At 39.8% G+C, this 103,979-nt stretch overlaps 4 protein-coding genes, 2 long non-coding RNA genes and 1 pseudogene across 8 annotated transcripts; 3 read left to right on the top strand and 4 right to left on the bottom strand.

Annotated features, from left to right (window-relative positions):
* Window positions 1-525: 525 nt before the first annotated feature.
* Window positions 526-2,566, bottom strand: LOC146713656 (uncharacterized). Its single transcript, XR_014918250.1, has 3 exons — window positions 2,482-2,566; window positions 2,260-2,331; window positions 526-2,148 (listed from the first exon to the last, which is right to left on the bottom strand). It is a non-coding gene; the product is annotated as an uncharacterized LOC146713656 (long non-coding RNA).
* A 7,340-nt stretch (window positions 2,567-9,906) lies between these two features.
* Window positions 9,907-15,384, bottom strand: LOC146713657 (uncharacterized). Of its 2 annotated transcripts, XM_085449551.1 has the most exons (6): window positions 15,255-15,384; window positions 13,472-13,598; window positions 11,816-12,175; window positions 11,631-11,708; window positions 11,425-11,534; window positions 9,907-11,351 (listed from the first exon to the last, which is right to left on the bottom strand). In XM_085449551.1, the coding sequence occupies exons 2-6, from the start codon at window positions 13,527-13,529 to the stop codon at window positions 11,301-11,303; spliced, it is 657 nt and encodes a 218-aa protein (XP_085305677.1). In that variant the 5' UTR covers window positions 13,530-13,598; window positions 15,255-15,384; the 3' UTR covers window positions 9,907-11,300. The 2 variants fall into 2 exon arrangements, with proteins under 2 accessions (XP_085305677.1, XP_085305683.1); XM_085449557.1 differs by lacking the exon at window positions 15,255-15,384 and having other exon boundaries at window positions 9,907-11,348; window positions 13,472-13,532.
* A 3,525-nt stretch (window positions 15,385-18,909) lies between these two features.
* On the top strand, window positions 18,910-25,610 carry LOC146713658 (uncharacterized). The gene is made up of 4 exons (XR_014919286.1): window positions 18,910-18,970; window positions 20,722-20,754; window positions 24,889-25,048; window positions 25,268-25,610. It is a non-coding gene; the product is annotated as an uncharacterized LOC146713658 (long non-coding RNA).
* An 11,506-nt stretch (window positions 25,611-37,116) lies between these two features.
* Window positions 37,117-57,367, bottom strand: LOC146713659 (uncharacterized). Its single transcript, XM_085449571.1, has 6 exons — window positions 57,315-57,367; window positions 42,068-42,169; window positions 41,348-41,707; window positions 39,772-39,849; window positions 38,337-38,422; window positions 37,117-38,163 (listed from the first exon to the last, which is right to left on the bottom strand). Exons 2-6 carry the CDS (start codon window positions 42,156-42,158, stop codon window positions 38,128-38,130), a joined length of 651 nt encoding a protein of 216 aa, XP_085305697.1. The 5' UTR covers window positions 42,159-42,169; window positions 57,315-57,367; the 3' UTR covers window positions 37,117-38,127.
* Window positions 54,093-93,773, bottom strand: LOC146713660 (uncharacterized). 2 transcript variants are annotated; one of them, XM_085449541.1, is made up of 7 exons: window positions 93,690-93,773; window positions 91,612-91,816; window positions 57,073-57,174; window positions 56,429-56,782; window positions 55,391-55,474; window positions 54,686-54,786; window positions 54,093-54,502 (listed from the first exon to the last, which is right to left on the bottom strand). In XM_085449541.1, exons 3-7 carry the CDS (start codon window positions 57,161-57,163, stop codon window positions 54,443-54,445), a joined length of 690 nt encoding a protein of 229 aa, XP_085305667.1. In that variant the 5' UTR covers window positions 57,164-57,174; window positions 91,612-91,816; window positions 93,690-93,773; the 3' UTR covers window positions 54,093-54,442. The 2 variants fall into 2 exon arrangements, with proteins under 2 accessions (XP_085305667.1, XP_085305659.1); XM_085449533.1 differs by lacking the exons at window positions 91,612-91,816; window positions 93,690-93,773 and adding an exon at window positions 57,315-57,379.
* LOC146713661 (histone-lysine N-methyltransferase Set8-like) lies at window positions 69,710-71,566 on the top strand (annotated as a pseudogene).
* LOC146713662 (uncharacterized) lies at window positions 73,653-82,033 on the top strand. The gene is made up of 8 exons (XM_085438850.1): window positions 73,653-73,721; window positions 74,540-74,645; window positions 75,222-75,292; window positions 75,373-77,401; window positions 77,487-77,786; window positions 77,858-77,905; window positions 80,052-80,150; window positions 81,440-82,033. The coding sequence occupies exons 1-8, from the start codon at window positions 73,659-73,661 to the stop codon at window positions 81,673-81,675; spliced, it is 2,952 nt and encodes a 983-aa protein (XP_085294976.1). The 5' UTR covers window positions 73,653-73,658; the 3' UTR covers window positions 81,676-82,033.
* Window positions 93,774-103,979: the final 10,206 nt, after the last annotated feature.

Consider the following 103,979-nt stretch of genomic DNA (forward strand, 5'->3'; position numbering starts at 1 on the left):
TGTGGCTACAACTGTAGCTTGCCTCCACCAGTGTGTGAATGTGAGAGTGAATGAATAGTGGAATTATATAGTGCTATCGAATTGAAAAGTGATATATAAATGCAATCCATTATTATTATATGGGTGTAGAGCGGAATCATGTCAACAGTTCAACAAATTTTGGCTACATCTGAAACCATTAGGTCAACTTAATGATTTATTAGTGAAGGTTTAACCAAAAGCCTCATAACTTCTTTAATCATGTCTGCAAATCTAATCACAGGGATGCAGGGCTCCTTCAAACAATAGCCACACATCATACTGATGTTTATTTAGTTTATTTCTCTCTCTCATCTTCTTCAGAGACTGTGGAAACAGAAGAAAAAACTTCTGTTCAGACCCAAATTGCCATGGTTGTCCTCTCAGCTAAACTATGGTCATGTGACCATTAGAAACTCTACCTTAGACAAACTTTACAGCACTTTACACCTGTAACAAAACCCTTATTTTGCCACATATTTTAGACAAGTTTTAATTAATTATACCTTTTTTTATTATCTTATCCAATAAATCTTAACATTTTCCAACAAATAAATGAGCTAATTTAAACATGAATCTATCACAGAAACATAAAAAAACAAACACCTTTATTTAACTGTCTCAGGGACAGTCACACTGTCCATTTACTGTAATCAACAGTAGACCGTCAGAGGTTGAGGATTAGTACATATATATTGTTATGTTAACTCAGCTCTGTAGAGTATCTTGCAGCATCTTAGACCAGTTCTAACTTGTGAACAATGCACAGAATGATGGTTAGATTAGAGTTGAGTTTTTACACAACAGTGTCTCTGCTCCTCTCGATCAGCTGTAAGGCCAACAAAGAGACTTCAGAGACGCCTTCATAGCCACGGGATGTTGCAGACAGCAGCTCCAGTGTTGAGTTGCAGTTTAACAAGTAGAAAGAAGCAGGACAGCTCACCTTTGTAGGGAATACTGAAGTCAACAATCAGGCGAGTGTTTGATACAGTATGAATATTTCTGGATTTTATTATTGTTATTTAATCCTTATTTTATTATTTTATCTCCTAATACTCTGGTTCATTTTTCGAGAAAAACAAAAAACCAAACATACTATCACATGACATCATGTCCTGTTTTACATGAAAACATAACAGCTTCATGATGATTTAAATATATTTTTTATATCAAATGTGAAAATGTGAAAAAAAACATTCAGTTATAATTTATATAGAGAGAGATTTTAAACTCTATCCTCACTGCTGTATCATAACAAATCCTTATAACTACCATAATGATCAGTATTAACTAAGCATTAACAGTTAAAACACAAAACAAAAATGGCTGCTCAGGTGGATCTTATGAGCTCAGCTTTCATTTCAGTCTTACTGCCCACTCGAAGTGTTTCTAACCACAAATCAGATTTTTTTTATTTTATTTTATTATTTTTATTTTATTTATTTCAGCCTGTAAACATCCACAGCAAACATCCACTCCCACTGAGATCTGCTACATGATAAATGTGAGAGAAACTAAACACTGGTGACATTTTAACGGTGTCCCTCCTGCAGATGGAGCTCAACATCAACTAATAACACAGATGTTACTGTAAACATTTATCAGCTCAGTTTGGAAACACAGAGACTCTGAAACTGTTTCAGGATTGTGCTGCTGGAGAAACAAAGCAAAACTCTTCACTGTGGACATGAAAAATGGAAACTACTGTTTATGGTTTGATCAGGATTTTCACTTCCACTTATGTGAACTGAGGGAGTTCACTGTTTCCTCTTACATGCATGACTGCTGAGGTCTTTAGTTAAAGGAAGTTAAAGTGTCTCTACTCGTTGTCACGGGAAACTTGCTATGCTTTTTTAAACTAAAGAAATAAATCCTTTATAAATTACATGTGAACATTAAAAAAGTCACACTGGAAATATTCAACAAATGAAACTGAATCAATACTTAAAACCTACTCATCGGTTAATTATAGTTATTTAACAAATAACCTTTAACAAAATCCAAGTTGAGAATAAAATTCCACAGAGAAACAGAGTGAAACCAGTCCATGATGACTGCTCAGATGATGGACGAGAGCGAGCCCACAGTCTGAAGCCTGAAGTCAGTACACGTCTCCTCTTCACAATCAGCCTGCAGACAGTTAATCACTCCATGAAATCTCAACACACAGATGTAAACCTCAAATTTCTAGAAATATTTTGTTAAACAGAATTAAGTTGCTCCTAAAAGTGCAGAACTTGCCTGAGAAACATCAGGCAACAGTTTTCAGCTCCTTTTAGCTCCGTTTAAGTGATTCGCTGACAGCTGTCGTCACTGACACATCAAACAGCAAAGAAGAAATGTTCACAGTGAATTTAATTAATTTACCAACATGTGATTAAATCTAGTTGATCAGCTGTGATAGTCTATAATCTACACAGCTGCTAATGTGACTGAGAGTGATTCTAAATAAAAGCTGTTTACCTTGAAAGCAGAAGAGCGAGTTTAAGGACACGACACAGATCAGTACAAGAACATAATGACTGTAGGACGGAGCTTTGGCTCTGGTACCAACCTGCAGTTTGTTGTTGAACTGCTCCACCCACATTACTGCAACTGAGATTTTGGTGGTTTGAATGTGAGACTGAGTGGAGTCTACATTTCTTCAGTCCTGAGAAATGTGATAGTTTAGTTTTCACTGCTTGTTAAGTTATCAAGAGTTATGCTTGTTAGTTTGTGTTGATAAAAACAGATTCTTGGTGTGAATGTCTGAATATAAAACATATTGATCTTAGACTTTGAATGATTCATCTTTGATAATGTTTTTTTTTTTATTATTATTGTCTCTGAAAACCAGAACATGTTTGATTCAATTTAAAAAGTGTGTCAGTCTGCTGAGTCAGTGAAGCAGAAGTGGTTTTTCTGACAAACATCATCCTCAAAAAACTGTAGTTAGACTGCAGTAATAATCTCCTCCTGCCTGCAGTGATGGTCAATGTTAGGCTGTCATCATGTCTGAATTTTAGGAAAATTCACTTATTTAAACCATATAAGCAAAAACCCAAACACTGAAAAAACACAGAGAACAGAAACAGCACTGAGACTCAAGTCAGAGTTACACTTCCTCAGTCATCTTCCTGTTTTCTGGTTTCACTTAACCTGACATCAGTAATGATGATGAGAAGTGGCATTAAGCTGGTCACTGATGTCAGTGTAGCTGCAAACACATTTACATGAAGGAGGCAGTATCTGGCAGCAACTGACCAATCACAGACAAGAACATTAAAGTTGACTGTGTGGTGGACCACTGGAGGGCTCCACTCACACCCAGTTCTCAGGAAGTGTTGTTGCTGTGTTTTGGAGGGAAAGTGTTCAGTTGTGTGGTGAGTAATAATAAACGAGCAGTGTTAATCGAGAGCTCTCGTGTCGTCCTTGTTTACCTCCACATTGGTGACCCCTGACTCGAACATGCTGCAGTCCGATGGTGGCACCGACCCTGCTCTGGATGCATCAGCAGCCGCCAGCCCTCTGCCTCCGGCTGCAGCTACGTTTGCTGTGGCGCTCGAGCTGCCGGACTTTTGGCTTCACGATCCCCCGTCGTGGTTCGTGCACGTGGAGGCTCAGTTCGCCCTTCGTGGCATCTCGGCTGACGACACGAAATATCACCATGTGGTGGCTTCTCTCGACCCGCTAGCCACCCGTCGTGCGTTGACTCTCCTCCGGGACCCACCCACCCGAGGGAAGTACGCCGCCCTTAAGGAGCTGCTTCTTCGGCGCTATGCCCTCTCCGACGCAGAGCAAGCCGAGAAGCTCCTCTCCCTCTCAGGCCTGGGTGGTGGTACGGCTCTCGAACTGATGGAGCCCATGCTATCCTTTCTCGGACCGGACGACGGGGGATTCCTCTTCGCCCACATCTTCCTCCGACAGCTGCTGGCGGCCGTGAGAGCCGGCCTCGCCAACTCTCCGCTCCTGGGCACGAAGGATTATCACTCCCTGGTTGAGGACGCGGATTGTATTCTCCTGGCTACCCGCACTTTCCACGATCACGACCTAGTTCCAGCCTCGCCGGCGGCGCCTTCCACTTCCCCGCTGACCTGCCACGACGTACCCAATCCTTCGCTGACGGCAAAGATTGCGGCACAGCGACACCATGGACGGGACCTCTGTTTCTACCATCAGCGTTTTGGCACCGGAGCGCGCCGCTGCCTGCCACCTTGTACTTTTCCGCTTTTCCGACCCTGGGACATGGACCCTGCCAGCGCGCTGTAGCGGCCGCGACCGCTGGCGACAAAGAAAACTGCTCTTCATAGAAGGTTCGCGCTCTGGGAGACGTTTCCTGGTCGACTCCGGCTCCCAGAAGAGCCTCCTTCCCCCGTCCGGAGCCGACAGTTTAGCAGCGGGCTGCGGACCGGCTAATGGCTCTCCCATCGCAATGTTCGGGGAAAGGTTCGTGACTGTTTGTTTTCATGGTCGGGATTTCCAATGGACCTTTGTTGTTGCCGCTAGCTCTGTACCTATTTTGGGCACCGATTTTCTTTGTGCCCACGGACTGCTGGTCGATGTCGCTAACAGACGCTTAATCGATGCACTGTCTTTTTCTTCAATACCCTGTTTCAGTCGCGCCATCGAGTTTGCCGCAATGGAGCGCCTTGGCATAGTGCCTGGGCTTCTCCGCTACACATGGTGCCCAAGTCAGACAGTTGGTGGCGGCCGTGTGGGGATTTTCGCCGTTTGAATAATGTCACGGAGAACGACCGTTACCCCATTCCCCACATCCAGGATTTTTCCGCCCACCTCGCCGGCACCTCGATATTTTCTAAAATTGACTTGGTGCGGGGGTATCACCAGGTTCCCGTGCGCGCCGAAGACGTCCCCAAAACTGCCGTTATTACCCCTTTCGGCCTGTTTGAATTTTTGCGCATGCCGTTCGGCTTGAAAGGTGCCGCCCAGACTTTTCAGCGGTTGATGGACTCTGTTTTGCGCGGGCTGCCTTTCGTCATCGTGTACCTTGACGATATATTGGTGGCCAGCTGCTCTGAGAGTCAGCACGCGTCCCATCTGCATCAGGTTTTCCAGCGCTTGGCGGCACACGGCCTGATCGTCAACCCCTCCAAGTGCCAGTTCGGCTTGCCGGTTCTGGATTTCTTGGGCCACCGCATTTCCGCTGATGGTGTGGTTCCGTTGCCAGACAAGGTCCGGGCCGTTTCGGCTTTTCCGCGTCCTGCGTCCATTAAAGCGCCACAGGAGTTCTTGGGGATGGTCAATTTCTACAACCGCTTTCTCCCCAGAGCTGCGCACCTTTTGCAGCCTCTCTATGCTGACTTGAAGGGTAAAACAGCTAAGGACCCGATTGATTGGCTCCCTGAACGCATCCAGGCATTTTCTGGGGCCAAGACCGCGCTGGCAAACGCCGCCCTGCTGGCCCACCCGTTTCTGTCGGTGGAGATTGCGTTGACCTCCGACGCATAGGATGTGACAGTGGGCGCAGTATTAGAACAGCGGGTCTCCAGTGTCTGGCAAACGCTCGCTTTTTTTGCATAAAAAACGCTTGCAGGAACAAAAACATAATATTCCAGAAACCCGCTTTGCCGATCCGATCAGCTGTTCGTAACACTTCCAATATTGAAAAAGACGTCAACGCGAACTATCGTATGTCCGCCATTTCCTGCCCGAAACCAGAAGTGATGTAATTTTCTCGGAAAATGTAGTTTTTACTTGTAGGCCTTAAAAACCTATACTGGTGTTTTTATAAGTCATGCTTGACTTTTCTGAATAGTTGCTGGGATGCTTAGAACTCGAATTGCACTGCTGGAAATAGTTTATTTTGATGCACCTGCTGTTTTCTTTGCAAATTTGCATCATAGGATTGTTTTTTTGTTTTTCCTGCAGTATATAAAAATTGCTGTATCTCCAAAATAAAACTATGAAGACACTCAAAATAAATTTCCTGTTGTTTTAAACTATTTTTTTGCAACTTTTTTGTATTTAAAGTTTTGAGGGATAAGCCTCTTAAATTTTTCGAAGTAGAAATATATGTAAAAAAAACAAAAACTATTTAAAAAATTTTTTGTAGTTTATTGCACTTTTTTGCAATTAATGTAGTTACTATGGACTTAATGCATGCATATTATTAAAATATGGGCTATAACAGTTGTATTGATGTATAGCAACTTGAAATGCTCCCACAAATGGCACTACAACATGTAAAAAAATAATATAAGCTCTGGCGGACTTGTTTCTTTGGTAGGTCTTAAAGGGTTAAATAAATATCGTCAAATAATCGAGATCTCAAGTTCAGTGAAAATAATCGTGATTATCATTTTTGCTATAATTGAGCAGCCCTATTGCTGTGTTTTGGAGGGAAAGTGTTCAGTTGTGTGGTGATGAGTAATAAACGAGCAGTGTTAATCGAGAGCTCTCGTGTCGTCTGTGTTTACCTCCACAACAGCAGTGAGACAAAGTACATAAAACTGTAAAACTATAACAATATAAAGAGTTTACAAACACAACACAGACTGACAGTAACAGATTGAGAGGAAAAGCTCTGCACAGTCAGCAGGTTAGTAGTAAACATGCTGTATGACTGTGTGAGGGTCAGTGAGACTGGAAAAGAGTTTGTGTTCATCAGGAATGAAAATGTTACAGCAGCACATGTTTCATCTTGTTGATGTAGATGATCGAGGCCGCTGCTTTCTGTGTCATTTACTGAAACAATTTTAAAGTTAAATGTCATCACTCTTTATCTCTCTGCAGGACCTTCTTGCTTTGATGCACTTACTAACCACTGAGTCACTAATATTATTAAATCTATTCCCTTTTTTTTTTTTGACACAGCAAATATGATTGCATTGGAGAAAAGCTGTATTTGACATAAAACAAAAGCTTTGGTGGAGGAAACTCCTCAAAGGTGTTTTACTGCTGGTGAAAAATGCTGGATGTTTATGTCCTGTGCAAATTATAATTAAAGAAAATGTAAATAATAAATAACAAAAAATAAATAAATAAACTGCACAAAAACCTGCATTTCAGGATGGCTGTCTCTATATTTGCTGCTACAAATTTCAACATGTTTTTCTTGAATAGAAATTCTTCTGAGCCATGAGAAACTGTGCTCAGCATTTCATTTCACTTGGGTTTCAGAACCTGAACCATTTGGTTAATAATACCACTACTAATGATAAAAGTAATAAAAATGGAATGTGGAAGAAGGTCCCATAATCAAAGACACCCAGCCACCTCCACCTAAGACTTCTAAAAAAAAAAAAAAGAAAAGAAGAAAAAAAGAAAAGAAAAGTTATTAATATTTCCAAAACATGAAAACACTCCCTCTGTAGTTAAGCCAACTGCAGAAACACCCCCACTCCCCCCAAAAAGATTGAAGCAGACCTTTTTCTCCCTTGAGTGTTTTACTTCTAATACAATTTCTCTCCAAATGCCATCATTATGTTTGCTGTCAAGAAAAATGGACTTGATTTAATAAAACCATGGTGACATCCAGTGATTGACACATTTCTGTCTTAAGATGTGACTCAAAGTTACACAAAAAGACAAACTCCTTCTATAGTGTGACCCAGAGAGCAATGAGGATGCTGCTGTAAAGCTAACAGCAGCCCACCCAGGTCCAGACTTCCTGTAATGCACAGTAAGAATGTTAATGTGGCAGCACGAGGTGGTGGAGAGTAATAAGGAAAAGAGCAAAGAACCAATGATGTCACACTCACACATTAAAATGGCGGTGGGACAATTAGGAGCTCAAAACTTTTACAATTCAATGAAAACCTGACAGTGTCACCCTGGGAATTTCAACCACAGAATACTGAGTTGAGACGATGTTAATTATGAAGAAGGCGCACAGGTCAGTTATACTTGAGACAGACGTGGTTCAGTGTAAAATAAACATTTTGACAGCTGTTTAAAATACGAAATAAGTGAACCAATGAATTGATTGTACATGCACAATTCCGAGCTGTGGATTACCAGATGAGAAGGTCCAGAAAGATCACCAACTCATACATGCAGCTCATCTTCACACACTCAAACCAAGAGTGCATAAATAAGCACTGCGCACAGATGGTCCCACCACCAAGGCACACAGTTGCCTCCACTTTTGGCCTTCAGCTTCTGAATAAAAGAAACACAAGTTGTTAAAGTAATTAAACTCCAAAACAAATGCATCCTCTGTGGTTAACTGTACTGCAGAAACACACTGGTAATCTGCAGCTAGAAAAAGGGCCTCCTTCAGTCTTCAGTGGTGTCACACAAAAGAGAATCTACAAATCAAAACATTCAGAAAGCAAATGAACAAACAAAAAAAAAAAAATCCTTCAGTTTAGAGCAGATAGCTTCACTGAATCTAACTTAATAATTCAATACATTAACAGGCTTCCATATATTGCATGTAAGGCTCAATTGCTATTCTAAAACTTCCAACTTCCAGTGAGAAGGCCAAACAAAGCAAAAAGCACAAAGAAAAAGGCAAAAGTAAAATGAACACAAGGCAAAGAGGAATATTCTGTAAACGTAGCCCAGAGAAGCAGCGGCGGCCTCGCTATAAAGTTATCAGCTGCTCGCTCAGCCCCGACTTCCTGCAATGTATCATACAATTAGCATTTATAGCAAAAATACAATAATGGATGTAAGGCTAAGATCGTAACAAATCAAAGTTACATGCTGAACAAACAGCGTCACCAAATTTGCAAACACACTTGTTTACTACCAAGTAAAATAATAAAGGTACGGCACAAAATAAAAATATGTCAGGAGTCGATGGAAGGCTTCAGGGAAATAATCTGGAAATGATCTTTACAAAACATGAGTGGCACCAATCAACAAAAGTGTAGCCAATTCAGGCTGAGGCAGCAGCTACATGTAGGCAAGTCCTACCAGTGACAGCTGGGACGTCAGGTGACCGAAGAGCTGGATGCGCACGGCAACAGGTGAGTGAGTCAGGGATGCTCAGATATCTAATGTGATTGGCTACTAACAGTGACAGTGGCTAATAATGTAATATGGAAATACAGTACTCATTGTGCTACATGAATATGAAATAAGACTGTAACAGAAGTAATGCTAATATCTCAACAAGTCAGAGTTACACTCTGATCAAACTGTGATGCCCAAGTCTAGAAAAAAGCAGCAAATAGGTTTCTGCAGCTCCAGCTGTAAACAAACCTAATACAGATCCATCCTGTATTATCCTGAAGCTGTGGAGCCGAGTGAATTCTGCATCGTTAAGAAGATTTGTTTTAATGTTTATGAATGCAAACTCAAGACTGTCAAAATCAAATCTCTGTCACTGATCTCCAAACTTTAGATCCTGAAGACTCGACTCTAAAAAAGAGAGAAGAGTCATTTTCTCTGTATTTTTTTCTTTTTGAATTAGTTTGTCTGGTAATTTATTTTCCTCATGAGCAACAGATAAAAGGAGCATTTGATACAACATGACCTTCAGTTGGTAACGATGGTCCCATCAGAGTAAAGAGCATGAGGACAGGCCTGCTTTACGGTAGGCTTAACTTGTGATTGACAGGGGACTGCTGTATCTGTTGATGGTGATGGACAAAACGCTCATTCAAAACACTTTAAAAGGAAGTTGATCACTGTAGCTCAGGGGTGTCGAACTCCAGGCCTCGAGGGCTGTAGCTACTTTTAAAGTCTGTTTGTCGCCCCCTACAGGCCTGCAGGACATTAACAATAACTCCCACTGACTGCAGCAGTCACAGAGGCTGCAGAGACGTGTTTGTACGTAGGAAGCGTAGACTCACACTCATGTGTGGAACAAATCAGTGACAACGTTTACTGCTTTAAAACAGAAATCAGAAGGTGGCCTCTAGTGTCCAGCTCTGGTATTGCACTGAAAAGATGAGTCAGAATTAAGGTGAACATCAACATTTCATCTCCAGTAAAACAAGTGAAGCTTTTATCATCTCTCATTTAATTTTACAATTTCTTACATCTTCTATCTTACATTCGGTAGTAAAAGACATCTCTACTTAATTACAGTGACACATAATGAACATGGAGCATTAAAGTTCCTGTTTGTCTGTTCAGCAACACAGTGAAGACACTGTAAATGTAAAACTTTAAGACTTAAAAACGATCCAAAGATTTAATAAAAATTAACAAATAAAACCGTTGGACACTTTTACACTCGCAACTCTCAGCACTAAACTGAAAACATGATCACAAATCAGACTAAACTTTACAGACTGAACATCGAGTCCTGACCAGCAGGAAGTTTAACATTAAATTTAATGAATTATTTGTAGCTTTAAAAATCCAGAGATGTAAAATGTAAATCACATTGTTTTGGATGTTTATAAAGTGCAGCAGATGATTAACGAAGGGTGTTTAAAGTAATCAGCTTATAGCTCAGGTTCTCTCAGACAGTAAAGATGAAAGAAAGAAAACAAAAAACAATCAGAGCTCATCAGCTGTGGTAACAAAGTCTGCTTTCATACAGTGAGGTCAGTAAAACAAAGGAGTTCTCCTTATGAGCTCCATAAATTCTCTTTCTACTACTTTAAAACTTGTTGGTGCTTTTCCAGTCTTCTGTGTCACCAATACAATTTTCAGGTGACTCCCCCCGAACTTTCCACATGAACTGTGCTGGAAATATTCACTTCCATCTGTAATGAATGCAAATGGAATGGAAAAGACTGCTTGTTTGGGAATGATCTATGTCAGCCCAGCACAGTGATGATCAGGGAGGATTTTAACCCTTTAATTAGTCCCTCAGAGACACTTTGAGGTCTCACTGAAAGGTTTAAGTTCACCTTTAACAAACAAACAAACAAACAAACAAACAAACAAACAAACAAACAAACAAACAACCAGTAAGTAAATTCATTAAACACGCTGACAGTGAGGCAGAGGAGTGTTTCTTCTCCAGGCTGAACTTCACAGTTTTGTATTGAAGGAGGAAATCCATCAGTTTCACTGCTTGATGTTTCCAAGCAGATCCTCCAGAGTCTGACAGCAGCAACTCTGACTGAAGACGTCTGTAAGAAATATTTCCTGTTTACATCCTCTGATCTTCCACTCTGGGTTTTCTTGTACGTCACTTTATTTGTCTGAAAATGAGCTCGATAAATAAGCTGGATGAGGCTCGAGTCTTCAGCTGGGGTCAAAGTTCAAGTCAATCTCACATCCTTTTGTAGGAGTGACCTTATGATGATCTCAGTGCTGCTGGGACCGAGTGTCTCCCTGTGGTTGATGGTTTGAATCCAACATAAATGTGAAGATCCAGGAAAGATAAATCTCTCTCAGCTCCATTAACACCAATGCTCCTTTGAGTACAGCAGCTACACTGGTAGTGGTTGTTTTTGTGTCTCGTCATCCTCTGGATGCTTCTGCTGAAAGAAGTAGAATAATGAGTCAGTCTGACGGTGCAAGAAGCAACAACATGTTTGTTTGTTTGTTTCTTACTTTAAGTTTCTGCAAGATGTGGAGAGAGAAATATGCAGCAAAACCAGCGAGAGCCAAAACTAATGTTACGGTGATGACAACAATCACCACAGGGACCCAGGATCGACCTGCTGATGATGAATACAGAAATAAACATAGTCACCACAAATGGACCAAAAAACACTCAAGCAGGAATGATGCAGAGAAAAGTTGGAGCATTTTCTCACCATTTGTTTGAGTCTTTTTCTGAGGAGCTGGATTTTGCAGTGATGTCTCTGTTGTTGAGGTTTTAGCAAAATCTGTATCTGGAAAAAAGAAAAACAAACAAAACAAACAAATAAAAATCTATGAAATTGGCAGTTTTTGTTTTTTTATACACAGTGATCACATGTGTATAAATGAATCCTCTTACCAGAGACGGTGACTCTGCAGCTGTTGTAGCCGCGGCCATAACCTGTGTCCACCTCACACAGGTACAGACCCGAGTCCTCAGTCCTGAGTCTGGACAGCTGGAGTCTGATTCGTCCTTCTCTGAGGGCGTCTTTGTCACTCTGGACTCGTCCGGAAAACTCTTCATCCTGAACCTCTGAGAACTCGACACCATAATAAAGATAATACAGAGTTGAGGGTTTTTGATCAGTTATCAGTCTACAGCGGATCTTCAGTGCTGAGATGGACGTGTCTGGTTTGGTGGTGAACGTCCACTCCAGTGTGATGTTGTGGTTCTCCTCTGCCTGATAGGAGCTCTGTGTCACATCCACTACAAATGATCCTGTTGAGGAGACAGAGAGGAGCAGACACACAACTTTATACAACATCAGAACTGCGAAGCACAACAAACAGTCTTTCTGACAGCCTCCCACACGATAGTTTTTCATGTTCTTCCACATTTTACTCTCGTTTTGACTAATCTCTGATTATTCGAGACCTTGTATGTGATTAGAAGGATTTTCAATTCAAGTCTGGATTTAAAACAGGAGCCAATAAAGAGAAATCAGCATGGGAGAAACATGGTCTCACTTTCTAGTCCTTGTTTTTCAGATGGTACAGCATGGTGGATCAAAATGTGATGTTACTTTTCTTTGTTCATAATTCATCAGTTCGACAAGATCTCCATGAAATACAGCTGAACTCCATGACATAGTCTCCACCCTCCTACAGATGGCTGCAGATACTCATTACTGAGCTCCTCAAACACACTGATCTGAACCAAAGCTGAGACCATTTCTGATGAACTGGCCAGATGAATCTGTCAGATCCTGTGTCAGACCTTTGTTTTGTTTTGATTTTTCCTATTTCTTAAGGACGTGACTTTCAGATACTGTTCATCTGCTGTAGATAGTTTAAGCACACACTGGCCTCCGTGCTGAGATAGCCCCAGTTTTCAGCTGATAGATATTTGGGAATGATCTTGTTTGTGCAAAAACATTTTTATGTCCGTCAACGTGTTTGAGCTTTGGTATTATTTTTATAGGCTCAACCAAAGAAATGGGAACAAACAATTTGTAACAAAGTGTCGAAAGAAACATTTTGAAATCGGTTCTTTGGTAAGTTGTCTGCTTTGTGCTAACACCGCACTGATTTAACCTTTAAGTTCGGTGACTAACTCAGCTTCAACCTGGTCCAGTTAAACTGTGAGCACGACATTGTCATATTAAAAGCTTTTCAACATTCACATCAAACATTCACTCCCACTGAGGTTTGATAAATATGAAAACAAATTATATTGAAGACTGACATTAAGATAACATTTTACTTCTTGAGATAAAAACATGATAAAACATATATTCAGCAAGTCAGTATTTCACAACTGAACTTGCATGTTAAGCAGAGAGAAATGTGAAATTGTCTTTGTTTGCTGATTTCTGCTTCTTCTGAAACTGCAGCGTTTTAACGTGATGGTCTTGGCAGACCTGCTATAATTGGACACCTCCATTTCTAAATCATAAATAAAAATATATAACATGCAAAGAATGGCTCAAGGCCTGCAGGTGACTTTAGCATTAGTTAAATATTGTTGGCTAAAATGGTCTAAAAGTAGAGTCTGTAATAGAAACACATTATTTACCTTTAACTGAACTCAGGTAGATGATCAGAGTCCACAGTGAGGCCATGAGGAAAGGCATGAAATCCACACTGACATCTTATTCACAGTCTGTGGGGATCCAGAGCTTCTTCCTCATTACACACAGAGACTGAAGACACAATGAATTCTGTTAAATCTCAACACAGACGGGCCAATCATGTCTTCAGAAGACATTACAATTTCTTTATATAATGATATTTGGCCTTTATTAAAAATAAAACTACAGGCGTTAAACGTCACAGGAGAAATGCTGCTCATGGTGAGTGCAAACCTTTTACAGTCATTTCCCCCATAACCCTGTAACAGGACAGTTATTTAAAGACAGCTGGGCATTAATGGGAATCTTCTGTGGAAATGAGAGAACCAACAGAGAACCTTTCAAACCAAATCTTTTACCTTCAGCTTTTTAATAAGACAGACATACAGACAGACAGAGATACGTGTGTGTTGATAGCCGATGTCTCTCTTGGTTCTATTACACTTGCAGTCATTCTTTGACCCTGTTGCAGATCTGGACCTGGTGTCAACAATCACTTTGTGCTATTTTTGACGTTCACCCTGTTGGTTTGTTTCTGAAATGTTCACAGCATGACTTCCTGCTTTTTTTTTCATGCAGCGATGGACTGATATAGATTCTGAATATGTGGCCTTGGCAGAATTTGGTAATAAAGCAATAAAAAAGTATTTACTGTTAGTGCAGATATTTGTTTTTTGTTTGAAATAAAAATTCTACTAGTATTTGTAGTATGTTATATGAAAATATTTGAGGAAGCTTGTTTGCCACCTTTTTGTGCACACACACTGATGATCATGTAGTCGCAGCTCCCACTGCTTCAACTAATAATATATAATTCTGTGGAAATACTATCAGTGTTTTTAAGACCAAATTATTAGAGAATCTGTTAATACAGTCAGGGAAAAATATTTGAGCCCATGGTGATTTTGTAAGTTGTAAGTAACTTTTTTGAAATGACTTTTTCTGAATTGTTTTCTTTTTTTGTTGCTGTTCTGTCTCTCACTGTTCAAATAAACCTACCACTGAAATCATAATCATTTCTGTGTTAGTGGCCGATCTTCCAAAATCAGTGGGGGTTTAAATAATTTGTTCCCTACTGTAAAAATCTATAGCATCAGTAGATACTGTAGAAATCTGAGTAGTTTCATGTAAAAAACACAGTAAAACTGTTAAATAAATTACAGTGAGGTTGCTGTAAGTTTTACAGTAACGCGCTGACGAATCCTGCTGCAAGGTTTTTACTAGAGTTTAGGGTTTTTTCTTACAGTGCTCAACACTGTAAGAAATGAACCAGGTGATGATACCTGTTAACAATGCTGTTGTCATTATTCTCACACACTTCGATGAGGATTGCAGCCACAACTACAGGATACACTTTATATTATCGGCACGCAGCGTGGATGCCCACTCGTGCCATGCTGTCAGTGTGTCAGTCTAACCAGGTTAAGAGGCAACACACTTGCAGATAAATTTATTCTAATTAGATTTCAGCTGAAAAGTTTCGGTTTTGTTTACAAGTTTTTGGATTTAATGCTCATTAAAATGTTTTTACATTTAGTATTTTGATGATGTATTCAGATCAGAGATCCGGGCACAGTCCTCCAACCAGGTAAGATGCTATTAAAAGGTAAAGGTTTCGATAATAGTGCATTTATTTGGTATCCGATCGATGTCAGATTTTTACGGCATTTAAGAGTCAAAGTTTTAGCCTTAAGCTGAGCTTAGAGTTGAAGTAAAACGTCGGTTTACCTTGAACAGGTGTGATTAAGACGAAGGCAGATCACAGGATTAAAGTCACGAGTAGAAAGGTGCAAGAAGACTCCTTACAGAGCGAGCTGTACCCGCACATAGTAACAGGTGCAGAGACTGACAGAGCGACTCGGTCTCTTTTCTTCGAAGCGATTGCTGAGCGGCTCTCAGATGGCTCTTTTATACGCGTCACAACGCGCCATGCAACGTGCGTAATACTCTTCAGAAAAACTGTTTGGAAATACTTGTAACCGCAAAAATACCTGCGCTCTTCTTAGTTTTAAATCATTTGCTTCTTGTTTGCCAGTTATGAAGTCCCACAGCTCCAGTTTGAGGCTGTGGGCTCAACATCTAGAAATTCGCTTTGATATCTTTGTAAATGTTTATAATTTTGTTCATTGTTAATGAACATTACACAACAAAATCAAAGTGGTCTCTATGCGCCTTGATCTAATAGTTTACACTATTAGATCTACCACTGAAGGTAGAAAACAATCAGCAGCAAAGCTTGGAAGGTATAAAATTGCGAGAATAAAATACACAATTTTGACAATAAAGTGGCAAATTTATGGCAAATAAATACTTGTGATTTTTAGCTTAGTATCGCCACATTATCATAAAGATCCGGTGTTTATAAAGACGCGTTGAATTGGGTCTGTTCAGAAAACAACCAACTGATTTGGATGACGTGATAACCTTTGCACCAAGAACTATACAACGGAAAGATACCAGGACGTGGTAAGTTATATCTATGTGAATGATTGACGTGAATGTTGAAATCCTGTTAATATAAGAATGTTAAAATGAGCATTCTGCGTGGACCTGAAGATGACGTTGTCATAGTTATTTTTAGAGGATTTTGTTCTATTTTTAGCTTAGAGTTCATTATACTAACAAGTCGCATCAACGCTGGGCCAAAGTTCAGCACGTGGTTAAAGTTTGTAATCCAGCCAGGGTGTAAATATCACTCAGCAGCCAGTCGTAGAGCTGAAGCAGGAAGCATCAACACATAAATCTACTCTATCCCGCTTAAATCACAAGACCACCTCTGACTGAAAAGCTGTAGATTTTTCTTGTTTGCACAAATTAATTCAGATTCACACTAATTCTGTTCACAGAACCAACAAAATGAGGAAGAGGAGGGAGAAAAACAATTAGATTGAATTACAATTGGATGGAAGTCAGGATCAGAATCAGAATCACAAAGACTTTATTTATCCCCAAGGGGCAATTAACATACAACAGAGCAGCATGGCGTTGAAGATAAGGACATGACATAAACAGGCAATAAGAGTGAGATAATAAATACACAGAATATACAGTATATACACAAATTACACAGTTTTAAAATTAAAGTGACTGAAAGGTGAATAAACAACTGTAAGTGAGTAAAGTGTCTGCAGTATAAAAAGACTGTAGTTTATGTTTCTGGTGTGGGGAATGGTCTCGACGACCTTGTAGTTCACCTACGAAAATTACAATAAACCAATAATAAATGGCTATGTGTCTCGATGCATTCTCAATCATCCAGGACACTGCTTGCACGGGGCGGCCACAGAAACGCAAAGCAGGAGATGAAGCATGGCTGAATATGTTTCCAAACCAACTTCATTCTAAGCCAAAAACTAGAAAATATGGTGAAGCATGTCTGCCCTTTGGTTTCACCTGCACAAGTGCCGAGGTACGTCTCCCCTGCAGAATTGGTTTTCGCTGGGCTCTTCAAATCATGGACAAACAGAATCCCACATTCTTGATTTTTAGTTCAAACACTCGTTGTAATGACTAACTACTCCTGACATTTTGGAGATGTTAGCGCTTTATACAGTAAAGTCACAGCGGGATACAACCCAGCCAACATGTATATATGGGCCCCACCTGGTTTTTGCTCGGGCTGGATGGGTACCATGTGGGCATGGTCTCAAACTGGGCTTTTTGTATGGGGCCTACTTGGGTTCTTCACATTAAACCCATATGGGCCATCCCAAGTGAGCACTTTTAGTAGGTCCTAGCTGGGTCAAACATGGGAAACACTTAACTTGGTCCAAAATGGGAAACACATGTTGGACCCACTTGGGTTTTCCACCTGGGATAGAAATGGGCAAACACAGTCATTTAAGGATAGGCTGTAGTTGTGTGCCCCAGGTGGGGCAAAGTTAGGTAATCAATATATGTTTTAGTATCGATGACACAGGTGGGGCCCACCTGGTCGAACTACATGGGTCACACATGGGCAAATGCAAGTCAGACCCTGCATTGAGCATTGAGAACCAATTTCAGCTCCAGAAGTGTGTGCTGAACCACGTCAAAACTTTCTGCAAAGATTCTATTGCCTTTTCAAGGTTTGAGCCAAAGGAATAAATAACTCTCTTTTATAACCTGCAGACGGCACCCATGGGGTACCATTCTCTAACAAATCACCCTAACTTTAACATATTTGGCACAACCTCAGTCTATCACTTTTGCTACCCTTACGTACAGTCAGATGTTCTTTACCCTTCATTTTTGACCCTCTCAGTATTTAGCCTTGGCTGGCAAATGTACTCAAAGTCCACACTGAGACCTCAAGATGTTATGTGTTATCAGACACTACCCAGCTGTCAAGTGAGACTATAGGAACTTTGGTGTTTTTGAACATTCAATGTTACTCAAAACACTCTGCACACTATTCCAAATAACTGGTTACTTTTTAATTTTAGATTTCATTTTAAGTACTTAATGTGAACTTTCAGCACTCTGCATGGTAGGCTGCATGGTGAGGATCAGATAAGATAAAATAAGGACTTCATAATTCTTCTTAGGTAAATTCACTTGTCACAGCAGCAATAATAAGTGATTAAAACGGACACAAGAGTAGAAAAAAAAGAAAAGCAAAAAATACAAATAAAAAACCTAAGATAAAAGTGAATTACACAGACAAAATCCAGATTTGGCATTTGCAAATTAAGGATTACTGGTTGTTCAAACAATTAAGACTATTTACTTGAGCAAACATGCAGTTGAGGATTTTTAGTAGATCAGACACACTCTACTGTATTAGAGAAAAGACAGTTAGCTACATGGAAGATGGAAGTTTTGGTTAATCAGATCCAGTAAAGCTCCTGAAGTATATTACCAATCTGTTAAAATGTTACTCTTCAAACTTGTGCCCTCAAATTATATAACCAGAAATAATTTATATTATCTTTGAACTAGTGGAAAGGAGAGGGAATGGGGTCTTTCAAGCAGTCACACTTCAACTGTGAAACTCCCTTGTCCTTATGGTGTATTGACACTATTGAAACTTTTCAAAAGCAGTCTAATGTTAGAAGAGCTTTTAGGTAAACTGTTATTCTTCTTCTTATCATTATGATATTTTTATTAATTATATTTTTATTATGATGTTGATTTGGGTGACAATTTTTGATAAATATTATATATTAATTTTTTAAACATATTAACCATCCCTATGCTTAAACTTTTAAAAACAAAATTGTTCTTTTAAACTTGTGCATTGTTTGACTTTTAAAATTTTTGTATCAGGTGTAAAACGACTTTTTAAATAAAGTTGTTTTTAACGTGAGCAGCTCCTATTGGCTCGTTTAAAAAGAGGGAGGAGCAGATTGCACCGCCTAGCGTCTAGTCTTCGCGGTCTTTCGTCTGTTGCGGCCTTTTCTCTCCCTGGTGTTTGAGAACATGGAGGACAAAAGGATACCAAAGAATCGAAAACTATGACAAAGGTAAATACTTAAAGTTTGATACGTTTTCATCAATGGTTATTTTAGTAACTTTCTATAGTCGTCCTAAACGGTATAAGGGGGAGAAGCATAACATCTTTAGTTAGCAGGTAGAACTGGGTTAATTTACTGCATTGTCTTTGGCAAACATAATTTAAAGTTAATTACAAAACTCTTACTGCCTATGTCTGTGAAGGTTCTCAGTTATCCAGGTCATCGTAGTCAAAGGAGCTCTTTGCAAGCTCCTTTGACTCTTGCTGCCTATATTCTACTCAATAAAGTTCATCTTATCTTATTCTGTTTTCATTGCACCATTCTCTCTATACAGTTTTTGAATTTACACACTATAACGTACACGGCAGTTTTTTTTCTGTGCTTCTGCAACCGTTTCTTAGGTTTTCCTATAAGGTTTTTGTAATTAATTTAAAAAATGTATATTATTTTTTGGCTTTAGTGGATTCCCGCTCAGCTAACTCGGCCATTATGCACTACCCAGTAAACAAGATGGCTGAACAGTATTTTAAATGTCTGAACATGAGCTAGTCATACCATGTTACATAATATTCATGTGCAGTGTAGCAAGCTCACCTTATAGGGGTGTAAAACATGAGGCGTATGAGGTGATTGTTTAAATCAGCCTGCAGCTGAAACAGTTTTCTGATCTGAACGTAAACCTACTGGTCACGTTTACGGTAATGTTACCAGATATGCATTGTACTATAGGAAAACGGTGGTGGATCAGTGTGCAAAAAGCCCCCAAAAGAAACACACAGCTTCTTTAGCTCAAACACTGTCTGATCTCTTAGATACTGTGCTGTTCCATCTAGGTATTGGTTACTGAGAAATGTTAGGTCATTAATTAATTAAGAGAGTGCAGCTGTTCAGATCAGATGGTGAAGTAGGAAAATGCAGAACATGAATTACAATTACAAAGCTTAAGTTTAAAACAATTATTATATATTAAGCATTTTTTTTGCTCTTTTTTAAAAATTCTTTTAGCTAATAATGGACTCAATTTTATTATCAACTTCAAAGACCTATTAAACTTTTAAACCATTAAATCCAGGAAATTAGATGCCCGTAAATGTACAAGACCCTCTTTATGGCTTGTATCCCCAAATATTTAATAATCCTTTCTAAAAGTACACAAATTTTGTTCTTTTCAATTAAATAGTGCATGTTTAATGTATTCTTGAGCAGGTAAAAATTCCACTAAATTAGTTTTTGCATATTTTTAAGTATAATCAAATTTTTATAGTTTGCAAGTACTTTTAATTTGGAGATTTTGCCACTTGATTTGAAGTTTGGATAGTGCTTTAGTGTATAGTGGATAGTGTAATTTGTAAATGTTTTGAACTCATCTGGCTTCTTAATAATTTAATAAAAAATTAACAAGCCATGTGATAATTTGAAAACCACTAGGGACCACTTATTACTATGTTACCAATTTTTTACTTAAAGGAATTTAGGATTTATGTCTGTCAAGTCACTTGTTCTGGCATAAGTCACCATTTTGATATATCTTCCTGTGACTTTAAAGTCTGTCAGCTAGTTGGATACATTTTTGCACTGCTAGTGTTTGCTGCTTGAATTAGTCAGTTTATCATATAAACACATGCAGTGCCTTTCAAACTTTTAATTACACTGTTCATTTTATGCATTAGTAAGAGAATCTTTTATATTGAATTATCCTGGGAAAAAACAAATGTTTTTATTTTCTCATGCACTTTCTTTCATTTCCTTATCACGTTTAGATTCTTCAAGATCACAAGCACCATCTTTGACATGTAAGTAACTTTCATATTATTTGTATTACTTATTATTATTATTATTTTTGAAAAGTGATGGTCTTTGGGGCATCCTTTATTTTTTTTTTACTGGTATTCAATGTGTATGTATGTATGTATATGTGTATATATATATATATATATACACACACAGGTGTATATGATCAATTTTAAAATTTAACATTTATTTAAATTTCCATCTTTTATGCTAACAATAATGCCAACAGTGTTCTCTTCACTTGACCCACAACTCTGACAGTTTTGGTCCTCTGCTCTCCTCACAATTGGCTGATTTCCATCTGAGCTGCTACTGTCAACTGCATTAAACTGATTTTACATTGCCTTGTTATTCTAATCTTTATCTGCGTTTTGGACTCCAAACATTCACACCTGCTGTTAGTAACCAGAGCTCACAAGAGTGTAAGGCGTGTTGTTCAATAAAGTGATCGATGTGTTCACTAGCTGATTTAAATAAACCGGTAACTTATTAAATCCATATTTTATAGGAAGTACATTACTGATAAAAGTGGTAATAAACACGGTAACCAATAAAAATTAAAATTTCCTGTTATAAAAAAAAATACTGCTGTGAGCTCGGTTTTCTAACACCAGGTGTGAACATCTACAGTCTTTAAGCGCTGGTAAAGATTTAAAAATAAAAGCATTCAATAACATAACATTAAACACTAAATTAGTTTGATGGTGTTGACTGCAGCAGCTCAATGTTAATCAGCTCATGGTGATGGGAGCAGATGAGCGTTTTTCATCATGGTTGTTAGTGATGTGTTGGTCAAAATGAAACGGCTCTTTGAAGTGAATGACACAAGCATGTGTTTTTTTTTTTTTCTCTCACTCTCTCTCGCACTTTTTCCCCCGCTTCACTCCGCAGCAAGCCTAGTACTTTGTGCTGGGAAGAGGGGGGAGGGGCGGTAGTTACACACGCAGTAGCACAGGAACAGAGCAGGAGGGAGAGAGACAGAAAGAGAGCCAGGGACAACAACGTCACATTAGAAAGGTATAGTGATCATGCACAACTATTTTCAATTGCAGATGATAAAGGACTCAGAAAGTTTATTCATGCAGGCCCATATGACAGAGAATATGCATGTTCTTTTTGTTTTCATATTATAATTTATATTTGTGTTGTGGTTTGCAGTGTTTTGTGTTGTTTCACTTTAAATTTGTTTAAAAGGAAAAAGCTGAAAATTTAAATAGTTAAAAGTTCAAATGTAAATAGTTGTTTTTTGTATTATATGATTTATTTATTACATTTTATGTGGAGAGAATAAATAAAAGTATATTTACGGTGCCCGATAGAGACAAAGCACGTACAAACCCCAAAACACGTAAAAACTCTATAGCATGTACAAAACACAACAGAAGTGCTCCAGGATGCTAGGCACAGTGTTGAGCTTTTGTTACCTAGTGGCTACACAAGCCAGGAAGTACCAACGACCGGATTTGGTGTGTGGTAGTAACAGGTAAATGAACAGTTTTTGGAATTTTTTATGAATATATATGAGTGCTTGTGTATAAATACACAAACAATACACATATGATTTCAATTGTGTAAATTAAGTGATCTAGTAGCTCTGTTTTGGAAGTTCAGTTAATGCTAGAAATGGGTTTTGTAGTTTGTACATGCTTTGTCTCTAGGGGCCACCATATACATTTATATATAAACATATATAAATAAAACCACGTTTCTTTTTTTACGTTAGTAATTCCTTTTGTGCATAATTTTATATTGTTGTTAATAATAAATTAATTAAAGCAACAAAACAACCTGAAGAGCCAGTTGCGAGCCGAAAGAGCCGGCTTTCTAAAAAGAGACGAAAATCCCATCACTAGTTGTGTAATATGCTGGTATTGATATGATCAAAAATGAACTTAGTTGTTTTGTATTCTATAGAAATTGTACATCTAATTATTAACGAGGCTTTCTGCTGATGTTATCAATTAAAAATTTATTGTTTTATTTTTAAGCAACAACTTTTTAGTATGCAATCAGTCCATGCTGTACAGGACAGATTTGTAAACTGTGCATACAAAAATAGACTATTTTACAAAATTGCTCTTTCAACAAATGTAAATCACAGCAGATTTTTTTTGTTGTAGGTGCACTGTCACAACTAGAAATGTGGGGGGAAGTCCTCAAAATTGAAGGCAGAACAGGAAAATACATGGAAATAACAATTTTCCTTTAAGCACATCAGTAAAGGTCGATCCAGATACTTGATAACTGTTGGTATAGGTATGACATGAATTTGAATCTCCATTATCACAGGTTTTAATTGGGAGGCAACATGCAGATATACAGGAGGATTATAAACAGCAATTCCTATTGCATACAACTGTTTTAGAAAATACCAACAACACTGTTAATTTATCACTTGCTGGTCTATAGACTTTACAGTGTGGATGGAGGGAAAATCCATCTGGCTCCACTCTGGCTGAATTGGTGCTACAAACAACTCTGCGCTCGGCTTTCCTGGCTGTGTGTGGATTTAAACTTACACATCCAAATTTTGACCCTATTTTTCTTTCTTTTAGCTGATTGGTCAATTTCATGTCAATCACCAATTAAACAATCCAATCAGAGAACATCTCCAGAAGTTGATTCTGTTCATCTGGACGTAGCATTTTCAGTGGGAGAAAATGCTGCAAGCGCTACGTCCAGATGAAGAGAATCAACTTTTGGAGATTTACTTACCTGGATGATTGAGCATGCATCAAGACAATCAGAGAACAGATAAGTTTGGCTGTTGGAGGGCTGCATTACGGCGCTTCAGGTCATGGAAGAATAAATTCCCTTTTACATACCAGAGCAGCATTTTTCTTCATTAGCTCGAAGTAAAACAGTCTGTGCGTGTCAGAGTTCAGTGGTTTTTGTGTCACAGGGCTTATGTGTAAAAATCTGGCCAGGGACCATCACATTACACTGCTATCATATTTTTCTGTTGCTATCATGTTTCTTTTCTGAGATGTTGTTACTTTTATGACAGATGTAACGAGAAATCTTCCAGAAAGTTAAATTTTTTTATGGTAATGGTAAATGGCCTGCATTTGTATAGCGCTTTTCTAGTCCCTAAGGACCCCAAAGCGCTTCACACTACATTCAGTCATTCACCCATTCACACACACATTCACACACTGGTGATGGCAGCTACATTGTAGCCACAGCCACCCTGGGGCGCACTGACAGAGGCGAGGCTGCCGGACACTGGCGCCACCGGGCCCTCTGACCACCACCACCAGTAGGCAAACATGGGGTTATTATCTTGCCCGAGGATATTTGGCACGCAGCCAGGAGGCAGCCTGGGATCGAACCACCGACCTTCTGATTAGTGGCTGACCTGCTCTGCCACCTGAGCTACAGCCACCCCTTATTCTAATATTCTAATCAAATATTTGATTCTGATAACAGATAAAGATTTTTTTTTAACTTTTGTTCTGCTATTTCATAGTTTATACAAATTTTGGCCAATTCCTATTTATTTTATCCCTTTAGCCCCCAAAAAGTCGCCTGCGACAGGTTTTTCCAAACTTGTCTCGTCAAACCTGAGCTCTGCCAGGGGCCCAACACGCCTGGACTTTTAGAAGAAAGGAGATGTCCGAAAATAAACCACAGGGTCAAATACTTGATTTTGTTCAGTGTTTTAGAGTTATTAATTTGAATTGACTAATTTAAATATTTTAGTCATGTACATTTTGATTGCCTTTAGTAAAAATGGCAAAATTTCAATTTTTTTTCCCCTGTTATTAATCCTTGATTACATTCATATAGTATACAGTAGAGGAAAAAACCTACCAGACCTACCAGTTATCCTGCGTAATATTATTGGGGATAAGGGTTAAGGAACCGCAACCATTATCTTAAGCTTAGGCTGTTGCCCCTCGACCCAATCCGGTACTAAGTATAGAGGCCCAGACTTCGCTCTCTCCAGGCACTTGGCCCAGCTCTTCCGGGGGAATCCCAAGGCATTTCCAGGCCAGCCGAAAAACATAGTCCCTCCAGCATGTCCTGGGTGTTCTGGGTCTCTTCCTGGTGGGACGTGCCCAAAACACGTCACCAGGGAGGCATCCTAACCAGATGCCAGTATCTAATCTGTCCTTTTTGTATGTTCCCCTCAGGTTGCCATGGTAGCAGATACAGGGGAAACAAGTGTAGACGATGCCACAAGAAGGATGATGAAATTCCTCATATCACCTGAGCTGGCTGTGGAGTACAACATGCTTGGCCGACATGGGAAAAAAAAGTTCAGAGATTTGCGTCTTTTTAATGTTGTGTATGGTAAGTTAGTTTCACTTGAGACATTTGAACTTTAGAAAACTAAACTTTTTTAATAAAGTGTTTGAAAGTGTAATTGAGATTGGTTATCATGCAATTTGTATATATTTTTTGAGGCAATAAAGTGAAATAAACATTGTTCTTTGCAAATCATCACCAAATGAAGTAAGCTAAGATTAACTTTACTTTGGCTTGCCCATTTTTCTTCTTCTTCATTTGCAGAGGCACTGAAGAATTATTTAACATCAAAAGTCAACTTCAAGAAGCAGAGAAGGCTCTGTCAAAGTGGTTCACTGGAGCTAAAGACAGAGGAGGACCGAGGGCTGCAAGGGTACAAAATAGACTTACGGCTCTGTAGAAATACAAAACAAGAAACCCTGCTGATTCAAGATAAGCTTTTGAGTTTTCCATCTGACTTTTTCCCCATGTTGCTACAGTTCCAAATATCTAAGGAATTTTGCTGTAGTTTGACATTTCTAGTTTTTAAACGTTTACGCACTTTGGAATACAGTTACGTAAAATCACAGTTGTTGGACAAAATAAATGTGAAAAATGTTGTTTTGTGTACCCTCGTGATTTTTGAAATGGTTTTATTTACAAATTAGATTTTGTTTGCGGTCAGCTTTAATATATTTGGTGTCTTTGTGTCACAGAACCCGTATTAGCCGTCTAAAAAATTGATTTTGTGACTGTTTTACTACATGGGGCCCACTCAGTGCCAGAACTTAGTCAATTCAAACTAGTCAAAGTCAAAAAGTCAAAGTCAAAGTCAACTTTATTTGTCGATTCTGCCACATGTACAGGACATACAGAGAATAGAAATTGCGTTACTCTCAATCCCTAGATAAATAGCAAATGAACATTTAAATATATTTAAATATAAAAGTGATTAAAAATGCAAGTAAAATAATTAAAAAGTAAAAATTTAAATAAATACAATTTTACATATAACAAGAAAGCTATACAATATACAATATAATGGGTAAGTGACATTGAGTGTAAACCAGGCAGAGTAGTGCAAATAGGCAAATAGTGCAAATGGAGATTTAGTAGTGTACGGTAAGAGAAAGTGTAACAACAAAGTCTTGTGAGGTAATGGCAGTCCAATGCTCCACAAAGTGACTGGTAACTGGTGCAGGCCAGTGAGTGAGTCAGAGAGTGTGTGTGTTTGTGTGTGTGTGACAGAGTTCAGTGAGACCGTGGAGGGGAGAGGGGAGAGGGGGCAGAATCGGGAGGGAGTTAAGCTTCCTGACAGCCTGATGGATGAAGCTGTCCTTCAGCCTGCTGGTCCTGGCCTGGAGACTCCGCAGTCTCCTCCCCGACGGCAGCAGCTTGAAGAAGCTTTGCATTGGGTGCGTGGGATCAGCCGCTATGCAAAGGGCTTTTTTAGTGAGACGGGTGCTGTAAATGTCCTGGAGGGAGGGGAGAGAGACACCAATGATCCTCTCTGCAGCTCTCACTATGCGTTGGAGGGTTCTATGACAGGACGCATTGCAGGTTCCAAACCACACAGTGATGCAGCTCGACAGGATGCTCTCGATGGTGCCTCTGTAGAAAGTGTACATGATGGGGGCTGGTGCTCCTGCTCTTCTTAGTTTGCGGAGAAAGAAGAGACGCTGCTGTGATTTCTTGGCCAGTGCTGTGGTGTTGTACGTCCAGGAGAGATCCTCTGTGATGTGCACACCCAAGAACTTGGTGCTGCTCACTCTCTCCACAGACGCTCCGTCAATGGTCAGAGGAGCATGTTGGGTGTACATTCTCCTGAAGTCCACAACAATCTCCTTCGTCTTCTCCACATTCAGAGAGAGATTGTTGTCAGCACACCACGTGGCCAGGCGTCTCACCTCACTTCTGTAGTCGGTCTCATCCCTGTTGCTAATGAGACCCACCACCGTTGTGTCGTCCGCAAACTTGATGAAGAGGTTGGAGCTGTATGATGGAGTGCAGTCATGGGTCAGCAGAGTGAAGAGGAGGGGGCTCAGCACACATCCCTGCGGGGCCCCCGTGTTTAAAATGATGGTGCTGGATGTATTACTGCCAACCCGTACTGCTTGAGGTCTTCCGGTGAGGAAATCCAACAGCCAGTTGCACAGTGAGGTGTTGAGCCCCAGCTGGACCAGTTTTTGAATGAGCTGTTGGGGGATTATGGTGTTGAATGCTGAACTGAAATCTATGAACAGCATTCGAACATATGAGTCATTTTTGTCCAGGTGTGTGAGTGCCGAGTGGAGTGCAGTGGAGATGGCATCATCGGTTGAGCGGTTGGGCCGATACGCAAACTGGAAGGGATCCAGGGAGGGGGGCAGGACAGTCTTGATGTGTTGCATGACTAGTCGTTCGAAGCACTTCATCAGGATGGGAGTAAGTGCAACAGGACGGTAGTCATTAAAGCAGGAGGGAGATGACTTTTTTGGAACCGGAATGATTGTGGTGGCTTTAAAACATGTGGGGACGACAGCCTGGATGAGTGATATGTTGAAGATGTCTGTGAAGACATCAGTGAGTTCCACTGCACAGTCTCTCAGTACACGACCAGGAATGTTGTCAGGACCCGGAGCTTTACGTGCATTGATCCTGCTGAGGGATCTCCTCACGCTGTCCGGTGACAGAGTAATCACCTGGTCACCAGGAGGGGGTGGGGTCTTCTGTGCAGTGGTGCTGTAAGTAAGATGCAAATACAGAACCTACTGCTAATGCCATTCCAACTTTTTAGCTCATGTTTTCCTCATGTTGTACCCACTAAGAACTTGAAAAATGGGGCCTAGGTGGGTTTCAGTGTACTTTGCCCAGTTGGGGTTCATTTAGTTCCCAGATTTTACCAATATAACACCAAAATGGGCTTATAAAATGGGGCCATTATGGAACCCGCGGACAATCCCACTTAAAACCCACTTTTTAGCCTATGTTGTTCCCACATGGAACCCACAACAAACTGAAAAATGGGGCCCAGGTGGGTTTCTGTGTACTTTGCCCAGTTGGGGCCCATTTAGTTCCCAGATTTTCCTAACATAACACCTATATGGGCATTTAATGTGGGGCCATTACGGAACCCGCGGACAATCCTATATGGGGCCCATTTTTCAGCCCATTTCCAAACCATATGGGCCCCACATATAAATGTTGGCTGGGAAATAAGATCAGGCTGATCCTGCCATGATTTGTTCCCCCTGTCTAAATCCCAGACTAGCAGTATCTCACAGTTGTTTATGTTTTTCGACCCATTTTGCACACAGAGGCATTTTTTGATTTGATTGCAATGTTGAATATTATTACACAGGAAAAAAAAACAACTAATCACACCGTGACGCCTCTGCCTTTGTTAATGGAGGGACAGAAACTGCATGTGTATATATAAGCGTGTAAAAACCAAAGATAGTCAGATTAACAGTATTTTGTCTCTATCTGCAATTCATCTCATGTAAACAATAACGTGGCGCACAGCATGACGTGAAAAAAAGGCACATACCTTTGACGTTGCGTGACCAACTCTGTATTCCTCGTCCACAAGTAAACGCAAAAAAAAGAGATTTAATAAATCTCCGTTTTCTGTGACTCGAAACGCCGTTTACGTGTGGACGAAACAGCTGCGTTTTCAAAAACACCTGCGTAGGTGTGAACGCAGCATAAAAGAGTTAGTAGTTTATTTTCTTACTACCTGTAATTTATTGCAGATTACTTGTATTTGCTTAATTGTTTAGTAAATGTTTGAGGTGTGAAATAAACCGCAATGGAGCAAAATAAGGGTGTGTGTGGTTGGAGGATGTGTTTGTGCGCGTGCACGCGCAGGAGGGGGGGGGGCACGAACATTTTTCTTGTAAAACAAAGGGGGAGCTAGCAAAAAAAGTTTGGGAACCACTTGTTTTATGGCATCAGTCTAAAGAACTACTTTTGGTTCCAGTTGGCACCTTTATTTTTCTGAGTGAAGAACCAATTTTAATATGTTTCTTTAGTTGCTTTGTTACTAGCAGACTGTCAAAATACATCATTTGTCAACATTCCCTTGGTTGATCCTATGAAAAATGCTAAAGATGACAGGGTTTGACAGACATGAAATAGTGTTTTTATTTATTTTATTTATTTATTTTTTTTACTGAATTTACGTTATTTATTTAACGTAAATTCAGTAAAATCATAATTCACGTTGGCAGTAATGACACCTGGCTACGCCAATCGGAGGTCACTAAAATCAATATTGAATCGGTGTGCAACTTTGCCAAAACAATCTCGGACTCTGTAGTTTTCTCTGGTCCCCTCCCCAATCAGACCAGGAGCGACATGTTTAGCCACATGTTCTCCTTAAATTGCTGTCTGTCTGAGTGGTGTCCCAGAAACGATGTGGGCTTCATAGATGTGTGACGTCAACTCCAAAGCTCTATTGGCAAACCTTCTGGAGTAAACCTGGTCTTGTTAGGAGAGACGGCATCCATCCCACTTTGGATGGAGCAGCTCTCATTTCTAGAAACATGGACAAATTTATTAAACCCCCCAAAATATGACTATCCAGAGTTGGGACCAGGAGGCTGAGTTGCAGTCTTACATGCCTCTCTGCAGCTTCTCTCCCCCTGTTACCCCTGTTCAGTCTTAAGTAAAGGAAGAAAACTGGTACATGTTGTAAGAAAATCATCTGTGACTAATGAAGAAATGAACAAAAGTGGCAAAACTATGATCCGGGATTCTTACTGAAACAGTACTTTTGAGATGTTGAGGTGAGTGCTAGAAGGTCACAGATGTCTGGTGGAAACAAAATGTGACATTACACACCTACAGTCAGCTGATCTACGAACTCAAGGAATCTGCAGTTGGGATACATTCAAACTTCATCAAAATCTCACAAATTTGCACTTTTGTTTGAATAAACTGGTCAGGTGGGGTTAAAACAATGGCAAGTTTGGCACCTTAAACTGTGATGAGGTCAAATAAAAAAAGCCAGACAGATTTATTACTGCAAATTACCTACATGACATTGCAACTATTCATAGTTGTATTTTTTGTAGAAGTTTATCTATGTCAGAGGTATCTATGAGGGGCCGTACAAGCCAAATTTCATTCTTTCTCTCTCACACACATACATTCTTCTTTCACACACATATACTTTCACTCTCACATAGTTTTATTAAAATTTAAATATTTAGATATTTTTATTCTCATGTTTACACATATTTAACACACATTGCAATTTTGTGCTCTCTTATACATGTATTTTAATCTACATATTTACACATTTGCACTCTAACATACATGCATTTTCATTTATACATTCCTACATTTTGCTCTCATTTACATGCATGCAATATGTATTTAATCTCACAAATAATATATGTATATAAGAAGAGAATGCATACATGCCTGAAGAAAATATATGTATGCAAGAGAATAATGTATGTGAATGAAAGAGTATAGTGGAAACGGAAGGCTGGGTGTCTGTACCGCTGTGATTGGCTGAGAAGCACACGCGGGTCACTTTCAAGTGTCTGAGAGCATGGAGGGGGGAGAAGAAACTTCAACTTTTGCCACAAAACCAGCCAACCACAGACTTGGATGCAAAACTATCTGATTACCTGTTTTGGTCTCCAATCAGCTCGAAATGACGAAATGCAATATCCCAGAATCCATTTCGTCCAAAACTCAAACGAGGCAGTGGTGGAGGAACACAGAGTGGCGGAGTTTGAAATATTACTCTTTCTGGGTCACAAAATAAACTTTTAAGATATTTTCATGCGATAATGACGCTGTGTAAACTTCAAATACCTGCTCGATTCATCAACACATCACATATTTTTTGCACGCAGCAATGAATTTTGTTCACTCAAATTCAGCTTTTCTTCTTCCGTTTTCATTAAACTGCTTCCGTTTCCACTACACTCTTTCATTCACATACATTATTCTCTTGCATACATATATCTTCTTCAGGCATGTATGCATTCTCTTCTTACATACATATATTATTTGTGAGATTAAATGCATATTGAATGCATGTAAATGAGAACAAAATGTAGGAATGCAAGTATAAAGTATATGTGTGTGAGAGTGAAAGAATGAATTTTGGCTTGTACGGCCCCTCATAGGTATCCGTCCATCATTTGTATTATTTTTAGCTTAATCAAGTCAGATGTCATTCCAGTTCATTTTGAAATCTTCTGTTTGTTTTTTCACTCCAAATTCACAGCAACACCCAAACAGAACCACTCCTGCTCAAAAATATCTACAAATTTAAATCAATGCCATTAGACCATTGTATCCAGCACATTTTAATGACTCTACTTAATAAATAACACAACCTGTGTTTATGTTAGAGTTCACCAAGAGGAAGACTCAAACATACAGAGGCAGATAGGCAGGATAAAGTGAGGGGAAAGAATTGACATTGTTGAAACTAGAAGCAGGAACTTAAATTAAAATATGACTGTCAAAGCTGAAACTGCTGCTGTCAGTGAGTTGATGACAGTTTGACAGAACCAGACATTTACAACAAGTTACAACAAAACAGCCGTATAAACACTCACAGGATAAGCAGTGCAAACAGAAGGCTGCATTACAAACATATGAACCCTTAAACATGAGCTCAAAAGTCTGCCCTCTTGTTTTTCTGCTCTCATTCAGTTCCTGTTTCACTGAGCGAGTTAATATTTTTGTCGGTTTTGTCGGGTCGCAAATTTTGAAGCCAATATGATAACCTTATCCCACCAACGCTGTGGAGGTCCAACTTTTCAGATCCAATTACAATCAAATCACTCAAAATGATCCTCTGGAAAAGAGCAGAATTCTTAGAACAGAGTTTAGTAAACATCATCATACGAACAGCAGAACAGTACATTTAAAAGCGGAAATAACACATAGAAAGCAAGCAACCAAAAAGCGAAGCAACCCCAGGGTGTCGAGCCTTAAAGCACAAACACACACAAAAGACAGACAGGAAAGAAGCAGCAGAAAGAAGAGAGAGAGACAATATATATCAGCCTCGTCTTATATAGGAACAGGGATCACCCTCCTGTATCCTTTCATCCTCTTTTTTTCCCTCTTCATCTTCCACTTATGATATACATGACAAAATGACACCATAACTTCTTGCAGAACAATCTCTCATCCATCACTGCATTTGGCCCGTTTGACAGTTTCATGGCCAAAGTGAGTCTGAAAGTCTACAGAAAGGCAGTTAATCCATCTAACACTTTCCTTGGGCACGCATGCTGGACATAAGCTGCTATCCATGCTGAGTAAGGGTTGTTTTTTTTCTTATAGGTGTTCAAGGGGCTTATGTTTTTCCCTATAGCTACTTGAGAAGGTTGCAGGCCCTTGCTTGGCAGCCATCCAAACAATGGCATGCCTCTGTTGTACAGCCAACTAAAGAGCGGCCCACGCCATGAAGCAGTCCAGTCAAACCCCGCTGCCTGCTTCTGCTGCACAGCCATCTCGAACCACTGCGTGCTTCTACTGTACAGTTACTGTAGATGCAGCTGCATGCCAAGAAGGGTCATATGCACATACCTTAGCAGTACCAAGTTGAATTAACCATTTGTTGGACTAGTGACAGTAGGTCATAAAGGGTTACATTTTTAAGCAGTATTAATCAACATTTGGTCATACAACAAGTGGCACAAATTTTTTGTAACATACTGGGAGATATATATGACCTAAATATATGGGTCATGTGATTTGAACATGCAGGTTAAATGCTTAACACAGTGACTCCATATATAAACACTTCATTGTGAGCATGCATAGTACCGTAATTGTCGGGCTATAAGCCGCTACTTTTTGCACAAGCTTTGAACCCTGCGGCTTTTAGTCAGGTGCGGCTTTTCTATGGATTTTCCATGATTTTTGTCATATCATAAGACGATTTGTTTTGTGTGTTCCGCTGTTGTACGGCACTACGTTGCCTGGCGGAAGGATCGGGGTTCAAGAGTGGTATGTTAGTCACATGTCCGTCCGCCAGGCAACGTAGTGCCGTACGAAGTAGCGCGAAAAACAAACTTCAAAGTAGCGCTACGCATTCAGCGGGAGTCGTGGATGACGAGCGGCGATAAACTTGCGAAAAGCAAGTTATGCCCAACTCCACCGGTGGATTCTGACAGCGTGGAAAAGTGCGAAAACATCCACGATCACCAACGGATTTTGAAGGGCTGGACTGCTGCATGATGGAGAGGAGGACACCGCCACGGCCCTTCTGAGGGTGTTCGACTCTGACACTGACAACGAGGATTTCTTTGGTTTTGAAAGTGACAACGAAGGAGAGAGTGGATGACGAAGCCATCCTGAGCCTGTTCGTTTCCGACATTGGAGAAGAGGACTTTGGTGGTTTTAGAGCGCAGGAAGAAGAGAAAGATGGTGAATGACTGACTTTTCTTCTTGTTAAAGCCGTGTCACTGCACCTGAGCCTAAAAGGTAGTCCGAATCTATTTTCTGGTGTGCTGTAGGTTACTGTTATGTACTACATGTGCAAATATGTACCCATAACTTGTTTTTCAAAATATTAATAAAAGGGGTGTGTCTCCAAACAGCCATCTCTTTCCTGACAATTCCCTTTGTGCATATTCTCTTACATATGATAAGTCAACATTGAAACACCTGCGGCTTTTAGTCAGGTGCGGCTAATGTATGTACAAAACAGGATTTTCCCCTGATTTTAGCTTGTGCGGCTAATATTCAGGTGCGCTTTGTAGTCCGGGAAATACGGTATATACGAGTGTATATGATTACACACAATTTATGAAGGTAACTATGATTACATGTCTAGTGTATACAGGTACATATGTCATAATAAGATCCAATCAGTTTCTACACAGAAACTTTCTAAAGAGCTTTTAAGCTGAAGGAGTCTGCTGAAGTCAAAGTTTCAGTTTGCTATGGAAACAGTGCTTGTAGTCTCTTCTTTGATCGTTTTGTCTGTGACGCCTCTCTCTATGAGACTGTAACGACTGAGCGGACAAAATGAATTAATATCTTATTATTTACATCTGCAATGGACACAATAATTCATTCACATTTACATGCCAGTTTTTCTTTTTTGGTTCTGTTTGCTCATTTCCATTTATGTGTTTTTACTATTGAACATTAATGAAGTAAAAAAAAGTTGACTAGAATAGATACTGGACAACGAAAAAGGATTCCACGCACTGCTGTTAGTACAGCAACACACAAAAGCTGCGAAAGCAGTGATAACAGACTGCTTAAAAGCTTATAAAGATGTCATGTGGAAATAAAAATAGGAAATTACACACCTGCAGTCGGCTGATTCACAAACTCAAAGATGCACTTTTCTCTTGATAAACTGATCTGTGAGCTGCTGCAAGACCAGTTTAGCCAGTTTGGGCTTTAAACAGTTGCGAGTTTGGACTGTTAGACTGTGTGCAGATAAGACAAGGATAAAGATAGATTCAATTGTCTGCTGAGGTAAAGTAAACAAGCCCGACACTTGTCACTGCAGGTGAATTACATCACAAGGCAACTATTGCTACTAAAACATGGATTTTAAATGCGTTGTAGAACAACACACAGCGACACTACACATGAGTGGGTTTTAAATGCACTGTAGTTTTTCAAACTCCCGACAACCCTCAATGTCTACATGCATTTAAAACTGAGAGGTGAGGTTGAATGCATACGTGCCCACCCCACCGCAAGGTCCTATATGTATGTGTTATGAGAGTGTGAGTAATGTGGATGTCTAGTTTGTGAAATAAAATTGAGGCACAGGCAGCCAGAATGCCTCCCCTGCACCCTGGTGACACACCTGCACCCCAAGGCCCTGCATGTGTGGGTGGGTGTGGTGGAGTGGGAAGAGGGAGGCAGTCGGGGATGGGGAGGGAAGGAAGGTGCCAGGCAGCCCCTCCCTGGGGCCATCTCCCCCAGGGGGCCCAGTCCCATCCAGACCCAGGCCCACAGTATAGCAACACCACCAAGTCCCACAGAACTTGGGGCAGCCCACCCAACCCCACCGCAGAGTATACTGTACCCACCCCATCCAGTTGTTTGAAATACACTGGAAGTGGAGCAATCAAAGCTAAAGTGAAGCTGCAGAAAGTCTTAATGACGACAAGGAAAAAAAGAAAAAAGATGGAAAGATGTTAAAATAGTTTTTACTTCCACAGAACTCTGAGCACACACACATTAAATAAACACAGACGCATCCATTCACAAACAGCTGATTAAGAGATGAAGGTGTTATTTATTGCCTGTTTTTCCACATTTAATCTGCTGTCATTGAAGCAGTACAGACCACAGTGGAGCTACTTCCAAAAAAGAGATCTTGAAATAGTTTACATTTATACAGCAGGTAAAATAAGCATTGAACACGCCACCAAGTTTGTAAGTAAATATATTTCTAAAGGTTCTACTGACATGAAATTCTAACCAGATGTCAGTAACAACCAATCCAATCCAAACATGCAAAGAAATTAAAACATAGACGTAAAACATAAAAGAGTTTAAGAAAAGTATTTAACCTGCTCCTCTATAGAGAAACTAGTGGGGTGCATTACTTGGGTGTGATTTTGGCCCATTCTTCCACACAAACTGTCTTCAAATCCTATTTGGGATCATCGTCCTGCTGAAGCATCCACTCTGGTTTCATCTTCATCGTCCTGGTGGATGGCAGCAGATTTTTATCAGGAATGTTTCAGTGCATTTTTCCATTCACCCTTCCTTCAGTTACATGAAGCACGCAGTGCCCTATGCAGTTACTGCGGCTGACACTCCCAGCGAGGAATCCAGATTGATATCACCTGCCAAAGTTTATTCACTCCTTCTGAAAGACTCTCTAACCGCAGGATGAAAACCAGTTGTGTTGCATTCTGGCTCCGACAGTGATGTCATCCATGAAGAGCAAATGCGACAGTATTGCTTTAATGGCTTTTTTCCGTTCCAAGCCTTTCCAACTTGGCTGACTTTGCAATGTGTAAAACTTTCAGGAAAATAACTTTATTTGTAAAAAGCTGTTGATGAAGTGCTTTTGAAAGTAGATGAAACAGTTATATATTGTATTTGGTAAAACTAGACTAATTTTTGACAATCTGTTTTGCAGGTTGACAGTTTGTGTCCAGATAAATATGCAATTATTTACATGGACTAAATAAATTAAAAAAAAAAAAACAGATTCTTAAGCAATATTTTTAAGGGCTAATCCAGCTCTCACACTGGGGCAAAGCTGGCATACACTGTGGGCAGTTTGCTGGTCTACTGTACACTCATTCACTCACACTCTTCCCAACAGGTGTTCCTTAGTTGCTGTGAATCCCCTTATCAAGTCGGCATCTGTGTTACGTTTCCTGTTTTACTTTGAAGTCTGTCTCATGTTAATGTATCAGGTTTTGCTTCCCCTGTCTTGTTAGCCCTGATTTGCCCCAGCTGTGTTTCCCTCCTGTCTCTCATTCACGGATTGCTCCCTCTGTGTATTTGAGCCCTGTGTTTTCCTCTGTCTGTGTTGTGATCTACCATCTTACCATGCTGTGTCATCTGCCTGTCAGCCTGTCAGGTTTTTGCAGTTTTCAGTTTAGGTTTTTTGGTTGTGTTTGCAGTAAATCTAAGTTTGAATTTACCTTCCTCCTCTATAATTCTGCACTTTGGGTCCTATCTTGCTTGCACGCAGCTGTCACATGACAGTTATGAGTTCAGGGATGAGCTGAGCTGTATTTAAAATAAACAAGGGATGAAGAGGGGCATTAAATATTTATGTGCTTATTGTGTATAATTATAGATTTTATAAACAAACAGTTTTGGAAAGGTGTATAGTTAAGTAATCAAAGATCAATGGATATCTGTATATATTGATGTAAGTGGCACAGATATTGAGTCATGTCTGTTTATATTGTTAGTGTCATGCTTCGTTGTTTAACACATTTCTGCCATAAAGCAGCTCCACTGCCTTCAGTTCTCAGAGACAGTGACGCTGCAGCTGTTGTGGCCGCTGCAATAACCTGTGTCTATTTTAACATCTGTTTTAACATCTCTGTTTGCTTTGTGGATTTTTCTAAACTCTATTTAGTCGTGTTGTGTCCTACAGAAATAAACATTTAAAGATTAATTTGTCTTATTCTCATCGTTTCAACATGTATGATGAAAAGCAGGTTGGATTTAAGATGATGTGCTAAAACAGATAAAAAGAAACATACATTATATCATCACCAGCTCACATGAAAAAATCATCAACATCACATTTATATGGTTAGTTACATCTGAATATATAAAATCAAGTCACGCAATGTGAAAAAAAATTAATGTTGCCCTCAGATGTGATCAGAGCCGACCCAGTGCAGCACAGAGCCTGTTACTGCCTTGTTTCCAGCATAAACGTCACTATAAACTGTACTGTATCTACAGACATTTGATATTTTGTCTTTGTGCAATCTTCACACCACCAAAAAACAAACAAAAAACAAAACAAAAACACACACATTTAAAAATAGCAGCACAACAAGTGATTTAAAATGTCAAAGCTATATGCATCAAACACCTGAAGTGGTTTTGGTGGCCAAGTTCATGCAGATAAGGAAACTGGTTCTTATTTGTCATCATAATTACCTGATACTAAACTCAAAAAATACAACAACTGTACAGACAGTTCAGCTATTATTATCATACTGTAAACTCATGCAGGTAGATTTAACAAGATGCTGCCATCTACTGGCTGATCTGCACTAATGCTATTTGTTAGAAATCAGATTTTTGACAGGTGTGATGACGTCACTGAAACCTCAGGTGAGAATGTGGGTGTGACACAGGATCCAAGGATGGACACGTCAGCTTTGCCGTTTTAGCAGTGCTTTTATTGACAGTAGTGATTAGTACGGTTTCGGGCTTCTGTCCATGAGAAAGGCACTACTCTGACTGTCACTCTCCCGCTGTTCTATCTCAGAATGTGATGAAAGATATCGATGTTGGTCTGAAGCCCTGAATTCAACAGTTTTCTCTGTTGTTTAAGTTGTTGTTTTTCCCTCCGTTGGTTCCCAGCACCAACTTACTGAACAGCATCAAAACGGGAAACTTCAAATCTGGTTTATCATCAGGATGTTATGTGTTTCTATTCACAGTCTGAGATGAGATGCTAACAGTCATGAACCTGAGCGAGGTCCAGAAAGTCTTCATCAAGAACTTGTGGTTTTGCGTGAGGAAGTCCTCCTCTGTTTAAAAATGAAAGAAAATTGAAAGATTCACTGAGTTATACTGAATATGACAAGTTTAAGAAACTTTTAAACTGTGACAGAGCAAATGATTCTGACACATACTGTAAAAATCTGTTAAATGTTCTGATATTTTTACATTTACAGCTCTTACAAGAAAATCACAGACTTACGTGTTCTCTACAATTATGATAAAACATAAATCCCCACGGGAACACAGAGATACAGATGAATACAGTCATGACGATTCTTCCCTGGCCTACAAAGACAATCCACAGTTACAAACACAGTAAAAACATAATTCAGTGTTAATGATTAAATGAGCACATTTTAAAGACAATAAGTGGAATTAGGTAATAACCAGTATTACTCTGAGAGGTGAACACCAGACTTTATTTACATGTTTCATTTAATTTATCTCCACTTACAGTCTGGTGACCTCCAGGTTACATCGGGCCTTTTGCCCCAGGAAGACTCGAGGCCCCAAAACCCAGAACTGGATAAAACTGATATTTGACATTTTGAATCAGAACCTCAGTATGTTTACCTGAAAGAGCTGCAGGTTTATGGGAGGATTTTACTTTGTTGTTTTCCAGATTTTCAAAGATGATCTAAGATGAAAACTGTTTGTATTGTTAGCCTGATGTTTCATTACCTCCCTACCATTACCAGTGTTGGGAAGGTTACTCCGAACCGTAGTAAAGGGACCTCTGGCTAATACGTCGGGTTCTGTGTCGGGCTCGTTGCCAAAAAATAGCTTTACTTTGTTGTCTGGGTCAACTTTGCTAGCGAGAGACAGAGAGAGGCGTTGAAAGGCTGCTCCAACGGAACTTATTGTTTCGGAGGAAAACATGAACACAGTGTACAGCTGAGTCTTAATAGCTTACTTACAACTGGGCTCGTCAGGCAGTCTTCTTGGCTGCAGTGGTTATTATTATATTTACATGCTTCCAGCTCCCGTTTTTGCTCGATGACTGCTCGTACTTTTCTACTTCCTTTTTCTCCCTCCTCGCGCTCAAAGACACATAACAGGTATGGCGGTCCATTCTCCCTGCAACACGGACTACACTGTCTATGAGGCTACATTCTTTAGAGCTATGCCTGTAGCATTCTGTAGCTTAGCACAACAACAACAACAACAAAAAGGCGCTCTCTCACCCAGGAAACACACAGGACAACAAAACCCAAACAGTCCTGACCCACGACAATATGAAACAGGAAAATACCGCCGTGTAATCCATTTATTTCAACAAAGTAACTGTATTCTAAATACCACCTTTTTAAATGGTAACTGTAACGGAATACATTTACTCATATTTTGTATTTTAAATACGTAACGGCGGTACATGTATTCCATTACTCCCCAACACTGACCATTACCTTTCATTAAGCCAACACTACACAGACTCAGTTTCACTTCTATAGAACGAGCCTAGTCTTGGACTCCTTTTAGTCTGAGACTGAACGAAATCCATTTCTAGAAAACTGTGTTTTCTGTTCTGGTAAATTAACCCAGTTCTCAGATTTGGCCCATATCTCCTGACTGTACTGTGTATAAGCAATACAATGAAAGAATGATTTTGTAAACTGTAAAGACTTTATTTTTACGTCTGGTCTCGTCATTCAGATTTGGTGGTTGGAGATTTCCAGGTTGCTGAGTTGTTTCATTCTTCTCAGGCTTTGATTCTAAAATAAAGTAAAATAAAATATTGTTTAATAAATTGTTTTATTAACTTAAAATTGATGTAATGTAGCAGTGAATTAAGCTGCTCTCGGCTCTGTACACAGTTTTATTGCTACCAAGTGGAAACTGAACACTGAAACAAAACTGAAACATGAAACCAACAATGAAGAACCAAAAAACAAACAAACTGTTGTGATGAGAGAAACAGTTTGTAGCTCTTCAGTGTTGGTTTCCTCACATGTCCTGATGAAGCTGCTCAGTAACAGTGTCACTGAGGTTGGACACTGTGGATTTCTGTGGTCGACTCAGACTCTGAGGCCTCCTTCAGGGATGTTACCTGGACCAGCAGCTCCATGAAGAATTAGCCTCACGTGTGTGTAAGCCACAAAGACTCTTGTGTTAAAAAGTCCAACTTAAAGCAGAAATGACCATGTTTACAGTCTTCTACATGAACCAGTTGTCATGGTCCTGGGTCGGTGACCCAGTGCTTTTAGTTTGTTATCATTTTCTAGATGATGATGATGATTGTTTAGGTTCTATGTGTTATATTCGGTCTGCCTCTGAGTCTGCGTCTGTATCTGTCTGTCTATGGTGTCACCCCATCTGTTTGTGAATCTGTCTGTTTAGTTCAATGTCTTGTCTGGTTCCATGTGTCTGAGTTTCCTGTTTTATTGTGAAGGTCTGTGTCATATGTGAGTGTGCTCAGTTTACGTTTCCCCTGTCCCGTCAGCTCAGATTCCTCCCAGCTGTGTTGCCCTCCTGTCTCTCATCCCCTGATTACTGGTGTGTGTATTTAAGCCCTGTGTGTTCACCTGCCTGTTGCTAGTTCGTCTGTATTGCTCAGTGTTCCCCGGTGTTCCCATGGTGTCCTGTCCCATGGTGTCCTGTCCCATGGTGTCCTGTCCCATGGTGTCCTGTTCCTCGTCTGCGTCTCTCTGCTTCTCATCCCATTGTCGTATGCTCCCAGGTCTGTTATTTTTTAGTTCTCCCAGTTTAGGTGTCTTCAGTTATTTGTTATGCCCCACTGTTTATTTGCCACTACACCTCTGTAAATAAAACTCACCGGCATCTCATCCACTGCCTGCATCTTGGGTCCTTCTAACTCCACATGGCTCGCCTCGGCAGCCGTGACACCAGTGTTGGTCTCCATGGATACTTTTACCATCATATCATTTCTGTGGTTTGTTTCTTACAGGTCTGTTACTGTACTCAGTACTAATTAGCAGGTGTGTGTCTGTGTGATGCAGTTTATGGATGTAAATTTCTAACTACACAGTTTTTCTGGTCATTTTTGTCCGGAATCGGAAACTTCATCAATCAAACAGGATATTTATAAAGACACAGTTTTTATGAAGGGGGAAACTATCTTAAGAGAGCTATTTTTCTTTTTCTCTCTTCAAAAAATGAAATGTTAGGTTTATAAACACCAATGTCAGGATCCAACCTTGATCCAGTTTAACAGCTCACAGTGATCACATGTGTATAAATGAATCATCTTACCAGAGACGGTGACTCTGCAGCTGCTGTAGCCGCGGCCATAACCTGTGTCCACCTCACACAGGTACAGACCCGAGTCCTCAGTCCTGAGTCTGGACAGCTGGAGTCTGACTCGTCCTTCTCTGAGGGCGTCTTTGTCACTCTGGACTCGTCCTGAAAACTCTTCATCCTGAAACTCTGAGAACTCGACACCACCACGAAGAAAATACAGAGTTGAGTATGTTTGATCAGTATTCAGGTAACAGGAGATCTTCAGTGCTGAGATGGACGTGTCTGGTTTGGTGGTGAACGTCCACTCCAGTGTGATGTTGTGGTTCTCCTCTGCCTGATAGGAGCTCTGTGTCACATCCACTACAAATGATCCTGTTGAGGAGACAGAGGAGCAGACACACAACTTTATACAACATCAGACAGTAAAACACAGGAATAAACGAAGCATCATTTCTGTTATAATCCAAAGAGCTTCAAGGCCCCCACACCACAGCCTGCTATATTCATTCATTCATAACTCCACAATCTGGTCCTGGTGGTTCTGGTTCATCCTAAAGATTTGAGAAGTTTCCAACAATCATGATGCCTAGAATCACATTTTCTCGACTCATTTGTTTACACAAAACAACAAAAAGTAAACAGTACAAAATATAAATAATCATAATTCATATACCCTGATCTGTGTCTGCTCTGATCATAGATGAGTTTAAATGCTCAGCAGTTTTTGCTCACCTCTGCAGAGGACGAGTGTTAGAAGCAGCACAGCAGCAGAGAAGGCCGAGGGTCTGTGTGTGAAGATCACACTGATCTCCTGAAGAGCCATCACTCATTACTCTGAAAATCAATAAGCAAAACAAGCTTCCTGTTACTCTCTGCATCTCACAGCAAGCAGCCCAGCAGACTAATATAACATCATGTGTTTTATTCTAAATGTTACTGTTTCTGATTCTTTAACAACATTAAAGAAATCTTACCTCTCTTCGAGGATTTCAAGTTCAGAGCTTCTCTGTGATGTGTTTCTTCATCTGTCTACTCTGAACAACATCTCCAGACTGCAGATCCTGCACTGTTGATCAGTGATTTCCTTCACTCTGTAACATCAACAGGAAAACAGGTTCAGTCCCAGTGAAGTCACATTCAAGAAGCTGTTTCAGTGTTGAGCAATTATGCATTTTTTAAAAATAGTTACTATGAAACTTTAGATCGTCACTTATTAAATAACAGAGTAATGATTTTAGATATATTCTGGTCGGGCTTGTACTGGGACAAAAAAAAATCAGCCTGGAGGCTTTGGTCCAAGCAGGTCACCATTATTAGTCTAAATAAATAAATAAATAATATATCTAATTATTAATATCTAATTAAAAACTGCCTCTGCTTTCAATGAGAAGTGACGCCATCCTCACTATAACCCATCACTAACATGCTGTAAAAAGAAAAGCAACTTTTTAATTTGGATGATAAATATACTAATTAATATAAATATATATATATATATATATATATATATTTTTTTTTTTTTTTTTTTTTTTTTTTTTTTTTTTTCCTTTTTGCCTTCCTGAGACACAAAAAGACTCCACACCAATAGATGCTATGAGACAGTGTGTGTTTGTTTAGCCTGTATTATTAATAAATATAAAATCCAGAAAGCTACACAACACGGTGTGGTTCATTTATAAACACAAAACTAACTTCGCTTTCACTGGTTTTTGTTAGAAAAAAATCAAATTGTTGCTTAAATTTGCACAAAATGTCAGAAATCTGTCATGAACTAAAATTCTAACCTACTTTTTTCACGAGTTGTTCGGTTAACCCTCTGAGATCCAAAATGTTATCGGCCATTTTGACTACTTTTGATTTTACATTCGTATTTTACTTTGTGGCGGTTTGTGATATGGGCAATATGGGCCGCTGCCGTCACTCCCAAAACTTTCCCCTCTTCCTAAACAACCAAATCACTTTAATGTGGGTCATAAAGATGATACAAGAGCCATATATTTTATGAGGTGGTACTCATTGTGAAAAGTTTAAGAAGCACTGCACTATGCAATACATTCAATTTTAGAATTTATATTCAGTGTTAACTGTAGCTAAGCTCAACGTGGTAATGCGCTTTAAGCTAATGCTAATCTTATATTAATAAACTACACTGTCATATGCAAAAAGGTGGCACTAGGGGTGGCAAGAGATGCCACCCTTCTAGATCCGCCCCTGTGCAGAACAAACCTGATGACTTGTTGATGAATGTAACCATAATTGTCTTAACTAAAAAAGCTAAAATAAAATTGTGTAACTGATGATTGTCACAATTCAGCACAGACAGGTCCATACTCAGTTAAAGCTTAGAATTATGTTTCATAAATTCAGTAAACCTGCTTCATCTTCTGTCGTTTCAGACAGCTGGGCTCCTGAGTTTGTGTCAATGAGTCTTTTTTAATGTAGCTGTCATGACAGAAAGAAAATCTGAAAAAAAAACAACCTTGCTGCTGCAGTCAGCTGTGTTGTATCTCTATGTGGCAAATACAATAAAGAAAAGTGTTTAATGGTGAATAATGAAACACTCACCAGGAACATCAATCAGCTCATACACCACTAAACACCAGCATCCAAAATAATTAGGTTGCACTTCTTTTTCTAAAGAAGCATCAGATACGATGTTCACTTATTTGAATGATGATCGTGAGATTAGTCAGCAGGGTTAGAGTTATGTTATGATCTTTTATTTTGAAATTACAATCCTCCATATCAGTGTAACTTAAGCACATAACTGAAACTGAAAGCTCAGAGTTTCTTTTAAGTCACCTTAATGAGACAAAGTCCTGCAGGTCTCTGCATGATTCCAAGAACAGTTCTTTATAAACATAAGTATAGAAAACAAAACAACCCCCCCCCACCAAATAAATAAAAAGAGGTCTTACCACAGATAAAGAGCCCATATTCCGACACAGTGATCCAAACTGTTGTTGTCAAAGTGAAATGTGTCTCTGGAGCCGAGCAGGTAACAAACTGAAACAAGGATTAACGAGTCACTGCGGGTTTCTAACATTCCATGATCTATTTATCAGGTAAACACTGAGCATGAGGGAGGCAGGAACGGCTGACCTTGATTGCATCACAGCAAACACATTAATGTGTCTTCACTTTCTCAACCACACAAACACCACTTTAATGCATCATGATTTTGCAGTATTTTATATATTGTATTTTTGTCATTCTCCAGGTCTGACTTGCCATTTCTGTCTTTCTGTCCTCCTCAAGCTCTCCCTCTCTCCCTTCACTATCTGTGTGTCTTTGTGTGTGCACATTCCGGTGTTCTCGTCTTTGTGCAGCATCAGGACTTTGAGGACTTTGAGCTTCAGTTTCGGGGCTGCACGTTCCTGCCTGGTTAAGAGACAATATTCAGGAGAGTATCTAAGTTGTAGTCAGCGCTGGGTTGTTGTATAACAAACAGACAGTCTTGTTATGTGAGAATTACTTACCTGGGGATGGGCGTCCAGGTACACACCGGCTCACTCCTTGGCGGCCGCTTGTCGGGGCCTGGAGCCTGGGGCTCGCTCGGGCCACTTCGGAGGTGGGGTGCCCCCGGCCTCTCGGCCTGGGGCTCGGTCACTCAGGCACGGCTGGCTGCCGGCGGAGCTCACGGGCGCGTCACTGCAACTCCCCCTGGCTTCTGCTCCGCGGCTGCTGAGTGAGCCCTCATCTGGGACTCTCCTCAGCTCTTTCTGGGACAGTGGCGCGGCTGCCCCTCTGTTGGTCTTCCTTGGTCTCTTGTGTTCTGGGGGCTTCTGGATGTCTGGAGTTTTGATCTCCTCCATACCTGCTTCATGCCCTGGAGGACGGGGCTGTGGCCCCCCCACACCCTCTAGCAGATCATTACATGAAGGAACCTTTTAAAAACAAGCGCGTCCATGCTCACAGGTGTACACACGGGTGATCACACACACAAACTACACCCTTTTTGGCTCCTACCTCAAAGCACACTGTGTTCTGTTGATCTTATGTGCTGCACAATAATGTTTAACATTTAGTATTTACTGTCATATTCCCATATATCATTGTGATGTTGTTTATTCTATTACTCTTGTTCTCTTCTGCTTGTTTTCTTTTTTCTTTCTCAACAGGTGATCCAGGTGATTGATATATGCATTTTCTTTTTCTTTTTTTGTTTTTTGCCCTTCTCCCCCGTCCCTCTTCTCAGCTGTTTCTCTTTCCCTCTTTCTTTCTCCCCTTCTTTCCCCCAGTCAAGTCTGTCCCATATTCAGCAAGTGAAAATAAAATAAACAATAAAAGGTGAATCAAATAGACCATTATGGCAAGGCTGGGATGGTCAATTTGGTAAAGTAAATCCGTTGGGCATCTTTCTTTGCCTTTAGACAACAATTCTGATGGAAAAAGAGCCAAACGGGACAGGCAAAAAAAAAAAAAAAAAAAAAAGAGAATTACTTACCTGTGTTCTCCTGTGGAGTGGAGATGGAGAAAGCTCAGAGACTCTTTGTAAATTGGAGGAGCTGTGGATGGAGTGTTTTTGAGAGAGCTGGGATTACACTGCTGTGAATGTCAAATTTTTGGAACGGTTGTTTTTGCACCGATTTCACAGTAAATAATTCACTGTCTCTGCTAAAGAAGTCTTGCAATTGAGTCCTGCTTTTCTGCAAAGTGGCAAACCCTTTAGTGCGCTTATCTGTTTATTGTGACTGAAGCCAGACAAACGACACAAAGTCATCTTAAACATCACACCACTGCAACAAGAATGGACTGATGTTTGCATAGGTGACATTACTATCATTGCTTTTAGCTCACAGACACATACTCAGTAGCACATGTTCATTATGCAACACTACTTGTCTCTCAGTGACTCAATACTTCTGACCAGAGCTAATCAACTGGCACAGCAGTCTCAGTCATGGTGGACATTGTTAGTCACACTCAATATCACACAAACGGGTACAATTCACATTACAAATGAACAAAAAGTGTTATAACCAGTGTTGGGTAAGTTACTTTAAAATAGTAACTTAGTTACATTACTAGTTACTTCTCTCAAAAGTAACCCAGGTACTTCAAGTTACTCGTTACTTTCAAAGTACCTAGTTACTAGGGAAAGTAACTTTGGTTTTACTCAGAATTCTCTTGTTAATGTGTTGCTTCCATAACTTTGCCAGTCTTCTAGCTTGCTTACTTGCCACAAGTGCACTGTGCCACCTACCAATAGAAAGGAAAAGATAATGTGCATATTTCCACGAGAGAAATCCCACGCCTGGACCGTCATTGACTGCTGCCATGATTCTAGCCTACGTCACAGCGTCATGTGCGCCTTTTACATCCAACACAAAAACTGCAGTCGTGGTGCTTTCGATTGTACTCAGAACTCGGAAATTCTGCCTTCTGAATAGGAAGATGTTGGTAACACCAGACTGCAGATGAGCTGCATACAGGGCTGGACTGGGACAGAAAATTGGCCCGGGCATTTTGACTAGAGACCGGCCCACCATTATAGGAAAAATCATAAAGCCTTTGAATGAAAACAAACGCTGTTGTGACAGTGATGTACACTGTTTTGATGGTATATATGCATCAATCCATCAATCGTTTGTTGTAAGATTCAGATAATTATTTTTTAAAAGCTAGACATTTTAAATGAGAATAAGATAGAAAAGTATTTCTTTGTGCCCCCTCTCCCTGTTAATGCCCTACCTGCCCCCCTGGCAAAACTTTGCTAGATCCATACCTGCACAGTTACCAGCTGTCAGCTACATAAAAAAGGATCCTGGTGTTATTTGTCTCTCAGAAACAGTTCATAACTTCCCTTCAACTCATTCATGTCACCTAAAAGGTAAACCTGTTTCTCCATCACCTGTTCAGCTCTGATGATTCAGTAAGGACATCTCCTGGTTTCATCTTCATGTTTCCCTCTCACCAGATATACAAACCGATATCATGACCAGCAGCTTTTTTGCAGCTGTGGCTCCAGCAAACATCAGCTGATACTAGAAATTAATATTAAATAAATTCTAACAACAGCTGATCAAGCTTAAACGTGCTGCTGTTGTTTAGCGCGACATCCGCTGGTTTCCTCTTTCGGCGCAAAGTGGGCGATAAACAAACAAGAGAGCCGATCAGCTGATCATTGATCAGTTTCATGATTGAAGTAGAAACGGGAGAGGGAGGGGGGAGAATGAGAGAAGAAGAGGCAGCTGTGCAGCAAAGACACAGAATAACTCCAGCTTTGTGCCTTTTTCATTGTAGCTGAATTACGGGACAAACTGTTCCTTTTCACCTCAATAAGAAACGCGTAATATTTTCTCTGAATACCAGACGGGACGGTTGACAACTCTAATAACTTATGAACAAAATAAAGTTCAACATCATTAACTTCATAGCACCCACCCAGCTGTATAGAAACTCCGTCATGCTAGCTAGCACGCAGTACGGAAAAAGTCAGCATAACCAAAATAAACTCCACCTAAACTTGGTTTATATCTGACCCAGAAAGACTGCAGGTCATAACTTCTTACCTGAAGTTCAGTTCACACTTGGACCGGCCGCCTCGGGTCTCTTTTCCTTCTGCGTCCCCTTTCTCCAGCCCGAGAACGTGTTGCTTTCTCTCATCCACCTGCTGGCCTCCACCACTTGCTAATGTTACTGAATCTGTGGAAGCTCCGCGATAGCCACCACACGAAGTAACGAGCCTATCTAAATCCCAGTAACGACTAACATGTTCCTGATTTTGGCATAATAACTAGTTACCGTGCTCGTTACCACAATAATAACGTAGTTACTGTAACGCGTTACTTAATAACGCGTTAGTCCCAACACTGGTTATAACACTGTAACTCTACAAATGAACGCCAGCGTGAACCATGATTCTAGTGCCCTCTGCCCTTCAGCACTACAAGATTTTCCTTTGAAAGTAGAAAAAGTGAGCTCTCTGGCTCCGATTGAGTGCAGAACAAAGCTGATTAGTCTAAACCTCAAAATCAACCAAACACCTCCAAAATTAGTTTATACTTACTTTTTTTTAAAAGAAGCATTAATTAAAACTGTTCAGTTATTTAATTGATCATCTTTACCTAAGATTTGATTGGTCAGTAAGGTTAGGTTATGACCTTTGATTTTGAAGCTAACTTAATACTGAAACTACATGTCATGGTCTGTGTGTAGGCAGGCAGGATAAAAAGGACCCAAGTGCAGGACTTGTGGAGGCAGAAAAATACAGAGGCAAACACACGGGGAACAAGGACCAGAAGGGGAACACAGCTGATACAAATTAACTGAAGGGACCAGGTGGACGCAAAAGAGGAAACATCAACATAAGACACACACCTTCAAAGTAAAACAGGAAATTCATTGACAAAACTCAAAGGCACCAAACTCATATTAAGCACTAAAGAATAACAAACCACAAAAATAATACAACACTGGGTCACAGACAGTTCAGAGCTTCAAGTCAAGTCTTGCTCCAAGAACAGTTCTTTACAAACATAGATGCAGGTTCTTGTCTGTCGAGTTCTCTGACACCAAAACAAACAAACAAACAAATAAAAAGAAGACTTAGCACAGATGAAGACCCCAGACTCTCACACAGTGATCCAAACTGTCGATGTCAAAGTGAAATGAGTCACTGGAGCCAAACAGGTAACAAATTGAGACAAGAATTAATGTGTCACTCCAAACCAGAAACTCTTGTCTGATCAGTTTCTAAAGGTCATTGCTGCACATTTAATGGTGTATATATCAGTAAACAGTGAGCACTACAAACACAGGGACAGCTTCACAAAGAGGAGCTCAAAATGGTTTCAGCAGAAAAGCATTAAAACTTAGATATGATTCTTGCTAGTGTGCTGTGTAAGGTCAAGATTTAGAAAGTAGGGTACCAAGATTTAAAATATATTTTAAAAAAAGACCCCTTTGACATCTGACTTTTACCTAAAGTCAACAGATTAACCTGTAACTCAAAGTAATGATAAGTCTAGTCTCGGTCATTATTTATAAGTTCACTATAGAATAATGATAGAAGAAAAAGACAATCACTGATTATGATACACATGATGTCCAACATGATGTATGTACTGACATACTGTCACAGCTGGACTCACACATTAAAGAGCAACGAGAGACGGGAAGAGGCTCAAACTCAGGAAACAACTATTTATTTACAATAACAGAAACATCTGTTTATGAATTAATCAGCCGTCTGATTCAGCTGAAAGACAAACTTCAGCTCTCAGACTGAAGTTATTTGTTGGTGAGTGGGTCCTCATCCTCAGTATATTAGGAAGACACTGTTACCTTAAAACAATCTAGAGCATAAAATATAAACAATCAAAGTGCTGATGTGTGAGATGATGGACGCAGATGTTAGTTCATGAGAGCGCTGCCCTCTACTGGCTGATGTGCAGTAATACTGCTCTCGTCCTTCCTTCTACTCCCACATTTAAACTGTGAGCAGCTCTGACTGACAACATGCTGTCACACTGAAAACTTCACATCTGCTTCTTCCTCCTCAACAATTCATCTTTACAGTCTGATCTGCAGCTTCAAGGACCTCTCTGCTCCTGACTCTGTGCTGCTTTCATTCACATTTAGACCTTCTTCCTGCAGTTATTACAGAGTGACAGGAGGGGGCGCCAAATGTGACTGCAGGTGTTAGTTGGTGCTGAAAGTGCTGATATGTTTGCGCTGTAACAGTTTGTCAAACTTGCTTGTTAACTTTATGCTGATCAGTGTTGTATCATCAGTAATCAGTGATCAGTAACTAATTACTGATTACTTCCCCTAAAAAGTAATCCCATTACTTTACTGATTACTCTTTTTCGAAATTAATTAGTTACTTTGTTACTTTTTTAAAACATGATTTACAACCTAAATATGTGATAAAGCAATAAATCATTCAACCCAAATCTACTATGTAATCAAATGGAAAAAGTCAGTTTTTAAATTTTGTTTTATTAGTTTTAATATTTTAACTTTCAAGTTCAAGTTCAAGTTGGCTTTATTGTCACTTCAACCATATACATTTAGTTCACAGTGAAACGAAACAACGTTCCTCCAGGACCAAGGTGCTACATGCAACATAAATTTACAACATAAGTTAACACTAAACTAGCTAACTAAGAGGCCTAGTTAGCTGGCTAGCAGAGACAAGACAGACTGACCTAACATAAATTACAACATAAATTAACAAAAAAAAAAACTAACTATCTAACTATCTAAGGAAGACTAGGAAGTAAAGAAGTTAGTGCAAAAAGACCAGTAATAATATTGTGCAAAAGAGCATTTACAGGTTGGTGTATACGATAGTTTGATGGTGTAGGTCGGTGTGGGTCGGTGTGTTTGCGCTTGTGTTGATTAGTCAGTTTAGACTCAATGCTTGAGGTAGTTAAGTTAAGCTGAGTGATAATGTTGTGTGTGTGTGTATATGTGTGTGTGCGCGTGTGTGTGTTTATCAGTCCAGTCCCTTTTTGTTGAGGAGACGGATGGCTTGTGGAAAAAAGCTGTTGCACATCTGGATGTGTGTGCCCGAATGCTTCGGTACCTTTTTCCAGATGGTAGGAGTGTGAATGCATAAAACAAAAATTAAATTATATGCAACATTCTCTGACTGGAAGAAATTAGTTTAACATTTAATCCTATTTTATGCACATTTCTGCACATAAAATAAAATAGGTTTTTGTGTTTACAGTCAGTCTTTCAAATAGATGCAAGTGAAACACAGCAGAAAATAAATAAAATCCAAGACTCAGCAGTCCGGTTGTTCTATTTTCACCTGTATAGCAGGAGTAGGGCAGGTTTTAGTAACGCAGTAATGCAGCGTGCTTATGGGAAAGTAATGGTAATCTAATTACCTTTTTTGCAATAGTAATCCCTTACTTTAGTTGTTACTTGAAAAAAAAATTGGATTACAACTAACATGTAGTTTAATTGTGGATCATCAGCGGTGATTCTGAAAGGTCATAAATGTGAGTGTAGACAGACAGGATGACAGCAGTGCCGTTGCAGATGTGGCACCCCTGTGAGGGAATGACCACATTAATGTTATTTTGTGTAAAACACTCATGTAACGGGACATTTTTCATTGCTATATGTATTTATTTTCAGTTCTTTAAGAGGATAGAAAATCCATGTAATAGGGATTCATTTTATGTTAGAAAGCAGTGAGGGCGGAACTTTGGTGCTTGCTCCGGGGTTTGGGGGTGCAGTAAGTGGAGCCCACCTTCCGCTGCTTCCTCAGACACGTTCTGGAGGAAAGCAGAGACGCATCGTGTCTTCCTTACTCCGCTCTTCACCTGCTTTTACAGGTCGGTAAATGGTGCTCGCACCGAAAATGTTGTTTATTGTTACCATGGTTACCCACGTTAACGTGAATGAGAGAGTTAAGGCGGTCCGCCCGAGTTAATTACATGTAAACGCGGGAGAAAACCAGAGGAGTGTCCCGTGCGACCGCACCGCGAGCCCGCTCGTTAGGTGGAGCGCTCGTGAAGCAGAGTCAGTGCGCTCCTATGCTCTGTGCAAACGTGTTGTAATGCTCCAATCGAATCAGTTCTGTGAGATGTGAATGTTAATAGTTATGTTGAAAGTGACTGAGTAGATTAGCTAGTGTAACACAAGCACTCTGAGCAACTCTGTGTAGCTAACAGAGGCATTCACGGGTTAATTAAACAAGCTGTGTTTCATGATGCACTAAATAGTGATTTTGCCAGTAAATTACTGGAGGGAACAAATGTCATGTATTTACCAATGCTGTTATTGAATATAACTGTTTAGCCAGTAAGACACTGCAGAAGACAATGTGATGTGTTTATGGATATGATAAAAGAATGTAGTTGTTATGGAAAGAAGTGTGAACTTAAGAAACTGAACCAGTTAAAAAGAGTATATTTCACTGATGTTGTGAAATAAGTGAATGTAATTGATGTGAATGAGGAACCAGCTGAACAGTATATTGAAAGCTCATGTTTAGTGTTTTATAGCATTTATTTGTGTGAAATAAATCAGACTCAGACACGTTCTGGAGGAAAGCAGAGACGCATCGTGTCTTCCTTACTCTGCTCTTCACCTGCTTTTACAGGTAACTTATTGTCATCGTGGTCTTCATCCTTGGGACCCGTAACACAGAGCTTTCCACAGATTATTAGAGCAGCAGCACAATAATTAGTTTATATGTATTTGTATGTATTTAAGCTTGAGCCAGCCAAAGAAAACAAAAACAACTTTAATGTGTGTGACTGGTGCACAGTGGCTGTGGATTCATGCTCAGAGTTAGGTTACATCAAGTGTAGCAGAGATTCATATGAATTTTAACTGGTGATCCTGAGATCCATTGACTGAACTTCACTTTTGTACCAACTACATACTGTCTAACATAAAGACAGTATAAACGTTGTACTGTCTGCATAAAGGATGAAAAATGAGCCAGGACAATTCATCAAACATCTGCTGACATCTGGTTGAATTAAGTTGTGTAAATCCACAAAGAGCAGCAGGTCGGATGATCACAGCCTGTACATGACGAAAATCTACTGAAGCTCTCAGCAGTAATTATTCTGAGTCCTGATTTGTTTGCCCACTGAGCCACTACAACCAATTTTAGGGTTCCTCCACCTGCTGAATCCACTTTAACCCCTGACTGTAATAATTTTCCTGTTTAGAGGCAAAATCACCGTCTACAATGTAGACAACAGAAATATGTCAGAGCTAGTACTTTCTCACTTTTACTTGAGTAAAGAAGTTAAGTCAGTACTTCAATTTTTACTAAAGCAGTGGTTCTCAAACTTTTCACAATGAGTACCACCTCATAAAATATATGGCTCTTGAAGTACCCTTATGACCGTCATTAAAGTACGGTAGTATAGGCCTATTTAACACCACATACAGTTTACATGAGACAATTTCATTTCTTATATGAACGTTTTTCTTGTTTTAACTGTCATAAACAGGATGTGACAAATGATAATAATAACAACTGTACTGCATTAAAACATTCACAACAGGGGGTTATCCGGTCTTTAAGTGATGACATGATGAAAGCTGCTTCCAAACTACTCTGCATTTATTAAGGCGGTTGTGTTTCTAACATGTTTTAATGCTTTGTATCTTGTTCTATTTAATTTGAACAAGCCCCTGAAAAAAGTCAGTGATCACTGTCAGCCTTTCTCTTGTTTTTATCATCACTTTTCATTTTAAAGTTCAGTTTTTAAAACCTTACAATGTAACTACAGCGCAGCCCATGCAGCATTATGTTATTATATATATTATATTATACGTATAAATGACTAACCACATATTGCAGTTGTTCTCCTGACTGAAGTTTAGTCCGTTTACAGCATCCTGCCATGTGACTGTATTTGTTCCTAACCACCGGGAAGGCCTAAGGAAACAAGCCCTCCAGCGCTCTGTAGGTTTTGGTTTTTATGAAAAAAAATAAGCTTTTTTTTTCAATCTTCTAAAGCTGTTTAACTTCTAGAGAGAATCGCAGCAACTACATGATGAAGCTTTCAACTCCAAGACAAACTAAGACAGTTTTCGTGTAGTATGAGTATGAGGGTGTGACACAGGCCCTGTGTATTTTTTACGTTGCAGTATTTTAAATATTTTATAATATTTCTGAGTATTCCATCATATTATGCTTTACTTATGTTAAGATTATAAAGCTGAAACAATGATTAGAAACGTTTCTGTTAGCAGCACCCAGCAGTTTATCTTCTAACCCTTTCTTGTTTCCCAGCGTCAGATACAATTAAAATGCTGATTCTTTAAATGTCATCACAAGAGTTTATTAAGCATGAAACATGAAGCTCCATCCTGTTAATGCTGTTTGTGTTTTACTTGAAATGATCCTGTTTTTATTTTAACCTCTCAGTATATTTATAATTCAAATGAGTTGAAGGATAACAATATTGGACTGAAGTCCTGAATTTAAATCTTTTCTCTGTTGTTTGTGTTCTTTTTTATTCTCTCCAATGGTTCTCAGCGCCAACTTACTGAACAGCATCAAACTGAAAACCTTAAATTTCGTTTTTCCTCATGATGTTATAAGTAGTTTCTATTCACAGTCCGAGATCTGCGGCTCCCAGCTGATGTTGTCATCATGAATCTGAACTAGAAGGTTCACCTGCTGAGAGCTTCTTCCTCATTAACTTCCTGGTTTTGTATGAGGAGGTCTGTTTTCTGTTTAAAATGAAAGACAATTCAAAGATTCACTGAGTTATACTGAACACGACAAGTTTAAGAAACTTTAAACTGTGACAGAGCAAATGATATTCTGACACAAACCATGTGTCAAAAAATGTGTTTTGATCATTTTATATTTACAAAACTTACAAGAAAATCCTGTTTTTCTGACAGACTTACGTGTTCTTTACAATTCTGATAAACAATAAATCCCCATGAGACCAGAGAGATACAGATGTATACAGCCACGATGATTGCTAACCAGAGTACCAGGAAAAATTCTAAGGTACAAAAACAGGAAAAACATAATTCAGTGTTAATGATGTAAACGAGCACATTTTAAAAACAGGAAGTGGAATTGACCATTAAATAAGCAGTATTACTGTGAGAGGTGAGCACCAGACTTTATTTACATGTTTCTGATGCACAGAGAATTTAATTTATCACCACTTACAGTCTGGTGACCTCCAGCTTACATCGGGCCTTTTGCCCAATGACAGCCAGGAAAGACTCGAGGCCCCAAAATCCAGAACTGGATAAAACTGATATTTGACATTTTGAAGCAGAACCTCAGTATGTTTACCTGAAAGAGCTGCAGGTTTATGGGAGGATTTTACTTTGTTGTTCATATAGACTCAGTTTCACTTCCATAGAACGAGCCTAGTCTTAGACTCTCTTTAGTCTGAGACTGAACTAAATCCATTTCTAGAAAACTGTGTATTCTGTTCTGGTAAATTAATACAGTGCTCAGATTTGGCCCATATCTCCTGACTGTACTGTGTATAAACAATATAACAAATGAATGATTTTAGTGTTTTTGTAAACTGTAAAGTTATTATTATTTTTTTTTAATATATATATATATATATATATATATATATTTACTTATGCCTTTGGTCACATCATCGAAATCTGGCCTCTGGAAATTTCCAGGTTGCTGAGTTGTTTCGGTCTTCCCAGATTTTGATTCTGAAATAAAAAAAATAACATATTTTTTTAAATTTTAGCTCAGGTGGTAGAGCAGGTCACTTACTAATCAAAAGGTCGGTAGTTCGATCCCAGCTAAATATTTTTTTGTCTGTGATGCATCATCACAGTATGAATGTGTGTGAATGTTAAACACTGTGAACATGTGAGACAGTATAGACCAAAAAGGGCTCGTGTCAATGGGTGAATGTACAAGTTGTGTAAAGCACAATGAAGAACCAAAAAACAAACAAACTGTTGTGATGAGAGAAACAGTTTGTAGCTCTTCAGTGTTGGTTTCCTCACATGTCCTGATGAAGCTGCTCAGTAACAGTGTCACTGAGGTTGGACACTGTGGATTTCTGTGGTCGACTCAGACTCAGAGGCCTCCTTCAGGGATGTTACCTGGACCAGCAGCTTCATGAAGAATTAGCCTCACGTGTGTGTAAGCCACAAAGACTCTTGTGTTAAAAAGTCCAACTTAAAGCAGAAATGACCATGTTTACAGTCTTCTACATGAACCAGTGTTGGTCTCCATGGATAGTTTCATATCATCTCTGTGTAGACTTCCTATATGTCTGTTACTGTACTCAGCACTAATTAGCAGGTGTGTGTCTGTGTGATGCAGTTTATGGATGTAATTTTCTAACTACACAGTTTTTCTGGTAATTCTATTAAAAATGCTCCAAAAGGAAACATCAGCTCTAGAACAGTGAAGAAGATCCAGTTCATGTTCGACTCAGTGAAAGTGGGGCTACAGCTGCTGGTGTCTGAAACTCCATCAATCAAACAGGATATTTATAAAGACACAGTTTTTATGAAAGTGGAAACTAAAGATTTGTGTTCATCACTTTGAAACCCTGTAACAATTATACACACCAATTTTATCTCAGGTTTGAACCATGATTAACGTTAACAGCTCACAGTGATCACATGTGTATAAATGAATTGTCTTACCAGAGACGGTGACTCTGCAGCTGTTGGAGCCGCGGCCATAACCTGTGTCCACCTCACACAGGTACAGACCCGAGTCCTCAGTCCTGAGTCTGGACAGCTGGAGTCTGATTCGTCCTTCTCTGAGGGCGTCTTTGTCACTCTGGACTCGTCCTGAAAACTCTTCATCCTCTGAGAACTCGACACCATCAAGCAGAAAATACAGAGTTGAGGGTTTCTGATCTTTTTTCATGTAACAGAGGATGTTCAGTGCTGAGATGGACGTGTCTGGTTTGGTGGTGAACGTCCACTCCAGTGTGATGTTGTGGTTCTCCTCTGCCTGATAGGAGCTCTGTGTCACATCCACTACAAATGATCCTGTTGAGGAGACAGAGAGGAGCAGACACACAACTTTATACAACATCAGAACTGTGAAACACAGCAATAAACGAAGCATCATTTCTGTTATAAATCCAAAGAACTTCAAGGCCCCCACAACACAGCCAGCCATGTTCAGTCGTTCATTCTTTCATAACTCTATATTGTCCTCCTGGTCGTTCTGGCTAGTTTCCAACAATTGTGAATTTGAGAACCATTTTTTTTATGTTTAAACAAAACAACCAAAAATGATCATAGATGAGTTTAAATGCTCAGCAGTTTTTGCTCACCTCTGCAGAGGACGAGTGTCAGAAGCAGCACAGCAGCAGAGAAGGCCGAGGGTCTGTGTGTGAAGATCACACTGATCTCCTGAAGAGCCATCACTCATTACTCTGAAAATCAACAAGCAAAACAAGCTTCCTGTTACTCTCTGCATCTCACAGGAAGCAGCCCAGCAGACTAATATAACATCATGTGTTTTATTCTAAATGTTACTGTTTCTGATTCTTTAACAACATTAAAGAAATCTCACCTCAAGGTTCTCTGTGGCGCGTTTCTTCATTTGTCTACTCCGAACATCATCTCCAGACTGCAGATCCTGTACTGTGGATCAATGAGTTCCTCCACTCTGTAACAATAACAGGAAAACAGGTTCAGTTCCAGTAAAATTGTCACGGACCTGTGTCTGAAGGACCCAGGGTCTTTGAATAAGTATGGACGTGTATTTTTTGTGCTGCTGTCCTGCTTCCTAATGTTTGTGTATAGCTGGGTGTGTATGTGGGTGTGGCAGAGCACCTCTTCCTCAGCCCTGGTGGGGGTGTCAGCCAGGAGCCTGGCCACACCTGAGGACGAGAAACGCACACACACCTGAAGTTGATCAAGCCTCGTCTGGGAGCTATTTAATAGTTTGTCCGAGCGTTCCTTGACGCTGGACTGTTGCATGAGACTCCACATTAGTGTTGTTAGTGTCAAGTCCAGTGAGTGTATGCCCACAGTAGTTGAGTGTCCTGATAGCTGCTTCTATCGTTTCTTTCAAAAAGAGCCTGGAAAGCCAGCGAGCACGTGGAGAGCAGACACACGGGAGCGGAGAGCACGAGGCACGGACTTATTGGGGAAGAAGACACGGCACGGGAGTCAGGGGAATGCATCGGGATTGTTTGTGTGAATATTTACTGCACTGTAAATAAACGCACTGTTCACCGCAGCATTTGGATCCTTTGCCCAGACAAACCGTGACAGAAGTCACATTCAAGAAGCTGTTTCAGTGTTTAGCTATTAAGCAGTTTCAAAATAGTTTATATGTAAACAGACCATTAGCTCATCACTGATTCAATAACAGAGAATGATGATTTTAAATATTCTGGTCAGGCTTGTACTGGGAGAAAAGATCAGCCTGGACCAAAACGTCCAGGCTGATCCCACAGATGCTGTGAGGCAGTGTGTGTTTGTTTGCAGTGTTTCTCTAAACTTTTCTGTCTGTGCAGGCTTCCAGCTGCTCACCAAAGCACACAGACCTTTTCTGTAGCACACATGCGTTGAATGCTGTAGTGTTGTTGTTGGTATTAATATTGGTGGTGCAGCTGCTGAAATGTCAATTATTGGACATATTTTACTGCATTTACCCAGCATAACTAAGGGAGGATTCAGGGTTACCTGGTCCAGCCCTAACTATATGCTTTAGCAAAAAGGAAAGTTTTAAGCCTAATCTTGAAAGTAGAGATAGTGTCTGTCTCCCGAATCCAAACTGGAAGCTGTTTCCACAGATGAGGGACTGACACAGCATCTGTTGTGCTGAACAGAGCTCATTAATATGCACAGCAGTCTCAAACTAGAAAAATAGCTGAAAATCACATTACAAATGAACAATAACTATGAGACACCAACACATTACTGGAATAAGTGATACTGAACATGAACGTCAGAATGAGGCACGAGTCTTTGGCATAGTGCTTCCTCTTGAATCGTTACTATATTTTCTTCTCTAACTTTGATTGACAGAGAGCAGAACAAATCTGATGATTTGATGACGAATTTACCCAAACACCTTCAAACTTTAAGGATTATTTCTGAGGAAGCTGAAAAGTCGTGTTAACTGATGATTGACACAGTTCAACACAGACAGGTGCAAACTCAGTTTAATCTATGCAAATTCAACAAATGTGCTTCATCTTCAGTCGTCTCAGACAGCTGGGCTCCTGAGTTTGTATCAAGCAGTCATTCTCAAAGGAGAAACTGAAATGATTCATGTGAGTTTTCCACCCACTGTGTAAACAGCAGACCAATCAGCAACAGTCTGTTGTCAGCTCAGTGTTTAACTCTATTTGACAAATATATTAAAGAAAAGTGTTTGATGGTGGTCCGTGAAACACTCATCAGAAACATCAATCTGCATATTCAGAACAAAACACTAACATCCAAAATAATTAGGTTACATTTATTTTTCTTAAGAAGCAGATACTGTGATACTGTGTTCACTTGTTAAAATGATCATCTTTAACTGAGATTATTCAGCAGGGTTGGGGTTAGGTTATGGCCTTTTATTTTGAAATTAACCTCTTTCCATATCAGTGTAACTTAAGCTCATAACCATAACTGAAAGCTCAGAGTTTCTTTTAAGTCACCTCGATAAGTCCAAAGTCTTTATAAACATAAATACAGCTTTTCTCACTTTGCTGCTACATTTGGAGCTTTTAACAACTGACAGAAACATTTATCATCTTGTATGTGCTCACGGTTTGACAGAGAAACAACAGTCTGACTTTATTCGGTAACATGTAGAAAAAAATCCCTATGTTTTTCCATCACACTTTTTTTTTTCATTATTAGTTTCTTGTTTTTTGAGTTCTCCAACTCAAAAAAAAAACAAAAAACAAGACTTACCACAGATAAAGACCCCAGACTCCGACACAGTGATCCAAACTGTTGCTGTGAAAGTGAAACGAGTTTGTTGGAGCCGAGTAGGTAACAGGAACTTAGACAAGGATAAACATGTCACTGCAAACCAGACACTCAGGTCGGATCAGTTTCTAACACTCCTTGATGCAAAGCCTATTCATCAGGTAAACACTGATCATGACAAACACAGGGAAGGTTTCACTTTATTACATACTGCGTCAGATCAGTACAGATCATGTGTAAACCAAAAATTAGCTTAAAATGGTTTCAGCAGTTTCTTCTCATCTTCAACAAAAAGCTCACGTTTTTCCTAGCATTTGCATTTCATTCTGTCTGTAAACACAACAGCTCTGAAAGTTTTGAATGTATTCTGATAAAACTCTGTAGGCTGTAGCAGGATCATGTTATAATGATCCAATAAAGTTTGATTTACATCCACCGAGGTCTTCATGGTCAACTTTATGACTTGCTGTTAAAAAATTGACAAAAAGCACTGTGTAATGTCAACATTTATACGTATAAAGATTTAAAACATCATGTCACATTTTACCTCTGAACTCTCCCTAAGGCCAATAGATCAACCTGAAAGTCAAAGCAATTATATATAAAACTGTTTATTTAAAACTATATTTCTTACTGTGTTTGCTGGTGAAAGATGGAACTCCGACCTCTTCTTTAGGGTCAAATATGGTCAAACTTTCATAACATGTATTTTTATCTGTAATTCATTTTCTGCTGCCTCTATATCGGTGACGTTTTTGCATGACTTTGTTTACCATGTGCATTACTGTAATGCACGAAACAAAGATATTTATTAAGAGAAGTTGATATGAATTTTTCTTAAAATCAAATGAATTCTGCACAGAAAGGACACAGCACAGCTGGAGCTCTGTGTGTTCAGCCTCTGAAGTCTGCAGGTGAACCAGCCTGTAGCTCCAGGTCATTTGCAGAGTTTCTGACCTCAAACAACAAACATCAGAGGTCTTTGTGATCAGATCACGGTCTGTGTTGGGTCTGTGTTTCCAGAAGCCCCGCTAGTTTAGAGACTTATTCATCACGAATGAAACAAGACATAACAGAACATCTTCAACCCACTAGCGAGGGAAGTTTTTGGTCAAGAACCAGCTCTTGGAGCTCACGCTCCTGTCTCCAGCCCAAAATCCTTCAAAGAGCAGCTTCCCTTGCAGCTATTTATTGACATGATAGTTACAATACAGAATACAACACAAACACCTCCCACCATAAAAGGCACTATGTGTGTGTATGTGTAAGCACATGTATGCATGTGCAAGAAAGTGTGTGTGTGTGTGTGCGTTGGTAAACATGTATTAGCTGGACATTTCGTCTGAATACACACCACACTAGAAGGACATTTTGAATTAACAGGACAGAGGCGGTGTCCTGCTAATTTTGACTGAAATCTAACAACGTAGAGTGGTTTCTATTGGTCCACTAACCCTAAAAAAACAAAAAAATCAAGATGTCGGTTTAATACATATAAACTTGATTTTGTGTTAAATCTGTGTATCACCAAGAGTGTCCCTGGTGGTAGCGTGTGTAATAGCAGGACCTCATGAATATTCACACATGTGTGAATAATAATGAGGCTTGTGTGTAGTTGTCCCGCCAATTCTTACACAGTCCTTCCAATTCACATGTGGGTTAGATAACTGGTAAATGTTCCAAAATGACCACACCAAATGAACCACTGTATGTTGAACTTAATTGTAATAAAAGCCTGCTTTACCTTGTTGGAAAGAAGACATATGAAGCTTTGCTTTTATATGAAACACTAAGGTTTTGTGTAATTATTCACAGTTATACTAAGTAAATACAGTTACGTACTTACAAAGTGGTATGAAAAAGTATTTGACTGATAAGTTATTTATTTTTTGGTTTGTTCTCTCATTTATCTGTTATCAGATTAGATGAAGAGAACCTGAGTGAATACAAATATAGGTTGTTTTCTATTATCTTCTTTTTCAAGGGGAAATGCTTTCCTGGCCCTGTGTAAAGAGGATATTGCAATTCTAAAACAAATGTAAAAAAGAGTGACCTTTATTGGGTACACCTCGAACTGCTCGTTAACTACTCACTAATTGGGCAATCACATAGTGGCAACTCAATGCATTTAGGTGTCATGGTCCTGGGTCTCTCGACCCAGCATTTTGAGTTTGTGGTTATTTTTTATTCACTGTTTTAGGTCCTCTTGCCTTCACGTTTATCTGTGTTCCCTGGGTCTTGTGTTCACCCTTTCCCTTCACTGTGTGTTTTGTATTTATTGCTGTCTGTGTTTTGGTTTTTTGCTGCTCCATGCTTTGTTGTTCTGCTTTCTTAGTGTACAGTTTTGATTATTATTTTCCCATGTTTCGGTTATCATGGTTTGGTGTTCTGTCTCTGTGGCTGTATCCCAATTCAGGGTCTGCAGCCTTAAAATACGCAGCCTTAGCAGTCCACAAGGGCCGCGTACTCAAAGACCGCTAAGGTCGGAAGTGAGAGGCTTGTGAAATGGGACGGTCTAGGCTCCGTCGCACTGCTCAGGTTGCCTAGCAACCATGATACTCACCGCTGGAAACGTTTCTGTTGGATTGTGTGTCCACAGGTGTTTGTACTTTGCGTCACAATAAAATGACGGTAAAAGGCTCCGCCCACTTCCTATCCATGTCTCACCATGCAACGACTACTGTGAATGGACTGGAGAAGTGTAGTGGCAGAGTCCTCCATCAGAAATAAGATATGTGTGTTGACTTTTTATTCTCCCTCAAAAATATTATGCCATGACGTGGCCCAGAGCAGCTCTGCTAACAGGTTATGGGCCCAGCACGCTTCCGCTGCGCAAGTTACCGGCAGGTGTTAAAAGTTTGGCACGATTGAGTGAGTAAGCGTTTTTGTGCATCATGAGCAGACGCACGGCAGAGTCGGGCAGTCGATATTCCCGTTTGCAATTTGATGGAGATGAAAGGAAATATGAGATATGGGAAACGAAGTTCCTTGGTCATCTCAGACTACAAGGTTTGAAAGATGTCATCTTAAAGGCTGAGGGTGATGAAGAAGCCGATGGTGAAGATGATGACAAAAATGCAGAAGCATATGCAGAGTTGATACAATTTCTGGATGACAAAAGTTTATCGTTAGTTATCAGAGATGCAGTTGATGACGGACGGAAGGCCCTAAAAATTTTGAGAGGTCATTATGCAGGAGTGGGCAAGCCAAGGATCATAAGTCTGTACACTGAACTCACTTCTCTCACAAATGAAAAGAATGAAAGTGTGACGGACTATATTATCCGAGCAGAAGCAATTATCACAGCGTTAAAAAATGCGGGTGAGTCACTAACTGATGGACTTCTGATCGCAATGATAATGAAAGGTCTACCAGAGACGTTTAAACCCCTGATTGTGCACGTTACACAGAGTGAAGCAAAAATCACATTTTCAGATTTTAAAGTAAAACTCAGAAGTTATGAAGAAACCGAGCGAATGCGTGTGGCTATAACTAATGACAACGTAATGAGGACAAAAGTGCAATCAGACCAGGATTCTACTTCATGGCGAGCAGATGACCGAAGATCAAAGAATAATGAGATTGTGTGTTTTAAATTTTCGACTAAAGGGACACACTGCAAGAACGTGCCGATCTAGAGTATGGTGCAGTTTTTGCCGGAGTAGTACACACAAAGATGCGACCTGTAGAAGGAAGCTAAGACGGGATGAAGCGAGAGGGGTCGTGGAGAAGGACTACGCGTTCAAGACGGGCTCCAAACCCCAGAGGGTCCCGGACGGCGGCCAAGAGATGCTGAATAACCAGCTATTGGTGGATACGGGAGCGACGTCACATATCTTCACGAAGATCGAGAGTTTTAAGACTTTTGATGACACATTTCAACCCGAGGCTCATTGTGTAGAGTTGGCTGACGGAAGGCGGAGCAGAGGAGCTGCAAAGCGGCGAGGAGATGCTGAGATAAGTATGATCGACAGTAAAGGACGCAGCCACAAGGTAACATTGAAACAAGCACTCTACATTCCATCGTTCCCACAGGACATTTTGTCAGTAAAAGCAGCTACTAGTAACGGAGCCACTGTGGTTTTCAAACACGGGGACATTTTTCTTAAACATGTTGATGGAACAAAATTCCCTATATATGAACACGAGAGACTGTTCTTTATAAACACTGTGCAAGAGTTTGAAGATAAATGTAATGGATGTTTTGATATGCAAACGTGGCATGAAATCCTAGGACACTGTAATTATGAGGATGTTCAAAATCTGCAAAATGTCATTGATGGAATGGAAATTAAGGGTAAAATCAACAAAAATATGCAATGTGAAGCCTGTATACAAGGGAAGTTTATTCAAACTAGGAACCGAGAACCGGATGAAAAGGCCAGGGCAGCATTAGAGTTGGTACATACGGATTTGGCTGGTCCGATTACGCCAAACTCTAAAGAAGGGTTTAAGTTTGTTTTGTCGTTTGTTGATGATTATTCAGGTGCAACATTTGTATATAATCTGAAACACAAAAGTGATACAACTCAAGCAACTGAAAGATTTATTGCAGATGTGGCGTCATATGGGAAAATCAAGTGCATTCGTTCTGATAATGGAACTGAATTTACAAGCAGTCAGTTCAGAGATTTATTAAGTAGACACGGCATTAGGCAGGAAACTTCGGCGCCATATTCGCCTCATCAAAACCGAACAGCAGAGAGGAACTGGCGTACACTTTTTGACATGGCGAGATGCATGTTAGTTGAGAGCGAATTGCCAAAGTCTTTATGGCCATATGCAGTACAAACCGCGGGAGTGATTAGGAACCGATGTTTTAACAAACGCACAGGTCAGACAGCGTATAAGATGTTAACTGGAAAAAGACCTGATCTTTCTAGAATGAAAAAATTCGGATCATTGTGCTATGCTTATAAACAAAATAGGGGAAAGCTGGATCCAAGATGCGACAAAGGTGTTTTCTTGGGATATGACAAAAATAGTCCAGCATATTTGATCTATTTCCCAAAAACCGGGAAGGTTGAAAAGCACAGATTGATAAAAATACTAAATCCCGCGACAATGGATCAACAAACACAGAGTGATCAGATGTATGAAGATGAGGTTTATGAATCCAGAAAAGATGGTGAACCCAAACAGACGAAGGATGAGGACATTCCAGATGGTAGTGAAAGCAGTCAAACTGAGTCCGAGGTTAAAACTGAGGATAAAGTAGATGCTGGAGCTACACGTTATCCATCCAGAATCAGAAAGAGACCTGATTATTTGAGTGATTATATCACGGATGTGAAAGAGTGTGAAAATGAACAGATGCAAACTAGTGTTGATTATTGCTACAGATTGTTGTGTGAAATACCCACATCATTTAGTGAAGCTATTGTGTCAAGTGAGTCAAAAGAATGGGAAAAAGCGATGAATGAAGAAATTCAATCCCTTAAGGAGAATGACACATTTACTTTAACCACTTTACCAGAGGGTAAGAAAGCAGTGGGGGGTAAATGGGTTTATGCCGTTAAAAAGAACTCAGACGGATCAGACAGATATAAAGCTCGATTTGTGGCTAAAGGTTTTAGTCAAACAAAAGGAGTTGATTATGAGGAGACTTTTTCACCGACTGCTAATTTATCGAGTGTGAGAGTTTTGATGCAGAAAGTGGTTCAGGATGATATGTTGGTTCACCAGATGGATGTAAAAACCGCCTATCTACACGCACCAATAAATGAAGAAATATATATACAACAACCAGAAGGTTTTGAGACAGAATCAAGTGAGACTAATAAACTGGTGTATAGACTAAAGAAATCACTTTATGGGCTGAAGCAATCGGGTCGTAACTGGAACCAAACCTTACATGACTATATTTGACACAGAGTTCACTCACATGAATTTCACTCACATGTGCTGTAGAAGTGATTTGATTTGAAAGTTCAAACTCACTGCTGTAATGGCTTATGATGATTAATATAATAACTATAATATTGGCCATATCATATTTACACTGACTTTAGTCTCATGAACAACATTAGCTAATTGTTATTTACTAGCTAATCTTAAATGACTGCAGTACAAATATGAAGGCCAACAATCATGTTTTACAGTCCTGTGGTCTCAGCCTCAGATACTTATTAAATCACACAAAGCTCGTGTAGAAACAAACACACAAACAAAATATGTTCTCTTTCATTTCTGTCAAACAAAACTGTATGAAATGTTTCCAGCGATTGGTGTTATGGTTGCTAGGCAACCTGGGCAGCGCGATGGAGGCTAGACCGTCCCATTTCACAAGCCTCTTACTTCCGGCCTTAGCGGTCTTTGAGTACGCAGCCTTTGAGGATCGTTGAGGCTGCGTACTTTAAGGCTGCAGACCCTGAATTGGGATACAGCCTTTGTCTCATGTCAGTGTTTTCAGTTTTGCTTCCTTGGTCTCGTTAGCCCTGATGTCTCCCACCAGTGTTCACCTCCTGCCTCTCATTCCCCTCGTTATGCCCTGTGTATTTTAGCCCTGTATTTTCTGTGCTCCCTGTCGCGTCGTAAACGGCACTAATCCTGTGCTGTGTGTCTCCCCGTGGATTAGTTTTGTATTGTCTCTTATTTTCCAACCAGCAATAAAGCTGCCGTTTTTGAGTTTCACTCCAGTCTTCCGAGAGTCTGCATTTTGGGTCCTTTTCCTCGTTCCTGCCTGCACACAGCTGAACTATGACATTTAGGTATGTAGACATGGTCTACATACATACCTGCATGTTAGACCTAATCCCGAACCAAACTATTTAAAGCGGTATTTCCTTTAATTGTTGCTCCAGTTTTGGATATAATGAATTTATTTTTAGAAAATGGATACGTACCATAGGATTTTAAGGTTGCTGTAATTAAACCTCTATTTAAGAAACCCTCTTTTAATCAAGACAACTTAATGAACTATAGACCTATATCTAATCTTCCCTTCATATCTAAAATTCTTGAGGTAATAGTTGCCAATCAGGTGTGTTAGCACTTAAACAATAACGACCTGTTTGAAGAGTTTCAATCTGGCTTTAGAGCTCATCATAGCACTGAAACAGCTCTGGTGAAAGTTACTAATGATATTCTCATGGCCTCAGATAATGGACTGGTGACCATTCTGGTTCTACTGGACCTCAGTGCTGTTTTTGACACATTCAATCACAATATTCTCATAGAAAGGTTTGAAAATGTTGCAGGGATCAAAGGAACAGCACTAGGCTGGTTTAAATCTTACTTGTCCAACAGACTCAAGGTTTGTTTACGTAAATGATAAATCCTCTTCAACCTCTATGGTTACTTGTGGCGTACACCACAGGGTTCTGTACTTGGACTGATCCTTTTTACTATATATATGTTCCCTATTGGTAAAATCATTAGACAGCATGGGATAAATTTCCATAGCTATGCACACCTAAATCCTGATGAACCTAATCAGTTATAAAGATTACGGGCATGCTTGGAAGACATAAAAACCTGGATGTCTTCAAACTTCCTCCTTTTGAATTCCGACAAGACAGAAGTTGTCTTTGGACCAGAAGCTCAGAAAAACAAATTACTTGGTCAGTCCCTTCATCTGGATGGCATTAAATTAGCCTCCAGTAATAAAGCAAAGAACCTCTGTGTTATTTTTTGACAAAGACATGTCATTTAGATCTGACATGAAAGAGGTTTCTAGGGTCTCCTCCTTCCACCTCCGTAATATTGCTAAAATTAGAAACATCCCATCCAGGAGTGATGCTGAAAAACTAGTTGATGCCTTTGTTACTTCAAGGCTGCATTACTATAACTCTTAACTATCAGGAAGTCCACATAATGCAACTAAAAGTCTTCAGCTGATCCAAAATGCTGCAGCCAGGGTTCTGATGAATATCAAAAGAACAGATGACATCTCCTCCCGTGTTTTAAATGCACTTTAGAACAGCACGCAGCAACACTACATATGAGCGAGCGGAGGGAGGCATGGGGTCTTCACAGAGCCCCACTCTCTGCCAGCCGTCAGGGCGGGGGGGCCTGAAGGTGGAATTGGCCATCTGATCGAGGCCTGGGTTGCAGCGGCCCCCTGCCACTGCGGAGCCGGGGACGGTCTGCTTGATTTCCACCTCAGGGAGGAGGGCAACATCTGGGTCTGGGTATGAGTTCCCCCTCCGGGGCAAGAATACCTGGACCTGGGATGTAGAGAATGTTTGGGGAGTGTGATTGTGTGTACAGTGTCCATTTATGTCTGTGTCCACGTTGGGTGAGGGCCGAGTGTTTGTGGTTGTGTGTATGAGGGTGGGAAGGTATGTTTGTGTCTGCCGTACACATCACCACAAACAACACCACAAGCAGAGCACAAGTTTTAAGCCAGCGTGGTGTGATTATAGATGCCGTGCAGGTGGGTCCATCTCACATGCAGCGGCATCGCAGAACACGCCCCGCCACATACCCTCTTCCCCCGACTAAGACCGAGGAGCCACCTCCCCCCCCCCCCCCTCCATGAGCAAGCGAGGGAATAGGCCTGGAGCATCAGCGCCCCAGCCCAGCCACGGGGAAGTGACTACCTGGGCGTTCGCCTGTAGATCTAGCGGCGCTGGTGACGAGGTGGTTCCAGGGACCGCCCACGCTTCCAGCGGCACCCCCATCCCGCTAGCGCACCAGCCTGTGGCTCACCTGAGCCGGTCGTTCCCTCGCGCTGTCCAACAATTACAATAATTATACGGTTGCTGTAACAGATTGTAGATACAATGCAGGTGAGTCCATCTCACCTGCAGCAGCATCCCAGACCAGCCACAATAATAAAGATTTTTCTATTTCATTATAAACTTTGTCCTAATTATGTCATGAGTTTTTACTATTTAAAAAGAAAAAGAAAGCATCACAAAAACACTTAAGGTCATGAAAATTAATTGTATTGCTGCAATACTTAAATATCTGTGGTCTAATCTATTTTTATTCACCAATCTCATTGTAGCAATAATATGCCTTTTTGGTCCAAGTTAATTATTTGAATTTTAAAACTCTTTTAGCCAAATAACTTTGAAGTTGTTACTAAAACTCATCATCCCCATTTACTACTTTTGTTTCATTCTTTAAAAATTTAGAAGCATAAATATCAGTCTTTTGGAAAAATTACATTTTATACAGTATTATTAAGTCTACATATTCCAAGTGAGTTATGTCAGAATGCACTAGAGCAATTTAACTCTATTACATCATAGCATTCTATTTGCAAGAATCCCAGTGTTAATCCACTGTTCTTGGCCAATGATATCCACTCCTCAGCACTATGGGGGCGCTAATGTACATCTACGCTGGTTGCCAACCACCATGAACATTTAAAGAGCAGAAGAAGAAGAAGAGGACACTAAAGAGTTCAGGTGCACGACATGAGGATTTAATGAGACAGCTTTTATCTTACTGCTTTCGTGGAAGATCAGGTGAGAACCATACAAATTCCCTTACACATGATGTTTATATAAATATATTCATCCAATAAAGCAAAGTAATATAGGTTATTATATTACGTTCGGATACACCAAAGCATCTAATTTTTGACAGTTTAGCTAGCCAGCATGCTAGTAGCAAAAGTTTGACATTCTGTTGCTGTTGGTTTGATTAATTTTGGTTTTAGCATCACAAAACTTGTGGTTTTAAAACTAGTGAGATCTGTTTTCAGAAAATATTTTACAAATGAAACAAAAACTGTAGGACAAATATGCTTATTGTTCAACCATACTAAATCATTATTTTAATTTATAACTTTAAGAAATATAAAAGGTTAAGGAAATGTGGATATGAAAATTAACTCATTAAGATTTGCAGTAACCTTAGACCAAATAAAATATACGAAACAGAACTTCCACAGGTAGGGCATGCAGCCTCTGACACATAGTGATACAAGATAGGAGGAACACAGATATTTGGAACCTTTAGGGGAGCTCTCCCCAACATAAATAGATTTTTCGATCTGTTTATTTCTATGTCTACATACATTTTGTAGTATAATGTGTTATTTCTAAAGTCATTAATACCTGATCTTTGCAGGGGATGGTGGCAACAAGGCCACGGAGAGCTAAAATAAATCCCATACAAGATGCTAGGTATTACTGCTCCTTAGGTGAAGACAAGGCAGGATTTGATGTGAGGTATATTGATTCATTTAAAGGTGAGTTGATTCCAAAGAATGCAGTCAGCTTCTCAAAATAGAAATTTTTATGTTTTTTGTAGTTTTTTTGTAGCATACCATGCATGAGAAAATTAATAATCACGAATATAATTATACTTGTTTTATTATTATTATTATTATATTTCTATTTTTTCCTTGTCTTTCCCCAAGGAATTATGAACATGTTACATGTTCCAAAATAAATAATACAATATAATCAAATAAAAAACATATTTAAAAACAAGAAGGATTTTAATTAAATGGTTTATAGTTTATTGCCCAATTTGTTTTTGATGTGTGTCTTTAGGTCGCGGTGTGTTCAGCTGTCGGTCATTTCAAAAGGGAGATTTTCTTTTTGAGTACAGAGGACAAATCATAACTAAAGAGGAACAAGAAAACCGAATGAAACTTTACCATGATGCACTCAAGGTTTTCATATTTGATTTCAAGTTCAATGGAAAACAGTTATGGTATGTAACTGCTTTGATAAAGGATAAAATACATGAGGTTTACAAATTATAATATTCAAATAATATTTTGAATTGAATATTAAAATGTTATTCAGACGTTCTACAACCTAATATACTTAATGACTTTCTTTACAGAGTGTAATTGTTATTGTATACTTTTTGTTTTAGTGTTGATGCTACCAGAGAGGACGGCTCACTTGGCAGACTTGTAAATGACGATAATGTGAATCCAAACAGTAAAATGACAGTTACCAGAGTGGATGGAAGGCCCCATCTCTGTTTGTTTGCAATCAAAGATATTGGTCCAGGAGAAGAAATCACCTATAACTATGGTGATTCCAACTGGCCATGGAGAAGCAAGGTATAATGTAAATAGTACAGTATAAGTATAAATAGTATTAAATGAATAAAGGCTATACTGAAAAGTATGCATACACACACGGGTCCTGTGTAATACTCAACTGGACAGGTCCAGACATTAGGAGGACTGTATTCATCTTGGCTAGACCCAAAGACTGCCATTCATTATTCATGCTTCTTCCTTAGAAATCCAACATGGTGGCATCTCAGGCTGTGGATGAGAATGCAGCCAGTTCCTCTCCTAACGACGCAACAAAGGTAAATTGGAGTTTCAGTGTCAGATTGTTTTAGTTGTAGACTGAGGTGCTAGTTATTAGGCAGTATTGAGGTATGTGGGTCCTTGGTTATCTTGACCAAGTAAGATGCACGCATTAGGAGGACTGAGATTTGAAACAGGAAGTATAAACAACTGAGTTCTACCTACAAGTGCGCCCACACACACGGGTCCTGTGTATTACTCAACTGGACAGGTCCAGACATTAGGAGGACTGAGTTTAGAAATGAATTCAGATCAATGAGAGTTACTCTGGCAATTGTGCATACACACACGGGTCCTGTGTATTACTCAACTGGACAGGTCCAGACATTAGGAGGACTGTATTCATCTTGGCTAGACCCAAAGACTGCCATTCATTATTCATGCTTCTTCCTTAGAAATCCAACATGGTGCCATCTCAGGCTGTGGATGAGAATGCAGCCAGTTCCTCTCCTAACGACGCAACAAAGGTAAATTGGAGTTTCAGTGTCAGATTGTTTTAGTTGTAGACTGAGGTGCTAGTTATTAGGCAGTATTGAGGTATGTGGGTCCTTGGTTATCTTGACCAAGTAAGATGCACGCATTAGGAGGACTGAGATTTGAAACAGGAAGTATAAACAACTGAGTTCTACCTACAAGTGCGCCCACACACACGGGTCCTGTGTATTACTCAACTGGACAGGTCCAGACATTAGGAGGACTGAGTTTAGAAATGAATTCAGATCAATGAGAGTTACTCTGGCAATTGTGCATACACACACGGGTCCTGTGTATTACTCAACTGGACAGGTCCAGACATTAGGAGGACTGTATTCATCTTGGCTAGACCCAAAGACTGCCATTCATTATTCATGCTTCTTCCTTAGAAATCCAACATGGTGCCATCTCAGGCTGTGGATGAGAATGCAGCCAGTTCCTCTCCTAACGACACAACAAAGGTAAATTGGAGTTTCAGTGTCAGATTGTTTTAGTTGTAGACTGAGGTGCTAGTTATTAGGCAGTATTGAGGTATGTGGGTCCTTGGTTATCTTGACCAAGTAAGATGCACGCATTAGGAGGACTGAGATTTGAAACAGGAAGTATAAACAACTGAGTTCTACCTACAAGTGCGCCCACACACACGGGTCCTGTGTATTACTCAACTGGACAGGTCCAGACATTAGGAGGACCGAGTTTCGAAATGAATTCAGATCAATGAGAGTTACTCTGGCAATTGTGCATACACACACGGGTCCTGTGTATTACTCAACTGGACAGGTCCAGACATTAGGAGGACTGTATTCATCTTGGCTAGACCCAAAGACTGCCATTCATTATTCACGCTTCTTCCTTAGAAATCCAACATGGTGCCATCTCAGGCTGTGGATGAGAATGCAGCCAGTTCCTCTCCTAACGACACAACAAAGGTAAATTGGAGTTTCAGTGTCAGATTGTTTTAGTTGTAGACTGAGGTGCTAGTTATTAGGCAGTATTGAGGTATGTGGGTCCTTGGTTATCTTGACCAAGTAAGATGCACGCATTAGGAGGACTGAGATTTGAAACAGGAAGTATAAACAACTGAGTTCTACCTACAAGTGCGCCCACACACACGGGTCCTGTGTATTACTCAACTGGACAGGTCCAGACATTAGGAGGACTGAGTTTAGAAATGAATTCAGATCAATGAGAGTTACTCTGGCAATTGTGCATACACACACGGGTCCTGTGTAATACTCAACTGGACAGGTCCAGACATTAGGAGGACTGTATTCATCTTGGCTAGACCCAAAGACTGCCATTCATTATTCATGCTTCTTCCTTAGAAATCCAACATGGTGCCATCTCAGGCTGTGGATGAGAATGCAGCCAGTTCCTCTCCTAACGACGCAACAAAGGTAAATTGGAGTTTCAGTGTCAGATTGTTTTAGTTGTAGACTGAGGTGCTAGTTATTAGGCAGTATTGAGGTATGTGGGTCCTTGGTTATCTTGACCAAGTAAGATGCACGCATTAGGAGGACTGAGATTTGAAACAGGAAGTATAAACAACTGAGTTCTACCTACAAGTGCGCCCACACACACGGGTCCTGTGTATTACTCAACTGGACAGGTCCAGACATTAGGAGGACTGAGTTTAGAAATGAATTCAGATCAATGAGTTACTCTGGCAATTGTGCATACACACACGGGTCCTGTGTAATACTCAACTGGACAGGTCCAGACATTAGGAGGACTGTATTCATCTTGGCTAGACCCAAAGACTGCCATTCATTATTCACGCTTCTTCTTTAGAAATCCAACATGGTGCCATCTCAGGCTGTGGATGAGAATGCAGCCAGTTCCTCTCCTAACGACGCAACAAAGGTAAATTGGAGTTTCAGTGTCAGATTGTTTTAGTTGTAGACTGAGGTGCTAGTTATTAGGCAGTATTGAGGTATGTGGGTCCTTGGTTATCTTGACCAAGTAAGATGCACGCATTAGGAGGACTGAGATTTGAAACAGGAAGTATAAACAACTGAGTTCTACCTACAAGTGCGCCCACACACACGGGTCCTGTGTATTACTCAACTGGACAGGTCCAGACATTAGGAGGACTGAGTTTAGAAATGAATTCAGATCAATGAGAGTTACTCTGGCAATTGTGCATACACACACGGGTCCTGTGTAATACTCAACTGGACAGGTCCAGACATTAGGAGGACTGTATTCATCTTGGCTAGACCCAAAGACTGCCATTCATTATTCACGCTTCTTCTTTAGAAATCCAACATGGTGCCATCTCAGGCTGTGGATGAGAATGCAGCCAGTTCCTCTCCTAACGACGCAACAAAGGTAAATTGGAGTTTCAGTGTCAGATTGTTTTAGTTGTAGACTGAGGTGCTAGTTATTAGGCAGTATTGAGGTATGTGGGTCCTTGGTTATCTTGACCAAGTAAGATGCACGCATTAGGAGGACTGAGATTTGAAACAAGAAGTATGAAACCCCAACCCTAAATCTGGTTTGCATAAAGACGTAGTTCTCGGCTTGGTTGAAATGAACTCTGATGTAGTTAGATCGCATATTTGAATTTCAGCTGATCAAGGAGCAAGAATGAAGCTTACTATAGGAAGGAGCATGTAAATACAACCGAAACAATCGCTAAACTCTTTCCTGTTAATGCTAAGCACATTTATGTAACATTGTTGTGTAAAGGCCATCCGTTATGTCTTGATGGATTCATGACTTCATGATTTAATTATACTTTTTTACACTCCCAGTCAAAACTTTGGACACATCTTCTCATTTCAGAAAGAACAAATTGTAAGTCTAATCTTTTTTGGGTGTTGTGGGTCCACAATGAATTTTCTTTTCATTGTGGTTTTGTAATATATACCATAATATAAAACCTAGAAGAACAAATTGTTTTGAAAATTCATCTATATACAGCAGGTATTTTTCCCTTTAAATTTTGCATTGCAAAAGTTACAAAAATTGATTTAATAGTTTTAGTAACACTTGAACCGGTTTTTTTTTTTTTTTCTTCCGTCCTTAACTCCTTTTTAAAGAGGAACCAAAACAACTATTTGGTTGTGATATTTTACATCACAAAAGTATGAATTTTGTTTTTGATTACACTGTTTTTTTTTTTTTTGTTTTTTTTTACCAAACAGGACTGCGATCATGATCTAGTCCCTGACGAAATGTCAAGTTTAGAAAAATGTTTTGCATGTGGAGGACCTTTTTCGCCTCTGAAATGGAGTGGTGTGAGATGTGAAGGTAATTATTTAATTATGGAAGGTTGGGTACATTAGAATATCTTAAATATGATCCATAAGGAACACTATAAAAACTAATCCATAAGTAAATATGATATATGTTCATAATGAACCTTTTACATCTGCACTTTTTACATATTTACTTACCATGTCATTATTAAAGCTGCTATACCCAATTTGCAAAAACAAGTTAGCTTAACATATTTTTTTTTCATGTTCATAACAACATTTTAACAAAGCATAGCTATAAATGTTGTTTGGAGATTAAAGAAAAAAAAATGAAGTGGTTCTGTTGCATTTGTCTAAAACCATCAGCCAATAACATGGCTCAGTCCAGAAAAACGATAGAACAGTCTTTCCTGACTCCTTAAATTCTACATTAACATGGCTCCACCACACTATGCACTGGCCTGTTTAGCAGCAAAGCACACCAGGGGGTGTGGCCTATGGATAATATCCAATGGGAGGGGGGAGCCTTCTTGACTGTGTTTATGCTTCCATCTAGCCTGTTTTTTTTAAATTGGGGAAAGCGGCTTTAACTACCTTTCTTTTATTAACTTAATTTTTCTCTGTCTAGTTTGCTACCAGTCCTGGCACAAAAGATGTTATGTTAGCCACAAGGTGAACCTCACTGAACCTCTTCCAGAGGTAAGTGTTTTTGCAGAATTCTTCTCAGTAAAATATGTAAGGTAAACAAAGTCTTACTTTGTGTTTTTGATTGTTATTAGGTCTTTAGTGAAGATAGTTCAAGTGAGGGGGCTTCATCAGAAGAGGAATATGTGCCAGATTCTATAGCTGACTCAGACAGCTCATGGGACAACAAATCAGAGCCTTTAAATATAAGTTGCAAACAAGTACAGAACTCTGAGATCTCCAGCAGTCAATCTGCTTGCAAAACGAAAAGACCTCGCCTAGAAAGTTTTTTAGAGAGAGTAGGACAAAGAATTTCAGAAGATGCCGAATCAATATCTGAAGATGGAATTGGCACAAGACAGCTCGACGTATCAGGGGTTATTGCCACAGCAGAAAAGTCTGATGCTGAAGGCATTGTTGATGACTCTAATACTACGGCTGAAGATTCCTTAAAAACATCCTCCTCACTAAGAAACAAAACATACTGCTACATTTGTGGAAAACTACAGACAAAGTTTACACGTCATTTAAAAACTCATGAGAAATCACATGCAGATGTTGCTCGAGTTTTAAGTCTTCCCAAGAAGTCCAAAGACCGTTTGAAAATGCTTTCTAAGCTGCGAAACAAAGGAAACCACAGACATAACTCGGAGGTCATCGCAAGTGGGATTGGATCATTAAAAACCAGACGCACATCAAAAAAACCCTACAAAGGAAAAGACTATATTCACTGCATTTATTGCGAGGCATTATATCTTAAAAGAGATCTTTGGAGACATGTTCGTAAATGTTCTTCAAAACCAGTGGAGGCCAATTCAGAGGGGGGACGAAAAAAGGTCTTGTCCCTGGCCTGTATGAGTGAGTCAGCTCTGTGTCAGCAAGTTTCCCCCGGTGTTTGGAAGATATTAGCTGTCATGAAAGATGATGAAATAACTTCTACTGTGCGAAGTGACTTCTCTATTCTTCAGCTTGCTCAATCATTCTTTAACAAACATGGGAAAGATCCCACCAAATTTGACTACATTCGCCAGACACTCCGAGAATGTGGAAGACTTCTGCTCACACTTCGGAAAGAATGCTCAATACACACTTTTGAGGATGCTGTAAGACCTGCAAATTTCAATGTGGTTATCAAAGCTGTTAAGAAGGTGTGTGGGTATGATGAAGAAAAGAACTGCTACTCGACTCCAAGCCTTGCTTTAAAGTTGGGACACTCACTGCAGAAAGTCTGTGATATTATACATTGCAGAGCACTGATGGCAGAAGACAGTGCACTGATAAAGTCAACCCAGAGTTTCAAAACCCTTTATGCTACAAAGTGGTCAGAACTCATCTCCCATACTGCATTAACCACACTAAACGAGCGGCACTTCAACAAGCCTTCCACACTTCCTTTCACAGAAGATGTTCAGCGTCTTCATAGACATCTGGAGAAGACTACAGAACAAGCACTGAAGGACTTGGAAGAGCATAGTTCACCAAAATCATACAGTGAACTTTGTAAAGCTACCATGGCAAATGTAATACTATTTAACAGGAGAAGAGGGGGAGAAATTTCAAAGATGACACTGAATGGCTTCCAGGAGAGAGACACTAGTACCCTGCACAAGGATGTTGCAATTGGACTGACAAAATTTGAACTTTACCTTTGTCAACACTTCAGTCGTGTAGAATTGAGGGGTAAACGAGGACGCAAGGTTGCAGTGCTACTTTCACCAGACATGGTGAATGCCATAACACGGCTGACAGAGAAAAGACAAGACTGTGGTGTTCTGGCAGAAAACATATTCCTGTTTGCCAGACCTCATTGTCTGACTCCCTACAGAGGACAGGACTGTTTGAGGATTTATGCGACTGAATGTGGGGCTGAAAACCCTGAACACCTACGTTCAACGCAGTTGCGCAAACATGTCGCAACTTTGTCTCAGATCTTAAACCTCAAGAATCACGAGTTAGACCAAGTTGCCAACTTCCTAGGTCATGATATTCGTGTTCATCGCGAATATTATAGACTTCCAGAGGCTACTACCCAGCTTGCCAAAATATCCAAACTACTGATTGCCATGGAGAAAGGGTCTCTCAAAAGCCTTCAAGGCAAAACACTTGAAGAGATTGAAATCGAAGGTAAAGTGGTGTTAAGGTTAAGAATTATACACGTTTCCTGCACTATAACCTTATAATTCATTAAGACAATCTTTTATTTTGTTAGATAACCTACAGTTGACAGATTCAAGTGAAGAAAGTGAGGTCGGAGCGGAGCGTGGTGAGGTCGGAGCGGAGCGTGAGGAGGTCGGAGCGGAGCGTGAGGAGGTCGGAGCGGAGCGTGAGGAGGTCGGAGCGGAGCGTGAGGAGGTCGGAGCGGAGCGTGAGGAGGTCGGAGCGGAGCGTGAGGAGGTCGGAGCGGAGCGTGAGGAGGTCGGAGCGGAGCGTGAGGAGGTCGGAGCGGAGCGTGAGGAGGTCGGAGCGGAGCGTGAGGTCAATGAAGGAAATCTTGTATATCCACAGATTGGTAAGTACAATGTGATTAGTCTCAACTTTGTTCAATTTATGAAATCACATGACTAATAGACTTTATTACAGATTCTATAGATACTAGAATGATGAAGAAAGTTGTCAAGGAACCTCCAGGTATGTGTTTGTCATCATTTATTGAAGCTTTTACCTTTGTAACTACTTCCTAGACACTTTTGCTATCTTTGCTATCTTTATGTAAAAAAAAAAAAGATAATTCATTACTATCATTTTTCCAGTGATTTTTACCTTTGTCCAAATGGTAATTTAAAAAAAGTCAAGGATCTTTCTAAAGACCAGCTCAACAGAATAGAAAGGTCAGTTTTGGAGGATGGTCAGGTAGGAAATGCTAGTTTGAACAGGTGATTTTGAGCTGTGATTTAAAGTTCTAGAGAGAATCTAATGAGCAGAGGAAGTTCCAGAGGGTGCAATTAGCAGTGGCAAAGGATTGTACCCTCAGATTTATGATTTTGATGATGGGGGTAAGGAGGTTAGTGTTAGCAGTGTTGTGGGAGAGTGACAGTAAAGACAATCCCTCAGGGTGGCGGGGGCGAGGTTGTTGAAGGCTTAAAAGTTGATTAGGAGTTTGCACTCAATACTATAGTCAGTGTGCAGCCAGTAATGTTCTTTTTAGGATGTGGTGATATAGTCTCTAGAGTGAGTGCAGTAGAGTAAGGGGGCAGCAGAGTTCTTAATAGATTGCAGTTCTTGGAGGTGAGTTTGGGGAAAGCAAAGATGCTGGGATTCTTTTTGAGGGTGGAGAGAATGGATAGGATTAGGAAGAACAATATCATTGGGACTGCACATGTTGGAAAAAATGTCTACATTGTTCTACATTGGCCAGGTTGAGGTTGTGTTGGGCATGTGCAAACAAGGGACAGTGAGGAAGGTTTGTTGAAGGATGTTAGAAAGGAAGCTGCCCTGCAGGAGACAGAAGGAGATGAGATTAATCAAGAGAGATGAAAATAGTTGGTGTGTGGAGGGCTGATCTACTACTCTTTATTTACCTGGTTTGCGCTTCTGAAGTATTCCCTCTACGCTCTCATCCTCTTTCTACAGTAAATCAGTGGTGAGTGGAAAGTTGACCAGTCACCGGAGTAGTGATGGGTCGTTCGCGAACGAAATGGCTCTTAGAGCTGGTTCTTTGAAGTGAACGATGCGAGCCGGCTCCTTATTGGGAGCCGTGGATTTTTTTTTTTTACTTTCTCTTGCCCTCTCTCTCACTTTTTTCGCTGCACGTCAGCCTTGTGTTTGCGCTGAGTAGAGACGGGAGGGGCGCAAACAGAGCCTTGCGTTTGCACCCCTCCCGCCTCTGAGCAGAGGGAGGAGCTAGGGGCGGTAGTTACACTCGCAACAGCAGTAGCACACGAAAAGAGCAGCAGGGAGAGAGAGAGAAAGAGAGCCGGGAGCAACAACAAGAGACAATGTCGTCACATTAGAAAGGTGGAGTAAAGAAAATGAGTGACACCAAGAAAAGAAGCAAAATCTAGAACCATTTAAATTTTACTGACAATACATAGGCAGAGTGTAGAGTCTGCAAGAAAAGGATATCATATAGAGCCGGTGCACGGGCACCTGAAAACTGTCCACTCATTAGTGCGATGGGAAGATAAAACACAGTGAATTAAGTGTGATATAAGTGAAGCTGCCAGTGTGTCTACCCACTGAGCTGAGCACTGGGCACTTGGTATTTTTAAATTTAAAGTTTAAATTTTAAAAGTTAAATTGTAAATGGTAGGTTTTTGTATTTTATAATTTATTTTTTAAATTTTATGTGGAGTGAATAAATAAAAGCAGATTTATATAATGAACATATATACATAGAAAACACGTTTTTAAACATTAGTAATTCATTTTGTGCATAATTTTATATTGTTGTTAATAATAAATGAATGAAAGCAACAAAACAACCTGAAGAGCCGGTTCGGGAGCCGAAAGAGCCGGCTCTTTTTAGTGAGCCGAGCCGAGAGAGCCGGATCTCTAAAAAGAGCCGGAAATCCCATCACTACACCGGAGTCTTGTTTGGAGAAAAATTCAGCCTTGTATCTTTTAATATCAGCTGTAATAGCTCTAGCCATATTCCACATTCACATGTGTCACCTTAAACTAAAAGTCATAGTTGCGACTCTGGATTTATCTTAGAAACCATATTCAAGATTTCAAGGTCCATTAGTTGCTTGACCACATTCAGGAGCATTTGACATTACATTATAAGAGATTTAATACAACAAATATATGCTTACTGTTTTGTTTTGTTTTTCAGCACAAAGTAAAAATGGAGCGGGTAAGGTCATTGAACCCAACAGAATACTAAACAAGGAGATGAAGCCAAGCAGTAAGAAGAAAACAAATGAACAATCTGGTAAATGGTGACATGCATACAAAAGTCACTTAAGCACAAATGTAAACTTCATGCATTTTTGAACCCAGTTATCCACACCACCCAAGCCAGTATGGTGACTATGCTCATCTTTCTGCCAGGGACCGTACCATAATTCTACAACTTGGTTAGACAATTATATTAACCTACTTGGTAAGGTAAAACATAAATCACATTCAATGTGGAACAATACCTTGTATTAAGTAATGGGATAAATGTTTAAATTACTTTCCCTATGCCTGTTTTAATCTGTAATACATTTAAATACTTATTTTCAAAACAGCAATGCACCAAAACAATTAATAAACAAAGCAATGAGAACATATTATGATTTGGGTTTTTAATTTTGAGGATTCCTCAACCATTGGGCTTCTACATTATCTCCATACTCTGAACATCATCTTATTCCCATAGGCAGAATCTGGATAATATTGGAAAATTTGGGCTGGTTTGGCTAATTGTGGGCTGTAACCTGAACGTCTTGAAGAAAATTATGTTCACTGAAAAAACCTGAAGGCCCACCTCATGGTCAGGCAGGGTCCACCCTTGTTTTTAAATAAACATTTGAGTCAGACAGTTATATATGAAATGTTTGAGTATATGTTATACATTTCAAATTATTACAATATCATGCTATACATGTTTTTTGTTGTATAACGGTGTGTGGAATAAAATGCTCTCCATCCATAGTGATTTGCCATAGCTATTTATTGGAATTCTGACTTAATGTGGGCTACCTTTCAGAATTTTACATTTAAATAAATGTATTCATCCATTGTAATAAGTATTTAAACAGTCAGCATTACAGGATTTATACCAAAGAAACACTGTTACAACAAATTCACCTTAAAGGGGACATATTATGCAAAACCCACTTTTTTTTGTTGCTTTTGTATGTATATTTGGTTGTGAATTGCCTCCCGACTCCTTAAGTGTAGGTTTTCAACAACTAAAAAAGGAGCTCTTTTAGGTCCCAGGTAGTGTATTTTGCACAATCCAGCATAATCACAGCCTCAGCACCTGTCCTCGTGGACAATGCAAAGGCCGTCTTTGGGCTGTGTAGACTAAACACTAACTGTTCTTAGCAGGGCTGTAAAACTAGTGTGTGCAGAACTCAATTCTTCGGCTTATTTGAAGGAAGCCGATTATCGCCATTATATTTTTGCATCCTACAACCATGTCAACTCACACAATTGAGCATAATACGTCCCCTTTAATTTAAAAATTGTTTAAAAAGTAGTTTGTTTACATTTATTTTTTTCTGCTTCTAGCTTCTCTGGAAAATGCAAGGAGGGTCAAAAAGCATCCTTGGTCTCCCACGGAGGTTGCTGCGATAATGAAGTATTTTGGCGAACATATCAAAAAAGGAAAACTGGCCACTATTATCGAATGCCAGCAATGCAAAACTGCAGAAGATCCTGCTCTGGCTGGTCGTTCTATTCAAAACATCAGAGATTTTGTGAGGAATCGGGGCGTGTCGTTGAAGAAAAAAGAAAATCCTATGTAGAGGAGTCTACATAACTCCAAAGTACTTCTTGGAGGAGTTACAAAAGATATTTTGTATGTTTTGGTTTCTCATTTATTTATTTTAGAATTTTACTATTAGAAGATTGGTAAATTCATTTTGTTGACACTGTTTTAGTGCATCTGATCTAAGAGGACATAATTTTATATTGCCAGTTATTTTCATTTCTGTTAACAAAACAATCCTGTTTTTGTAAAATGCACTCAATTTGTTCCTTTTATTCACCTGTTGCCCTTTTAATACACACAAAATACATGTTTGTGTATGTGTATGGCCTTTGTCCTGTTAATAAAGTTAGCCCTGACAATTACTGTTCATGTCAGGGGGAGGAGCCAAGTTACCTAATTAGTGTTGTCCTCTTATTACACCATGTTGTCAGGTTCTTATATTTTGAGTTCTGGTGTGTTTTTCACAATTTTGAAGTGAGATTTGTGTTGTACAACTCAAATGGGATTTTTAAAGATGCACTTCATCTATCTAGCACAAGCGGAAAGGGGGGTCCGTTTAGTGTTGCAAAAATCTTGTTTGAAAAAATTGTCCTTCCAATTCACCTTTACCAGTATGTGTGTGTGTGTGTGTGTGTGTGTGTGTGTGTGTGTGTGAGAGAGTGACCTCCTGCTGACCAAAAGGGTCATAAAAGCAGGAAGCTTACAACAGAAGAAACAGATCTTTCAGGTAGGATGTATCTGCAATAAAACCTCCCCCAGCACAGAGTGGCGGGAGAGGTGGTCAGAGACAAAAGAATGTCTTGATCCTATAGATTGAACTAAGACCTTACAAATTTAAGAAACACAATGACACATTCAATGCACCGTTGTTTTTGGCAGTGTCAGTGTAGATTCATACACAGCTCCTCACGTCATTCACCTCCTATTGCAGCAAAAGTTCACAGTTAATTCATGTAAGCAGTTAACCTGCTTCTCATTGATCTCATACACAGTAAACTACAGGGTGGGCCATTTATATGGATATACCGTAATAACATGGGAATGGTTGGTGATATTAAAGTCCTGTTTGTGGCACATTAGTATATGTGAGGGGGCAAACTCCTCAAGATGGGTGGTGACCATGGTGGACATTTAGAAGTCGGCCATCTTGCATACAACTTTTGTTTTTTCAATAGGAAGAGGGCCATGTGACACATCAAACTTATTGGTAATGTCACAAGAAAAACAATGGTGTGCTTGGTTTCAACATAACCTTATTCTTTCATCAGTTATTTGCAAGTTTCTCTTTGTTCACAGCCATTGACATGTCGAAGAGGTTAACACGTGAAGAGTGGATCGAAATTGTGTTGATATCTGGTGAACGCAGTAACCGGGTCATTGCAGCAGATTTCAATGCAAGACACCATACGAGACCACCCATCTCCCATGCTACAGTTAGCAAACTGCTTGCTAATTTTCGTGAAACTGGTTCAGTGTTGGATTTCTCAAAATGTGTATGCAAGAAAACTGTCACTAATGAAGAAACATCAGTGGCTGTCCTAGCTTCATTCAGCAAGAGCCCACAGCGTAGCACTCGTCACATGTCACTGCAGAGTGACATGTATAAATATATATTTTAACTCAAAAATAGTTTTTAAATTTAATGTTGCTGAAACAACAAAATAAAAAAATCTATCTTATCGAGAAATCACTCATCTTTGGAAAAGAGAGTTTATTACAGAGAAATGGCTCTTTCCAAAATAAAAGCTATACTATACGCTTCTTCTGGGCTATATTTTCAGCAGCATATTAAACATATCAGGTCCCCATAAGGAGAATCATGTGCTAACGGCTGTCTAAATGACTCGGGTAAAGTTTGTAGCATGCATGCTTGTTGTTTTTGTCTGCTTCCACTTGTCTTTGCACTAAGATGATGTCGGCGTAAATGTGCAGTCATATTTATTGTGTTCCCACTAGTGCTGTCAGCGTTAATCTCGTTAAAATGACTTTAACGCCATAACGCGGCAAATCGCCATTAGAAAGTTACCGCATATCGCTCCGTGTGTGGGGCTGGATGGCGTCAACACGTTAGCAAGCTAACTGTGCTAACACACTACTCCCCACCAATGTAATTGAGCACTGCATGGCACATCCGACATACTGTTTTACTTTTGTCCATCAGGGTCATACTTCACATGAAAACCAAAATAGCTCCAAACGCCAGATCCGAATGAGGGAGGGGGAGGTTAAATTCCGGGTAGCGTTGAGGCAGTTGCCATGTTGCAATGAGCTTAGCTTCTGTCTCACTAGCTTGCGCTGCACTCAGTGGACATGTCTGTGTAGGTTCTGAGTCATCCAGGTCATCGTAGTCAAAGGAGCTTTCAAAGAAAAGCGTCTGGACTTCTTTAAGTTGCTTGAAGACGTTTCGCCTCTCATCCAAGAAGCTTCTTCAGTTCTAAGGTCAAATGGTGGGGAGTCCCAGATTTAAACCTAGTGGGAGTATCCCCACACAGAGGGACAAAAGGACCCCCTGATGATCCTCTAATCGCCTGAGCCAAGGTGTGAAAATGGGTGTGGGTCCCAATCAGCCAGGGTAAGTGGATCTGCGCTCGACAGTGCAGCCTATGCGGAGTAGTCGAATGCAGATACACTGAGCTCTTGACACAGACAGCATCGTCAGAAGAAAAGTTGATAAAACAAATTAAAAATTTTGTATTATTTGATACATATGCGTACCGAACTGAAAGCACTGTATCAAACGGTAAAAAAACGGTAAAATTTATTTTATATGTGTTTATATGTGTTTCAAATTGTGCTGCCTTTACACACAGACATGTTTCATGACTTTGCTTATGCATATTTAGCCCAGATGAGAATTTGGGAGCAAGTGGTCATAATTCCCATGGACTAAAAAGCAATAATCAAAAATGTGTTCACAGTTAAGCCCATGTGATGTAAATTTAGCCTGAATGTAATGTGCATTGTAATATGTCACAACAGTAAATGTACTAAATTAGAGCAACAAAACTAATATGTCAATAATTAAGTGTGATTTCCTACAAACAATAAAAATGAGAATAAAGAAAAAAAGTTTCCATTATGATATTAGAGTTTGTTAGCTGTGATCCTTGAGTCGCAATAATGAACCAAAGCAGAGTCTCCAGAACACGAGAGCTTCATGTTTAACCAGAGGTGAGAAAAATCTGAAAACTAATATTTATTTCATTGAGCCAGGTCTTTTTAAAAAATGTTTTTGCTGCTTTAAAAGTAATTTCAAACTTTTTGATGCATTTGATGCACAGAGTCAGCTGTAATGTGATGCAACACTTCATGCTTTTGTTTATGACGTTGAAGAACTGACTTTTTTTGTTCACTGTGTTAAAGAAAGAAAGAAAAAAAAAACACACACACTAAGCATGGAAACCAAACACATATTAATTCGAAGATAAAAAGCAAACATACAGGTATATTAAAAAATGCACAGTCTTAAAATAGTGAATAAAACAAATGCATGACAGGCAGCAACACTGTAACACTGTAGTGCACAACAAGCAATATAAACCAACCTGTAGCTCAGTTTTGGATCATCAGTTGTGACCAGCAGTGATTCTGACCTCTGAAAGTTCATAAATGTGAGTGTAGATAGACAGGATGACATAAGTGCTGGTGCAGGAGTAGTTCCAGCTTTAAACACCGGGCAGAGCTTTCCACAGACATTAATTCAATTCAATTCAATTCAATTCAATTCAATTTATTTATGTAGCACCAAATCACAACAGCAGTGGCCTCAAGGAGCTTTATATTGTACAGTAAGAGGTCTTTATAAAAAGGCAACAGTACAATAATTAGTTTAAATTTGCCTCACTCTTTTCCTCACTGAAAGTTGAACTAAATTCCACGCTCGCCCCTGCAGGCATCCTTCAAATTCGGGTCCTCTACCAGAGGAGCGTCTTTTCGACATCTTCTTATTAAAACAGCTTCTCGAGCTCTTCTGAGCCCTTGGTATTTCTCGAGCTTCTCATGTTCCTTCTTCCTGATGTTGCTGTCATTCAGAACCGCTACATCAATCACTACGGCCGTCTTTTTCTGTTTGTCTACCACCACTATGTCTGGTTGGTTAGCGACCACTATTTTGTCCGTCTGTATCTGGAAGTCCCACAGGATCTTAGCTCAGTCATTCTCCATCACCCTTGGGGGAGCAATAACATGGCTGACAACTGCTCCATTCCATAGTCGGTTTCCGTAGCCAGTCTTATCACTGATCTCACTGAGGGGATTCAGGCCTATGCAGAACAGCAGTGGGGACAGAGCATCTGCTTGGTAGATTCCGCACTTGATGGTGACTTGTGCTATGGATTTGAAGTTGGCTACTAGTGTTGTACGCCACATCCCCATTGAGTTCCTGATGAAGGCTCCTGTTAATCTTGTACAGGTCCATTCCAGGATCCATGCGTGGGTCATTGGCCTTCTTGTAGTCCAGGCAGAGCACAGGTTGGTCAGTCTGGTCTTGCTGGTGTTTTGCACTGGTATTCTTGCCAATCCCTTTCTGTGCCCCACTCATGTATTGACCCATATGTCTGTTCATCTTAGCCAATATGATGCCTGACAGGAGCTTCCACGTGGTGCTGAGGCAGGTTATTGGTCGGTAGTTGGATGGTAGTTGGATCCTCAAGGACCCCGGGACCCCCAGGACCCCGGATCAGGACTGTCCGGCCTTCGGTTAACCATTCTATGTGTCTTTCTTTAACTAGGAGCTGGTTCATTTGTGCTGCCAGATGCTCATGGAGTGCAGTCAGGATCTTCAGTCAGTAGGCATGAACCATGTCGGGGACTGGTGCTGTCCAACTCTTCATACTGGAGATCCTTTCTTGGATGTCTGCCATTATGATGGTTACTGGACCCTGTTCAGGGAGGTCGCTGTGGTCTGCAGTCAGATCAACTAGCCACTGAGCACTGCCGTTATGGGTTGTGTCCTTCTACTATATGCTCTTCATGTATTGCTCCGTCTTCAGCCTTGGTGGTGCTGTTCTCATATTGTTCCCCTGCCACTGAGTTGCCAGCTGTTCTATATAAGGCCTATATGTGTGTGTGTGTGTGTTTGTGTGTGTGTGTGTGTGTGTGTGTACTTTTGGGGGCTTTTTTAGCAGACGCGTGAAAACAAAAGTACAGAAACCATTTTACTGTGAATGAAAATGATAACAAGACTTTATTAAACAAAACATGAAGCCCCATCCCGTTAATATTGTTTTCTACTTGCCTTTAACTTTAATTCAAATCATTCTGGGTTTTTTAACAGCTCATGATATTTATATTTCAAATGAGTTGAAGGATATCAATATTGGACAGAAGCCCTGAATTCAAATCTTTTCTCTCTTTTTTATGTTGGGTGTTTTCCCCCTCTGTTTGTTCTCGACGCCAACTTACTGAACATCATCAAACTGAAGACTTCAAATCTGGTTTATTGCCATGATGTGTTATAAAGAGTTTCGATTCACAGTCTGAGATCTGCAACTTCCAGCTGTTGTTGTCGTCATGAGTCTGAGCTAGAAGTTTCACCTGCTGAGAGCTTCTTCCTCATTAACTTCCTGGTTTTGCTTGAGGCGGTCTGTTTAAAAATGAAAGACAATTCAAAGATTCACTGAGTTATACTGAACACGACAAGTTTAAGAAACTTTAAGCTGCTTTAAACTGTGACAGAGCAAATGATATTCTGACACAAACCATAAAAATTTGTTTTCATTATTTTATATTTACAACACTTAAAAGAAAATCCTGTTTTTCTGACAGACTTACGGGTTCTTTGCAATTCTGATAAAGCATAAATCCCCATGAGATCAGAGAGATACAGATGAATACAGCCCAGACGATTGCTAGCCGGCCTGAGAAAGAAATTCCTAAGGTACAAAAACAGTACAAACACAATTTAGTGTTAATGATATAAACGAGCACATTTTAAAGACAGGAAATGGAATTAACCATTAAATAACTAGTGTTACTGTGAGAGGTGAGCACCAGACTTTATTTACATGTTTCTGATGCACAGAGAATTTCATTTATCTCCACTTACAGTCTGGTGACCTCCAGGTTACATCGGGCCTTTTGCCCAATGTTAACCAGGAAAGACTCGAGCCCCCGAAACCCAGAACTGGATAAAACTGATATTTGACATTTTGAAGCAGAACCTCAGTATGTTTACCTGAAAGAGCTGCAGGTTTATGGGAGGATTTTACTTTGTTTTCCAGATTTTCAAAGTAGATCTAAGATGAAAACTGTTTGTATTGTTAGCCTGATGTTTCATTTCCTACCTACCATTACCTTTCATTAAGCCAACACTACACAGACTCAGTTTCACTTCTATAGAACGAGCATAGTCTTGGATTCCTTTTAGTCTTGGACTAAAAGGAATCCAAGACTAGAAAACTGGTTTTGTGTTTCTGTTCTATATATATTTTTACCTGCTTCTTTGGTATCTTCACTCTGATCCGGCGTCTGAACATTTCCAGGTTGCTGAATTGTTTCTGTCTTCTCAGGCTTTGATTCTAAAATGAAACAAAACAAAACATAATATATGTTTTAATAATATTTTGTATTAACTTAAAAACGGATGTAATGTTATATCAGTGAATTAAGCTGCTCTTGGCTCTGTACATAGTTTTGTTTTACCACGTGGAAATTTACAAAACTGAAACATGAAAACATGAAGACACTAAAAAAAAAAAAGTGTTGTGATCAGAGGAACAGTTTGTAGCTCTTCAGTGTTGGTTTCATCACGTCCTGATGAAGCTGCTCAGTAACAGTGTCACTGAGGTTGGACACTGTGGATTTCTGTGGTCGACTCAGACTCAGAGGCCTCCTTCAGGGATGTTACCTGGACCAGCAGCTCCATGAAGAATTAGCCTCACGTGTGTGTAATGCTGGGCTTACACTGTGCGATTTTTGGCCCATTTTGAGCCGATTTTTGAGTCGTGCGACCGTCTTGGCGATCTGCCCGATTTTGGCCTTTATCGTGCGTCGTGCATCGTGTAGTATACGTGGGGTAACGAGACGCGATTAACACCTCACGACCAGCTCCCGATCATCAATCGCTTGGTCGTGAGGATTTCCAACCTGTTTGATATCCTCGCGACCATCGTGAGGGTGTCACCGCAGTTTGTCACACTGCGCACGCGCAAACACAAATGTCAGGGAAAAAGGCGGAGCAGCACGGCAGTGCAGCGTGTGATCTGGACACAAGCGATTGTAGCCGCTAAGACTGGTGGACCTAAATCTTCACCACCACCACCACCACCACGTCTGGTATACATACAAGCCAAAAAGGGGAGTGGGTGGGTCAGCGCTCAGGGCACAGAAACTTAGCTGGCTTCAAACACACCATTTATTTTCCATAAAAATAAAATTAAAAAAAAAAAAAAAAAAAAAACACAGCCAGAGTCACAGAATACAAGATACAATTCCCCATATACAATAAAAATAGTGTTGCAATCCGCTAAAAACCCTGCCGGCAGAAATAACTATACACTATTAAAACAAGGCTAAAACATGTTTTCCATATGCTAAAATTACCCTCCCACAGTCCCTTAATCCCACAATCCAGCCACAAATGGGCGAATGGTCCTTATCTGAAAGAGACAGGAGAGGAACTTCTCTTCCGGGATGGGGAAACTTGCCAGCAACAGACCAGGGAGGAGGCTCCTATCGCAGACCTGTCTCCTCCAGACAGTGCGTCGCCGCACAGTCCCGCCCCACTCCACACCTGTACACGGCCTCCCTCGTCTCACCGTCAGATGCAGGCAGAAGGGCATCCCTGCCCTGTTGTGCATTGCGGCCATTGCCACCCACTGTTGCCGTTCCTGCCGTTAGGACTAGATCGCCGAACGACTCGCGGTGCCCCACAGTCAGGCAGTAGTTCGTTCCACACACGTGCGGGCTTGCACGCGTTCCTTTTTCTCCTGCTCACCCTTCGTGCATCGCTTCTTTCTTCTTTTGTCTCTGCGCTCACCATCCCCTTTAACAGGTCAACCTGGCGGCTGATAGGCCACCTTGGGGAACGCCCCCACCTCACAGGTGCCTACAATTGTCTGTTTAGTCCACAGTGGGTTAAAGGAACATGGTATAACATTAACACAAATATAAATATGAGGATAAAACCATGCAGTATAAATATCAATAAACAAACATGCAATATAAATATCCCAATAAAATCATGCAAATAAAATCAACACTATGTACCAATACACAGATTGATAAAACATAAAAACACAAATTTCCGCTGTGTGACACGATGGAGGTACAACTAGTAGAACTTTGGAAAGCTCATCCGAGCCTTTTCGATGTGGCATCACAAAATTATCACGACCACAACAACCGTGAAAATAGTTGGATCTACATTGCTGCTCAATCACAGCTGCCTGATCAATGTTTTTCATTAGCAGTTTAGCAAAGTTGATGGTGGTGGTGTGTCTGTGTGAGTGAAAGACAGACAGAGAGAGCGAGCGACAGAATTTCTGTTATAACCTTCATTTTGGACTTTATGGAGGCACAGTGTGAGCACTCAGGTCGCATCAGAGCATCGGGTCGTATAGTGTGAGACCTGCATCGTGACCTACCAACTTCTGACCCCTGTGAGTCAATCGTGCAGTTTGAGCAGGAGCTGAATCGCGCGACTGAAAAAATCGCACAGTGTCTGCCCAGCATAAGCCACAAAGACTCTTGTGTTAAAAAGTCCAACTTAAAGCAGAAATGATCATGTTTACAGTCTTCTACATCAACCAGTGTTGGTCTCCATGGATACTTTTACCATCATATCATCTCTAGGCTGTTACTGTACTCAGTAACAGCTGCTCTCTACCCAGTCTACAGGATATTTACACCTCAAGCTGCATTCGTAAAGGCACTAGCATCATAGCTGACCCGCGTCCCCCCTCCCACCAACTGTTTACTCCCCTTTCATCCAGAAGACGACTCTGCAGTATCAGGAGCCGGTTGTCGACATTGTGAATTAGCTTTTCCCCCCAAACAGTCCATCTCCTGAACACCATGCTGCCCTCCTCCACACTGGAGTCTCTTCTCTACACACTTCTTGGACTACACAACACGATACATAAAACTCTCCTCTCATATCCAATACTTGCACTATTCTGTATTGTACTGTTTGACTCTGTGTATTTAAGCTCATCCTGATTCTTTCTATTTCTTATTCTATTTCTATTAAGGTACCATACTGTTGTATTCATTCCTAGTTCCTCTTATTTCTGTATAGTCATATATTTAAATCTTTCATTTTATTTTTACAGTTTGCACCTTCGATGCAGGAGGACAATATTTTATCCCACTGTATACTTGAACTTATAACACATCTGTTTAAACTGGCTCACTCTTCTTAAACATTGACTCCGATATTTGTCTAATGCTGTTTTTAATCCTTGTTACTGTTTGTGCTTTTCTTTTCCTTTTTTGTTTTTGCCTCATTTCTCATCCTGATTGTAATTTGTAAAAATGTTTAACATATTTTCATTGGTGTGTTTTATGGTTTGTTTGTTTTTTTGAAAATCTAATTTCAGGCAAAAAGAATGAGATTTAAAAATAACCACAGGTTACTACACAGACCTACAATCCTAAAGGTGTCAGGGTCCTGGGTCTGTTACGCAGTGTTTTGTTTTTAATTCATATTCTTTGAGTTTTTCATGATTCAGATTCTGAGCTTAATCATTTGTATAAAGTGTGACTCTGCTAAACATCTGTATACTCACCTCTGCAGAGGACGAGTGTTAGAAGCAGCACAGCAGCAGAGAAGGCCGAGGGTCTGTGTGTGAAGATCACACTGATCTCCTGAAGAGCCATCACTCATTACTCTGAAAATCAACAAGCAAAACAAGCTTCCTGTTACTCTCTGCATCTCACAGGAAGCAGCCCAGCAGTCTAATATAACATCATGTGTTTTATTCTAAATGTCAATGTTTCTGATCCTTTAACAACATTAAAGAAATCTTACCTCAAAGAAATATTTCAGTGACCACTGGAAAAGAGTGCTGCTTCTTGAAAAACTTTCAAGTGCAAACAAAGATAAGAGAAAATCTCTTCAAGGATTTCACGTTCAGAGCTTCTTTGTGGTGCGTTTCTTCATGCGTTTCTTCGTCCCTCTGAGCAACATCTCCAGACTGCAAATCCTGTACTGTTGATCAGTGAGTTTCTCCACTCTGTAGCAATAACAGAAAAAATAGGTTCAGTCCCAATGGAGTTGTTTCAGTGTTGATCCCATTTATATTTAAGCCATTTCCCAAAAATGAATTTTTTTCTTTCCTTTTTTTTGCTCTGACACAAAAAGACCCCACGCCCACAGATGCTGTGAAACAGTGTATGTTTGTTTACGGTGTTTCTCTGCACTTTTTGTTTTTACAGGCTTCCAGCTGCCTTTTCCTGCCCAGCACACCACACACAGCTCTTCTGTGGCACACATGCTCTGAATGTTTCAGTGCTGTTGTTCGAATTAATATTGATGGTGCAGCTGCTTAAGCGTCAGTTAACTTGAACATTTAATTGTATTTATTTATTTTTTTCAGCTCCATCCTGTTTTTGCTTTTGTGTGTCTATATATACCAACCAGTTCTTCCAACAAGGTGCACAAGAACATGGGGACAGCAGGGGAGTAATAAACATGAACCAGTGGGTTGATGGCAGTACTTGTAGGGCTGATTGTCACTCACCCTTTAAGCCAACTGTAGCCTGTATGATTATTTCAATTATGAAAAGATTATATTGACCCATCAGGTAAATGCCTGGTTTGCCAGATTAATAGTCCTGTCCTGAACATAAATGAAGGAGTGAGAGTCTGCTGGATGAACTTGATTCTTATCAGTGGAGGGATAAATACATTCCACTTAATGTACTTAATGATAGTGTACTAAACAGTTGTTGCTCTGTGGTTCGAGTGACTGACTAGAGTCAAATTCCTGAAATTGTACTGTCTGACTATCATATTTCCACAACTAATTAAAGCTGATACACCATGCTGTAAGGAATTCAACCAGTGCTTACCAGAGCTCATTAACTGGCAGAGCAGTCTCATACCAGAAAAACAGCTACAGTCACATTAAAAATGAACAACGTTACCGGAATAAGTGTTATAATACTGTAAGTCTGCACATTTATATTTGTGTGAACAGTGAGTCTTTGGGATAGTTCTCTCACCCCTTGAGCTGCTACAACATTTTCCTTTGAAAGCAGAACAAGCTCTCTAGCTTTCATTAACAGTGTAGAAATAAAACCTTACAGCTTAAAAGTCAACTGGGTCAAAAACCAGGATCTTTTCAAAGTCAGGGGAGGAAACTGACCCTGCCCCAAACAGCTGAAAAGCTCACTGATGATTGTCACAGTTCAACACAGGCACGTGACTACTCAGTTTAATCCTGGAATTATGTTTCATAATTTTAGCAAACGTGCTTCATCTTCAGCCATATCAGACAGCTGGGCTCCTGAGTTCGAAAGAAAAAACAAAGATGCTGCTGCAGTCAGCTCTGTGGTTGTCTCTATTTGCTAAATATATTAAAGAAAAGTGCAAAGACTCTGGCAAAGTTGGTGGTGATCCTTTAAATACTCACCAGGAACACTGTTCAGTTCATACACAACTAAACAATAGCATACAAAAGAATTGGTTTACACTTGTTTCTTTCTAAAGAAGCATCAAATACAATGTTCCATTATTAAATTGGTCCTGTATATTTGAGATTTTATTGGCTAATACCAAAACCTAACCAAGGAAGGAAAGAAATGGGCTGGTCTTGGGTAAAAGATCGAAACACCCTGTGAAGTCGTGGCACACAACGATGTGTCCCGCTGGTAAAGTTTCTGGGCTGCCTTTCCTTGTAACAGTCCTCCCTTAAGATTTTCTCCATTTAAAGCTATGCATTATCAGAGATTGTAACATCTAGTCCTATCACTGAATCAGAGTCACCAGGGTTGGAGTTAGATTATGATATTTATTATGAAGTTGACCTGCTTTTTGTTATAAGGTTTGTTTGTTCGTTCTCTGACTCAAAAACAAGACAAACAAAAATAAATAAAAAGACTTACCACAGATAAAGACCCCAGACTCCGACACAATTATCCAAACTGCCGCTGTCAAAGTGAAAGGAGTCGCTGGAGCCGAGCAGGAAACAGGATTAATGTGTCGCTGAAAAACCAGTCACTCCAGTCCAATCAGTTTCTAATATTCATTGCTGCGCATTCATTGGTTGCTTCATGAGATAAACACTGAGCACTACAGACACAGGGATGATTCAGCTTTATCACATATTGCATCAGATCAGTACAGATCATGTGTAAACCAAAAACAAACTCAACATGGTTTCAGCAGTTTCTTCTTACCTTCAACAAACAATACATCTAAAATGTATTAAGTATAAAGTAAGTAATGTGTCTAAAGATCAAATTTTTTTTCACTTGATATTCATGATGTAAACATTTATATGAATTTTACTTAAACCAAATGAATGTTGCACAAGTACTATATTATATTATATTGAATTCAAGATGGCAGCATGCTCTTTGTTTGTTACGTGTCCGTCTAATTAGTTGTTTTTAAAAGATTTTTTAATCTATCTCTTAACGTATTTCTTAACTAATTTTTTTAACGTATTTTTTAACCAGACAGTTAATATTGCATGGATTGTTTGGAAAAACGTGTGGTTGGTAGATGCTTTGGAAGTTGATGGATGCATCTTCCTGGAGCTAACAAGCCTAGCCTGGCCCTGTACCGTCCTCCTGGAGTTATTTGGCCTAGACCCGGCTCTATCCCATCTTCCAGGAGCTAACTGGCTAGGGTCTGGCCCTGCACCGTCCTCCAGGAGTCAATTGGCTTAGGCTTAGGCCTGGCCCTGTGCCATCCTTGTGGAGCTAACAGGCTAAGGACCAGCCTTGTACCATCTCCCATGAGCTAACTGGCTTAGGCCTGGCCCTGTGCCATCCTTGTGGAGCTAACTGGCCTAGGTCCGGCCTTGTACCATCTCCCATGAGCTAACTGGCTTAGGCCTGGCCCTGCACCGTCCTTCAGGAGCTAATTGGCTTAGGCCCGATCCAGCATCTTCCCACAGGAGCAAATTGGCTAAGATCTGCCCCTGCACTGTCCTCCAGGAGTAAACCGGCTTAGGCCTGGCCCAGCGCTATCCTTTTGGAGTTAACTGGCTTAGGTCTGGTCCGGTGCCATTTTCCTGGAGCTAACTGGTTTGCTTCACCCAGAGGTCTGTACTGTTCACTTCTGTTAAGTACTAAAATTGTGGATGATGGCAGTATTTACTATTCTAATTTGCCTCTTGGCCTTTTTGGACCCTCAGATAAGCAATTGCTTATGGACACATAGCAGGGGAACCTCTGAAAATGATTTTTATCTACAAGAGAATTTTGAAAAAGGAACACGCTCTATAATGTTGCAAAAATCAGAGCAGTTATCAACTCAGTTGGATCATGACATTAGTTTCATGCATGTTTTGCCCAGAGACTTATCTAAACTTCAGTCTATTCTGGCCTTGCATACTTATTTAATTTGCCCATTTAATGGAGGTTTCAGCTCGGGTTCAACATATCAAAGCATTGAACCCAAATCAAAGGCGAAACAGAGGTTGTTGATTGTCTTGCTTCTACTTTTGTCAGGAAATGTGCAACCAAATCCTGGCCCTGAACTGCAATATTCCCAGACTCCTTCTGATTTTAAAATAATGTCTGGTGTCAAATATATTCATCTTAATGTGCGCAGCCTACTACCGAAGATGGACATGGTCAAAATTTGGGTTAAATCTACAGATGCAGATGTTGTTATAATTTCTGAAACTTGGTTAACTAAATCTATTACTAATGAAGACATTAACATATATGGGTACAATGTATATCACACTGATAGGCCAAAAAAAGGAGGCGGTGTAGCTATTTATGTCAAATCAAGATTTAATGCTTCGATTGTTCTGTCCCAATCGATATGCAAACAAATGGAGTTTTTGGCCTTGAATGTAGATATTGCTAATACTTTTTCGATAACCATTGCTGGGTGTTACAGGCCCCCATCTGCTTCAAAAGAGGCATTATCTTCATTAAAGCACCTTTTGGCTAAACTAAATTATACTGAACTACTAATGGCTGGAGACTTGAACTGGGACTGGCTAAATGCAACTTCTGGTGAATTTAAAGAATTCTGCGATTCAATTAATCTTACCCAGCTAGTCTATCTTCCTACCAGGCCAAATCTTAAATGCCCTGAAAAGTCTACATTAATTGATTTGGTTTTAACAAATGTACCTCATAAATTCTCTTAGCTTGGTGTTTTCTGTAATGACCTAAGTGATCACTGTGTTGTTGCTGTTTGCAGAAATGCTAAAATTCCAAAATGTAAGCCACGCATAGTGTGCAAAAGGAATCTTAAACAATTTAATGAACAGGCTTTTCATCATGATTTGTCATTAGTTAATTGGGTAGAAATCGGACTATTACCAGATGTAGAGCTAGCTTGGACATATTTTAAGGAAAGTTTTATGGGAATTGTTAATAAACATGCCCCTTATGGAAAGTTAGAATTAAAGGTCGAGAAAATCCTTGGTTTTCGCAGACACTCGCAGATAGCATACACAAGCGTAATAGAGCATGGGACAAGGCGAGACAAACAGATACTTCCACTGATTGGTCTGTTTTCAAACAGCTTAGAAATAAATGTACTTCTCTTATTAAAAAGGCCAAATCTGAATACTTTTTGTCTGTCACCACTGAGAACCTCAATGATCCACAGAAATTTTGGAAAGTAATCAAGTCTTTTTCCGCCAATAAAATGACTCAAACCTTTCCTAAATCTGTTGTAAAAGATTCAGTCTCAATTAATGATAAAACTGAAATTTTGAATTGTTTTAATGATCACTTTCTATCAGTGGGTTCCCTGTTTGCTTCTGCAGAAACTTTTTTAACAAATACTTGCCCAGAACTCTCTATGTTTTCTGGAGACCGTTTTAACTTTGTACCTTTTAGTGTTTATGAAGTGCATAAAGCTTTAAAGGCTTTGGATCACAGAAAACCTCCTGGTCCAGACTTGATGGAACCTTATTTTTTGAAGTTGGCAGCTGATTTTATTGCAGAACCACTCTCAATTCTATTTAATTTTTCAATTAAAACCAAAGAAATTCCATCGGTTTGGAAATCAGCTTTCGTTTTGCCTTTATTGAAAGGAGGTGATCCATCGGTATTGACTAATTATAGGCCAATATCAAATTTGTGTGTTTTATCCAAAATTCTGGAATCTCTAGTTTGTGACCAGTTGAAAGAGTTTTTGTACTCTAATGATATTGTCTCCAAATTTCAGTCAGGCTTCAGGAAAAAACACAGTACTAACACTGCCACTATGAAAGTGATAAATGATATTATTGTGGCACTTGATAAGAAATTGTACTGTGCGTCACTCTTTATTGACCTCTCAAAAGCTTTTGACACTGTTGATCATGCAGTCCTAAAAAACAGACTGCTCAGCCTTGGATTGTCAGAACATGCATCAGCGTGGTTCTCAAATTATCTGAAAAATAGAACCCAGTGCATTAAACTTGAAGGTCTTTGTTCTAAATTTGTTGCTGTCCACAAGGGGGTGCCACAGGGCTCAGTTTTGGGTCCCCTTCTGTTCCTTTTATATATCAATGACTTGGGTCAAAATGTCTCAGACACAAATTTGCATTTTTATCCTGACGACACAGTTATTTACTGTTATGGATCATCTCTTGCTCAGGCCATTGAAACTTTACAGAAAGCCTTTGTTGCTTTCCAGCATTCACTTATTCAGCTAAAATTAGTTCTCAATGCTGACAAGACTAAGCTAATGTTGTTTTCCAAGTCAAAGAAGGTCCCGGAGCCTATTGCAGTGGTGTCCACCCTTGAAGGAAATGTCATAGAGATAGTTCATGAATATAAATACCTTGGTGTCTGGATTGATGACTCCTTCACCTTTAAACCACATATAGAGAGACTAGTAAAGAAACTGAGACTTAAACTTCGTTTTTTCTTCCGTAATAAACAGTGCTTTTCTTTTGCAGTAAAAAAACGTCTTGTCACTGCAACCTTTTTATCTGTGTTAGATTATGGTGACATTCTGTATATGAACGCTTCTTCTTCATGTCTTCTAATGTTGGACACGATGTATCATGCTTCCTTGAGGTTTATTACCAATTGTAAATACCTGACCCATCACTGTGATTTGTACTTAAGAGTAAAATGGCCTTCTTTGGCCATTAGAAGACAGGGGCATTGGTACACTTTTATTTACAAAGCTATGCTTGGATTGCTGCCTCCTTATATTTGTACTTTGGTCACAAGGACAAATAGTGGTTCTTACTCCTTGCGCTCAAATGATCAGCTGCTGTTGTCTGTTCCCCTTTTCCGCACAGAGCTGGGTAAGAAAGCCTTTGTCCACTCTGCGCCTTTTTCGTGGAACATGTTACAGAATGACTGGAAACTAACTGAATTGTTGTCTTTAAATGTTTTTAAAACTAAACTCAAAGGCCTACAGGCTGCCTCAATAATGTGTAATTGTTTTGTGTAATTTTAACTTTGTTTGTTCGTATGTATTTGTCTTGAAATGTGCTGCCTCTTGGCCAGGACTCCCTTGAAAAAGAGGTCTTTGATCTCAACGGGACATTCCTGGTTAAATAAAGGTTAAATAAAAAATAAATAAATAAAATATGCAAATAAATAGAAATTAATTAATTAAATAAATAAATTATTAATAATTATTATTAATAATAATAATAACAATAACAATAATAATAATAATAATAATAATACATGGAGGTCACCACATGATCACAACAAAAAATTAAGCTGACAACAGAGCCAAGTGTGGATTTATGTTCTGAGAAAAAAAGAAAATGCAGAAATATGAATAATGTGATTATTGTGGTTTACATGGGATTGTAGTTTGTGTTCTGTTTTCTAGAACAACCACAGCCAAACCCACCTACGTAAGTGTTCTGCAAAATCTGCCAATTAAAGGACTGGAAGATCATCACCTGGCCTTGTCATTTGCTTGAGGGCCATACTAGCATTTAACCAGTGCACACCCTATGATCAGCACCATAGAAAACTGAACCGTAGCATCAGAAACTAACATAACATTTGATGAAGAAGGTCTAAACATTAATGAAAGCAGCACAGAGTCAGGAGCAGAGAGGTCCTTGAAGCTGCAGATCAGACTGTAAAGATGAATTGTTGAGGAGGAAGAAGCAGATGTGAAGTTTTCAGTGTGACAGCATGTTGTCAGTCAGAGCTGCTCACAGTATAAATGTGGGACTAGAAGGAAGGACGAGAGCAGCCTGATGTGAACAGAAGGAGCTCTGATGTTTGTCACAAACTGTGCAGCCGGCCTGGAGCTACAGGCTGGTTTACCTGAAACCTTCAGACTGAACACACAGAGCTCCAGCTGTGAGCTGCTCATCAAACTCAACACGGGTTACTAAATACGGAACTTGGTGGTGCAGCAGATACTGGAAAACACAATAAAAACTCCAGCCAGCCAGTAGATGGCAGCGATCTGCTAAACCAGGATCTGAAAAACTGAAGCTGTTAATTCAGCTCTGTGCAGTGGGCAATCATAATGAAGCACTTTATTTCAAGTTGTAGAGTCCTTCTACATATTTTTGGCAACCAAACAGGACCATGTTGAAAAGTTTTGAGTAATAAACTTTAATACATGTTTCAAAGCTTCACAAAGCTTCCTCTGACCATAACGATAGTGCATACGTTTTTTGTTTTTGTTGTTTTCTGTGTGTCACAGTAGTGGGTCTGCAACCCAGTGTTTTGTGTAATTTAATTTCATTCTCTGATTACTGTGTTTTTCTCCATGTTTCCTTTTTTTTTTTTTGTTGAAAGTCTCTTATGTTCTTTCCTCATTGTGTTGGGTTTTACTTCTCTGTGGTGTCATTACATTTCCTCACGTGTTCTCACTTCCTCTGACGACTTCCTGTGTGTATTTAATCACCTGTCTTCCTCTGTTCATTGTCAGGTCATCTGTTGTACTTGCTGTGTGTGTGTGTGTGTGTGTGTGTGTGTGTGTGTGTGTGTGTGTGTGTGTGTGTGTGTGTGTGTGTGTGTGTGTGTGTGTGCTCATCAAAAATGAAAGCACATGATGAGTTTTCAGTTGAGCACAAAAATGGTTCTGAAGCTGAAGATGAACCTGTAGTTCCTGATTAACTGTTCAGGATTTAGATTGAGGTTATTGTTCCCTCTACATCAACTAGAAAGTGTTTTGGGTCAGTTACCCTTTATCTTAATAAGTGTTTTAAGTATTTGCTACATAAATAAAAGTGATAGCATAAGATGTAACTACAACTACAAAATGATTGCGCTAGCTTATGTGGTTGCAGTTCTACAAGGATTTAAAAGTAGTTGCGCAAAACGGAGCGTGCCTGCTCTGACCGGTTTTAAAGGGTTAAAAAATTATCAAATTTATTTCTGACATCTAGTCAGGTCGTCCCTTTCCTTTTAGCTCACAGATTAGCTATTATATTGACAAACAAATTATTGTTGTTGTTGTTTTTGTTTCCTCACTGCCAGTTGTATTTCAGGATTTTGAATACATCTGGCAGTATTAGCTAGCTACTGTTTTTAGTAAGCTAATGTGCTCTTCAGAAGTTCTAAGCCGCTCAAACTGTGGACTCTAACTAGTGTTAGAGCAATGGCCTCTAAGGTCTATGACTGGACTCTCATACATCACAGCACCACACACACTCTGTTTATTTGCACACTTCTTATAATTTCTTTCTTAAATTGTTCATTTGGACATCCTATTTTTTATCTTTATAATTTACATCGAACTCTTAGTTTAGTCTTTAATTCTTAGGTTAAATTCTTAATTTATTGTTTACATCTGTTAGACCCTTTCTTATTTAACTGTAATTTTTTTTTGTAATTTTCTCTAAATTTCTAAATGTAAAATTTGTAATTTTGTAAATCTTGAACATTTCTGTAGTGTAGTTTAATGGTCGGGCATTGCACAGCAATGAGCATTTCACTGCATGTTGTACTGTGTATGATTATGTGTGTGACAAATAAAATTTGAATTTGAGCTTCAACATTTCAAGTCCTGAAGAGTCATCTATGTGCATGGGCAAGACAACCTGTTGCAAGTCCGACTGAGAATCAGGGTGAAGATTAAAGCGCATATTTTCCACAGTGTCTTCTCTTCATTGGCTCCCTGTTAAATCCAGAATTGAATTCAGAACTGCTCATAGAGGGTCATTGGATTGTTGGGGTTTCTTTGTATTATCTCAGAGCCTTTACGGTACAATCTGTCAGTCCACCCCAGGGCAGATGTGGCTACAATGTAGCTTGCCATCGCCAGTGTGTGAATGTGTGTGAATGTGTGTGTGAATGGGTGGATGACTGAATGTAGTGTGAAGCGCTTTGGGGTCCTTTGGGACTAGAAAAGCGCTATACAAATACAGGCCAATTTACAATATAAAGGGTTTTGAGGCGACTGTTAAGCTGCATTGATTCATTCATAGACACTCACAATTTTATACTCTTCTTACTGTACTGATATTCATTCGTGTGTGCATATATGATCTAATAAATGCATCTAATTCAAACGGACACACTATAAAATGAGGAAGAAAGTATAAAGCAATGTGAAAGCTAGGCAATTATTGCCAAAAGCAAAAGAGGAAATATACTTGTCAATTTTCAGTAACAGTTCATCACCCTAACAGCAGCTCAAAGAAAACGCTAGTCAATCGAGCATTTAGCCATTCTGATTTCATTCAGCACAATGGACACTTTAGTGGGACTGTTGCTTTTGCTTCTCACTTATTCAGCCTCAGCAGGTATGTATGCTTACTACCCAACAGTTTTTACAGCTGCAACACTGAACACAGTATTTTTTTTTCTAGTGTAAACATCAATGATTTTGTATATCCAAGGGAATTACACATCTTTAAAATGTGCGCAATATAAAGTAAATGTTTAAATGGATGTAGGGTCTGCAACAAGTGAAAATTTTTAATCAAAATATTTAGAATTGTGGATCAGTACCTTGATATTTCTCTCAATATTTCAACAGCTCCATCTGTCAGTGCTACAGCCGTCAGTGCTACAGCCGTCATTACTTCTGCTGTCAGTGCTTCTGCTGTCAAGGCTCCAGCTGTCAAGGCTCCAGCTGTCAGGGCTCTAACCATCAATACTTCAGCAGTGGATGGAAATACCAGTAAGAGCATTTTATTGAACTCAATTTGTATAATTAAATTTAAAAATGTTTTTAAAAATGAATAGAATGAATGAAAATAACATTTATCCAAGGGCGTAGATTTGGTTTTGGCATTGGTGGGGACGGATGATTCAACCACCGAACTCTGCCCTTTTTCTTTTTTTTTTCCTTTTTGTCTTTGCTTCTTGATAATAAAAAAAAAAGGAGAAATATACTTGTCTACATATGCTTGTGAAATGCACTTCACACACGTACACACACGCTGTTAAGAGATATATTCTAAAACACTTCTTCAGCAGAGAATCAGAGAGGAGAAACAGACAGATTTTCTTGCTAGCAAGGGTAGCCTCCAGAGCTCACACACCAAGAGTGAGGCTCCAAGATTCGCAAATGAGAGACTACCCCGGTCTTTATTTATACTTCAGCGGGTGGTTGTTCCTTACATTGGAGTGTGTGTGTGTGTGTGTGTGTGTGTGTGTGTGTGTGTGTGTCAGAGTGTGACCCCATAAACGACTTCCCTTAACCTGCTGGTCTGGAAAATCCAACAGTTCATCTATATGTAAAAAGGCACTTAGACTAAAACTGACACAGCTATGTTAATCCTACCGTAAAACAATAAGACAAGGTACAACCTTTCCCATGCTCCTAGGATGTGGGGGTGAAGTCAGAACACCCTGGGAAGTACACACCGTTGTTACAGACTTCCTAGGATGAGACATTCTTTAAATATGTCACCAACTATATACTTCTAAACACAAATGATTACATGCAGTGTTCTACCATATGCAAACTTATATAATTAAAAGATTATACTGACTACTAAATACAATTTTCCATTGACACACCCACAGTTGTTTGGCGCCAGATGCCACATTTATTTATAGTTTTCACTTGTTATGACCGACCACCGTCTGACAGCTCCGGTCTCAGCTGATTTCCAGCCTCCCCTCCGCTCCTCTCCCGTCTCACTATAAAAGGGAAGGAAACCATCATCAGTCCAAACGCCATCAGCTGTTCTCACCTGCGTCTCCAGCACAGCCCCGTTGAGCTCACTACACCACTCCTCCCCTGCAGCCGCGCCCGGGACCACACCTCTGCCACAATGCTATTCTGCATGCTTTTAAACCATTTAAAATTACAATTCATAGTTTTTTTATGTGAACTATATAATGTTAAATTACTATTAAACAAATGACTGACTAAGTATTTTAGGCTTTAGTTTACTTCCACATTCCATATAAATCAGGTATCATACAAAAATAAAAATAGCTTCAAATACAGTCATGACAATAAAAGAATATGACTTTAAGGACTTAACAACATTACTTCAGATATAGTACACCAACATCTCTGACACATTAGCACTAAGGGAACACTTAATGACCTGGTGGTTTTTGTCCATAAAACTACTCATCTAAGATGACCACAAAGTAAAAGATCTCTTCAGCAAAATTATGCAACATTTTAGGCACTATTGCCCCGATCAAATTAGTCAGCTGGGATTTTTTTATTCTAAACATGAACAACTGTTACAGCAACAGACATGGACTACTGGTGTCCCACACAACAACTCAATGTCCACTATGTGAAGGAGCCAAACACATGCCTGCTCCTCTCGGTAACTGAGATAAACTGCTGGCATATTGGTTTTACATCTATACTGTCCAGTCTCTCCTGGTGGACACACAGCAGCATTGTTTAATCTCATTTGAGTCATTGTTGGCCTTAGCCATCCTTTTAGTCTTCTGAGATCACTGAAGTATCTTTCATCCTAAGAACATGCGTTTTATCCTCAGATTAAAATTATTATTATGTGCTTGCTTTGCCTCACCTTTGGCCCTGGCTCTTCCCCTCTGACTGCACTAGGACATATTGCTACCTGATAAAATAACACATTGATTTGTGCCATATAAAAAGTGAGACATGTCAATTCAGATTATTTGTCAAATATACACTAATGAAACAATTTACGTCAGCAGCCTAACAATTGTTATGATGATAAATACTAGTTCATCTATAGCACCAAATCATCAGTCAGTCACCTGCGTCTTGTAGCGTAGCTTCTGATTGGGCAGACCACCGTTTTACCTCCCTCGTGGTTACTTCTTCCCTCCGTATGTTTTGTTTATACTGGGGAATGAGGAAGA

This window comes from Copadichromis virginalis, linkage group LG3 (genome assembly GCF_057382275.1).
Source record: "Copadichromis virginalis isolate Kocher_CV1m ecotype Utaka linkage group LG3, C_Virginalis_male_GT1.1, whole genome shotgun sequence".
NCBI lineage: Eukaryota > Metazoa > Chordata > Actinopteri > Cichliformes > Cichlidae > Copadichromis > Copadichromis virginalis.

What these genes read in the sequence shown, in the direction of transcription:
- LOC146713657 (XM_085449551.1), bottom strand. Translation starts at nt 13,529, where the DNA reads ATGCCTTTCCTCATGGCCTCACTGTGGACTCTGATCATCTACCTGAGT. An exon ending in CTGCAGAGTCACCGTCTCTG is followed by an intron (nt 11,709 to 11,815) that starts GTAAGAGGATTC and finishes TCTTTTTTCCAG; the next exon opens with ATACAGATTTTGCTAAAACC. An exon ending in GAAAAAGACTCAAACAAATG is followed by an intron (nt 11,535 to 11,630) that starts GTGAGAAAATGC and finishes ATTCATCATCAG; the next exon opens with CAGGTCGATCCTGGGTCCCT.
- LOC146713659 (XM_085449571.1), bottom strand. Translation starts at nt 42,158, where the DNA reads ATGGCTCTTCAGGAGATCAGTGTGATCTTCACACACAGACCCTCGGCC. An exon ending in AACACTCGTCCTCTGCAGAG is followed by an intron (nt 41,708 to 42,067) that starts GTGAGCAAAAAC and finishes TCTCCTCAACAG; the next exon opens with GATCATTTGTAGTGGATGTG. An exon ending in CTGCAGAGTCACCGTCTCTG is followed by an intron (nt 39,850 to 41,347) that starts GTAAGATGATTC and finishes ACTTTATTTTAG; the next exon opens with AATCAAAGCCTGAGAAGAAT.
- LOC146713660 (XM_085449541.1), bottom strand. Translation starts at nt 57,163, where the DNA reads ATGGCTCTTCAGGAGATCAGTGTGATCTTCACACACAGACCCTCGGCC. An exon ending in CTGCAGAGTCACCGTCTCTG is followed by an intron (nt 55,475 to 56,428) that starts GTAAGACAATTC and finishes TTTTTATTTCAG; the next exon opens with AATCAAAATCTGGGAAGACC. An exon ending in ATCAGAATTGTAAAGAACAC is followed by an intron (nt 54,503 to 54,685) that starts GTAAGTCTGTCA and finishes CATTTTAAACAG; the next exon opens with AAAACAGACCTCCTCATACA.
- LOC146713662 (XM_085438850.1), top strand. Translation starts at nt 73,659, where the DNA reads ATGGTGCCATCTCAGGCTGTGGATGAGAATGCAGCCAGTTCCTCTCCT. An exon ending in GAGTGGTGTGAGATGTGAAG is followed by an intron (nt 74,646 to 75,221) that starts GTAATTATTTAA and finishes TTCTCTGTCTAG; the next exon opens with TTTGCTACCAGTCCTGGCAC. An exon ending in TGAAGAGATTGAAATCGAAG is followed by an intron (nt 77,402 to 77,486) that starts GTAAAGTGGTGT and finishes TTATTTTGTTAG; the next exon opens with ATAACCTACAGTTGACAGAT.